Below are 144,179 nucleotides of genomic sequence, written 5' to 3'. Positions count from 1 at the left end.
AACAACTTAGTCCTGCTGTCCACATATGTTGACATCAATGTTTTGGAAAACTATTTGCTCCAGAATTTCTTAATTTTTTTAACTATTTATTTTGTGCATGTTATTAGGTGCTACTAGTTACAAATCAAAAATGGAAATTGAAAATGCACACAGCAGTCACACTCAGTATCCGTATGTTAAAGCTACTTTTTGTATTGTTTAAAAGCTTAACTTGTCTGTTGCCACAGTATTATGTAATATATTTGAATTATCTGAATTATAATATGCATTAGGCCTATATATTATATTTATAATTACTTAAATTATTGTAAAATACCTTTATTTATGATACTTTCTAATTAAATATTGGTATACGATTAATTGTGAATAATTACATTTATTCATCGGAACATCGTGTAATTAATTACATTGAAAATTTTAATCGATTGACAGCACTGCTGATCATATATTTTGTAATTTAAAAAAAAAAAATAAAAGCATTTTAAATTAGAAAGTGTTACTTAAATAGAAGTGTTTTTCAGAAGTGGACTCACACTTTTGAACTCCACTGAATATTATTTTGTCTTATTTACGATATTATTTTGTCTTATTTTACAACTCTAAATTAAACTTTTTCTAAATTTGAAAAGGTAAACAAAGAATGTATCAGAATGTATTTGACAAGGTTTAAAATTATAGCATCCTAACTAACCCCACATAACAAGAAGCATTATCACGTTAATATCAGATGAGAGTTCATTTAGGAGCTGAAATGGAATGAAAAAACACTGCCCTGAATCTGATATTGATTCCACCAAAATGACTTTGGTTAGGCAAATCAAACTCACAATAGATAACATTAGATGAGGAAAAGGTTTCATATTAGCTTGTAATGTTTGGCTTGATTGCTAAAATGATAGCAGGCTGCTCCCTATAGCTTTCCAGAAAAAAGAAAAAGAAAATGAAACTTTACACCAAAACTACTGCTTGCAGCTAAAAGTCAATGGACTCACTGTTTATTGATATCTAATGTACTTCTCAGTAACTTGCTCTAAGTATTTGTTCACTGTAAGAAAATATGCATGTTGTTTATAGCTGTGGTTTAAAATAGAACCATTACTCACGACTCCATTGGACATAGTTGTTTGTGACCCAACACCCTTCTTCTATTGCACTAAAGTAAAGCATAGGGGTTTGTGTGTGCTTGTGTGTGGTGTCTTTAGCCCTTTTTATATAAAGAAAAAGTGAAGTAGGAAAAAAAACAGGAGAGCAAACGTTAGGGGCAAATTACATTATACATTATCTTTCACACCAACTTTCTAAAACAAAAACTAAAAAAAAGTGACAGGCCACATAACACCCACATGTATGGGGCCGTCTGTGGTCCTGTCAAGGGCCAGCAGCTGGGGGTACAGAAGAGAAGGCAGAGGGGGGGCGTCTGACCCAGGGTCCAGGTTCTGAGTACTGTAGCAGACAGGTTGGCTCCAGTAGCAATGAGTCATGGCTGTCTGTCTGTGTTGCCTGCAAGCTAGCTAAGAGGGTCCCATATTTTATCATGATGCTAACCACTGTTTCATTCACTTAAAAAATAAGCTCTGCCATTTGTGACTTATGGGTGCTGAGCTATCCAAATCTATGAGTCCTTGCATGGCCACTGTGTAAAGGGAATGGGGTATACTGGTTATAAACAGGGGAGAGTAAAATGCAGACATATTCATCTAATTTTGAGTCAGTCTCTTTAAAGGGGCCATTGAAAACAAAAGACAAACAAGTAACAGTAGCCCTAAAAAGTATTTGGGTATGTAATCCAAACTTAAATATGTATGAATATGTTTGCATTGTATAACAAAATCAAAGCTAGTGGCATTTATTTAGAGACATATAGCACAAACACATTTTAAGCAAAACGTTTGATAGATTGCCAATCATAAAACAATAGATATATTTGTAATATGAATGCAAAATGTATTTGGAAACTTTCTGGTCATCAAACTTTAGGAAACATGTCCATAGTTGATATGATGAACTACTATACCTGTGGTTCTGCTAAAGGCATCTGTATAAATTTAAGGGAACTGACTTCATACACCTACTATAATTACAGTGAGATCAGTTGGTTAATTACGGAAGCCCTGAACCACACTGTATAAAAAAATGTCTGTAGGTGAAAATTTTTGGGTATCTAGTGTCTTCCTGGGCCTATATCCTACACATTTCTCTCTCAAATTGTTTTGTTTCTCTCTATAATTTTCTTTCTCGCTAAAAAATGTCTCTCTCTCTTAAAGTTTTTCTAACTCTAAAATTCTTATTTTGTTCTCTATTTTTTTTCTCTTTAAAATTATAATGTTTTACTCTCTGAATTTTTTTTTCTCTCTCTCCAATTTTTTTTCTCCTCAAGAGGTAACACATGATAAATTATGTTTTATTTATTTATTTATTTTGCTTGCTAGCTAACAATTAGCATGCGGTACCAACCTTGGCCACAAGTTAACATTATCAGTAAGAATGAAATCTTATGCTTACAAGGTGTCAGATTACAGCTGTGGTACTTGACTTGTGGAATTATAGTTGTATAATACTCTAACAATAATGTTTTGCAAATCTTAAACAAGAAAGAAACATATATAAAGTTTGAGTCTACTAATACATGAAATACTAAAAATAAAAGAATATACCTCATGTTACATACAGCATTTGTTATCAAGTGGGACAACGGGAGTTATTTTTCACCACCAGGAATATTGCTGCTGATATTGATATTGTGCTTTTATAATTTGTTGGACCATGTAAGCATGCACTAGATAGACATCATTGACTGTTCCTGTGCCTCTCGCTGTGTTTTCAGTGCTGTGATTAAAGGGATGACTCGTATTAGCATTGCTGAAATCAATGAACTCTTTGGAGTGACGCGTCGGCTTCAACGGTACCACAGCACCATGTCCAATTAAAGGAAGATGCAGAGCTGCTTGAGGAAATGGTGTATGCTTAGTGTTTAAACGATGTCTGGCTCAACTTAACTTAGCATATACACATCATATATATTAGATTAAGATAATACTTAACAAATTTATGTTGATAAACATCTACTAAGTGAGGGATACTCAGCATTATCTCCATTTACTTAAACAGCCCCACTTCAAAAGCCACTTCATACAGAACCACTTAATTTTGAAGCTTATCATCAATGAAAATCAATACACAAACAACAACCACTCTCTTTCTAATGAAGCTAAGCAAATACTGTACACCTGAATGGTACCTCAGGTGTGGACAAATCAAAGAGTTGTGAATGATATATGACTGAGATCTGAAACTAAATTTGACCACAACAAATCATCACTAAACTTGGGTTTTGAAGAAGCGCCTCAAAATAATTTTATGGGTAGGTTTGACAATAAGCCTCTAGTTGACCAGGCATACATGATCTACTACGTTAATGTAAATTCCTTGTCAAAATTGACAAATGTTTGTCTCCAGTCTGTAAGAGGATACTAGGCACATGTACATCCTCCAAAGTTGGCAGATTTCACAGATTAGTCTGTGAGCCCTGAACTCTTTCATTGTCTCATTCCAACGTCTGCACTTGTACAGACCTTCCGCAATAGTTCTGGGGAAAAAACTAGGGTTGGCTTACTTTTTCATAAAGAAAGGTTTAAAAAAAAAAAAAAACTTTCATGCAACGTAAAAAACTCTTCAGAACTGAGAAAGAGAAAAGGACTGAGGCTGTAAAAAAAAAAAAAGAGAGAGAGAGAGAGAGAGAGAGAGGTTATGTTGAGCAGCATAACCTCAGGCATTGTATGGTAACAAATAGTTACCACACTACTATGTTTAGCAATTTCCTTTTTATAAAAATAGTTCAAATAAAAATTTATAAATGCAGTATAAAAATATATTGTTCATTGTTAGTTCATGATACCTAATGCATTAACCAATGCTAACAAATGGAACCTTATTGTAACGTGTGAATGTTTTGGGTCCATTTAAAGCTTTAAAGTGAGGCACTATCCATTGCCAGTGTATTAAAATATAGTTAATATAGCAGAATTTTCATTTTTGGGTAAACTATTAATTTAAGCTAAATGTTTGTTGAAGATCAGTGTGGCTATGTGATGTGTATATCACAGAATTAGTCTCTAACAAATAGTCTGAGGTCTGTGCAGGGAGCTACAGCACAAATTATGAATGTTGCCATAAAGAATCGCAAATATACTTACACTTAAGCATAAAACTCATTGTATTGCAACTGCATATAAAGAAACATATAGGCAATGTGAATAACTTTGGAAATGAAAACCAAATAATAATAACAACCGTACAGCCTTGATTAACATACTGTACAGACAGACACAGTATAATCCACACACAGTTGAATGTAAGCTCAAATAAAACCTACTAAGTCAAATAACACCAATTAGCAAACTCTCTGAAATCTTCTATCTGAGGAATTGGCAAACATCCTTGTAGTGTTTCACAGTATTAGTTGTACAATTATCAAGAGGGGTTAGCTGATATAGATAAACTATTCATTACAATGATTGAAATCATAGTTGTTAGTATCCTCGTGAGGCTTAACGTCATATACTGCTTCCGTGTATACTGGTATACTGTCTGAACGTTAGGGAATTTTTTGGTAAATTGAGAGCACACAGACACAAACAGAACCTTATCAGGTGGATCAGATATGTATGGGAAAACAGTACAAAGCAACTTGCTTGCCCTCTAGATAAGGAGGTACAAGTTTCCAGTTTGCGCCAGTGGCGTATCCTGTTACTAATACTGTGCTTGTTTTATTCCTCTGAGGTAAAGGAACATCAACTTCCACATTTCGCCTTCTCTCTCTCACCCCATACTCACCCATACACACTCACACACATGGAAATATCAACCAATATCTCTCACACACTCTCCCATTCCCTCCCTTTACACATCCCACAAACACACCATAAATACCATTTCTCAGAAAATAACTTCCACACATGTGCAATCACAAAACAATATTTAAGATCATGCCTCTTGCTGTTTTTTCCACTGCATTATGTTTTTTTAAGTAAAGCTGGTGTGTGTCTTTTTTGTGTTAAAACACTTTCTCCAATTCCAACTTAAAATTCAGACACAGCTATAAGTAAACCAGTTGTAGGTTGATTTCCCCAAAAAGTGTAAGCTGATACTCTATCAGAACATTGTTCTGTTAGTTTGAGCATCCCAAACAGCCAGACAGCAATAGTGAATCAACCATTGGCCTGAATTTGGGGCAGGACTATCTGTTTGTTCGACCAATGACAGATGGAAGGAATATCTGGGAAAGCTGTTTGAAAACAATGCTAATTTTTGCAATTTTGTTTGGCGATTCTAGTGGTGCAAAAATTACACACTTAAAACAGAAAAAAGAGAAAGATATTAGAGACTATCGTTTAGAATCTGTCTGGTGTCTCAGCCAGTATTTGCACGTTGAAGGGATGTCTGTCTATCTGAGGTTACAAGGGTCATTACACACAGTTGCAGGTGCATCTTAGCCTCTGTGGGCAAAAGTCAAAGGTCAGAGAAACCAAAACCACTTACACCAAAAACTCTGCAAACACATCAAAAACATGTCTTCCTCTATGCCATCTATGCATGTATATTAATGTAATTTAAGAATGAATAAGTAATAGTTGTCTGGTTATTTCCACCAAACACAAAAAGTTAGGAGCCCATGGTATTAACCTTAATAAAGCATCCCATTAACACTCCATTAACACGGGATGTCCAGAAGGGTTTAGATGCAACATTGCCAGGTCTAGCGTCAATCAGATTAGCCTGGAATGGAACCTTAAAATTTGTTAAGCTCAGCTAAAAGCTGCATTTCAGAGAAAGTAGTAAGTTACACTTCAAGCTACACATGCAGCTGCCTACATTGAAGCTACTTAAGTTTTTCTTGTCAACTAGATGCACAGAGCATACTGTCATAGACAAAGCATCTAAAAGTCTTATTCACAAGATGTTTCTCAAAGCCATGCTACATTATGTGATACAGTATACAAGTATACAGTTTGATGTAATATAAAATGTATACCCACTCATACCCAGTTGAACATAATTTCCTTTGCACATACTTGTATAAAATATCTTTATCCTGTAATTCGGTGTCTAGCTGTTGTATTTCTGTATGAACTGGAAGCTTCTGATCAGAGGCCAAATTCCTTCTGTGTTTAACCACATCTGGGCAATAACAATGTAATATCTGATGGTATCAGATGGTAATAACATGGTACTTTGATAAACAATTAGGCCTACCATATTTATGTACCATTCTGTATATACGGTGCTTCAAAGTACTTCAAAGAATTACATGGTACTACCATGAAAATTGTATATATGATTACCATATTCATATACTATAGTATGTACATGGTGCTCCAAGATAATGGTACATTTCCAAAAAAAAACATGGAAATGCCATGGTACTTTTTTAAATGTTTTTTCGTGTAGTAGGCATGGGTGGATCGATCCTAAAGTATCGACACTTCTGATATTGATGTTGCATCAAAAATATCGATCCTCACACAAAAATATTGTTTTTAAATTATAAAAAATTTTTACTAGGGATATTATTATTTGGTTACCATGAACATGAACAATAAAAAAAAGCTTCAAAGTGAAATAAAATGGATTAAGCTATATTAGCAATACGTTTTCTTCTTCCACTCATCTTAACATGCATACTGGAAGACACAAGCAGACAAGCGCTTGCACCGTCACAAGGCTCATTCAGACAAGAGGGATCAGTGCCTTGTGTAGATGGTTAATTTTTGTAAGGGTAAAAAAATACAGAAGTCTAACAATTTTCTGTTTAGGCTCACAAATGTAAAATAATAATACAAATAATAATAAAGACTTGAATTATGGCAAAATTCTATTTTAAATGACCCATATTATCCCAAGAAATTACAAAAAAATCGGTATTGTATAGGTATCGACGTTATTGGACTTGAAATTATTGGCATCGGATCGAAAAGAAAATAAGTGTTATCGCCCATCACTATCGTGTAAGATACTAAGTGTTTTGATCCTCTTTTGGTTGAAAGATGTATTTACCTGCAGTAGTCGTTCACAAGCTGCACATGTGTTGAACATAATAAAGCCCTTTTTCATCACTGGCAAACAATTTTTTTCAACAGAGCATCTGTTTGGGAGAACATTAAGATTGCATTAGCACCACACAGTAGAAATTTTACCTCGGAACTGCCGTAGTGAACCACGCAAAATGATTTAGTAAAAATGATTATTTTATCCTAATGTCACTGTAATGAGGAGGACGGCATGGCCAGGCCGTGATGGAGCACGACTGGCGCTGAATCAGCTGATCAGCGGGAGTGCAAGATAAGGTGCAGCCAGAGACACCGGTTCAAGAAAGAGAGAGAGACACACACGGCCATGTTGCATGTGTGTCTGTATACTTATGTTTTATGTTGTTTTAAGTTCATTTATATCATTAAAGTTTATGTTTACTGTTCAGCCAGTTCCCGCCTCCTCCTTGCACATCCTTTAACTGTTACAGTCACATTTAAATCACAAGTCGTTGCTGTACATAATGAGTAAAAATAGAAAAACCAGGTTCATTTAATGGAAGTACAAATTTGTAACATTTAAATACACTATTTTTGTAATGTTTCCAAATAAATTTTTAACATTTTGTCATTGCAACCACCTAAAAATACAAAGTTCTAATAATGCAATTTCACAGCTGAGTAATATTTTTGGCACAACAGCAGAGTTCAAAAGCTTAAGACCTTTGCTAACGTTCTCCAAGATAAATCTGTCAGCATTGCAAAGCGAGCATGACTGTGTACGAAAGGTCTACTGAAAGCCGTTTTCCTTTGAACAATAAGTAACTGTGTTCAGAGTCCTGTCTATCCTATCCCTAGCAGGTCCCCTCCTTTCCCAACTACGTCCATAGATGCATTATACAATCTGTCACTCTCTCATCACACCCCTCATTCCTCCCTTTTTCAAGTTCTTCCATAGCTCAGCCCACCACTTTTACCTTTCTCAGTGACCTGCCCTGCAGAACACCAAGGGCTCCATTAAAGGGCATTTTTCACATTCCAGTGCTGTCATCCTAACCCTGCTGTTTTCATTGACTTTTGAAGGAAGTCCTGGACCTATCAGCCTTGAGAATCTGAGCAAAGCTGTCAGTGACAAAGCCTTCAGACTAGTTTCACAGTAAGTGCTGTTCTCACCTGTACAGGTAGTCATTAACTACTCCTTGTCACTCCAACACACGACTGAGCTCCAGCCTGTCAGTACCCCTAATCCAAGAGCCTAAAAGCTCACTGCCACTTTAAACGTTTTACTGTGAGAGCCTCAAGTGCTTCTAATCCCAAGTGAAAATATTGTAGACATATGGCAAGGTAATTTGATAAGTCCTCATAAGTGTACTCATTTTTTTCTGTGTTTGCTGTCAGTGGCACATTTGATGTTGCAAAAGGGGTACACATCCAGCCAGGTATTGAGAACATTTAATATGCCAATAATTTATCCAAAGACATATTTGAACCTGTGGTGCTAGTGCCTGCCAAAAGTGGGGAAGCATAGACTATTGTTTTTGTTTTCTACAATGTTGCTCCCAAAAGCTGCTAAAACTACTACTCAAAGAGTGAAATGTCTGAATGAAAGTAATTAACTGAGCTCAAAACATTGCAAAATATAATGAAAACTGATATAACTGTGATATTTCAGATCACAAAGTAACATCTGATCCACACTCTGCACTCGAAAATGGTGATTTTACATTTCATACGCTGCCCATTACAGGCCGTTTGTTGCAAAGTCCCCCATTAGAGAGCTCAACCAATCATCATATAGAGAAACCGGGCAAATAGACAAAACAAAAATACATTGATTTAAAAAGCACAATGTCCAACAGGCAATCAGATGTTGATCAAATGCAAATAGCACTCTTGAAGGTCCCATAGACTCCCAGAGCAGCACAGTGTCCAGACGGGACTCAAAATAAATGTTTACAGTCTCTTGTCCAATGAACATCTTTTGCACCATAGATGTGAATGGTGTAGGTATCAACCATTGACTCCCATTGAAAGACAGCTTCAATAGGGCTCTATAGGCAGTGTGTCCATTGACATATTTGGACATATTAATGTAGAAAAAAACAGATTACTTTTTTAAATTTTAAGGATAGTGATGTGTGATATTTGACACTTTTATTCATTAAAATACTGCTTCCTGTATAGCAATCGCCGCTACTGCTTCATTGTTGCAAAAAGGGTACAAATTCAGCCTGGTAATGAAACATTGAATATGCCAGTCATTTATGTTAAGGCATTTATATATAGACATACCATATACTGTATTTAGAAACCAGACAAATAAATTATTATTCATCTTGTGTAGACATTGTCACTTGCTATGAAACAGACACCAGGCTTGTGTAATTTGAATGAGAAACCTGAGAAGAGCATATATACAGTACCTTCATTGTACAAATATCTTCTTCCAGACACACATACACTCTCTAAATGATTTTGGTTGAGACAAAGGAAACAAACATCTCATCTCATGTCCATGTTCCTGAGCAATGACAGTTAGGTCTAACAGGTCTTGCAGGCTTTTCGGGGTCTGACAAATTAAAATTAGCTCTCGTCCAACTGGATCTTTTACTTCGGTAACACGTTACAATAAGGTTTCATTCGTTAACATTCGTTAATGCATCAGGTATCATGAACAAACAATAACAATATATTTTTATAGCAATAATACATTTTTGTTAATGTTAGTTAATAAAAACACAATTGTTTATTGTTCATTTTAGTTCATAGTGCATTAACTAATGTTGACTAATGCAACTTTTGATTTAAAAAATGTATTACTATATGTTGAAATTAACTTTAAATTAATAAATGCAATAAAAGTATTGTTCATTATTAGTTCATGTTAACTAATGTTAAAAAATGAAACCGGATAGTAAAGTGTTACCCTTACTTCTAACAAACTTCACACCTTCAGGCTTTCCTCTCACCTGCATTGAGTCACCTGTCTCAATGTTTTTGGTTTGTCTGTGATTGAGAGCACTATTTGAAATGCGGATGCAGTCATAGTCGACTTTTACACTCAGAATAATGTCAGTGAGAGTTCATCCAAGTCGAGGAGCGAAGCTGCCAGAACAGTCAAGTCTGAACATACACTGAAGCAGGAAGCCTCACACCTCTCTCATGCTGTTCAGACACTCTTCCAAGTACCCAACAGAACCTCTAGTTGCCAAACACATGTTAGCATTGACCCCTTGCAACCTGTTTTTACCATATATTTTCTCAATGGGCTTTTGTTCAGTGAGGAACAAGTGACCTTTGAAGGAGCCTTCAACACTTCTTAGCACATACTGTGCATTCAAGCATGGATGCAAACAATTGTCATGAAAATATTGACTTGTAAGTGGATGGGATTGTTCTATTGTTGATCTCCCCAGAGACTGCCTTCTTTATCTCCCTCTGCTGGTTACAAGGCAAACCACTGTCACGTAGGAAGTTTATATCCAATAGTTGTACTAATTGTACATCACTTAAAGGAGCACTCAGTAAGTTTTTGTTTATGTCATCTTGGACTTACATTGACACCTAGTGGCATGGATGTAGCATCATTCAAATGCAATGGTTTTCAGTTACAGATGGCAATTTAAAAATTCACTATTCACAGTCAGATATTATTAATTTAATCCATGAGTGAAAATGTCCAATCACAGTGTGGTTACTGAAATTAAGTGAGTAGTTTTCGGCTGGTCATGTGATCACAACATGGCAGCCCCCATATGAGGACCCTCTCCATGTAGAATAAAACTGCTTTTATAATGTTCGCTCATTTTAGCTTATCACAGCCCATTCGGCCCATTTTGCGGCCAACCCACCGGCCAGCTCGTTTCTGCCGATGGCCAGTCTGCCCCTGATCGGCCCCAAAGTGCATCCACCCACCGGGGAAATGCCCGGTATGCCAGATTACCAGTCCAGCCCTGGACAGGAGTCTTCATTTTAATGTGAGTGGTCATGATATTACACATGGGTTTCAAAATTGCAATTAATTTCTTAAGGAGCTATTTAAAAAAGGACTTAGTGCACCTTTAAAGTTTTTGCTAAAAAGACATACACTACTTTTTTAATAAAAATTAATTAGATTACATCCAACACTGTTGATCAATCACTAATAAAAGTGCAGTACTCTTGGTTCAATTTAATATATTTAACAATGTTTAAATCAATTCCACAGACTTGCACAGAGTTTCCCAAAATATCACAGAAGCAAATGCATAAATGCAATATTCAGGAATCAGTAAAAATCTGCATATTGATAACAGCATAAATGTTGTGATCTGACTGAGATAGATAGCAATGTTGCTATCACAGACAAAACAGACTCACCACAGTTCAGAAATGTTTTTGAATACTATCATGCGTTTAGCCACAATGTATTTTATTATAGATAAAAATACATTATTTTAGTTACATTAGACTATCATATCAATATTTTAGGTCCCCGAACTAACCCAACCCCATTCCTAATCCTAACCAATTATCAACAAAATGAAATGTGTAACAGAGATAAATGTAGTCACAATAATTTTTATTACATTACACTATTATTTATATAGTGATATTACTTAGCACCTAACCTCACCCCTTGGCCTAAACCCAACCAATTAAAAAAAAATAAAGATAAAAAAAAGGAAAGACTTCACAAGCATATACAAGTACAGACAATTTAATGGTGCATTCAGTAATTTGGGGCTAATTAAAAAAGTTTTACACATTAACAAATGAATAGTGTTTTTGTGAAAGAGATCTGAATGGTGTACACTCACATGAGATTAAGACTGTACTCATAATAGTTTTCTATGAAAAAAAGTGTTTTATTCTACATGGTGCAGGTCACCCCCTTCAAAGTGTTTTGCCATGTTGAAATGACATCACATGCCGTGTTTCAGCGAACAGTTTTAAAAGCATTTTATTTTCATTCTGCCTCCGTATACACTCCAAAGTCAGCATTTTTCTGGTTTCTGACTCAGCCCATGGAACATATTTATTATTGTGCTTTAGAAGTGGAGACAACAGAAGATTCAGTAGCTGTACTGCCGAAGAAGCGAAAAAGCTCCAAAGCAAGAAGACAGAAAGACTGGCAAAGTTGGAAAGATTTGATGAAGGTAAGAAATTATGAATTGTTTAGACCATTGACTCAAATAGTATCAGTGGAATTTACAGAAAACAAGTTTTCCAAATACAGTATTCATGGACTCATGCTAAATTTGATCATCAATAACAATTCTAATCTTTCCTTTACCATGACATTCTGTATCGCTAGATAATTGAGGGACAATCTGTCCTTAACTATAGAAGTCCGTTCACTTGAATTCTGACATTTTCCAGATGCAAATGATATTCCAGTGCTGGAGGGGGCAGCAGAGATGATCATGCTGCTCCAAGTCAATAGATTTTAGTACAGTGTCTAACACCAATTTCACATCCGTACTTATACACGAAGAAGAGCAACGCTAACGCTAGCTAGAGAACAACAACTGAATGCCCCTTTAATTTTATAATTTATTACAAAAAAGCCCAATAAAAGTATTCCAAATGACTTGTGTTCCATTTAAAGTTGAATAAAGCTGAATCAGTGTTAAAATACTTTCTTCTATCCTAGTTTATTATGCAGAGACATTCAGAGGTTAATATTTTTTTAAACGGTAAACACTCTATCACTGTGGTGCTATAAAAATTCCTGTGTTTATTTTGAGAGACCTACTTAGAGCCGCCCCAACAACATTACACAACCAATGGCCTGAGTTGGGGCAGGACTGTCTGACTGTTTTTAACAAGAGCAAATGAGGGGTGTATTCAGAAAGCTGTTTAGAAAACATTATTTATTTTTGCAATTCTGTTCGGTGGTGCTTGTGTCGCAGATATTACATACTTCAGCTTTAAAGCTAGGGTGTGCAATCTTTTCCATAAATGTTTTTTGTTATACTGGTTGAAAGTCTATTCACATCCTGATAGCAATCAATCATTTAAGTGGTCTAAATGTAAAATATACATATATATATATATATATATATATATATATATATATATATATATATATATATATATATTCCTTGACGCTGTGCAGAGGGAGCACGAGAATTAAGTTTGTTATTATTGTAATGTCTAGCCTGTGAATGAGACATGAGGTAATCTGAAACCGTTGCGATAGATTCCACCAACACGTCTCTCCTCCTCGTGCTTACACTCTGCTTTGTGTGTGTTCTTGTGTGATGGCTTGGCTTTGGAGACACCTCTGAAGCGAAGGCAGGCTCTATGTTTCAAAGCTAACTTGCTAACTGCTAGCGAACTGCATTCACAAATAATGTTAGGCAAAGGGTTATGTAAGTGGAATGCGCAAAATGACTGAAGTCCAAGACCACGGCCCATAGACAAATTTTTGTTTGCTATTTACAAAATCTAGTGCTGTCACAGTGACCAGTGAGACATCTCAAGACACTTATTTCAGTGACATCTTTCAGGGAGTAGGAACATTTTCTACTTACCATTCCATAAAAAAAATAGATTACAGCACCTTTAAAATCCTCTTAAATGAGAAGAGTATGGTATCAGACCAAAGGTAATGCTTTGGTGGTTGCAGGAAAAAAGTCACCCCCAGTAATGTTTTGTCTTGAAAGTGTGTGGGAAAAGATTACTTGACTTTTGTCACTCAAAGCATTTACTTAACTTAATCATTTAAAAAAAAATATGACAACATGTATTTTTGCTGTAGTGGCAAAAGCACACTATTGGCAAGAAAGAAAATGAGAGTTTGAGGAAACGGAAGCAAGAATACTTTTCTGACAGTGCACATGTTTAGAAAACTCTCATTCTCTCCTTTCTTCCTCTCCAACAATGGAAGGCTAATGAGCAGGAGGAATGGAGAAGGAAGAGTTTGCTAGTAAAAATAAACTCTAGCTATATAGGTGTAGGGTTGCTGCATTGAGAAAAGGGAGGCAGGTTCACAGAGGCTGTAGAGGGTAAAGTGATGAGGATAATCACGTTGCTGCTGAAATCAATCCACATAAAGACTGCAAACTGCTTTAGCCATAGCTTGGTGGAGCAAGTGTATAAAGCATGGATAGATTTGTTTTATTTATTTATGCCAATAGCATCAATAAAAGTGATGCATGGATAAACATTGATGGCCAAGTCAAGTAAGTTCAGTTTAAAATACATCTAAAGCAAAAAGGCTTTGTTACAGTATATTGTCCCAGGTTACGTTTGTATAAAGCCAGTTATGACACAGATTGATGCCAGCCTTTCACTCAAGATCAAATAATATTGTTAAGGCTGAAGTTTGCAATTTCTATGCAGCACCAGATGGAATTGCAAAACAAATTGCTTTCAAACAGATTTCCCGAATACTCCCTCTGTCTTCTATTGGTCAGACAAACAGATAGATCCAGCACCAAACTCACACCATTGGTTGAGCAAATGTTGCTGTTTTCAAGAAGGTTGGGATTCTCAAACAAACAAGGCAATGTTTTGATCCGCTACAGAGCCAGTGTTTACACTTTTTGGAAAATTCAGCCTATGAATGGCTTAAATATAGTTGTCTCTGCACATTAAACTGGGATAGGAGAACGTATTTTAACAAAGAAAACTGCACACTTCAGCTTTAATTATGAATTACAGAGAAGTTTGAGCAGAGCTAATCAGTGCATTGATGGTTTGGCAAGATGGTTTTCATGTGAAATGATGCATGCTGGGATGTGGGTCCAGAGGAAGTATCATGTATCTTTGTGTGTGTGTATGTGAAGGTGAGGAAACACACCACTCCTTTCACCTCAATAAGCCTGAACGACGCTTCATCCCCATGAGTTCGTCAGCATGGTGCTTTTGGTTTCAATTCTGTCTTTCTCCCTCACTCTCGCCAAATCTCAAGACCCACTCACTCACCTGCCTGACTCATTGTGTGTATGACAATAGCAGACTTGGCTGCATCTCCCCTCAGCCACAAAGATTTACACTCTCTCCTCTGGGCCTGGGAAAGGAAGTACACCTGTAATTCTAGCCGTACTCTTAAGGTAACACATTCAGGTAAACCGCTTTATTTCTGCTCAGGATCTGCTTTTTTGCCCTGAGCCTAAACCAGGATCACCACAAATGGTACAGTACCTCAGCTCATAGTACACACTGTAGGCTACCCAACACCCATATTTTTAGACTACTCTGATAAACCAACATTGTTTGCAGCCCAACGTCACACAACAGCCTTTAACACTAAAAGTCTAATAAAGTGAAACATTACTACCTAACACTGACATTTTACACTAAACCTTTTTTATTTTAGCACATATTTTTATATATTTTTAGAATAGTATCTCAACTCTGTTGGACCTTACAATGCATGTGAATGGTGACCAGACATGTGAAGCTCAAAAAATCACATAAAGTAAGCATAAAAGTAATTCATAGGACTCTAGTGGTTAAATCCATATGTTCAGAAGCGATATAAAAGGTGTGAGTGAGAATCAGATCAATATTTATGTGGGGCTTTTTTACAATAGTGGATATAAGTGAGGAAAAAAAGGACTAAAATATTGATCCGTTTCTCACCCACCATAATAATAAAAATGAAAGAAAACATGATGTTTTGAAAACAAGGAGCATGTGAAAAGAGCAGTTCCTTTTTGTTTTTAGCATGTGTAAATCCCATTAATTTCCTGGGGTTTCTGAGTTAGTTTTATGAAGATATTTCTCATTGTTGCACAGTCAATCTATCATCCCTCATAAAGTTCAAATATTAGCTCACTTGAGTCAAATTGTCATACTTAGTCATCTTGACTTTTAAGGCGGACAGCTCTCATCCCTGGCAAACCAGTTATGCTGTAAAAAAAAAAAAAAAACATTAACACCCTCAAATTCTCTCCACCACAGGCGGTTGCATGCCAGAGGCAAAGATAAATAAATTAACAGCAAGCTGAAAACAGCTAGCATGACAGAGACGGCTAACTTAAGCAGTCAAATCTCTAGCCCATTACACAGGTGCAGAGAATATTAGCATTGTCTACACTGTACCTGCTGAGAGGCTGTGAAACAAGAACAGTAGGGTCCTGACTGAGTCAAAGCATTACTAACACTGGTTGCTCAATCATGTGATTTTGTATATGTAATAATAAGTTCCAAATATTATCTATTAAGTTTGGTAAATCTGGAAATAAAAATCCCATTCTCTTAACACTCGGTGGAAACGGATCCTTTAACTATAATTCCAACAGCTAGATGTTCCATTTCGAAGCTCTCTCGTGGGAGTCTACAAGAAGCGATTTAGTGACTGCACAGTGCATTGCTAACTAACTATCCGTTGCACAAAAATAATAGATGTTCCATCTTTCATCGCACAGTGTGATCAAAAGCTTCATAAAAGACAACCTTTACACATAATTTCCTTTTTGCACAGTGAAAACCATCTGAGTAACCTTCTTTTTAGTACATTATTAATAACAAATTTAAATACAAATAATGGCTAAATTACTGTTATATAACATTAACACACACACTACTACCTCTCAACACTACTGTAAATGGAATTATGGGGATTAGTGACCAAAAAAGGATAAAAAAATCAAAACTATTTTATATTTTAGCCTCTTCAAAGTACAACCTTTGGCAACATTACAGCTCTGCACCCTCGGGACAGTCTCTCAACCAACTTCATGATGTATCCTCATGGGATGATTCTTAAAAAATATTAAAGGAATTCTTGTGTATTTTGGCCACTTGCATTAAAATGTTTGTTTTGTAAAGAAATTCACATGTAGATACAATTTATATTGGAATGCAAAAATAATGTCAAGCATTTAAGAATATGACATTAGATTAAAAGGTTTTAAGATCATGAGAAACATGCATTCAGTCAAGTGTGTACAAAGTTTTGACTGGTATTGTACTGTATACACCGATCAGCCACAACATAAAAACCACCTGCCTAATATTGTGTAGGTCCCCCTCGTGCTGCCAAAACAGCACCAACCCACGTCTCAGAATAGCATTCTGAGATTATATTCTTCTAACCACAGTTGTACAGAGCGGTTATCTGAGTTATTGTAGACCTTGTCTGTTCAAACCAGTCAGTCCATTCTCCATTGAACTCTCTCATCAACAAGACGTTTCCATCCACAGAACTGCAACTCACTGGATGTTTTTGCTTTTAGCACCATTCTGAGTAAATTCTAGAGACTGTTGTGTGTGAAAATCCCAGGAGATCAGCAGTTACAGAAATATTCAAACCAGCCCGTCTGGCACCTACAATCATGCCACGGTCCAAATAATTTTTTATCCAATCTGATGGTTGATGTGAATATGAACTGAAGCTCCTGACCCGTATCTGCATGATTTTATCCACTGCACTGCTGCCACACGATGGGCTGATTAGATAATAGCATGTATGATTGTTGGTGCCAGACGGGCTGGTTTGAGTGTTTCTGTAACTGCTGATCTCCTGGGATTTTCAAACACAACAGTCTCTAGAATTTACTCCGAATGGTTCCAAAGGCAAAAAACATCCAGTGAGCGGAAGTTCTGCGGATGGAAACACCTTGTTGATGAGAGAGGACAACAGAGAATGGCCAGACTGGTTTGAACAGACAAGGTCTATGGTAACTCAGCTAACCATTCTGTACAATCGTGATGAGAAGAATGTCATCCCAGAATGCTATTCTGAGATGCGGGTTGGTGCTGTTTTGGAAGCATGAGGGGGACCTACACAATATTAGGTAGGTGGTTTTAATGTTGTGGCGGATTAGTGTATATACATATCTATATAACCACATGTGCAAACACTGGAGCACTTGTAGGCCAGCAATAAGAATGTTTCAGCAATAGACTTTGTGGATCTCTTTTGAGCTACATGTAACACTACACTTTTACTTCTCAGCTACAGCCCAAATCTTTAACAGGTGATAGATGAACCGCAAAATTATTTTTGTCCTTCACATTTAAGTGCTTGTCAGAGGAAATTCACAGGCCCAGAGCCCCATCCACAGAGGAACAAAAATGCATTGGAGTCCATCTCAGTCTAGATTTTATGGAGCTCTGAGCCCGAGCAGAGCAAGGGAGATAATTGGCCGATGGATATTTCAGACGCTTCGCTCTCTAAGTTCCAGCTTTCCAGGTCCTGGCCAACCGGAAGCAAGGGCTTCTGGGATAGATTTATACAGGTTCTGGCCTAAATTGCACATGTCAGGGTCGACTCTCACTAATATTAATATTAATTCCTTTTGGAATGGAAGCTGATTCTGGCAAGCCTAGCACGTCTGGAGTTCTAAGTAGTTTTCCATGAGTCTTATGCCGAATTGAGGCTTTGGAGATATGATGACAAAAACCGCCCCTCTCTCTACCTTATTCTTTTTTTTTCCTTTCTCACTCTTTCTCTCTCCTATTTCACTAACCTCTCCACCTCTTCCTCCACCTCACATGGTTTTTTATAAACGGCACAGTTTCCTCAGTTTCTTCACAAAACATTAATCTTGACTATAAGAAATAAGATTCCAATTCTGCTGGTCTCACTTGATAATTTAAAGAAAATATACCTCTCACAAGACTAAGAAAAATATAAATGCACAAAAAATGAAAAAGATTTTAAACACAACTGTGTAGACAGCATGTAATCTGGTAATGATTACAAAAGAAATGACTAAAATTGTAGTCAGTAACATAATCTCTTGGATTATATATTTAAGGTTATATAAACGGATTACTTTTGGATTACCTTTGAATTACTTCTGACCTAATACTTGTTTATTTGTTGACACATGCATTTGAGTAGGAAAAGCTTGTGCCATTTTTATATAATGTTGCTTTAATGCATTAAAGGAAACTTAATTGATGGATAAAAATATGAAAATTGATATTATTTTGTGTGTGTTTTACTCATTATTTGTCTGTTTTTGAGTGAAAGAAATAAGGCACATAAAATGTTCTTTGAAAATTTTGTCATTACAAATGCCATCCATGTGTGTGAGTTATATTTGTGAATTATAAAAGTTATCGCAATAGCAAAAGCAAATTCATGAACATTTTTGAAGCAGAGTAAAAAAGCAATTAATGAAAATTAAAACTACATTTACCACACTAATGCAATTGGTGTGGATTACCGCTTCAGTGAATTAGCATCTTCAGTGTAATTATAATTATGGCTGGTGTCTAGTATCAGTACTGTGTGTGCAATTTACTGCCTTTGTCTGATTAATATGTAATCATGTTATCCATAAAAAGTAACCACTCTGATTCCAAACATTTTAAAATGTAATTTAATCTAATTACAAGTACAAGATATTTGTAATCTGATTATGTAATCCATATTACATGTAACTCTAGACTTCAAACCACAAGTAAGTCCTCAACATCCATCCATCCATCCATCTTCAACCGCTTATCCGAAGTCAGGTCGCGGGGCCAGCTGCACCAGCAGGGGGCCCCAAACTTGCCTATCCCGAGCCACATTAACCAGCTCTGACTGGGGGACCCCGAGGCATTCCCAGGCCAGTGTGGAGATGTAATCTCTCCACCTAATCCTGGGTCTTCCCCGAGGCCTCCTCCCAGCTGGACGTGCCTGAAACACCTCCCTACGGAGGTGGCCAGGGGGCATCCTTACCAGATGCCCAAACCACCTCAACTGACTCCATTCGACGCAAAGGAGCAGCGGCTCTACTCCGAGCTCCTCACGGATGACTGAGCTCCTCACCCTATCTCTAAGGGAGAAGCCTGCCACCCTTCTGAGGAAGCCCATTTCGGCCGCTTGTACTCGCGACCTAGTTCTTTCGGTCATGACCCAGCCTTCATGACCATAGGTGAAAAATTGACCGATAGATCGAGAGCTTTGCCTTTCAGCTCAGCTCTCTTTTCGTGACAACGGTGTGATAGAGCGAGTGCAATACCACCCCGCTGCCCCGAGTCTCCGGCCAACCTCCCGCTCCATTGTCCCCTCACTCGTGAACAAGACCCCGAGGTACTTGAACTCCTTCACTTGGGGCAATACCTCCTTCCCTACCTGGAGTACGCACTCAACATAACAACTGAAAATCCTAGGCTACACAGTATGTACAGAATCACTAGGAAAATTTTTAAGCAGGAATTTCCCTCAACATGGTTCATTATGCAAATCTTGACATACTAGGGTATCCGGCACTTAATTTTCTCAAAATATCTCATTCTTATTTTCTCAGAGGTCCTCATGTTCTTATCACCACTAATCTCATATATTTAGGATAGATCCTTCACTACTTGGTTGGTTTTGACATCCTTTCTGTTTAATTTTAGTTCAAAATATGAGATCAGTTGACTAAGTATATAATGTAACTCTAGCTTAAACTTCGGGCCTGCTTCAGATCTGTCCCCAAGCAGCCTGATCTCTCATAAACACAACCGCTTTGAGTTCGTTTACAGTGTAGCAGCAGCCAAAGACATCATTATACCTGATCCCACATGTGCCAAAAAGTGCAATTCAGGCTTAAGGAAGGAGGCCTGTACAATCGCAAGAAACAGGACAGCACACCTACTTACCACACAGTACGCAGATTTCACCAGGTCTCTTATAGGACAATTAACAGCTGCATATCAGGAAAGCACAGCATCCACTACCAAAATTCAACCAATGTTTGCATTGGAAGCCATGGATGAAATATGTTCATTTCGTACCGTTGTTCTGAAGTGTGTAAACCACAGAATGCTTGGGGGTTCTTGTGTTTTGCAAGCTCTAAATTACATTCAGCTCATTTAATGTGAGAGCAAGGATCTGAAACAGTTCTTTTTGTGCCTGTGCAATAGGTTTTGTCACTGAGTGTGTTTACATGCACAGCAATACGCTCAGATTACTCTCTAACTTTGACATCAAAACATGGGCATGGGCACAACACTTGCGCACACTTGATAATCCAGTAAGAATGTGAAATCGGTAAAGTGCTAAAAATATACACGTGTCGATAGTCTTTTGCTGAAACTGTTTATGAACGGTTAAAGGAAACAAATGTAAGACATTTACTTGACCACTCACATTGTTGGCTTATTAAGCATAATCAGTGTAAGGTCATATAAACACGCTCAGTGTTTGCTACACAAAATTGGACGTAACCAGGAGAACCTTTGGGTCATATGATTACAGCAACACTGATTGGAATTTTTAAATCAATTCCATACTTTGTATGTGGCAGATTTCCAAACATCCACATTGCTTCCACAAGCAGGTGAGGGAGACATTCTGAGTCTGTCCTGAATGCTGCAATAAGCCAAGCATGGCCAACTTTGAGAATCGGTTGCTTCAAAGAAATGCTAACAGCCATGTCCACTTAACAGAATGGTCAAAGCCACTTTGCAGTCATATACATCTTCATTAGGCTTCATTAAACTCTGGCATTCTGAGAAAAAAAAGTATTGTGCGCACATTCTTGTTTTATCCATTTGCTTCCTTCACAGGCAGGATGTGAGTACAGCTGGGAGCTGATCCCTTGCAGAAACAATGAGATGGACATCAGACTAGACCAGCTGCATCTCTCAACCAAAGTATCATGGTAAATGCAGGGATTTATGGGCTTCTGAATGTAGCCCTGACACAAGTCACTACTGTGCTCTACACCAGTGTTTGAATTGTGTCAGAGCTTTGGAGGGGGGGTCACTACATCCCACCCCCCTTTTGAAAGTGGACCAGAGATTAAATGTGCACTCAGTAATTTTTTCTCATTTAAAAAGTTTAACTTCTAAAGAAATTAATTTTAATTTTGAAACATGTGTTTAAAAGACCAGTCACATGAGGTGAAGACTTCAGTCATATCAGTAACCTTATAAAAGCTGTTTTATTCTGCATGGAGATGGTCCATTCAAGACATTACTCACTGCTTAACCACCAAAGTATGATGCGTCGTTAGAGAAATTAATTAGCTGGTCGCGACTGTTTCCCGAAACCGTAGTATGTTGCACATCCATCGTTTGAAGCATGTTGGCTCAACAACATAGAGGTGTTGTTAATGATGTTTTGCAGGGGGTGGAGTAATACATTCTGTGAATATTAAATTATAAAAGCTCATTTACTAGTACACCAGAAAGCTTGTTTGAAGCGAGAAAGCTGCTGAAGTCAGATAAGGTGCATGCACTGTGTAGATACTGTACATAAGCTCCAATAGATGGGGTTCCCTCTGCATCAGTCTTCGGGGCTCCCCAAATGCACTTGAGCAAATATGCACATGCACACTCTTCAAAAACATAAACGGCACTTATGCATGAACATATACACTGCGTTCTCCGACAGAAACCGCATGTGAAAGCGCTTTCTCTTAAACGGCTGCATTCGCATCTACGTGGCGTTTCAGAACAGTGCTTTTCTGCAAAACCCTCTAACAAAAGATTTAAAAATAAGCAGTTTTTTTAAATGCATGTAAACAAAGTGTCAACCAAATGAAAGATATATATATATATATATATATATATATATATATATATACAGTATGAAATTAAAAATATAGAAGCCTCAGCGATGTGAAATTATGTCCACACAGCAAACTAACAAGAAACTATGCTTCTAACCACAGGTAAAGAGCTGTAGTTTCAACCAAACAATTTTGCGATGCTGTTTGTTAATGTTCGTTGTTACTACGGTTTCGGGAAACAAATTGTAGAACTACATTGGTAACGAGTGAACTTGTGGCCATAGTTGGTTAATGATGCTTTAGGGAAAAGCACCCCATAAAGTAGGCAAAGTCTGTAGATGGTTACTCGCAGGTCAATGTTTACCTTGTGTAAGTGAATCAGAGGTTAATTTAAAATGACATGGTCTACCATATTTTGTTCTGCAATTTTACACATCTTGAAAACGTTGACGCATAATTCCAAGTGATGCCTGTTATCATGAGAGATAAAATACAAGAAACCAAACATGGTATATGTGCAAGCCGCAAAGCACTCTGTGTTCACTTTATTTACACTGTAGTGTAATTTCAAAAATATTTGTATCTATATTTGAAAATTATTTTTCTCGCAAATATTGTACACAGGATGTAGATTGAAGACAGTTATTTTCCTCCTACTATCACCATATGGAATAAGAGTCTCTGAAATCATGTGATCCATGAGTTTAGAACTTGGACCCAATGGGTCGACTAATTGCAAAACTATCTGACTAGCCGAGAAGTCGTTTAGAACCCCTTTTTTAGAAATTTCAGCTGGAACATCGCAGTTTGGTAATTACATTATTTTTTTCTTTAATGGATCAGAACGTGACCTGCCAAGTAAAAATATTTTGTTTTTATGGGAGGTCCAAGACCCATGCCTCCTCAATTTGGCCCTATATTTGTTCTTTGTATTAAGTCTTTTGAACTGTTTTGTATTCATTACAATATTTGAACAAACCCCTTACATCTGTCATATACTTCAAGGGAAACAATTACCTGCAGTATTCTCAGTCATTTCACAGGAATCAAGCGGATAAACAAAAACATCTGGAAATAGCCAAAAGGTAAACAAATCATCCAACATTCAATATTTTTTGCAGCATTATATTATTTGCTTTTATCTCAGATATTCTGTGGATGTTGAAAGTGTTGCATGTCCAACAGGCATCCATGGGGAAACTAATGAAAAATAATTGGTATGGAAATAATATCTGCTTCAATGCAGAGCCAATAATGTACAAAATTTAGCAAATAATTAGCATATAAAATCTCTCTCTATAGAGGCACAAATGAAGATTTAATCAGTAAAATATAGGATTGTTGAGGAAAATTGTTTCAATTCGAATGGTCACATTTATTTGTGGCCTACAATGCAATTTAAACAGTAGATTGAAACTCAACATCAACAACTGTATTATTTAAACATTTGTTGTAATTTAATTGTTCTTAAACCCAAACCCTTGGACCCCAAGAAGTCCTGTGGTGTAAACTAAATCTGCAAACCTCATCTGACAGATTCTGTCGAATCAAACTACAGTATATTGAACCTGAAATGTGTAGAAGTTACATAATTTTAAATATATGAGAGACAATGCAAAGCAATGTAGAGAGAAGGCGCATCTACCCTTTATCTCAGTGTGTCAGTGTGTTGTTTTTTTAGCAGAGCTTCTGTTTGACAAGCAGATGCCTTGAGTGAAAAAGATGATGGTGAGAGGAGAGGAAATAATGAGGAAATGAAAGCCAAACAGTCATTAAGCACCGCAGTGATGGACATATTACTACAAAAACAGCTAACATACCACCCACTAGTACAAACATTTTTCACTAGCTTAACAAGACCCAGTTTTGTATTATTGGGTCATTAGCCTGGCAGAAAACAATTAGACATTTAGCAAATATTCTACCCTGCTGCAACCTACAAGTTTCTGTTAATTTAACAACAGTTGTAATCAATTTATATACTGTAAAACATTTTAAAATAGATGTTCCTTTTTTTGTGGCAAAGAATATTCGAAAATTCCATTCCATCCAGCTGAAGTAGTAGTTCATAATTAGTAAATCTTTACAAATGTAAAACTAAAGTAAATAAATCTTTAACACTAAACACAAACAGAATATAAAGGTTATTAACCTTTGAGATTTAAGCTTGTTCATGTATAAATTAATGGCCTACAACTGCAAGTTGTGAGCTTATACCACATTAGTCAAATGATATACAACCATAATATGACTATGAGAATTGATGTCGACTTTTGGACTATAATGCTAATCTTAGTTAACAGAAAACATGCCTTGGTAGTGCACTACTTTAAACTTCCTTGCACCCAACACAATTTTACCCTCTGTTGATTTGTCTTATTTGCCTCTACTCTGTAAAAACCCTCCAATGAGTCAACCTACTGGTTTGCAGCTTTTGAACTTGTAATGTTTTTAAGTTCTGATGCATTACAGTGTTGAACTTGGCCAGAGACAAGATCAGCTATAAGCACTTGGTGTAAAACTCTGGCTCCCTTAGAGCTCTGTTGACGGCTGGTTGGCTTAAAAACTTTGCCGGTCTCTCTTTGGTCCTGGGGAGCATGGGCATCAAACACAGTGAATGTAAGGTGGAGTTTCTTAAGTTGTCAGTACTTGGCCATGCTGAAGGAAATAAGCCAGGACATAGTAGGATACAGACCCAGGGCATAGGCAACTCTTTGTCATCAAGACATTTAAATAATTTCAATGCCTTTCCATGCTGGTCTATACTAATTAGTGCTGGTTTGGGTCTCGTCTAGCTGATAGACGAGCAGAGGCTTGGTGTTTACTAGCAAATCTTGGTGAAAATCACAATCTAAGAGAAAAGTGAAATAAAAATCAAGGGGTGAGAGAGGGGGGACAGGGATGGGAACATGACCCAGGCCAGGCTTGAAGCCAGGACTCTCATGAGCATGACAGCATGGCTTTTATTACAAGGCTCGTTGACCAAGAAGTCGTCTTGGTTAACTAAGTAATAAAAGTTCAAACACAAAAAATGCTGGTCAACAGCTATGCTGGTCTATTCTGCATGGAATTTCATGACTGACAATAAATCTGTTACAGAGATACATTTGTGGGATTCAGCTTGTTTGACACTGCTTTCTAAATGTCTTTAAACGTGCTTATGCTGCGTTCACACCGGACGCGAATAGCGCGTCAGGCGCGAGTGATTTCAATCTTAAGTCAATGCAAAGACGCGTTACGCAAGTAAAAAATTCCTGCGGCGCGAATGAGGCGTAGAGCGCGGCGCGGTAGACGCGAATACGCCTCATTCGCGCGTCAAGTTCGCGCGAATGGCGCGAATTGAGCGTCTGCCGCGTTACGCGCGAATGGTGCATTTTGTGCATTCACGCGTTTGACGCGAATTCGCGTCTGCCGCCGGAGTTGAAAAATCTGAACTTTGGCGTCAATTCGCGCCGCGTTAACCAATCAGGAGCCTAGCTGCCTGCTGTCACTCAGGAGGTAAAGTGACGTAAACTCCAGCTCGGAATCTTTCATTATTATTGTAATGTAAAGACAACCAACATTAGTGTCTGGACAGTGTTGAATAAGGAAAAAAACACAGGACAGGTTAATTACTTTTGGAGGCTGGCTCCATTTATCATCAAAACAAAAATAAATAAATAATTTAACCTGATATACTACCATGGAAAACCTGACATTTTTAAAAAGTCTCAACTTAATAAATGTGCATGTTGTGGACCTGACATCCTGGAACTGGGGCTGACAACCTGGGAAAAAAAATACAAAATATAATAATAATGGACTATTTTTAGATAGTTTAGCTCTTTATAGGTTTGTGGGTGGCTCTTAAAAGAGCGTTTGTGGGGAAGTCATGAGGAGGACTTCAAACGCTACTCCGTCGGCTGCCATGGTACTGCTCCCTCCGCACGAGAAGTGTGCCATGAAGACATCCCTCATCCGGAGTGCCTCTCTGGAGGAGTTGTTGGCTGCAACCCGACCCAGACCTGGCAGTGGCTCCTCCCCAGCATGTCCAGCGCCCCTCGCTGGTGGACCCAAGTACGGCGACGACGACCCATACGCCGCTGTTCTGCTCTCCAGAGCAAATACAGAGCGGTGACTCTCTCTACGAATGCTCGATCAACATCAGCCATCTTGTAAAAAGATGGACGTCAACGGGTTTCGCCTCCGGAGTTTCATCGGATTTCGCCTCCGACGCGCGTCACACGCGTAAATTTCGCTTCAAACTTTGGTTTTTTACGCGCGTCAATTTCGCTCTTGAGGCGCGAATGGATTCAAAGTGGTCAAGCGTATAACTAGACGCGGTAGGCGCGAATTTGACGCGCTATTCGCGTCCGGTGTGAACGTAGCTTTCCTGTATCGACCAGTTTCTGTTCAGTTCTAATGACTAATGAGATCTCCTTTAAAACACTTGTGTTATGATAATCAATACTGAGACTGTGACAAGCCAGACGAGGAATTAGGATCTAAATGCAGCTTTTAATGAAAAAAAACATGAACAAGGTAACTTAGAATAAAAGGAAACAAAACACAGGGAACATGCACAGAACATAACACATGTGAAGACTGACAAAGAAACCAGGGGAAACAAGGGCTCTAATACACAAGGGCAAACAAGGGAATGAGGAACACCTGGGGAAAACAATAAGGGAAAACCAATCATGAAAGAAAACTACAAAGGTCTACAAAACTAACAGGAACAGGGAACTAAACAAGAATTTAAAAATAAGAGTCTAATCACAAAAACAGGGAATATGTGACAGAGCCCCCCTTTAAGGAGCAGATTCTAGACGCTAAAAAAATGTCATAGGGTGTGGGGGGCAGAAGGGGCAAGGGAAGCAGAGGAACAAGGCAAAGTCAGGGAAGTTTGAGACCAAGGTGGAGCCAGAGGGATGGAGAGCGAGGGTGATGCTGCAGGCTCGGAACACCAAGCTGGAGCCAGAGGTTCAGAGGGCTGAGGTGGAGCTGGAGCTGGAGACCAAAAAGACGCCAGAGCAGATCAGGTGGACAGCCAGGAGACCAGAGCAGATCAGGCGGACGGCCAGGAGACCAAGTAGACCACCTGGGTAGGGACTTGGTCAGGAGTCCTGGTAGGCCGTGGTAGGGCTAGGAGGCCTGGGAGGCGGCCGCAGGGCCGAGACAGGGTCAGGAGGCCTCGCGGTGGCCACAGGACAGGGACTGGGTCAGGCGGCGGAGCCGCTGGTGGAGGGGTGGGCAGAGCCGCTGTAAGATGAGTCTCTGGAGGAGCGGGCAGAACCGCTGGAGGAGTCGTCTCAGGGGGAGCGGGTTGAGCGCTGGAGGAAGAGACTCTGGGGGAGGGAGTGGGTGACATCGCTGGAGGAAGAGTCTCTAGGGGAGTGGGCGGAGCCTTGGAAGACTCTGAGTTTGGAGCCGGGAGAGGCTCAACGAAAGCAGGCGGAGCCAGGAGAGGCTCAACGAATAATCCTGCCATAATCCTCAACTGGATGGTCCCCTTGCTTCAAAAGCAGAATACTGACAGATCCATTTTTTATCTATCTTTCTGTGACGAGGCAGATGAGGAATAAGGATCTAAATGCAGCTTTTAATAAAACAAAGATGAACGAGGTAACTCAGAATAAAAGGAAACATAACACAGGGAACCAGGCACAGAACACAACACATGTGAAGACTGACAAAGAAATCAGGTGAAACAAGGGCTTAAATACACAAGGGCAAACAAGGGAATGAGGAAAATCTGGGGGGAACCAATCATGAAAGAAAATGACAAAGAACTACAAAACTAACAGTAAACAGGAATCGGAACTAAACAAGAATTTCAAAATAAAAGTCTAAGCACAAAAACAGGGAACACATGCAGAGACGCTCTTACCATAGGACATTATTTTCTAAATAAACAGCTCAACATGTATATATCTAGTAGATTTGAACTCAAAGTTAGTTTAGGTATTAGGTTTATTTCATAAGGATCAGCATTGCAGTCATCATCACACATTGAGGTTTCACATACATCCTGAATTCTGATCCGCACAAAAATCTATATAACCGCTCAAATGTCCTTTGGGATAGCAGTTAACACAAAACAATGTGAAAATAAGGAATTTTAAAACATGCGTGAGTGCTGATAGTCATTGCTGACATTTTTTAGCCTTATGCCACTTGCTTTCAATGGGAAGACTACATTGCTTAACACAGACATTTTCTGACACACTAGGAGCACCAACACATGAACTTAATTGACAGCGGTATTGCCAAAATGACAGAAAGGTTTTGATGACAAGCGTGTCTCTTCCTGTTCCTGAATTGCTGGCCTTTGGGGAAAATAGATGATCATAATCTTAAAGGTGTTGAGGTCAAGCAGAATTACAGTTAAAAAGACTAACTCCTTATTTCCACAAGCATGGAAACACACACTCACCCACAAACATGCCCATATCAAAAACAATTTCAATTTATTTTATGAAATTGCTCTTAACAGATATAAGTCAATCAAAAATGTTTCCAATCAATTTAAAAGCTCCTCAAAAGTTAAGAAAACAGTATCACATTGAAGGAATATTCTGGGTTCAATACAAGTTAAGCTCAATCGACAGCATTTGTGGCATAATGTTGATTACCAGAAAAATGTATTGACTTGTTCCTCCTTTTCTATATAAAAAGCAAAGATCTGGGTTACAGTGAGGCACTTACAATGTAAGTGAATGGGGCCAATCCATAAACATTAAAATACTCACTGTTTCATTAGTATAGAAACAAGATGTAAACAATATGTGTGTTAACATTATTTTAGTGTGATAAGATCAATTAATAACATTTTCTGTGTACAGTTATATCCCATTTTATGATTTTGATGCAATGACAATGTTACGTTGTAATGCAGTAAATCTCAAAACTACCATAAACATTATGATTTACACTTTACAGCTCAAATAAAACACAATAAATGTATGTAAGTGCTTTAACTGTATACAGTAACCTTCAAATTTCTGCCTTTACACCCTCCAAAAAGTGACCCAATTCACTTCCATTGTAAGTGCCTCACTTTAACCTCCATTTTGGCTTTTTTAAAGGACAGACAAATCAAAATTAGTAATTAATTAACATTATGCCACAAAACTGTTAACAGAGATTAACTTGTATTGAACTTGGAATATTTGTTTAAACTATAAATCTTAAACAGATTTTTATATTTAACCAAATCAAAGTGGATGTAACTTTGCTGCTGGCACTGACAATGATGAAGACAATGACGATGGAATGAAGAACCCAAGAGCAATTTATTAAACAAAAGTGAAATCCAAATAACCCTAACTGTAAACATGAATCATAAGCATAAACATGAACATGAACTTGACTATAAACTTGACTTGACATGACATGACATGACATGACATGACACAATTTTACCAAACATCTATAATACCTGACCAGGGACAATGGAAAACATGAGGGCTTAAATACTAGACATGGGGGAACATAAACCAATGAACAGACAGAACTGATTACAAGATAATTAAACAATAAACCAATGAAAACAAGACACATGAACATGGAGGTAACAGGAATAACATGACTAAGGACACATGACATGAAACAGGAAACAAACTTTTAAAATAAAAGACATGATATACATGAACCAACAAAATACACATGACAGTGGATCACTTGAGGTGTATTATAATTGTCAAATAGCTTTCATTATGTTCTCAAATCAAACTTTGTAACCCGCAACTCAAAATTAAACAGTCAGAAATGCTTAAAAAAATATTTGAGAGCATTGCAGATCATCTTGAGAATAATCTCAAAATGTGACATGTCAATCTGACATTAATAAATTATTATTACCCCTTATTGTTTAGAAATTGAATATCTTAAATGAAAGGTAATTACTTAACAGATTTCATGTCCTGAAAGCCGCAATCATCTATGAGAAACATCAGGACATGTCCTCATCTGTCATTACCAGTGCTCAAAATAGTATCTGAGGCAAGCATCACTATTACCATAGCTCACACTTGGGGTCAGGAGCTTCTCAGAACACCTATCTCAAGTATCAAATTATGGTGCGTATCTCATCCTGAACAGTTTGTGCTACGGACATGAATCACACCTTAAATCATGTGGCTTATTCAACAGTAGTCTGCCATTACTTTTCTAAGCCATCAGAAAAGTAACCATCTATCAACCACATAACACCCTATAGCAACTCCATTTTCATACGCTTACAACCACCAAGAACACCAGATCAACCACTAATAACAACAGCATAACAATGCCCGTGCAACTACCCAAATCACCCTAGTATTGTGGTGGCGAGTTTTGTAAGGCCGAGCACCACTTTTCCATTTTCTGAAAAAAATAAGCTGTGTTTAATGATTTTAATGTAATTTAAAAAGAACTTCAAATAATCTCATATGTTAATTCTTGCACAATTTTACATTTATAACTTTAAATCAACATACTGAATGAGAACTTTATTAGGTACACCTGTACACCTAACTTATAAATATGATTATCTAATCAGCTAATCGTGTGGCAACAGTGCGATGCATAAAATCATGCAAATATGGGTCAGAACCCGTATACGGGTCAGAACAATTAATGTTCACATCAACCAACAGAATGAGGAACAAATGTGATCTCAGTGATTTCAGCTGTGGCATGACTGTTGGTGCCAGACGGGCTGGTGTGAGTATTTCTGTAACTGCTGATCTCCTGGGATTTTCACGCACAACAGTCTCGAGAGTTTACTCAGAATGGTGCCAAAAAAAAAAAAAACATCCAGTGAGCAGCAATTGTGCCGATGGAAAAACCTTGTTGGTGAGAGTTCAATGGAGAATGGCCAGACTGGTTCGAGCTGACAGATTACTCTGATAACCCCTCTGTACAGTTATAGTGAGCAGAATAGCATCTCAGAATGCACAACATGTCAAACCTTGAGGCGGATGGTCAACAACAGCAGAAGACCATGTCGGGCACTTTATTAGTACCATAGTGATCCTAATAAAGTGCTAAGTGAGTGTAAATAAGAATGACCATTTTAGAGTCTAATGTTGAATATTACTTTTTATATGATTGTCAATTAGTGCAAAGCAGACATGTTCTAAGACCATGAACAGGATTTAACATAAAACCTCTTGATTGTTCAACATAAATCTCCTAAGGCCTTTGAAAAAAGGTAAATGTTTGGAATTAATATGAAACAATGAGACAAAAAAAAAAGCTATATACTGTACATATACTGTATACATGTTTTTTTTAAGTATCTCACTATCAGTGCCCTAACACATATTGTAGATACTGTAAGTTAGGAAGGTCATTTTATACTCTTTTTATCTAATTATAGTCAACAGTATGTACTTGCAACAGTATATGCAATTTTGGACCAGGGTATCGCATGTTTCTGTGGGCATTATGGGGTTTTTCCCACTGTGTGCACCCCCTTTTCCTTCCGGTGGCTGAATATGATCTGAGGATATGAAATATGTATATGATAAGAGAGAAGTGAAAAAGTCAGAAGGTCTACAGCAAATCTTACTGATAAAAGCTTTCAATATCAGGGGACCAGTGAGGTGAGGGCAAGTGGAAACAAAACTTCCTACCCAGACCTGTCAGTCAGTGAACAAGGGGCCTCCACAAATGACCCAAGAAAAGGAAGAGGTCTCCTGAGTCCACAAATATTTCTGACGGGGAAATTCACAGGATTGTTGAACTACGAGTTAAGAGAATGCCTGGGAAATGAGACTAACAAGCAAAAGGCCTGAAACAAAGAACATTAGAAGTTCTGCTGGGTGAAACAACTGTAGTTAAGTAATTTATGCCAAATATCTCAACAAAAATGTTTTAAAGATGCAATTATTTCTCTTTGAAGGACAGTTCAACTGAAAAAAGTAAGAATTCTACTCACTCCTTATGTCACTCAAAACATTTATATATAAAGATGAGCCAAAACATTGTGATCACTCACAGTTGAAGCAAATAACATTGAACTTCTCCTAACAAGATCACATGAAAAAGGCTGGTAAAATCACTCTGGACCCCACTCACCCTGCCCACTACCTTTTTGAACTGTTGCCTTCTGGCCGGCGCTTCAGAGCTCTGAACACCAGAACCGTCAGACACAGGAACAGTTTTTTCCCTCAGGCCATCCATCTAATGAACAATTAAATTGCCCCATTGAGCAATAATGATGTGCAATACACAGTTTAATTTTAATTTTAATTTATATTATCCAACATATCCACTTCTGCCATTACTTACATTGCTCTGTACATAATATACAGGTTTTTGTTCTTAATATAACAGATTGTATTAGATTTGCACTACGTGTGTGTATGTGGGTATGTATGAAGGTGAGTGTATGTACGTATATGTATAATTATTTATTTTGTGTTCTTTTTTGTTTTTAATTACCTATGTCTTGCTGCTGTTTTTGGTATTGTTTGTATTGTTGTTGACTGGAAGCTCCTGTCACCTAGACAAATTCCTTGTATGTGTAAGCATACTTGGCAATAAAGCTGATTCTGATTCTGATTCTGATGTCATGGTCTGGGTAGATTAGATGGTAAGTGAACAATCAGTTCTTGTAGTCAATGTGTTGAATGTTGAATGTAGGATAAATGGGCAGGAGTAAAGACCTGAGCGACTTTGACAAGGGCCAATTTGTTATGGCCAGATGACTGGGTCAGAGCATCTCAGAAATGGCAAGGCTTGTGGGGTGCTCCCGGTCTGAAGTGGTGAGTACGTACCAACAGTGGTCCAAAGAGGGATAAACCACAAACCAGCAACAGGGTGTTGGGCGCCCAAGGCTCATTGATACGTGAGGGCAACAAAGGCTATCCCGTCTGGTCCAAACTGACAGAAAGTTTACTGAGGCACAAGTCACAAAACTTTTAATGATGGTTATGGGAGGAATGTGTCACAACACACAGTGCATCGCACCCTGCTGCGTATGGGGCTGCGTAGCCACAGACTGGTCAGAGTGCCCATGATGACCCTTGTCCACCATTGAAAGCGCCTACAATGGGCACACGAGTGTCGGAACTGGACCATGGAGCAGTGGAGCAGTGGAAGAAGGTCGCCTGGTCTGATAACTCACGTTTTCTTTTACATCATGTGAATGGCCGTGCACGTGTGTGCCGTTTACCTGGGGAAATGATGGCACCAGGATACACTGTGGGAAAACAACAAGCTGGTGGAGGGAGTGTGGTGCTTTGGGCAATGTTCTGCTGGGGAACCCTATGTCCAGCCATTTACACTACCAGTCAAAAGTTTTGAAACACTTGACTGAAATTTTTCTCATGATCTTAAAAATCTTTTGATCTGAAGGCATATGCTTACATTTTTTAAATTAGTTTTGCTGACAAAAATATAAATGTGCCTCCATATTAATGTATTTCATTATAAAGCTAAAGTTTAATCAATATAAAGTTTTTGAAATTGATTACTTGGACCAAATAATAAAGAAAAACAGCCAATAAGTGCCCAAAGTAGATGGGAACTCCTTAAATACTGTTTAAAAAGCATCCCAGGGTGATACATCAAGAAGTTGGTTGAGAAAATGTCAAGAGTACATGTCTGCAAATTCTAGGCAAAGGGTGACTACTTTGAAGATGCTAAAATATAACACAGTTTTTATTTATTTTGATTTGTTTAGTCACAACATAATTCCATAGTTCCATTTATGTTATTCAAACTGTTATTCTAAAATGTAAATATATATATATATATATATATATATATATATATATATATAATAAAGAATGAGTAAGTGTTTCAATAACTTTTTATTGGTAGTGTATGTGGACGTCAATTTGACATGTGCCAACAACCTAAACAACTTTGCGGACCAGATAAACCCCTTCATGGTAAAGGTTTTCCTTGATGGCAGTGGCCTCTTTAAGCAGGATAATGCACCCTGCCACACTGCACACATTGTTCGGGAATGGTTTGAGGAACATGATGAAGAGTTCAAGGTGTTGCCCTGGCCTCCAAATTCCCCAGATCTCAATCTGATTGAGCATCTCTGGGATGTGCTTGACCAACAAGTCCAATCCACAAACTTACAGAACTTGAAGGATCTGCTGCTAATATCTTAGTGCCAGAGTGGCAAAAATTCACCCAACAGCAATGTGAAAGACATTATTACATAGAGAGCATGCCAAGACGCATGAAAGCCATGATTGATTTCTGAACTCTTCGAAAGTTAAAACATTAGAAATGAAAATGAACTTGTTTTCTTTACATTATTCGAGGTGAAAACAATGCATCTTTTTTGTTATTTTGACCAGTTGTCATTTTCTGCATATAAATGTTATAAATGACAATATTTTTATTTGGAATTTGAATAGAATAAAACAAAAATGTTTTACTCAAACACATACACAAATCCAGATACTGATCTGATAACTTTGCAGTGGTCTCTTAATTTTTTTCAGAGCTGTGTGTATATATATATAAATAGAGAGAGAGAGAGAGAGAGAGAGAGAGAGAGAGAGAGAGAGAGCACAAAAGAAGTTAATAAGCAAAATATCCAGGCTATTCTTTTCCATACAGAGAAAGTGGATGGTAACTGCAACTGTCAAGTAACGGACAAAACATTTGTAATTAATCATTTAGTAGCCACTATTATCCAAAGCATACTTTATATTAGGTGTCTTTAGCTACAATATAATATAACATACAATATATTTACTGTGTAACTACATGTTGTTCTGCAAAATTCTCACTAGATTCTCATTTGCTTCTACTGAGGTTGAGGTACCGGTAGGTTTAGGAGTAGGGGTAAGGTTAAGGTTGGGGTAAGAGTTGGGTTAGACATAAGGATTAACAGTGTAACTACAAATGTAATTAAATGCAGGTGTTTTAAATATAAGTATAATGCAAAGTGTGTACAGTACTTGTGAAAAATGTTGCATAGTGAGGATATCTTCAAAAATGATGCCATAAAGAGTTTTCATTTATCAGTTAATGTCATACAAAGTCCAGTAAAAATAAAAAAGCTAAATCAATATTTGTTGTGGCCACCTTTGCCTTTAAAACAGCACAAATTCTCCTAGGTACACCTGGATACAGTTTTATTGGTTGTTGGCAGATAGGATGTTCCAAGCTTCTTGGAGAATTCGCCACAGTTCTTCAATCTATTTCGGCTATCTCAATTGCTTCTGTCCATTCATGTAATCTCAAATTGACTTAATGTTCAATGGGGGCATTTTGGGGGCCATGACATCTGTTGCAGGGCTCCCTGTTCTTCTATTCTAATCTTTTCTATTTGCAAAAGTAATGTTTGGGAGTCTAACATTTATATTTCCTGTTGACACAATATAGCTGAAGATATAAATAAACATTTTATGTGCCTAAGACTTTTGCATAGTACTGTACATATTAAGTACATTGTATCAAATGCTTAAGGACATAGTAGTTAAAGAAACTTAATAAAATGTGGGAGTGAAATAACTTTTACAAAACTTGAATAGTAATACTTTTTTTGTCCTTTTGGAGTTTGAGAGCCACAGTAACATGCTTTTTTGTTGTACAGAAAGAGTAGACTGAACATTTAGCTAAAATCGTGGTTTTCCATGGAAAGAAAATCCTGTATCAAGCAACATGAAGGTGAGTAGAATAAAAATTTGGGGGGAACTACCTTTAAGATTAATATAATTGTTTACATTTAACCATCAAATTTGCTCAAGTGAAATATCAGCCTTCATTTTTGTGCCAGTCATGTTAGTGAGATCCTTCCATATTTTATACCTGTCCCCCTCCTGAAACTGGAACACCTGGCCTGCTGTAAAAATATTTGGCCTGCAGAGGGTTCAATGCTGCAGGGCCCATCTCAATAGCATCCTCATAATCAGTCTAAAGACATTATCCACTTAGTGGAGATGAGTTGAGGGGCTGCAGGGGATAGGCAGTCTGCGTAACAGAGTTAGTCTAATGGCCACAAAAGGGGGAGCAATATGACTTTCGGTAGGGTTGGAGGGCAGGGGGGGGCTCCAGGGAGAGAAGGGCTCCCTGTGGGCATACTAATCTAATGTTCATGTGGAGGTTTTGATATCGCATCATTTGGGGACAACAGTTTTTATAAGCTCTGTTGACAAGGTACACCCTAATGCAAACAGCCATTCACCTGCCCTGAGGCATTCAGAGAAGAGCTGATGAGTAGAAAGCATCTGTGTTTTATCCCTCCTGTTGTGTTTGGGTCATTTTTACCTGTTTAGGAGCTATAAACAGTAGAAAACTGAATCTTGTATTTGGTCAAATGCCTTTGGATCCATCACAGCAATAAATAAATCATATAAATTTAAAATAAGTAAGAATTTAAAAAAAATGTATAACATTTTTATGGTTATTATTAGGTTTTTATGCCATTTCTGGGTGCTTTTGGTCATTACAAGTGTGTAGCTAAGTGGTTGCCAAGTCAAAAGAGACCATCCCCAAGTCTCTCAGACATCCTGATCAAGGTGTGGAGACATTGTCAAATGAAGTCTATATGATCGTTCACAAAGTTTTTGTCCACCAGGCAGAAGTTTATATCTTGAAACAAACATGTTATTGAATAAAAAACATAATTCTGAGTTTGTTTAAAACCGATACAATTTGTACAAACTTTTTTAACAGAAAATGAAGGGTTACTCTGTATCTAGTAAAAGTGTTTTGATATCATAACACAGTGTGTGAGTAATATTGCAGAAAATAAGTGATAAGTGATACATTTTGTTATTCTATGAGACTAGGTTTATATCTACTGTAAAATAATATTCCCATCATTGATATAAAGGTGGTGCTCTTTCCAGATTAAATGCTATTTTCAAAAGCTTGTGTTTAGTGTGAAAAACAAAACTATGGCAAATTTGATGTTTATAATCAAAAGGGAGATGCTGTACTGTATATTTACTATGCTCTATCGGGTCAAAAAACAAACTGGTCACTACATGTCCAAAATTGCAATAATAAAGCATAATAAATATACTTGTCTTCCTTTTGGTGCATTGCATATGTTAACAGTATTCCAGAAGGTGTGGAGTTTTGACATGAAAGAGGCAATAGCCTCTCACTTCATCCTGTCATCTCTCCATCTGGGGACTCATCATTCACTCCTCACTGTCAACACTATGAACAGCTAAAACCAATTAGCCTTCAAAAGCACCTATCCACAAGATTATGTCCATTCGCTCTCATTTCCAAAACAAGTAGCCATCTTTCTCCCAATGGAGTCATGGAAACCCATGCAAAAACTAACATTGGGAACATACTGAACTCTCTAAATTCCACTTCCACTCTTGGAGTTTTCCTTCTGCGGAATGGTGGTCTAATTAGATTTCACTGCTACCATGCTGCAATACTGGCTTTAAAGGAAATCTGCACCAGTATGAAGCTTGTACAAGTTTACAGAACAGGGTTTCAACTATGGATTTCAATGTCAATGCATATTAAGTATAGTGATTTTCTTGTGTTTGATGACTGCAGCAGTGGGTGCACTGGGAACACTCTTCTTTTATGGAAGTGTCTTTGGTGAACTGAAAAGGAGAGAAGTGTTCCATTCTTGGCAAGAGGAGCTGTTATAAGCAGTAAAATGTTGTGAACCTCTTTGACAGGTCTCTTTAAATGACTCTCATTCTCCTACAGTTTTTAGGAAATTTGGCAACAGAAAACTTACATTTTGAAGCAGATGCAGACTATTATACTTAAAATCCAAAGAGTTGTATGCACACACACTCCTGGCATTCAATGCGAAAGCTGGTGAGGAAGTTTATTAAAAAAAACTTTAAATTTTTTTTTTTTTTTTAAATCAGTTTTTATAAACTGCAATTTCTAGTGATGAAATATTGCAACTCTAGGTGTAACTTACAAAATATTATGTCTTCTTAAGATTTTGTTAATTTCCGAGACTTTTGCAGAACTGGAAATCACATTTTAATTTAAGCATTATAATTTATTTCTAAAGGCCACGTCTATTTGTGTGGCAATGGCATAGGTACAGTGGTACACTGCCTTGGTTTGTTGCATTCATCACATCAACAACTTCCTCCAGCTTAACCCTTGCTCTGCATATAATCATTGCATAGGACATTGCATAGTTGGACCAGATGTTTAAATTACATTTAAGTGTTATGCTTTTCTTAATTTAGCTAAAGAAAACCATGAAATGGAGAAAGAATGAGACATGTTTTAACAGATAAAAGGCAGCACGTGGACAAACAAATTTGCAAACATGCTCTTTATTTAATTTTAGGACTTCCATTTTACTGATAAAATCCTAGAAACCTTCTGGTGAGGTTTGTACAGTCAGATGAGGGAAGAGATCCATCCATCACTTCTAGACACTAAGCTGTAAATAAGACCATACACACAGATGCCCTGTAGTTATCAGTGTAGACCAGCAGTTTTCCCTTAAGCATTCTCTATGAGAACTCTCTACTGATACATGTCTTCAAACCTATTCCCAAAAATCAGCAGATCAGTTTGATAGCACACCAATGACCAAGGCCACCTACATGGTCTTTATGGAGTCAGGGAAATTATATTAGTTCTACCAATGAACCCAGTGGCTTCTGATTGAAGGTAGTAGGTAAGGTAGGTAGTGTCATTAACACATACTTGGTTGTAGCTCTGGTTGACTCACATTTGTGGCTGAGATTGGACACCCTTACTTCACAGCAGCTTGTCATGACAGGTGACTAAAAAGATGCTCCTTCTGAACCAAATTGGGTGCACTGAAGATCACTTTGTGTCATGAGTCCTCATGAGGAATACTACACAAAATATGCTTAAAAAACACAAATATATATATATATATATACACATACACACTTCTAATGCACTTATGGTTGCCAGAATTGATGCCAGATTTGTGCATCAACACTTCCGTCAGACATGTTTAATTTATCTTTTCATAAATAAAAATCATAATGACATACAAAGAGGACAACTATGTAGAATTGTAGGTAAGGGTCACCCATGGTTGTTTGAATTGAACATCACATCCTAAATTGTTAAAAATGTCTTTTAAAGATCTGTCTACTGTATTTGGACATTATGCATCAGAGGGTTAATCAAAATATAAATACAGAAAAACAGAAATGATCCCATACAGAAAGCAATATTTCAGTGAAAATATCATCCGTCCAAGTTTAATTAAGGAAGTGAAAAAGGATGAAATGTGCCATTTTATTGAGGTTATAGACTTATTACATCAGAACAGTTTTTTTACTTTTCTGTAATACAAAGCAGCATCCCAAATGCAAATATCATAGGATTCATTTGGCATTCTCTCCCTGTGGTTTGTGTTAAGTGCTCAGAGCACATCAGGTTTCTTATTTATCAATTTCTTTATTTGTGTCATATAAACACAAACAGATTAGATAATAGAGATGAGGGAGTATGGGATTAATTTTGAAGTAGCTCATTAGCATGTGGCTAGCCTAGGATAATTAGTTTTATTTTTTCCCATGGCCTCTAGTCATATTGCAGTGTGGCAGCTGCTTTTACCCCCCCTCCTACCCGCCTGATAAGTGGCTGTCAATCAAAAAGACTTGAGTTTTGTGGGGTAACATCTGCGACTGCTGCTGCATCCTGATCGTTCCATAGCAACAGCATGCAATTGGTATAATTGTCAAATCATGACCCTCTTCAGGCATCAGGATTTGAAAACTACAGTAATAGTGAAAAACCACAAGAGCAATGTCCTCATAGCAAGAACCGAAGGCATATAATAATATTAACTACACAAAACAATAAGTTATTTTATACAACCTATTCATAAAACGTCTTTAATAGCATTTTGTTTTCTTCTCAGCAGAGTTCCTTAGTTAATTTAACTTCAAGCGTCATCATGATCTTCTCTACACAAATATAGTGACCCCCCCATTTCCATACAAATTATTTTCTCTGCAAACAGGATTCCCACACTTGACCGATGAATTTCCATGAAATAATTTTATGGAGACTGCACTGTCAAACAGTGATTTCAATTTAGTTAATATTTGAGCATACAATTATATATTCACTATAGAAATTGCCAGTTTTCATGAATTTTCATGACTTCTCCAGTCCTGTAAATAACCATTTAAAACCCATCCCAGATATTTACAGGTTTTCCATCACCGTTAGAACCCTGTGCTTTCAATGAACTGTTACCTAAACCTTAAAACAAATCAAGAAATTTACCTGAATTATAATCCTGTAATCTTCCATGAAATGTAAAGTAACTTTATTAAAGGTTTTGAAAATTATAGTAACAGCAGGTTAAAGGTGAAACAAAATAAAAGAGCATCATCTTCATAACAAAAACAGAAGGTATGGAGTTAAAAAGGGAGTCATTAGACATGAAAAACATGATATGTATAGAATACAAAACCAATAATACTATTTACAGCTTGATAAGTGAGAAATGAGCTAAAATTCAAAAAACATTTCTAACTTTAGAAATTTGAATGGTTGCAGCTTTAAAAAAAAAAAAATGCTTTATGCAATATTTAAAATCTTCAATATTCAACATTCATTGCATGACAGCACATGTGACAAAAAGTCGGTCTTCTATAGTCCATCTTCAGTAAGCCTTTGTTATTTAAATAATGAATCAATAGTTCCTATCGGAGAACCCTAATGAGGTCCAGACTGATCCGATTCCGTTGAAGATCCACATTTAGGACACACACCTCTACCCGTTCACCTGGACCAAGTGCTAGGCTTCGTCGCCTTTGGTCAACAGGAAGTTTATCGGGAGTGATGTAACGTTTTGGGATGAGACCAGAGCGCCCAACTCCAATGTCCACAAAGGCTCCAAATAAAGCAGTGTTTGTTACACGCCCTGTTAGTACCATGCCCCCACGAAGGTCACTCATGGACACAATTTCTCGCTTGAAGTCAGCCTGCTCAAAATCTACATTGAGGACAATAAAAAAAAGAAAATAATTATAAAAGGAAAAAAGGATGGAAAGAATGAAGCATAGAGAAAGAGAGAATGTTAAACAGATTTTGTCTTTTTCCAATGACTAAGACTGACATTAGCCTCCTTCCATGTAAGTCTTAAGCACCCTGCTCAAAGAGCAAAACTGATCCATGACCCCTAAAACTAGACATTAGAAATAAGCTTTGGCTTAATGGTTTAAAACAAACAGAATTACCAGGCCTCTCAAACCTTTTCTGTCCGAGTCCATTTTGTCTGTTTTGGTAGATTTTCTTTGGGAGGTGCTTTCTACATAAACATGGCCTCACAGCTGGCTTTGCAGTCCAGGAAACATTCATCTCTGATAATTCTAATCCAGGATGCTTTACCTAGAGCACAGCTCACATGGAAGTTATTTATACAGCTGGCTACAGAGCAGGACCCATCAGGCTTCCAACCAGAGGAAGAGAGCTTGCAAACTTCTGACGAGAAATCTCGTCTGTCCAATCTAGTGCACAACAGATAGCCTCTGACACACATAGCAACCGTGGCTGAAAATGGTCTCGATCAATGATGTTTAATCAAGGACATACAATCTACTGTAACCTTGGTTAACTGAAAGGAGGGAATTAGACCCTGCATCAGTAGCTGACTCTATAGGAAACTTCTCCCAGGAATGACGATATCTGAAGCCCTATAAAATCATGTAAATCTATTTGCAGATGGCGCTTGACACTTATCTAATGCACGCATCATAGTGGGCATATATACCGAAGCACAGTGCTATTTCATCAGGATTTTTCATGTGGAGTGAGGGGGGGTACATTCTTGTTCCCTTAACAGAGAGAAATCAGTAATGTGGCAAGCGTACTCAGCATCTTGTTCCCTCCTTTCATAGAAACAAGGTTACAGTCATGACCATAATGTTCTCTTTCAAGTCAGTAACTTTGACGCTGCATCAGTAGCTGAAGCTATGGAAATATGTAAACCATCATGGTGTCCTATTGATACACATGCATGGGGCAATGCCTACTAGTCATCAGGGTAGTTAAAAAGGAATTGACAGTCTCTCCGTATTGAAAAATGTAAATTAAAAAATGTAAATGCAAGTATTTTTTATTATAAATCTCCTCTTTCACTAACTTCTTTTGTTTTTAGTGATTCACATTATTTGTCTTTCACTTACTGAGCAGCGAAGAGAACTTATAGCAAAAAAGATTGAGAGAATTTTAATTTTGGGGCGAACTATGCCTTTAATAAAGTTATTAATGCAAGTATGCCTCTCAGACTCAATGGCGCAATGACAAATTTAGTAAATGTGCTGGGAGCCAGGGACAAGCCAAAAGGAAGAACCTTGAATTGAGATGCTGCCCCGTCGAAGGCGAATCTCAAGAGTGGTCTGTGGCGAAGGGCTATTTTGTACAAATCAGTCAGACAGACATGAGACAAAATCTGTCTCTGAGTAACCATCTTGTAAAGAAACATGAGATTGTCCGTTTTGGCGACCAGAAAATAAAGCCTGCAGAAGCCTTTGGGCATTGCACGCCAGTACTTGCCTTATCGCATTTTTGGTGAGGACACACTGTACCTCATAGTATAAACACCAACATGTTCTGCACCGTACGGAGGACAGAGAAGGTGGCAATTCCGTGAACTGCAGCACATAGCCGCTTGACTGTTCTCAGTACCCATTTGGCACAGGGTTCTTCCACGACTGTCAATGCCGCCACGCCGCCCACCCCCAGGGGGTGGTCGTCCTGCATTAGAGCTGGTGGGCTTTGTGCAGCCGCACAAGGTTTGTCATTTGCACTGGCCACTATAGTCACAAGCACACTGAACAGGTGAAGCCATTTGATATAAAAAGGAGAGATGCAAGGTTCAAGCCCATGAAAAATCATGCTCAAATTCTCTGTGCTGATTATCCCATCATCGCTAGATATAGGGAGAAGAGACAGGATTCAGTTTTCCAAAAGGCAAGTCAAGAATGAAGGATTTTTAGTGTCATGCAATATACACATTTAATCTCTCCGAGCTCTGTCACAGCATGGGTTGAGCCCACACTGACAACGCTCATGCCTGACAGGGAAAAACATCAGCGATATATAGCATCCCCTTCATCATAATCTCCGCCAAACGTGATCGTATCATAAAGTGATCGTCACAGCCATACTAGACAGGCAGGGCCACTTTAGATGGAGAAGAGGAGAGATGCAAACCTCAAGCCACCAACAAAACATCCTGAAACTTTGTGTTCTATATGCCATCCTATAGCAGAAGGAGAGGAGAGAGGCTTCACTTTCAGAATGAAAGCAAGCAGAGAGCAAAGCGTTTCGCGTTTCATGCCCTCAATGAAATCAAAGTGAACACCGTGTCAGCATGGGCTCAACCCAGACAATAACAGCACTTGTACTGAATGGGTGAAGCTGCTTGATATGGATTAGAGGCGGCAAGCAAGGCTGGGCCGGCGATACATCCTCCTCTCATCTCTGCACTCTGTTTACCATCTTGTGTGCCTCAATGTTCCTGGGGAGACACCGCAGTATAGTGGGAGGAGAGGAGAATGGCTTTTGCTTTCAGAACGAAAGTGAGACTAAAGCAAAGCATCTTGAGTTTCATGCTTTCTATGAAAATGCAATCAGTCTCAACCAGCGCCCGTTAGACAGAGGTATATACACTCACCTAAAGGATTATTAGGAACACCATACTAATACTGTGTTTGACCCCCTTTCGCCTTCAGAACTGCCTTAATTCTACGTGGCATTGATTCAACAAGGTGCTGAAAGCATTCTTTAGAAATGTTGGCCCATATTGATAGGATAGCATCTTGCAGATGATGGAGATTTGTGGGATGCACATCCAGGGCACGAAGCTCCCGTTCCACTACATCCCAAAGATGCTCTATTGGGTTGAGATCTGGTGACTGTGGGGGCCATTTTAGTACAGTGAACTCATTGTCATGTTCAAGAAACCAATTTGAAATGATTCGAGCTTTGTGACATGGTGCATTATCCTGCTGGAAGTAGCCATCAGAGGATGGGTACATGGTGGCCATAAAGGGATGGACATGGTCAGAAACAATGCTCAGGTAGACCGTGACATTTAAACGATGCCCAATTGGCACTAAGGGCCCTAAAGTGTGCCAAGAAAACATCCCCCACACCATTACACCACCACCACCAGCCTGCACAGTGGTAACAAGGCATGATGGATCCATGTTCTCATTCTGTTTACGCCAAATTCTGACTCTACCATCTGAATGTCTCAACAGAAATCGAGACTCATCAGACCAGGCAACATTTTTCCAGTCTTCAACTGTCCAATTTTGGTGAGCTCTTGCAAATTGTAGCCTCTTTTTCCTATTTGTAGTGGAGATGAGTGGTACCCGGTGGGGTCTTCTGCTGTTGTAGCCCATCCGCCTCAAGGTTGTGCGTGTTGTGGCTTCACAAATGCTTTGCTGCATACCTCGGTTGTAACGAGTGGTTATTTCAGGCAAAGCTGCTCTTCTATCAGCTTGAATCAGTCGGCCCATTCTCCTCTGACCTCTAGCATCAACAAGGCATTTTCGCCCACAGGACTGCCGCATACTGGATGTTTTTCCCTTTTCACACCATTCTTTGTAAACCCTAGAAATGGTTGTGCGTGAAAATCCCAGTAACTGAGCAGACTGTGAAATACTCAGACCGACATGTCTGACACCAACAACCATGCCACGCTCAAAATTGCTTAAATCACCTTTCTTTCCCATTCTGACATTCAGTTTGGAGTTCAGGAGATTGTCTTGACCAGGACCACACCCCTAAATGCATTGAAGCATCTGCCATGTGATTGGTTGATTAGATAATTGCATTAATGAGAAATTGAACAGGTGTTCCTAATAATCCTTTAGGTGAGTGTATATTAGTGATGCACCGAAATGAAAATTCTGGGACATTCAAAATTGGACAGAAAATATAGAACAATATTAAATATATTATTCTTTATTCAGTTCTTTAACAATTCAATTTAACATATTTTTTTTTTTTACCAATTATCCAATAAATGTAGCGTTCTAGAAAACTCTAATGATATGCAAAACAGCAGTCAAGTAATGAATTTAGCAGCTCTAGGCTAGCATCTTGCAAATACAAAAAGTTTAAATATGCTACATAGTCATTTTAATGATAACAACAGGCAGAACAGAGAACGGCAGAGGGCCTCTATTCTGTTTATGTAAATGTATTTCCACTTTAATTTTTTGTGCAAAACAACAGCAGTAATTGAACTAAAACTAAACTTAACTGTAAACGACAGATGTAGCCTCAAGTGAAGAACAAAGTTTTGCAGGACTAAACAAATTTTAATGTAATTGCTATGCACAGCAAATTGGACTGCTTTCTATTTAAGTAAAAGTGTCAGGTTTCTCTTCAAGAATAAAAGTTGCTCAGCTTTATGGCAACTCAAGAACATGAGATCCTGCACTGAATAGTCTCTCTCCCTGTGCTGGTGCTTGGGCAGATAAATACCTGCATGCAATCCGCGCAAGCAATGGAAAGCGATCTTTGTTCATGTGCCAGTAGTCAAGAGGATTGTCGCGTTCGAAATATGAGTGTGAAGCGATCGACTGTGTTCCGCAACTGCTTTCAAGTCCTTGAATAATGTATAATGTGCGAGGAAGGGCACCTGGTAGACTTTCTGGTGCCCTCCTAGGTAAAGATGGTGCCATCCTAGGGAGTTGGTGCCCTACGCAGACTGCGTAGTATACGTATAGGTTGCGGCGGTACTGCTTATTAGTATTATATAGTATTTCCACACAGCTGACGTCGGCCTTTGCTTGGCAGCGCCGTGATTATGATTAGATCGATCGAGAGTGAACCCTGGGCACTGAGGGGCAGGGAGGCATATATTTTGGCTCATATTTTCTGCCTTTTTTCTCTTTCAGACAAAACAAAAAAAGCCATTTTAGGTCTAAAATCTTCGGTGGCCGAAATTTTGGTGCATCCCTAATATATATTGCAATTTTTATGTGCTTGTGGAAACATGTGCAAAACACAATTTTTTTAAAGATGGTATTAAGCAAAAGGCTCCTTTTTAAGTACTTTTTAACTGAAAATAACAATACAACACAATGCACAATATCAAACACATGTGTGTTAAAAGGATACTTTGTTTGTCAGAGAACAAGCAGGGAGAAGAAAATAATCCACGTGATGTACATATATGTAGATTCAATGACGAAGCAAAGATCTGAACATCCAGAACAGTAGATATATTATCCTTGAAGGCTCTAAAGAGAAAATATTTCATGAAATGCTGCTGTGATCCGGTTTATATGCGCACGAAAACACGCACATTAGGGGCAGAACTTCAAGTGCCATCTGCCAATAGAATGCCGTGATTTTATAGGGTTTCAAAAATCGTTACTCCTGGGAGGAGTTTCCCATAGCATCAGGTAATGACACAACGGCAACGTGACCGACTTGAAAGAGAACACACTATTCAGATATGATCAAAGTGTTTTTGTGGCATATGAAAATGTATTTAAGAACTTTGCATCACTCAACTAACCACACAACAATTTCTGATCAATTTATTCCTCAAATATCAACTATTTTGTCCCCCACCAGAGTTCCATTGTTAATTCAACTTCAATGAACAGTGCCATCATCACCTTGCCAAGTACCGAAATAGATCTCCCTCCTTTTACCAAAGAAAACGTTCTCCCTGCAAATAATGAACTCTGTTTCCAAATCCTTAAAACACGTTAGGACATTAATCTCAATTATAATCCTGCCATCTGTAATGAAACGTAACATTTACTATCAACACCCGCAGAAGGAAAACAATGTCTTCTCAGATGTCTGAACAACATTAAATCCAGAAGAGGCATTTGTTAGATTTTATTCACTCTGAGAGTGTCACTAGGGGGATTTTACCACTGGGATCAAGGCTGCTCTGCTTTCTCTTTTAAGCAGCTCTCTCTGGCATTAATGATATACTGTATCTGTCGGCAGGTCTGCTTTAATAATGCGGGTCTTCCCCCAAATTACGTGGCAAGACTTCAAAAGCATGGAGCACCGCCCAGTCATCTCACAGACAAGAGGGGGAGACGGGAGGGAGGGAAAAAGAGAGATGCCATCAAGCTTTCGAATCTGTGTGTTGTGGCCATGTAAGGAAAGTACTTTGATTTGTCAAATTTGGTATTGCGTACTGCTAAATTGGTACTACATTCCAAAACCGTAATTTGTGTAAAAAACCTGAGGTATAGAAACTTCTGTTATGCAAAGTTGCCACAGGCTATGATACTAACTGCATTAGAGAAAGTTCATGCATTTTCTTTTTTCCTGTCCGTCTATGCGTGTAATTGCAACCCTTCATGTAAATGGTGTTGTACAAATGTATATAAAGTAGTTATACTAAGCTTACTAAATACCCAAGTAAAACAAATACTAAGGTTATACACAGATGAGCCAAAACATTGACTACTCACAGGTGAAGAGAAAAACATTGATAATCTCCTATCAAGACCACATGTCATGGTCTGGGTAGATTTGATGGTATGCGAACAATAATTTCCAGTTGTCAACATTTGAAGGCAGGATAAAAGGGCAGGAGTAAAGACATGGGCGACATTGACAAGGGCCAAATTATTAAGGCCATACGACTGGGTCAGATCATCTCTGAAACAGCAATGCTTCAGGGATGCTTCCGGTTAGCAGTGGTGAGTACCTACCACAAACCAGCAACAGGGTGTTGGGCGCCCAAGGCTCATTGATATGTGAGGGCAACAAAAGGCTATCCTGTCTGGTCTGAACCGACAGAAGGTCTGCTGTGTCACAAAAGTCAGAAAAGTGACTGTGAGTGGTGGTGGCGTAGTGGGCTAAAGCACTGAACTAGTAAGCAGAAGGTTGGTGGTTCGTTCCCCACAGGGGGATTGTCCCTGTAATAAGTGCACTGTAAGTCACTTTGGATAAAAGTGTCTGCCAAATGCAAAAATGTAAATGTAAAAGTTTTATGATGGTTATGGGAGGAATGTGTCAAAACACACAGTGCATCTCACCCTGATGCATATGGGGCTGCGTAGCTGCAGACTGGTAAGTGTGCCCATGATGACCCTTGCCCACCATCAAAAGCACCTACAATGGACACGTGAGTGTCGGAACTGTACCTTAGAGCAGTAGAAGTAGGTCGCCTAGTCCGATGAGTCCCATTTTCTTTTACATCACGTGGACAGCCGTGTACGTGTATGCCATTTACCTAGGGAAGGGATGGCACTGTGAGAAGATGACAAGCTGGTGGAGGGAGTGTGAGAGTGCCTGGGCAATGTTCTGCTGGGAAACCCTGGGTCGGCCATTCATGTGGACGTCAATTTGACACGTGTCACCTACCTAAACATTGATGCAGACCAGGTACTCCCCTTCAAGGCAATGGTATTCCCTGATGGCAGTGGCCTCTTTAAGCAGGATAATGCACCCTGCACACAGTGTTTGGGAATGGTTTGAGGAACATGATGAAGAGTTCAAGGTGTTGCCCTGGCCTTCAAATTCCCCAGATCTCAATCCAATTAAGCATTTTTGGGATGAGTTGGACCAACAAGTCTGATCTATGGCAGCTCCACCTCGCAACTTACAGGACTTGAAGGATCTGCTGCTAATGTCTTGGTTCCAGATACCACAGGACACATTCAGGGGTCTTGTAGAGTCCATGCCTTGGCGATTCGGCACTGTTTTGGAGGCACGCGGAAGACCAACAGCCTATTAGGTAGGTGGTGGTATTGTTTTGGCTCATCAGTGTACTGTCCTTACAAGGAATGGATATAGACCCTGTTCATACCAGGTATTACAATCTGTCCTGGTTGATAGTTGAAAGTGCTAAATACAGGTGTAAACTGGGTCCAAAATGTTTTGTGAACATATCACTGAGCCACATTTGGAGGATTTGTAGTTTAAGCGCTAACCTGTCCTCATGCATTCTAGACAAATACAAAGGACAATCAAGTCACCTGTCAATCATCTATTGCCCTACAACAAGGGTTTTAAACTTGGCCAGTTAGGCGCATCTTAAAAAGACAATAACACCCAACATAAATGGTAAAACCGTAAACATTACTAAACAGAATTTCTTTAGTATGCCTGATATCAACATGCAGTGACACTGAAGCCTGCACATCCGAAGTTAATGTAATATAGCTACTTCAATAAAATACTGTAATAATACAGCACTACTATTTTGCTCCATTTTTGTGCTTTATATACTTTTTGTGCTTTATCAACATGCATTAATATTGACATAGTGAGTGAAGTATTTGGTCACAAAATCAGCGTCTCTGCCCTCAAAATCCAACCATAAGTGTTCACAGGAGATGCATTTGAGATGCATGTTACTACCAGGTGTGAAAAACGTGTGTCTCGGCTGACCATTTGCAATCGGATCACCCAAGACTGACCTTAATTACTGGTGTAAACAGGGCTATAGTGTGGGAATGTCACACATTGATTCTTACCCTGACGAATGTCAAAGCCAGGCGGCTGAGTAAGTCCATCAACAATGAGCTGTAGAGTCTCAGGAGTGGTGCCCAGTGATTTGGCAAATACATCCAGACTACTGCTCTTAACACTGCTTTCAACCATCTGCCTGAGCACAGCACTGCCCATCTGATCCAAACTGCCCCCTATTTGAGACAAGAACCTAGATGAAAAGAGAAAGAACTGTAAATTAAAATTACTGTCATACCCTGACAAGTGGAGAATTAAATGGAAAAGGTGCATTTAATCAGTATAGGAAGTTTGTCGGGACATTTCATATAAAACCTTTGTTAAACTCTATCTATAATAAAACTATTCACAGAAGCACTCCACATAGAAACACATACACTTGCTTTAGAAGCTGCAGAAGGCAGTAAGATCTACTGAGGTCCATGGGAGATGGTATCTTAATGAATGGCTTTTTAATAGTGGAAGAACTCCCCCAACAAGGAGCCTGGAGGCCAACAGTGGAGGAGAGGAAAGATGGGAGAGGAGGGAGATAGGGAGGGGGGGGACGGGGGGGGACTAATTATGCCCTAAATCTTGATTTCTATAGTCCCAAAGATGAAGACTCTGTCTCCCTCCATAAATCTTACCACTTTGTGAGAACAATATGTTAAAGGAAAAGGTTAGTGCGGAGGCCTGAGCAGTGAAGAAGGAACAGTCTCACACAGACAAACACATCCATCAAAAAAGATCCAGGCAGGGCCAATTACTTGGCACAAACTATAATCTCTCACTCAGCATAATCCTATATATTCACGACCCTAAACTATAGCACTAGTGCAATCCTTAGACTTCAGCTTCATACTCTGTTGCATAGTAGGTATGTTAGGTCCATACATTGTACAGTAAAAATAAAAATGACCACAGCATGTAAATACACTACATACAATTGGATTTTGCAACCTCATAGCACTTATTTGTATCTTTAATATTTGTCTTGTGTATGCTTTCTCAATAAACAACTTATTAATAATTTTAATTCTGATTAGGAATTTTTGTGCAGAATCGTTTGAAAATACATCATCCCAGACATGGATATATGCCACAATTCTCAAAACACGACTCTTCCATGAATAGGTATGGGAATTAATAGGAATTAAATGATTCTGGTTGAGATGAAATGCGTCTGGTTCCTCTTAGCAATTCCAGTTCCTTGCTTAATGGTTCTATTAGCAATTCTTCTAGTACTTTTCAGGAAGAATTATTGGGAAATAAGACATTTAATTCTTATTGCATTTACTGAAATCATATATTTAATACAATTCTTGAAAAATGCGTGTTTATAAAGAATTTTTAGAGGCTGTCCTATAATTGATACTACCTATAAATCTAAAAAATATTTATAAAGCAAATTATGATAACATTTTATTCATTAATTATTTTCAAAAATTCCAATAATTACATCTTTAACTTAAAATTGACATGAACAACAAGCAGTCAGAAACTGCACTGCCTGACTGAAGTCTCACCAGCCTCAACTACATTACATAACACAGTACCAGTTCTTATTTCATTTACAGCTGGACTTGATGAAAATCATCACTTGCACGTCAGTAAGATTAATTACATAATCGTGTTTGATTCGATAAAAAGAACCAGCTCAGAAGAGTCGTTCGTTCAGGAATCGGACTACACTGGTCATGCTGTATGTTTTGTGCTATAAATTCAAAAGAAACAGCTCATCAAATTCATTTGGGAATTGGGCAACACCGGTGGCACTATGTGTTTCACGCAGTAGATTCAGAGATGCAGCGCTGCCGCTGAATTGCACAGCAGGAAACACTGTCAAAGTATTTCAGATGTGTTCCATCCACATCAACAGAAAATTGAACGTTCAGGAACCGTGAGCAGAACCAAAAGTCATGAAAAACAAGAAGTTCTTTTTTTTTTTTTTTTATGAACAAAAAACTGTTTTCAGTTCCCTACCCACATAAAACAAAAACTCCTTTGTTCACTGCTGTTCTGCGCATACACCTCTAGCCTTTGCATTTCTGCAGTTGAACGCAAACCTGTTCAAATATACATCATTGAACTGTGCGCGCATGCACAGGCAGTTGGCGCATGTCCGCTACAACTGCTATGAGAAACAGGACTTTCTCATCAGCAGTTTAGACCCATAAAGCTGTCTTTATATTCCTTCAGACTTGAGATATACAAATAAAGGTATCTCTAGACCTCCTCACACACATGCTCTTAACATACACATCCACTGTTGTTGTTTTTACTATCATCGCCTGATGTTTCACTGCGATTACATCATCTAGCACTGCTTTGTTACAGTAATAGCTCAAATGTGAGTGTTGTCACCTTGTTGACGGACTAATTAGTGCAAATAACTCCAGGCGCATGCAACATTCTGCACATTCAAAGATGTACGTGTCCAACAGTCGAGCACTTTCTGATGATGAGATTTGTCACGCGTCCTGTACCGAAGTATACTTTGGGCTTCTCTCTTAAAACTGACCAAGTATTAAAGTTACATAAGGCATAACTAAGCTATAGACTTTGGACTTTGACTTTTAAAAACTTTCAGACAAGGTTTTAATCAAGCTGACCATCAAAAGTGTGTCTTGGCGAAGTTTACTTTTATAAGTAAATACACAGAAACATAACAAAGGACAGTCTATAATCTTTCACAGTGCCTTCATAAAATCGCCAAGCAAATGCCCAAATACTACTCTTAAACCAGAGCACAATGGAAAAGGTCTGTCTAACTAACAGCGACACACATATGTCTTGGAGTGTTCAACAAGCCAGTAGCAATGACAGAGAGAGGTCAAGCTGTCCAGAGGTGGCTAAGGAATGCTGGGGTCCAGAGCATTACTGGAATGTGAGTTCTGGCAATGAGAGGGGGCGGACCTGCTGAGCCAGCTTGCTGATGGATGTCCGTCGCCGTGACAGCCTGACGCCAGCTAGCCAGCGCAGCTGTCCTCTGTGTGAGTGACAGGGCAGGTGGGTTCAAGTCCCACCCATTTCCTGTTGCAGACAAGGGGCTTGACAGCAACAGTGAAAGGCATATCGGCTCACACTCTCTTTTGTATGTAGCCAGAAAATTTTGCACTGTTCCAAGCTCGAACACAGATTTACATACACTAATACATATAGATCAATGTTCCTTTTTGACTCACCCTCTTGAAAAAGCGTACCGTATGCTTGACAGGAGAGATGCTGATAGGGTAATGTGTAACTCTAAACTGTGTACAAACATTGGTGCAGCTGTGGCTGTCTATGCCTGTTCTCTTACTCGTATACACACACATCAACAGTCAAGCAAGTTGCAAGATTTTCCTTAATCTGATTTCATTGGATTTACTCATTTTGGTTAGGCATTTTAATAAATATATGTTATATGCAGTTTAACAAGGCTTTACAAAAGCTTTTTATACTGGATTTTTACATTTTCTGAAGAGTGGTGCTTGTTCTTGCAAAACATGGTGCCACAATGCCAGAGCATTGCAATGCGGTTGCTAAGGTGCTATTAGTGCTTTTTAGCACATTGCTATCCGATTCCTAGATGTTCAGGGTAGTTGTTTACTGGTCCAAGTCAAAAGAGCCCACTCCGAAGTCTGAAGAATATTCTGGTCCCTAGATATGGTTTGGGTCTCTCTTTCAATGCATGTAAATTGGGTTGTTTTTACCAGTTTTATTAGCAGCCAGACAAAAATTGTAAGTTGGTTGCTTAGAAAAGTAATTGTGTACCTCTCCACATTAAGTTGCACGATTTGAGTTATCATTTGTGCCCCTTGAACAAACAGTTCAGGACAAGTCATGCACAAAAGTTTAATATCTATGGTTGTAGGTTTAGAACAAACCTGTGTGGCCTTGGCATGCACCACTAATTAAGTTAACCTTACATTATCAGAGCATTTTCATTAGTAACGTGAAGATACACAAGTTTAACCCTAAGAGCATGCTTTCATGCTCACTTTGAAACAACTAACAGGTCTAGAGTGGAAATAGGTCTAGTAAAATAATCACAGACTCTCTTTCTCTCTTGGATCTTTAAGTTATGCGGTGAAGAAAACGCAAAGAGTAAAAGACCCACACGCAATGCTCATAAATTCCAGCTTGTCACTCTCAGGTGAATTTGGAAGCTTTGGTAATTCAACAGGATCTGAGTCATTCAAGTGATGTAGCATGTTCTGAAGCCTTCAAGGCTGGAATTACAGCAACAATCCAGGTGTACAGCATCATCCTCCATTGGTTTTTCCTCCAAAGATGTCCATGGTGTTAATCAGGGACACTATGCCTCCCTCCAGCTGTCCTTCTCCAGAGAGAAAGAGAGTAAGAGAGAAGGGGTTGAACTCTGACTGATTTATGAACAGCTACAGTGCGAGTGTGACAGTGGCAGGCGATTGGCCCATTGGCTCAGGTTTCTGAAGGGGGTCTCAGCTGAGCTTATGTTTCCCTCTGGTGTGTAAGTGTTTAGGGAGTACCGGGACTGCTGCTCTTTTGGATCCAGGAGAGTGGTGCCGTCCTTATCCTTTGAGCATAATGAAAAGCAACAAAGGTGAGGAGCAATGCAAAGGAGGCCTCCTGTCCCCACACACCGTAAGCTTCTGGGTGGCCCAAAAGATAGAGGCCATCCAGACACAATGAGGAAGCTTCAGTGTGTGGTCCAGTAACCCTGAAGTAAATTTTTTATCACAGGTGAATGTAAGAGGTGAGGTATTGGGGACATTAGAGATCAACTCTCAACTGATTATTATCGTAATTACTGTACAAGACGACAAATGTTAGATTCTAATAAGAGCTTTCTTTGCATCCATTTGATTAGATAAATCTCAATCTGACAAACGGTAATTATAATCATTTTAAATTTCATATAAGCACTGAAATGATACCAGTCTGTTTTTTATTTATTTTTTGTGAAGTTGGACTAAGACTAGAATATATGATTATAGCCCAGCTTTTTCCAGAATGTATAAACATTAATCGGCATTAATCGCCTTGGTGTTGCGTGCATGCGCCAAAAGAGGTGACACAAGATGTTTACTTCAAACATTCGATTGTGCTTTGTATACTTGGACAGACTTGTATACTTGCAGCTTGACTAGGCAAAAAAACCCAAAGAAGCCTGATTATAACTGCACATGTATACAAATGAATTGTAGAAATTGAGGACTGGAGTATTCTAGTCAGATTTTAGTGCACTGTACATAGAAAAGGGTCAAATATGACTCTGGAGAAACTGTTTAATTTTACATTTAAGATTGTTAACAAATTCAAAATAAATTACTGGAATCGTTTTTTTGAATTTGGGGGGAGTTTATGTAAAGTATTTTTTTTTTGCAATTTTTCCACTAAATACAATATGTGTTAGCTGAAATGCAGATGGCAGCAAAAAATCCACCAGTTTAAGGTTTTTTTTATTTAGTTTTGTTTTATTTTATCCCCTTTTCTCCCAATTTGTTATGCCCAATTCCCACTACTTAGTAGGTCCTTGTGGTGGCGCGGTTACTCACCTTGATATGGGTGGAGGAGGACAAGTCTCAGTTGCCTCTGCTTCTGAGACAGCCAATCCACACATCTTATCGCGTGGTTCCATGTGAATGACACCGCTCACAGAATGTGGAGGCTCATGCTACTCTCCGCGATCCACGCACAAATTACCATGTGCCCCATTGAGAGCGAGATCCACTAATACTCTCCCCATAGCAACCGGGCCAATTTGGTTGCTTAGGAGACCCTGGAGCTGGAGTTACTCAGCACACCCTGGATTTGCGACTCAAGGGGTGGTAGTCAGCATCAATACTTGCTGAGCTACCCACGCAGTGCCACAACGTCCATAGTTAATACAGTTAGTGTTATTACAGTAAATTCAAGGTAAATGATGGTAAGTGTTGTGATGATTTTTAAAGCCTTCTAGCTTATGTTTACTGCTGTTTTCTTTGTCTGTGTTGTTTCGAATGTGGGGGCTGTTTATTTTATTAGTTTTGCAACAGAGAATTCTGTGTTGCGTTCGAACGGGTTTCACAATCCCCGCCACGCATCTCACTTTGGTTCACAAGTTTATTTAAAATATTCTGTGCGGCTGAGACCAGTCCGTGAATTACCGCACCTGCTCACGCTGCTCTATTTATTGAGCCATGTTGATAAATGGTCCGGATGGCGCTGCGCCACTGCTAAATGTATTTAGGGGGAACACTGGATCGTTTTCAACCCATGTCAATATGTTGCATTGGTGGCAAGCTGTTGATTAACACAGACAAAAATTTAGACTCTTCTCTTCAGCATGTTTAATATTACCGGAAAATGTGGATACAGAAAATATACATATAATGAAAGCCCAGCAGCAAGACAGAGGATGGTTTAAAGGCACTTGAGCTTTAAAGTTGTCAATATCATCCTTTTGAGGAAGATTTAAGTTGACATATTGTTGGAAATAACCTGGAATATTCTAGTGATCTATTCAAATGGTGATATTTAGAAAATCGTTTACATATCCCGAGTGAAGGTTCTAATAATAACCAACTCACTTTTCTATGGCTAATATTTAAATTCTATAGATGATCCATCAGGGTCAGGCATACTGTGTATATGTATTTGTGTATGCATGCATGCATGCGTGCGTGTGTGGGAAGTGATTCCAAGTGGTGGGGCTAAGGGTATCAAGTTCATTACATTAGAGCAACATGATCCACCATTACCGTCTGCTGGCCCACGCTTTGCAAAGCGGCCATCGCAGAACAAAATCACTCACGAAATGGAGGCAGACAAGCTGCATGTTTCACAGACAAAATGTGTGACTGTTTTCCAGATAGTTCAAACTAAATAAAATATGAATTACAAATTAAAATTCTGTCACAATTTACTCACCCTCACGTTGTTCTAAACCTGTATAACTTTCTTTCCACTGTGGAACACAAAAAGAGATGCTATATAGAGTGTTAGCCTAAGTCACCATTCACTTTCATTGTATCTATTTCGGTTTCCATAAAATGAAAGTGAAACGACTAACATTTCTGCCTATAATCTTCTTTTGTGTTCCTCAAAAGAAAGTCACTCAAACAGGTTTGTTATAGCATCAGGGTGAGTAAATGTGAGTAAATTTTTGGGGTGAACTAACCCTTTAATTTCTATTCTCATTAACTGCTTTATTTCAGAGCTGGAATGAATAGAGCCACGAATGTGAGCAAGTGAAAAGGGACATGGGCTGTCAGTACCTATAATGCAGGGGAAAGAGAGTGATCTGGTGAAACAGAGGACAAGAGTGATGAACCCAGTGCAGAAATGGGTTACAGATTGTTGGGAATCTGTCAAGCTTGTCATCATCATTATAAAGCCATCTCTCAGTCATCCTGCTCGCATCATTAGCATTTTGATTCCAGCCCTGGCTGGAGCTTGTAACATATTTGATACAATTTATTAATTTAGTAATACCCAGAATTCCTCCCAAGCCCCCTAGAAACCCTTGTTTTAAGTCCGCTACATTAGTTGGGTGCTACATTACCAACTCAGCACTGCTGGTGGCCATGTTTAATCAAATCCTGTTACTCCAAGAAAAATATGCCTTAACTCATGATGACAATTGGAGTGAAGCAACATCCATTAGCACAGCATTTGGTAACGATAGAGTATGGTGATAATACAGGGGACTGCAAGGGAGGCTTTTCTGCCTGGTTTAGTCAGAAATGAAGCCTAACGGAGAGAAATGAAAATAAACAGAAGGAGAGTAAAGGAAGGAGGATATAACAGGGTGATTATTCCCCCACTCCATGCCCCTAAGTGGCTTTATTAGACCTCTGACCCCGTAAGCGGCTCTGACGACAAATAGGGCAGAGAATGGGTGGACAAGTACAACACACAAGCACATGGCTCACACATGCAGATGCATGCATCAGCACACATAGGGCACCATGTTTTCCATGATGTGGAAAACATGGGCAGAATCGCAGAATTCAGAAATAAAAGAATGAACTACAAAATCTGAATGTCACTGAATATTTGACATATTTAGGATAAAATTAATGTTTGAATGCACAATTCATCAAATTACAATCGTGATTTATAACAATTGAATAAATATTGCCTACAGTCTGCATGTGCTAAGGGCTTCAAAGTGGATGCATGAAGCCAGCAACTAATACACTGAAAACACCTCATCATTAGCATCATAAGTGCCCTGTTCACTTCATTCACATTTAAGCACGCAGCACAAGCAGACTAATTATCTATATAATTAAATATAGCTTTTTGGGGTTAATAAACTGCTTATCCTAAAGCCTAGTGTACACTACATGACTCAAGCTAGCCTCATTTGATGTTTTGAGTCAGACGACTGGTCTGCGACAAGAAGTCTCAGATCTCATGACGAACGTTCTTGTTATGTGCACACTCGTGTGACATGCCAAGACTAGTACCAGACACTGAGACAGTTTTCAAAACGGCTTGATATCTAGACGTCTCGACGTCAAGGTTGCGCACCATCCCAATGAGCGAAAGATGACAATGTGCCACAGACAATGAAATATAGAGAGAGCGCAAGAGGAAGGTATGGTATTAGAATTCCTTCATGTTTGTTGAAAGAGGAGAGCAAGATTTGGGTAGCAAGAGATTGAAAAGTAATTAGAAAATAAGATAAAAAATCATCCACATCTCCCTACCTGCTGTCTTTATTATTTTGAGCTGTTTTTATAATTTTTTTCCTTTGCAAATTAGCACATATGCATACAAATTGGCACTAGCCATTCTTTCATGTTTGTTGAAAGATTAGAGCAAGGTAATGGGTAGCAGGAGACAAAAACAATTAAATAAAACCTCACCCACATCTCCCTTCTCGCTGTTTTTATTATTATCTGCGGTTTACAAATGGTGCCTATAAAGTGTGAACTCGGGCAAGAGCCGTTCTTTAATATTTGTTGATATGGTAATAAGAATAAACTGCAGGGTTCTGGGTAGCTCAGCGAGTATTGACGCTGACTACCACCCTTGGAGTTGCAAGTTCAAATCCAAGGAATGCTAAGTGACCAAATTGGCCCGGTTGCTAGGGAGATTAGAGTCACATGGGGTAACCTCCTCGTGGTCGCTATAATGTGGTTCTCGCTCTCGGTGGGGTGTGTGGCGAGTTGTGCGTGGATGCTGTGGAAAATAGTGTGGGCCTCCATACGAGCTACGTCTCCGTGGTAATGCGCTCAACAGGCCATGTGAAAAGATGTGCGGATTGACTGTCTCAGACACAGAGGCAACAGAGATTTGTCCTACGCCACCCGGATTGAGGCGAGTCACAACTGCACTATGAGGACTTAAGAGTGCATTGGGAATTGGGCATTTCATATTGGGGAGAAAAAGAATAAACCACAGCATTTTGTGAATTAATTTCTTTATCTTAATTTTAAGATGCATTTTTGACGATGATTTAAATGTCATGTTTGCGAATAATTAAGAGAAACTGTGCACCAGTTTTAGCGCTTTCTTTCTCATCTTCTACTTTTTTGCGCTTTATTATCATTTAGTAAAACACAGATGTAATGACTGATGTATGTCCTCGTGAAATCAGAGACTCTCCTCGATATCAAAACACAAGTTGTCAAAAGAGATGACCAGATTTAACAGTGAAGACTCGCTTGTGATCGGATCACCCAAAACGCATCTTAATAACAGTGTGCACAGCCAAAGCTCAAATCGGATACAAAAATGGATTGTGCTCTGAGGGTCTGTATAGAAGCACTAACTGTTCCATTTTGATTTGATTCAAGTTCTATGAATTCAGAAACATTTTTATGGAAAACACAGAATTGGCAAAAAGACATTAAACACAGTAATGCAACTAAAGCCAAAATACGACATCATCTTTGATTGAAGAGAAATAAGTATGCCTAATAGGCAGTGAATTCCTTAATTATAGTCGCCATATACCAATAACCCCCCCAAACTCCACAGCACTGGCCAATGCCGTGCCTACAGTTCATATTCAATTAAAAACAAAAAAACGTTCACATGTACACACTGATTTTGAACTTGCAGCTGTCATGCACGCATGTGCATCCAAACCACAGGGCATCCGTGCGCACATCTTCTGGAAGCAATAGGCACAAGTGTCAGATTGAAGTAGTCTAAACAGACTTGAGCAGCACAGCTGCAGGGAGAGCTTCATTCACTGCCAGTGAGCACTGAGTATAAACTGAATGTGCTTTTCATATGAGCGGGAGCAGCTCACAGCACAGCTCTATCACTCTGAGCAACACAGGACCAGATGCTCCCACTTGATGTAAACACACACATGCGCTACCACTTGGGTCAATCCTCAAACAGATCCAATGATCATCTGCAGTAGTAATGTGATAGCTCAATGCCATGCTCTGTTCTCACCTCAGGGTGATACTGTAGGATTCAGGATGGATGCAGGTTTGGTCCAGTGGGTTAAACTGGTTACAGGTGCTAGCAGAGGCCTTGACTTTTCTTTTCTCAACTGTCTGTTTTAGAGGAACTTCAAGGTCTTGGTTTGCTCCAGAGCTGTATCTGCATAAACCACAAATACAAATACAAGAGAGAGTAAAATGCCTGAAATTGTAGTTAAACATTTAAGAATCCTGCATCCAAGTAGTGTAATAAATCCAAGCAGAAAGCTAATATTTAAAGAAGATTTCTAAACTGAAATAAAATAAAATGATATATAATAATTTTTGGGTAACCATAGATAAGGGATAATTCCAGCAAAATGCAATTGTAATTAGATGATTGTACTGAAAATGTGAATGGTGTCAAACAAAATTCATTTGGGATGTAAATGATTCTAGAATCATTGGTTTGAGATGGTTTGTAGATTCCTCTGATTCCTAATTTCTAAAACAAGTTACATGACAGAGAACTTACCAAGGACAATTGAAAAAGATGAGATTTTAATAATCAAAAATTATGCATTGTTAAAAGGTAGCTTATTGCAAAAATATATAACTATACAAGTGGCATTACCCTGTTAGGGATAGTGTACCTGTGTACGGTCTCTGGGTTGATCCTGATAAAGCCAGCACACTGCTGAAAACTCTTAGGACCGAGGCCTTTAACCAGTTTCAGCTGCTCTCTGTTGAAAAAAGGTCTGTTCTTTTCTCTCCACTCCATAATACTGTGTGCTCGCCCTGCATTCAGGCCTGCAACATGCCTGATTAAACAAAAAGCTAAATTTACTTCAACATTTAAGACATTTTAAAATGGATTTTACATGTCCTCACACCTCTTTTCTGAAATGACTGGAATTTTTCAGTTCTTGTCCATTGAATACTGTAGCTAGTTTTTCTATTTCTTCCCTTATTTCATTAATACCATCTTCTAAATATTGTATATAATTTATTTTGGTTTACGCAATTGCAATGAAGTCCAAGTGATTCCTGACTAATCTGTCCAAAAAGCCTAAGCTTTACCTCTCATATCTTCCTACTTACCTGCCCGGATCAATTCCTGTTTGCTTTTGGAATTAGTCATTGCTTTATATGTCAATACATGCATTAACTAACTACACATACTGGATAATTAAAGTCAACCCAAGGAAATGGAAATTCCTTTTCATATTGATGTAATCCCTACATTCACAAATGAGAAGTCAGATATTAGTAAAAAATATTTCCAAAAGAATTACCAAATGGTTGCCTAAGATCTCATAATCTTTTAGACCTTTTCATGCAAAACAGACAGGCATTGAGAAGTTTTTTGTGACAAGGTATAGGCAATTTGAAGTGGCAGCTCCCCCGAAAGCAGCTATGTAAACATTCTATGTCATCACTTATAAATAACGGCCTAATAATGCTGGAGCCATGAACACGTCGTCTGAAGCTCTCATACTAAGAGCTTATTTAAAGTCAGGTAAACAGATGACCTGATTCCAGTCTACCAGCGTTTAACCCTGCCTCGTAATGGAATCATACAGCTTTCCAGCTCAGAATACAGATGTATGTGTGTGTAAGTGTGCAATAATTCACAGGCATAAGCTTAAAAAAAGTTAAATATAGCAGTCCGATCTATGTCAAATATGTGCGCTTTTAAGTCTAACAATTACATGTATCTGAATTTAGTATAATGATTAAAGATGTCTGTCTTAAAATGTTTTGTTTTTTTATTCGCTTACATACACACACTAGCCTCTAGTGTCAAGAGAATGACTTCAAAAATAAGGGTCTATTCAGACCAAACTCAATTTTGTGCTAAAAAATAAGCTAGAGCGCACAACGAGTGGAACAGAATGCAGGTGTTTTAAAACGTTTTACAAAAACGAGACACATTTTAAAATGTTTTTTCTTTAAATGGCCCTCTTGCACGAGATGCTGATCAGTTTGATGTGCCGCACCAGTCAAAGATGTCCTTCTAGTGCATGTTTACATGGAAAAACAATGAAAATAGAGTACAGATGGATGCAAAAACCCATTTAGTGTGAACAGCCTCTAAGCCCTGTATATTAAAACTAACATTTCTAAGGCACATCGAGGGGCATGTAGAAATTATCCTAATTTTATTCCAGAAATTAGATGTCACTGTTCTATAGAGTCATTGGTAATTACTCACAAAATCCTACAAGGTATTATACAGAGCCACTAGTTGTTTCCCTGTACAAGCAATATACTGTACATATGAATTACAGTGTTTCTGTATTCTGTAGGCTTATATGCCTAATATTTGAGGCTATACATCTCAATTTGCGTATACGTAGGAGAACAGCAATGTTTGTGTATGTAGATCACAATGTTTGTGTGTAGTAGGGATGTGAAAATAGGTTACAGTGCATGCGCTTGAGTACGTGTGTATGTGCGATGTGTAGGGTGTCAGACTAAACAGAAAATGAAGCAGAAGTGGGGAGGCGAGTGAGAAGTTGCCATGTTGTGACTCCTGCTGGAAAGTATTTGGCCTCTACCTCATCAGTGTCTCTGAACAGATGTTGATGTCCACTCCCACGAAGCTCACACACTCCTGCACCACCCCATCCAGCACTGCCCTCAGCAAACTCTGTGACACATCGTGCTGGAAAGAGTGACCACAGTCTTAGAAAGCGTGTTTGTTTAAGTGTGCAAAAAGAGAGAAGGAGGGGCTTCTTCTTTGACCTGGGCTCAGAAAATGAAACCGAGCACCTTGACTATACTTTTCTAGTATGCAGGCTTGATTCAATTGAAATTCTGACGTACATTAAAGTTCACTCAATCTGCTGTTACTTTTAAATGAATTAAAACCGTGAAAGTTCAAATCTGTGTCAAGTCTACATCTATTAGATATCTCAGTTACAAATCCTGTTGTCTCAGTCACTTTCCAAAAACAAGCCATTTCACAAGGCTAATGTTGTGTCACTGGCAATCAAAAGGTAACCCTAAATACTTTGCGGTGTTCATGCTGGTCTGAAAAAAAAGAGACGGCAGAATAAAAAGGCAGCCAGTGGATCGCTTTGCCTCAAGAGACACAGAAAGAAGGTCTGAAGCTGTTTTCATTGGAAAGCATCTGTGACACTTCAAAGTCTTCTCACAGGGGTTTTCCATTAAGTGCTGGAAATTGATAAAGTTAATCCAGCCGAACTTTTCACACTTTGGAGGTGGTTTTCTACAATGAAGATGGAATTCAAAGCAAAGGAAAAACCACAATGCAAAAATCAAAACTGACCAAAATTAGGAGCAAGGAGGGAATTCTGAACATTTTTGTCTTGCATTGAGGCCAGTATTCATATGGAAGACGTTACCAGTGTTTGAGATCTGGTAAGAAGAATATGCAAACCTTCATTTGAAAGCACTCATTATGATGAATACTTTACACCACTCTGGACAATATGACTAAATCAAAGAGGGCCAATTACTCAAATCAATCGATCCAATGCAGGGTGATAAGTATAATGCATATCAGCAAAGATATACCATAGCTGTGCTTCTAAAAAACATTTAAGATCCATCCAAGAATTATGGGAATAGAAGAGTGGAAAATACATGTTAGCTAAATCACAATGATGAAAGAAGCTCATAGACTTCAGTTCCATTTAAAATAAAAACTCAAATTCAAAGCTTTTGATGAAGTGTTGCGAATGTGTTATATGCCAATGACTTTTGCATCAGCTGCCAGTTTTATGATTACATAAAATGGTGATGAGGAACATTAATAAGAGGGTACATACAGTAAAGAGGTAACAAAGATTTGATACTCAAATTTTCTTTCATTAGGGGAAAACCCCAACTTAATTTAAAAGGGTAGCACTGATTTTGTGGTGGTGGCGCACGTATAACATGCATTGCCTGTTCGGTGTAGTTTTCTGCAAGTAAATTTACTGTGCCAGTAAGGTCCAATGTGCTCAACTTATAATTTTTTGCTATTGTGTGAATATAAATTCACTATATTAAACAGGCCTCTTACAACTAACTCAAAACACATTCAACCTCCCTTATGCACACACACAAATACACACAGTCAAACACTAACACAGGAACAGTCAGAAATAATAAACAGACATAGATTATATATTTACCTCATATTTGGACACAGTGGTTAACTTTTAGAGAGTGTTAGTGTTTTAAATTGCATGACCAGTGAGGGAAAAGTAGGAGGTAGGCCTGAGATTGGGTCGATCAGCCATAATGGCGTTGTGATATTCATTCTTGGACTTTAAAAACATTTGGCAAACAAACTATAAGTAAGCCATTTGTAGGATAATTTTAATTAAAATTAAACACTGCATTTCTGTGGTGCTATGAAAATTCCAGACCAACACAACAACATTGACTCAACCAATGGCTTGAGTTGGGGGTGGGACAATCTGTTTGTTTGATCAAGGCAGACGGTGGACATATTAGGAAGGCTGTTTCAAAACCATGTTTATTGTTGCAATTTCGTTTGGTGCCACTAGTGGCACAGACATTACATCCTTCAGCAAGTAAAAAAAGGATAAAGAAGAAAAAATATGGATTCAAAAAAAATAAATAAGAGGGAACTACTTGGACTCTATATGCTGAGGTACTTCATATAAAAGGCAAGTAATGCTTAAAGGGTGAGTGTTTTCTTTCTGTGCAAAGATGATAATGCTTTAATGATCAGTTCTAAAATGACTGACAGAGTGATGGAATAGCCACTAATTACTGGAGGGTACTATATAACTCCAAGTGGCTTCTGTTTTCAGAATAAAAAAAGTTTTAATGAATATGGTTAAATATGCCAATGGCATAGGAAAAAGAGAGAAATAAAATAAAATAAAATAGGTATGTAAACAAGAGGTGAAAAGTATCTATTAGATATGACAGAATAAGGTGGTAAAAATATCACAGATGACGAGAGATTGAGTGACTACTAGGCAGTGTGGGTGAGCTGTGCGGGTTACAGCCATGGACATTCTGTCCGTTTTAACATGACAGACTGCCGATGACTGCCATTGAAACACGGACGCCAGTGTGATAACAAATTCAGTCCAAATAATAGACAAAAAGCACACCTTGCAATATTCTTATTTTCTAGTTTTAGTGCTGAACTAGGTTAAAAATAAAATCTTTAGCTAACATCATAAGTAATGGTTTTTAAACTTCAGTAGTGGCACTGAGATCTCAGCACTAGACATCCTCTGGGAGCTAGAGTGAGTGTGAAACGTTTAAAATGTTAAGCTCTAAAGGGTGTAATTTTGCACTCTGTTGTAATATTGCCTCAAGTGGTTAATCCAGTTAATTGCAACTCACCAAAATTCTTAAATTACACCAGAGAGAATTGAGGAAGAAATATTATTATTTTAGTATCACTCCCTAAACCTAGCTGGTGGTACACAAATCCTGGAAAGAAACTAATATTATTCACCAAAACATGTTGCACAAGAACAGCCTTCATGTGAGAGAACCCTACCCGTCTTAAAATTCAGTCAAAATCTCTCACACATCTCCTCTGTAACCTTAGAGAGGTGAGAAATGTGTGTATGCTACTGGAATGCATGTGTATAAAATCAAACAATAAACATTAATGCTAGAGGTTAGAAGCTTTCACGAGATTCATCAACTGCACATCAATCATTCCAAATGATCGTCTCGCCCTGTTTACTCTAAAGAAATACCCAGACATACAACATTTTGTCATTTTCCCATATGATGCTTGGAGTGATTTCAAAACCGCCACTCATGAGATGCATATTATCAACGTATCACCATTGTACAAGTATAGTTTTTGCTTCTACAATCACTGATAGCATGCCGATAATCAATAAATCAGTGCATGCTCAAGGGACTTTTCACAAAGAATAACAAATAACTCCTTATTTTTAAGCTACAAAAACCTAAAGCCACATAATAGCCGGATGCAACCTGAGAAGTGTGTGGACAAGTTCCCATGTAGCTGCTCCCATACCCTAAGGTTAGCTTTTGAGTTCTTGGCAACCAAACATCTGCATAGAGGACCTCGAGCGCAGATAGAGAGAAAATTCTCATTCCTTGAGCAGGCTGTTAGAGGAAGACACCTAAAAAGTGTTGACTCCAGGTGGTTTGGAGCTCTGATGATGGAATGCACATTTATTAGAATGCTATCAATCATCATGAATCCCCCGATCTATTTATAAAGGCAGTTCTAGAAAGTTATGTGTTAGGCTACATTAATTTACGAGGTGGGAGGCCCCCACTGCGATATTAGCACTCATATACTGGGAGAAAAACTCAAATGAACGGCATATGATGGAACCAGAGAACAGTCAATGATCCCTATCAATTGTCAGGCCGTCTGCCACTGCATGGTCAGGAGAGAGGGAATTAAGGTTTCAAATACCCATCAATCCCTGTGAACAAATTGAACAAAGCTGAACAATAGGGTAAAAAACAAGCAGAAATGTGTGGTCGACGTATGTGAATATCTGAAAAATGATCAGTGACATTGCAAACCATCCTTGCTTCCAGTAGAAGCTGTTGAAAAAGGCTTCAGCCTTCACCCGTATTATTTCTCCAATCTCATGTCAATCTTACTGGATAATATAAAATGGCACAACTTTACATTTAGGGAGTGTAAAAACCGAGGCACACTGAGCTTCATTTGAGCATAAGATAAGAATCAAATCAATGTCTCCGGGAAGCCCACCACTGGTGCCTGAGAAAGAAAATGCTTGTTTAGAAGCTGATATTAAGCTTTCCATCTGTCTTCAAACACACGCAAGCCACACTCTCTGGTCCTCATTCACAGTGGGAAGTGCGGCTGACAGCTGAGCTTTGACATGGCTTAGCAGTGTGGCAACCCTGAAGACAAAACAACCAAAACTCAATTAAAGCATTTGGGAAAAGGTGAAGAAATATGGTGTGAGTTCACATGGTTTTGATGCCTGCCTTCTGATTTAACAGACATATCCAGGGCCCTCAATCCTCAACATGCCAGGTACGGGATGGGCTAGAGGTAACAAAAATACACACATATGCCACACAACACTTCTCTCATTGCCTCACCTTCATCAAGCCAAGCAGAGCCACAGTGAGGTCTCCAACCCAAGTCATGCACACACGTACACATAAAAATATACACTTTCTCCCTCCCAAATACACACTCACACAAACCAGCAGGGATTAAATTCAGGTGCGAGGTCCTGTTTGGCTTGGATGGGCCCCAGCAACAGAACAAAGTGTGTCTGTCCACACTCGGCCCAGTTAACAGCTTTTTCTTTTATGGAAAACTGCCACTCCGAGACGCCAATCAGTTCTTCTCTCCCCTCTCACAACCCAACGCAGATCTAACCAGCTGCAGGCTCTGAAAACACTTCCCAGAGAGCTGAAAACACAAAAGATGTTTGACGAGGCGATCCCTTTACATACCTCCCAAACCTCTGCCTCCTGCGTAACCAGAGACTGACATTTTCAGCAAACTACGAAAGCTCCAAAATGAGCATTTGAAAACAGCTGAAGACATCCTGACAGAGGTCTACAAAATGACTGACATCTCGAAAAATTCAGTCAAATCATACTTAATAGGGTACAATTTCTACCTATTCTATTAAAAAAAAATGGCCTGTTACTCTATGCGATTGTCTTGTCTTGAAATGTATTCATTTCATTTTATACAGACCTTATGCTCCATCCTATAGTACTTAGTTACAGGTATAAAATAATTATACACAATGTAATATATACAGGGTTCACACATTTTTTGACCAATGAATTTCCATGACCATGAAGGATTTTTACAAATAATTTTGATTCAGAAAAATGTCCTTGTTCACCAATTTGAATGATTAATTAAAAATACAATTATTTGCTAACAATCTCTACATAACCTTTAAACTAGTGCAATATCTAGTCAATTAATTACTTAAGAGCTGAGAAAATGTATTAAATTATTTACTCTTGATATATTTTCATTAAGTTTAAGACTGGTATTATTTTTATTTTCAGGACTTTTTCAGGAGTGGAAAACACATTTTTATACAGGCTTTCCATGTCCATGGGAATCTATTAGAATTATTCAATGCATGCTTTGCACTGTTAAATAACCATCATTGTGAATGAATTCAAACAAACTTTCAAATGGCACTCTTTCATGAGTTCTGGCACCAAATCAGGTGATGCAGTTTCCAGGCTGCGAGGTGACATATTAATAGCTGATTTTGACACTTTTCTCACCTTCCTCCATCTTTCCTTTATCTCAGGCAAAGCCTGGAGTTCACGTCTTGAGACAGTAAACACCTGTCAAACAGAAAATAAGAGCTGCACCCACACACGGCATTACAGGACTCACCCAGTAAAATCATGAGGAAAAACAAGAAGCACGAATAAGAAAGATAAAAGCAGTGATAAGCAATGGGAATCATTGCCATACAGGTAAAAGATGGGAATATGAAAAAAATGAAGGAAAAAAAAAACACAGCAAGAGCATTAACATGAATCAGAATATCAGTTAAAGTGTTCAGTGGAGTGCATTTTCCCACGCGAAAGGGCTGAGTTATCAATCATCGTCAATCAGCTTCCTGTCAGTCAATACTTACACCTTTATTCACTCTCTTCTGTTCTAGCCTGAGGGAGCAGTCTTAGCATTAAAAATAGAAAACCTGCAGGAAACTGCAGTACTGTGACATCACCTGAGCCTTTTTCTTTTCTTTGTCCTTAAACACAACTTTCATCTCATCCATCGCAAACACACTTTTTTTAACCAAGCAGAGTGTTTACTGCTATTCTGAACTGAATCAATAAACAGCCTTCACTTATGAACAAGATCATTGTCAATTCGTTCACAAAGAGACCAATAGAGCTCTTTCTGTGTGAACAAATATTTGAATGTAACTTATATTTTGTGATGCTAAATTAAGGTACATATTAAGTAACTACCTAACATATGCATACACTTTAACTTCAGGAAAACTGAATATACAACTGATAGACTGATTAACATGATTAATATGATGAGAGACTGCAAGTGGTATGGACTGTCGACACACACACGTTGATATTTGTGGTGTACGAGGACTCTCCATAGACATAATGATTTTTATACTGTACAAACTATCTATTCTATCCCCTAACTCTACCCCTTAAACTAACCCTCACAGAAACTTTTTGCCATTTTTCATTTTGAAAAAAAAAAAACATTGTTTAGTATGTTTAAGTCGTTTGAATTACAGGGACACTAGGTGTGTCCTCATAAACCACGTTTATAGCATAATGTCCCCGTAACTACTAGTGCATAGCCTAAAACAATTTCCTCTCAAACATCAACACACACACACACACACACACACACACACAGGGAATGTGTGTCAAGGAGAGTGACAGTTTTCTTAATATCCGGGTGTGTGTGTGGTGTTTTCTCTCACAGCTGGGTAAAATGGTAAAATGTGCCCTCTGGGACCTTTAAGCAGTTGGAAAACCTGAACACACTCCACCTATCTCTCAGTGATTGACAGTTCACTATATAAACCTAAACTCTGGAGGTCCCACCCTCTCTGACTAATTGGCATGTCTGGACAGTACAGGCAACAACAGAGGGATAAAGACATCTTTGAAAAATAAACTCTTTAAGGCAGCAATTGAACTTAAAAGTTTTCAAAGTGAATTCTAAATCAGGCAACCACTCAAAGTAAATTATATGCCAACAATCTAGCCTATCATCTAGATGTACTTCTGCCTCACAATGCTTTGGAACAGTTTTTGCCTTTCACAATCAAACATCAAAATGTGTGATTAGCGATCACTCAAAAGGTTTTCTGAAGATAAGTAAAATCACTGTACAAGCTCCACTCATACAAATATACAATACTATATACCTCTCTCTCACACACACACTCACTTATCACTCAGCATGTCAATGCAATGGAGAGGCATCCTGTGTTGCTCAGATTATGTGGCAGGGTAAATAAACGCTAAGTGCTGACAGACGTGTCAGGGGACGCTCTGGTGCACACTAGACAACATTCACACTGTGCAGGGGCAAGGAGATGTGACCCTGATCCACGGCTAACCTAAACCAGTGAGCATCTGCACATGTGCATATGTTCTTTGGGTCAAAAAGTTGGCAGCGAGAAATATGTGATATTGATCCTTCACATTTGTAAAAATGCAAGATGTTCTTTTTTTCTCCTTATTTGGGAAATGGCTCCAAGTTTTCATTGGACTTGGTTTAGTGTTTCGTTACGAGTTTAGGAACACATGCAATTGCATTTTGAGATCAGAGCATATAAAGTCACTTTATATGCTTAAACATATTTATATTTAAAATAAAACACAACACAACCAAATACAACACAAAAACTGAACAGAAAAAACAAAAACAAATTGTTTTAAATCACAAACCTCCAAAAATAACTAAACTAAACAAGACTTGTTCCAACAGTAAACTAATCTGCACTTATTTCAACAAGATCATCTCTTAATAAACAAAAAAAACAACAACAAAAAAGCTGCCATTGGAAGAAAAGAGAGAAATCGAGCTTGAAGTATAGCTAAGGAAAAATCAAATAATGGAAGGCGAGAGAGAAGAAAAAATACAAATTAGGCCCAGCCTTGAGTCAATATATGATGCTACGGGGAATCGTAGTTGAATTAATTTCACAAGAATTATGGATTACTCATAATATGAGACTGCAAAAGCAAACAGTCAGAGACAGGATTACCTCACTAGTCCAGCTGACTTCTGTTTGAAACTGCTATTACTCAAATGTAAAAATCTGAGCCTGGGTTAGAAAGTTGTGAATAAGCCTACAATTACTGTGAACATGTGACTGCATCAAGAGCAAAGCCAGAGGCAACATCAAGTACACAGTAATGTGCAAGTACCTCGACTGTTATTTGTGCATTTATAAAGACTAGAGCAGTGTTTAAAATATCGATTTGGCGATATATCGTCATGTGCTCCATGCCGATGCATGTATTGATTCTGCTGTGCCCAAATCGATACTGCAGCAAACTGCAAGTTTGAGTCCAGCATATCACGCTACTAAATGGCTTTCAATCACATGAGCAGTAGTAGACCACCGCATTGAAATTAGACGAGACTCTTGCTACCACAGCCAAAATTGAACCTGAAATATATGTGCATTTTGGCTTTTTCCCTGTACCCGGCAGTTGGGAGGAAGACGACACTTGCATAATATCCAAATACATCAAAACGAAAGTACTGCATAGCGTGAAACACAACGAACCTCTATCTACCAGTACATAAAGCAGACCATATGCGCTTCTTTTACTCTCAAACAGGGTATGAAATTAACAAAATGGGTAATTTTTGAAAGGTAATTAACCTCATCTTCTCGCCGACCTACATTTTGGACCCGTTTGCACCTGTATTTAGTGCCGTCCACTGCTCGGATCTCCTGTGATGGATGTTAATACCAAGTCTGAACAAGGTAATAGTGACATTTGCCAAGAGATGCTATTGTTTAGACACAAAGACACGCAGTTGAAGGAAAACAGTTGATTTTACTTTGATGAAAAGATTAATGGAAAGTGCCCGGTGGGCGTGTCTGATTCGCTTTTTGTAGAGGCATGCTCCCGCTCGAGCACAGCGTGAGCACTCATCACAACATGCAAAAGAATCTGCAAACAGTTGATTTTAGGTCATCTTAAAAGGTTCAGGGTTGTGAAAAGCATATACTGTATACTGTAAAGTAAATTAATGGGTGTAGAAAAAGATCTGCAATAGAGACATCATGGATCAAATCATCAAATCTCTTATCAAATATGAGGGTGAGTTAGACAAACCAGATGAAGAAATTAAAATTGCAGGCTAATGTCTTTTTACTTGATTTGTAATATGATAGAATTTGATAATTAATTTGAAAATATGATTGACATATTTTGCACTGCTTTCTGTGTATTTATGAATGTGGTCTAAAAAAAAAAAGTAACTAATTACAATTTCCAGTAAAGATTATTATAAAGCTCTTCATTTGAATATAAGAACAGTGTTTATTTGTATTTGACTTGTGTTAAATTGTTTAATCCTAGAGGCTTGCCTCACCTTTTGCACACTTTAAAAAGAAGATTTTATTTTAAACCAGAATATTTTAATCTAGAGTAAGGGAAGGGTAACAAAAAACAATTAATTAAATATAAGTAATTTACTTTTCTGTAACATAATTATTTAGCTTTTCTAAACCTTTATGGACCTTTTGTGTTTTGGTTGGAGCAAAATGAAAGTTAACTATTAAAAAAAATTAACACAGAAGTACGCTCAGGAGAAATTCAGTTTAAAAACAACATGTATCGTATCTTGGCCTCTGAATTGTATTGTAACTTTGTAGGTGATACACAGCTCTAATGAAGACACAAACTTTACTGCAGTAAAATACCCAAGAAATAAAAAGTAGCAATCCAAAGATAACATGTTTGTGACATAAAACTGAGAAAACGAGCAGACACAAAACAGCTTGTTTAATTTGAGTGTCATGTGACTCACCTGGTAGGTTCCTATGCCAGTGTGTTTGGGGTCAATCTTAATGAGCTCTGCTAAAGGGTCCTGAACACGCCTCCCTATGGACACTGAGAAGACAGACAGATATGCTAACCACAAGGGAGGAAATGATCTCAGTATTATGTGCAGTTCATGCTCAAATTTAATCATAAAATGTCTCAAGAGAACAGCAATATTTACACTTTAATAAAGCAACAGACTTAATTAAGAATAGATCTATGTAAATGAGATTATTTGAATCATGAAAAGGCTTGCGTGGAATGCATTGCACTAATAAGTTCACAGGTTCACAGAACTAGCAGCATAAAAACATATAATCTGCCACAGAATTCTACCAAAGTCGCCTACACATTCGCATTTACATTAAAGAACAAAGATATATACACACACACTAAATGAATGGTTGCTTTTGACAAAGAAAATGAGGATCATTGTGAGAAAAGAAAACTAAGAAAGCAGGTTAATTACATGTTGTCATGGGAACCCATCATACTCCAGCTATGATTAGAACTTGGCAGTGCGATACTATGGATATTTTGTAAGTCGCTTGGATAAATGTGCGCTAAATGACTAAATGTACCTGCACAGCAAAATTGTACTGTAAAAACTATAGCAGTACTGTGAAATCAATCCAAAATTAAAAGGAATTAAATAACTAACGTTTACTCAAAGCTACACTGCTCAAATCAAATTGAGCTATGGAGCTTATGAAGGTGACACAGGTTTGAGTCTTGCCTGGAACTTGTCACCACCACACTTGCCCTCTCTCTCCAAATAATCCACTCTACTGTTTCATCTATAATAGAGATAAGCACCCCTAAAAAACACCACCACACTGAACTACTTTCAGTCTAAACCTATATATTAAATATGGCTGAGAGACTAACCCTAGCTATAGATGAACATGCCATCACATCTCTCTGAAAAAGAGACCCACTGCTAGAATATGAGTCCCCTTTTCCTAGTATATTCTGTATGCCAGGCAAATACATTGGCCAACTAAGAGAGGTCTGGTCAAATAAGAACTCAATTTAAAAAAAAAAAGTAACTCAATTTAGAAAAACTAAAATCTAACTTGTCTCTGGAAATATCTGTGAACAGGCCAAAGACAATATTATAAAATGAAATGTACATAAGCAGTTTGGAGCACTTATTCCAATAGCTTTATCTAGTTTTGTTGAAGTCAGATTTTCATCTTTACATTGGCATATATGTGAGAGTGTGAGAGTCAGAGAGTCAGAGAGAGAGAGAGAGAGAGAGAGAGAGAGAGAGACACACTCAGACAGAAAATATAAAACAGAAATCTTGAGACAGAATGTGAGACAGTACATGGTTTTCTGCCCAAACACAAGCTCCACATTACAGAGTGTGGAGAGTGCTTTTGTGTGCGCTGTACAAGGCCCAAGCTGAAACTCCATCCCAGTCCAAATATTATTACAGGCAGCGATTTCCCAGAGTTCAATGTGGAGACGCAGCAAGTGAGGCTTGGCAATCATGGTCCATCAGCCCACCTAAAAACCTCATCCCACAGTCACCCACTTCAGCAGGCATATACACCTTGAATCTTCATGAATTACTGAGAGGCAATCATTCCCACAAACAACTTCCCTCATTCAAAGTATGAACAATTTTCTCTATTGCAAATATGACAGTGTAGGTCAAACAACTAAAATGTTTGTTAAAGAGCTATAGTTATAGCATGAACAATTTTATTTTCCTTGATTACATGAAATAAAAGCATTAATTGTACTATGAAAACAAACAAACTTTCAGAACTCAAAACATCCTCCCCAGTCCAAAAGACTGATCTGTTGAAACTAAGCTGCACAAATAGCTTGTACTGAAATCCTTGGAGTTCTAGTGTCAGAAACCCTTTTTTTTCTTTAACACAACCATCCACATTTGCATATTAACAACACCTACAGTATTGGGTAGTTTAGAATCTTGGTCCACACAGTCACAGTGATGTAGGAATATGATTATACATGGTCCCCCTGATCATTTCAGTTAAACATTTGAACGGACAAGTTTAGCTTGGATTGTTTTGTGAACCTTTTAAATGCAACGCAGGCTTTGCAATTGGGACTAGTATTGAAAGACGAAGCAGCACAAACTATATTGGACACAACCTGTGCATAATTGCAGAAACTGTAACTCATTTTACATACAAAGAGGCAATTTACATAGAAGTTTTAGGCCACACCCACACTAAATCATTTTTGTTTAAAAACTCTGTTTTAGGTTTCCTAATGGCATAATTTTCCAAAGTTTGGTAATGAGTTTCAGTTGAGGACTATGGCATTCTAGTGTGGATAAGTCATAAACGTAGTGAAATCAACATGTTTTCAAACAAAATCATATTAGTGTGGACGTGTCCTTAAAGGCACAGGACAAACAAAATTTTTTTTTTTAAGGGTGGAAGAAAGAGTGGGAAAAGGTAAAAAAAAATTTTTTTAAATTTGACAAACATATCAACGTATCACAGGGGAAAATATTAAAAATGTATATTATGACCCCTTTAAAAGTTCTATATATTGTGAACTGTAAGATTCAACATAGTCAAAATTCAAAGCTCAAGTTTAGCTTACATACCACAAATTTATCAACTATCAGACATGGGACACTGCATATAACTTGGATATAAGATGCACTCCACCAGAAATTAATGCCACAACCTTACAGTCGAACTACAGTGCTGACCTCCGCCAGAATGGTCAAAGGATGGACTACACTCTTAAAATGGAATATGTAGGAAATAAATTAATTGCAGCCTACATCAGCCAAATAACAATAGACAATACATCTGTTTGCAATTCCACAGTTAATTAAGAATGTAAATTCTGAACTTTAGTCATTAATCTTACAGGCAATACAAAATATTTGCTTAAACATTGGTCCCTAACACTTACTTAGTTTACTCATTTAAAATCTTGACTTGATCTGTAAGGCTGCATGGTGTCTCAACACTAGAGGTCTCTACACTCATTTTAAGACACATATGAAGGCGGGACCTCAGGCAAAGTCAGAAGATCCTTGATGTTTGTTTTGTCCAATGTATATTTTCCTACATAATACACATTTATTGCATTAACATAATTGCATTTATTTTTTGTAATTGCAATAACTACATAATAAAACGTGTTGTCATCTCACACTACAGTGTATTTTTAATGCATGAAACAGAACACTACATCTCTCTCTCACACACATACACATTTATACACATCCCACACATAGGACGGTCCAGTTTCTTTCGCCTTTCATAAAAGGGATAAATATAGCTCCCTAGTTTGCTCTAACTTGACCAGAGGAAAATTTATGATTAATCCCATACTGATTTACTGCTTTTATAGAGGAAGTCTGGTATAATCCTCAGATCTTGTTTTTTAGAACATTTTAGTTTCCAAACTTTTCACTCTGCTTTTTTATGTTTGGAATAGTAGTGAGTGCGCTTGTGTGGTCTAAACATAAGCAAACCTTTTTGCAGAAATATTATGTGACGAAAACATAAAGGGTTGCATGGGAGTGAATATACTTGGTTTGGAAGTTTAGGCATTTAGTATGTCATTCAAAAACACAACTTGAAGACTGTCGCTGCTGTCACTGCTTTTGAAGTCCATGCATTGACCTTAAAACAAACTAGATATATGGATGTGGCCTAAAGGAAAACCAGGACATAATCTGTTTCAGACTAAGGAGACAAGGTTGACTGAAATGGCATGGAAAGATCTGTCTGAGTGGGAATTGAGTTGGACTGACAGGTAAGGCTAGTTCATTTTTCTGGGTGCAGTAGCTGTGACTGGAGACATGGGTCTTGGCAGTGTAGAACATACAAACACATCATTCACTGCTTTCAGTCCACTTAAGACATATTTTACCAGTGAAGCTTTGACATAAATGTGTACAAGGTTATCATTTACAAAATAATCAATGGCAATGCCTTGAATTTACATGAAAGCATCTTTACAATTAGGTGTCAAAAACTAGATGATAACAGTTAATAAAGTTAAAAGAAAAGCCAAGAAATAGTCAAAATATTGGGTTTCTTTAGTCTATTTGAAAATGTATACATGAAATAATATATATATTTATCTTGTTGACTATCAATATAGACTTTAAACTAAAAATTAAATTTGAGTGCACTGAAATGAATCTATAATCACCTGCACTCCTTAAGTTGGGATCCATGTCAGGCATCTCTTTAACAGCCTCAGGACTCACACTGTAGATGGACGCTCCTGCTTCATCTGTTATACTGAAAGAACAAAGACAGACTGAAGCAGGTTTCCAAAGTAAATCAGAGAAGTAAACTCATGAAGACCCCAGATGATGTGGAGTGAACTTATGAAACTCCCACAGTAAGTCCAGACAAAGGAGCCAATTTAAATACATTTCCATAGAAAACATGTAGCTGAAACGGCAGGGCCCGAAGCTTAGAGCATACAATGCACAGAGGACACAAACTATAATACACAATGTCCCCCATACAGCTTTGTTATCATTGGACACAAACTGCCATTTCAGTCTGTTAAGATCAGACCCATGGATAACAAAGGTCGTTGGGTGTTTATTAAATGAAAGTCACAGTGATTGGATCATACAGTAATTTACCAAAGTGAAGAAGGATAAAGTGTGTGGGTGTTGAGAAAAACAAGATTTGATAGTAAGGAAGAGAAGTAAAAGTACTAAGGTGAAGGGACTTTGAGAGACTGTACACATTAGAATGATTAACTCACTGCTTATGCTGTCCTGGTGAAGAGTGGCAAACAGCCAAAAACATTTTTATTATTATTCATTTTTTTTTATGACATAGGCTTTGAATGGAAGTCAGAAAAAGAAATTAATCGAAGGGATAGTTGATAATGAAAGTGACTGAAGCCATGTCCATACTAATATGTTTTCAGTTAAAAAAAGCATTGAGTTTGCCAAGTTTACGCCTCTCATCCACACTAAAACAGTGTTTTCCTCCACTGACAATGGAGACTTTCGAAAAGCTCTCTAGGACCACATACTTTGGAAAACGATGATGTTAGGTAGCAGAAAAAAATGAGTTTTCAACCAAAAACATATTGGTGTGGATGTGACCTGATGCAACATCTCTTTTTGTGTTCCACTGAAAAAAATAAAATAAATAAAAAAATACAAATTCATACAGGTTTGGAACATCATAAGGGTGAATGATGACAGAACTTTCCTTTTTGGATGAACTATCCCTTTTGCAACACTTCATTTAATTAATTTCTAATGGTTAAGACAACATATCTCTCACACATACACAAAGCTTGTGTATTGTGTTGCTTGCCATTAAAAGTGATTTACTAATTGTATAGGCTAAAAAGCATATATTTTATTTAAATTGGGTTACAAATATATAACTAACACATTAACATTTAGAACCTTATTGCAATTATTTCCCTATAAATTTCATTCCTTGAAAATACCAATTATTGACATTAAGTTGGGTAAACTTTTTTATTGACCCAATGACACGTTTTGGTAATCTAATATGACAATGAAAATGTAATATGGGTAAACACTGCCATCTAGAGGACTCAGTGGTAAACATGTGCTTGCTCACAAATATTTCTGAAAAAACTCAATGTCAAAATGGTCTATGCAGGAAAAAGAATTCATCCTTTACGGTGGATACTACTTTAGCAATAGAAAATGTACATAACCATGTACATTTTCTTAAAAATAAATAAATAAATAAAAATTATATATATATATATATATATATATATATATATATATATATATATATGGCTCAATAACCTTCAATGGACACGGCTACTGCTTTGTGGTGTATATGGCAAAATAAATAAACAAACACACACACACATATTTTTTTTTTCCCATATACATTACATGAGTAACATCTGCTAATATTTTCATCTTCTCTAGGGTCTCTAGAAACACAAATAATGCAGATTCCCAAACCCTAATAATTCAAGCCTACTTCTTGTAACTACACTCCTCTGTTAGGTCGTTCCCAAGACAGTTATAATAAAAAGCACATTTCTCTGCACATCACTACAAGCTGTAAATTGATTAGTATTATCCAATAAAACAGGACAAATGAAAATGGTCAGTGTTTATTTTGTTTTTTTCTGTTGTAATGCTCTACCAGCAGGCAGAGAAAGGTATACAAATTTACATTTAATTTATGTACAATTATTATTTAAAATGATCACATTATTTAGAAGAGATGTAATAATTTACAGTATCTTACTTTTATTCATAACATAGGCTAGGGGTAAAGTTTGCCCACTTTTTAAAATGCGTCTGACAGGAACCAGCAGGGATAATGCTCCTCCAAATGTTATGACCACAGTAACCTTACAAATTACGGCAGTTCCCCGCTGCAGCCTCCATTACATCCACTGCCTTTCTATTGGTGCCTAAGGCTTCTTTTAACTTTGCCAATTAGTGTCATCATACCCATGACAGGATGCAGAGGCTTTGTGACATGGACCTGCAGTATGACTGGTGTCCTCATTTTCTCAGACCCTTTCCCCTTTTCCCATAGCTGACATATCACCGTGATGACAGCATTAACGAGCACTGGCATGTGAATTAGGGGTTACATATGAATTAATAAGATAACAGATAAAATGTTTTTAAAAAATTACAGAAGCTTGTTTTTATGGACAGACATATTACATAATATAATTTTACAAATAGGTAAAGACTAAGCTAAATGGGAAAAATCTTATAAATAAAAACTTGGATAGACATAAAACCACGGCATGACCAATGCCAAACCAAGCTGTTTTGCTGATGAAAGTGAAAGGACAGTGGCTGTTCTCTGCTCTGACATCTTGTGGCAACATGCCACCCTGAGGGCAGCTATACAGGCGTTTTCCCATTTGAGCTGACACAACCAACAGGGGACAGACCACTTACAAGTGCTCAGACACACAACTGTGAACAAAGATAACTGATTTATCTTTATCCCGTAAACCCTTATTAGTGTCCAAGTTAAATGTATAGCATAGTGGAAATTATAATTTTATTCTTGTTTATCTAAATTTTTCTTCAAAAATGTACAGCTTTAGTCAATTTGTCAAATAAAACAAATCATGTGACAACTCTAATTTCAGTTGCTCTGTTTAACAAAATTGTTTATTGTTCCTAAAAATAAAAAAAAAATAAAAAAACAATAGTAGAGGTGCAAATAGACTAGAATTACAGTCACAATAGACAAAAATATTTTCCAAAGATATAATAACTTTATAATAACTAAAGAATATGTTTTAGATGATTTGCTTTTTCTTGTATCTTTGACTACCTTTAAATCTGAATACATTTTATTACATATTCTATTTCTCATACCATCCTTTTTTTTTTTTTTTTGTCAAAATAATTTTGGTCTTGTTAGGGTTGTGCAAAATTAAAAAATTCTGAATTACAAAATTCTACTTAATAGTCAGTCATCACCAAACTAAAACTAAATCATTAGTAGCAGGTTAGCAGACATTCAGAGCCTCTGTAGAATGTTCCTACATTCTTTCCACCACCATGTTATGGCTACCAGTGCTGCAAAATTTAATGTTAACAATGTTTGCAGTTTAAGATATTTTTAAATGGGACAAGGTTATATTACTTTAGTTATTTGTAATAAGAATGATATACATGAGAATAAACTTCTATCATGTCTGAAATTATTAGAAGGGCTGCAATGGTTGCAGAGTAAAAGCCCTGAAAAGTTCTGACATATACATCAAAACCACTTACTTCATTAAGGGACTGGCTGAACTTGACAAAGGGATGATGTACAGCAGGCAACAGAAGGCTATCTGCACCCGACCCGGCCCAAGTGTACCAAAAAAACTTGATGACCCTTGAGGTCTGACAGTCACTCAATTACTAACATCCACACTTTAGGGACTATCATGTCTCTATGAGAGTCCCTGGGCAAAGTCACGGCCAGTAAGTAACTGTGGTATTCTCCATGTTTGTCATCATGCTCTAGGCAGGTCCCTCCAAATGTCTATGTGACATCAAGAGATGGACACATACTTTGATATGTGCCCCCAATACACAGGAGCTAATTAAAATCATTCATCAGATCCGTTGGTAGACTGAAAAGATATCACCACTACAGTAACTCAAAACACAAACCTGCAGATGGAAGAGAGCTAAAGGGAAGACTTCTCTTTAGCTTTCACCAAGACATTAGTGGCGTGTTTCTCAGATAGTGTTACAGTGATTAAAAGCTGAGAAATAGGGCCTGCATCCAGATTGTGCAAATTATTCAGAAAACTACAGAGGGGGCCTGGGTAGCTCAGCGAACATTGAAGCTGACTACCACCACTGGAGTTGCAAGTTCGAATCCAGAGTGTGCTGAGTGACTCCAGCCAGGTCTCCTAAGCAACCAAAATGGCCCAGTTGCTAGGTAGGGTAGAGTCACATGGGGTAACCTCCTCGTGGTCAGGATTAGTGGTTCTCGCTCTCAATGGGGCGTGTGATTAGTTGTGAGTGGATCGCAGAGTGTAGCATTAGCCTCCACATGCTGTGAGTCTCCGCTGTGTCAAGCACATCGAGCCACGTGATAAGATGCGTAGATTGACTGTCTCAGAAACGGAGGCAACTGAGACTTGTGCTCCGCCACCTGCTTTGAGGTGAGTAACCGCGCCACCACGAGGACCTACTAAGAAGTGGGAACTGGGCATTCCAAATTGGGGAGAAAAGGGGATTCAAAAATAAATTAAAAATACAGAAAAATAAACACACTTTTGCACTATAGTAGATACTGTTAATGTTATGAATTGCCTAAAGAAAAATATTTTTTTTTGTCAAGCCGCCAGAAAATTCACATACAACTTGAACATTTTCAAATCACCTTTTAATTTACTAAGAGCTCTTGCTGTATAAGCACACACACTTAAAAATGTCAATAAGCTTATGGATAATATAGGCTATATCCTATAATAATCAGGGAAAATTTTTTGTTTTTATTTTTATTTTAATGGACACAAAGTTGATTCTTAAATTATTTTAATTATACAGTTTTAAAATGATATCATAAATTGCAATATGGCTCTATCAAATCTAATGTGCCATATGTTATAAATATAAAATACATCTTTTTCTTTCATGTTTGCTGGAACAAAAAGGGAATTTCCCATGAAAAAAAAAAATATTCGTCTTTGCCAATTACTCACAGGCAGCTGACCTAAGGGATTTTGGCCAAAAGACAAAAAAAATCATCAGATATCAGGCCAATGCCAAGTCTCAAAACGATGACATTTTTCGCCTAAAAAAGGGCCAAAAATGGCAGGTGTCAAAGGCCATCAGTCTCAGGCTCTGCGCTGGAAGGTAAGAAGCACATAGTCAGTGTGGAGGCACAGTTAACACCACGTTCAACCTGCCACCATCACACAAGTCTGAAAAGAGCAAAACCTCACAGTCACTCACATCAAACTGGTGGCAGATGTTCATCATCCCCTCAACTTCCCTTCCTCCCTTAAACACCAATCTTCTCGAAGAACTGCTGCAGAGAGTATTAGCTGTCCAGGTTAGTGGATTTTTCCCAGTAGAGCGTACGAAGGTCAGTTGGGATGGTATTGGTTACACTTTGGTATCTAGACCTTAATCTCAGTACCTCTTTTTAACCTAAAATATTTTAATTGTAAGGTCTAACCATTTCTAGTTCCAATAAGTTTCAAGAAATTCAGATTTGATGGTTTACACAGCAGACTGCATCAAGCAATTCAAACCACTCAAGTGTAGCCCATAAAAAGACTATCCCAGAGCTTTCCATATTTTAATTTAAGAACAGTTTCATTGGAAGTACAGTTCATATATGCAGATGTGGAACTGAGGTTTCCATGTTTTGATGTTACTTGCATTTTCTTTACTTTTTTTGTACTCCAAGGTCTATAAAATATGACCTTAAACGGCAAAACACAACTAAACGAGGCATGAAATGTGCAGCATGTTAAAAACTTCACTGGTGGGGATTGCTTCCAGTTGTTCTGACATCACAAGAGGCATTAGAAAGAAATTGATAAATGGGGATTTGGCATCTGGGTTTAAGGCATTGAAAACTTTCAAGCAGACTGCTTGCTTGATCTTATGGTTGGCTGACAAGAATCAGTCAACACAAGGAGGATAAGGAGTGACTGCCATTTCCATGTCCATTCTTCTGGAAACTTTATGTTGAATACAAAAAAGTATTCAGAGCAAGTAGGACTGGGTAATTTAAAGCCTTTAATTCTGTGATTAATGGTTGACTGTTTATTACGTTTAAAAAAATTAACACAATTAACGCTGAATTTTTTTTCACTTCTTAAAACTTCTGTTTTTCCAGTCTTCACATGGCTAAAATTGGCATACTGTATATGCCAATCTCTCGACTGTACATCCTAGCACAGAAACTGATTGTGTGGAGCAGTGCACTTATTTATTACGCGCAATGCATGTCTTGGCAAAATAAAAATGGGAGTGGATTTACTGTACGGAAAATGGAAATTTCACCCACAAACGGTTCGCCTGGTGTGGAAGAGACACGGGCAAGCTGCCATATCTCTTCACATCACCCAAAAACGCTCTCACTTTCATCTGAACCAGTGTTAAAAGTGAAACCGTGAGAGAGAGACCCAGCGTGTGCGCAAAAGAGACTAAACAGCAGCCTAAGAAAAATAACAGTTTTAAGATTTTAAACTTCAGCAAATTAAACTTCAGCATTTAATTGAATTTATATCCATATGTATGTATAGCATCTAATAATGCATTGGCAATGTACACTTTAAGTTTATCTTGCCATTAAGGCCTGATTTGAATTTAATCTGATCCTGTTACCAAAAAAGTCATCTGGAAAACAGCAGAAGATATAGCCAAAGTTAAAATGACATAATGTCCACTGATTTTATGGCATGCAAACATATACTTGTATCAAAGATTTTTACCTGTAAAAATGTCTAATTTAACTATCTGCAAATAGCTGAACATTTTAACATATTCGTATTTAAATTACTAAAATAAATTATTCTTGCAAGTTCTTTGAGACAAATTATAAAGCAAATATATTCATAATTATATTTTAATGTTTGTTTTGATGTACCATGATAAATCATGACTAATCACAGAAAACTGTGATTTATTAGTTTAAAATTTTTAATCAATTCACTGCCTTAATAGCAAGCTAGAATGAATGTTCTGAAAAACTAACACAGATGCTAAAGTTTTGTATTATAAAAAAAGCAAGATCTAGCTTTAAAACCTGATTGGTTAAACCTTAAACAGTCATAATTGTTTATTGTGACTGGTGTTAATGTTATTATTTGTTGAACATTGGTGTCTTCATATATGCCATTTTCACATCACGCAAATCATACAAATCCCCATAAATATGGTGAAGTCACTGAAACGCACAGCAGAGCCTCTCTTGGCTTATTGTATTATTGTGAATCTGTCATTGCAGTGTTTAATACTAGGGCAGTTAATCGATATACATGATGTGCTGATTAATCAAATTAATCGCATATATCAATATTTACTGAGAAATAAAGAAAATATAGTAAATATTCATGAAATAATTATATAATTTATTGTTCAATAACTATTGTTAATTAACTATTGTAGTTATTTGATGGTGCTGTAGATGAAACAGAGTTACTGCATATTTTAATTCCTTGAATCTAAGAGCAAATCTAATGCTGCAGTGAGTGACATCAATAGAAGACCCACCACGGTCAAGCAAACACAGACATGAACATCATTTTCAATATCCATCCATCCATCCATCTTCAACCGCTTATCCGAAGTCGGGTCGCGGGGGCAGCTGCTCCAGCAGGGGGCCCCAAACTTCCCTATCCCGAGCCACATTAACCAACTCTGACTGGGGGACCCCGAGGCGTTCCCAGGCCAGTGTGGAGATGTAATCTCTCCACCTAGTCCTGGGTCTTCCCCGAGGCCTCCTCCCAGCTGGACGTGCCTGAAACACCTCCCTCGGAGGCGGCCAGGGGCATCCTTACCAGATGCCCAAACCACCTCAACTGACTCCTTTCAACGCAAAGGAGCAGCGGCTCTACTCCGAGCTCCTCACGGATGACTGAGCTCCTCACCCTATCTCTAAGGGAGAAGCCCGCCACCCTTCTGAGGAAGCCCATTTCGGCCGCTTGTACTGCGCAACCTAGTTCTTTCGGTCATGACCCAACCTTCATGACCATAGGTGAGGGTAGGAACAAAAATTGACCGGTAGATCGAGAGCTTTGCCTTTCGGCTCAGCTCTCTTTTCGTGACTAACGGTGCGATAGAGCGAGTGCAATACCGCCCCGCTGCCCCGATTCTCCGGCCAACCTCCCGCTCCATTGTCCCCTCACTCGTGAACAAGACCCCGAGGTACTTGAACTCCTTCACTTGGGGCAAAACCTCATTCCCTACCTGGAGTACGCACTCCATCGGTTTCCTGCTGAGAACCAGATTTAGAGGTGCTAATCCTCATCCCAGCTGCTTCACACTCGACTGCCAAGCGATCCAGTGAGAGCTGAAGGTCACGGACCGATGATGACATGAAGACAACATCATCTGCAAAAAGCAGCGATGAGATCCCCAGCCCACCGAACCGCACACCTTCCCCACCCCGACTACGCCTCGATATCCTGTCCATGAATAGGGCCCCAGTAGGGGACTCCATAGTGATGCTGGGTGACTTCAACGCACACGTTGTAAATGACAGGGACACCTGGAAAGGCGTGATTGGGAGGAACGGCCTCCCTGATCTGAACTCAAGTGGATGTTTGTTATTAGACTTCTGTGCTAGTCATGGATTATCTATAACAAACACCATGTTCGAACATAAGGATGCTCATAAGTGTACGTGGTACCAGAGCACCCTAGGCCGAAGGTCGATGATCGATTTTGTAATCGTGTCGTCGGATCTGAGGCCATATGTTTTGGACACTCGGGTAAAGAGAGGGGCAGAGCTGTCAACCGATCACCATCTGGTGGTGAGTTGGGTCAGGGGGTGGGGAAAGACTCTGGACAGACCTGGGAAGCCCAAGCAGGTAGTGCGGGTGAACTGGGAACGTTTGGAGGAGGTCCCCGTCCGCGAGATCTTCAACTCACACCTCCGGCGGAGCTTTTCAGGCATCCCTGCGGAGGTTGGGGACATTGAACCGGAGTGGGCAATGTTCAAAGCTTCCATTGCCGAAGCCGCGGTGGAGAGCTGCGGCCTCAAGGTTTTAGGTGCCGCAAGGGGTGGTAACCCTCGAACACCATGGTGGACACTGGTGGTCAGGGAAGCCGTCCGACTGAAGAAAGAGGCCTTCCGGGATTTGTTGTCCCGGAGGTCTCCGGAGGCAGTTGCAAGGTACCGACAGGCCCGAATGGCTGCGGCTACGGCCGTGAGGGAGGCAAAGCAGTGGGTGTGGGAAAAGTTCGGAGAAGCCATGGAGAAGGACTTTCGGTCTGCACCAAAGTGCTTCTGGAAAACCGTCCGCCACCTTAGGAGGGGGAAACGGGGAACCATTCAAGCTGTATACAGCAAAGATGGGACGCTGTTGACCTCAACCGAGGAGGTTATTGGGCGGTGGAAGGAACACTTTGAAGAACTCCTAAATCCCAACACGCCCTCTATGGTAGAGGCAGAGCCGGAGGATGAGGTCACTGAGGTAGTCAAACAACTCCGCAGTGGCAAAGCCCCGGGGATTGATGAGATCCGACCAGAAATGCTGAAAGCTTTGGATGTGGAGGGGGTGTCATTTTCAATATATTAAATATAATAAAAAGCAGTCAAAAAAATGTATTCTCGACGGGGGGTCGAGATAGTTTCTCATGGAGCCAATGATTCTGGCTGTCCTCTGAGATGTGGACATCTATCCCTCAATGAGCCATTAGCCAAAGGCCTGTGACTGGCAAATATTCCTCTACATTCCTCACTGTCCTAATTATCCTTCCCAGAATCTTCCTCAGAGGACAAACTTCCCTTACGCAAAATTTTAGTCATCCAAGACATTGCAGCCAGGAGTGATTTCACAACACCAGGAGCAACCTGGCTTATAAAAGCACCACATTAAAGGGCATGCGTATACACACACAAATACAATATTAGTTATACTCATAAAAATCCAATCAATGTAAAAGAGTAAACATAAATCTTTAGCAAACAAACAAATAAAAAAAAAGATTAAAGAGTCTTTGAGCTTGGGAAATTATTTAATAATTCTAATAAATTGAATAATAAATTATTATTATTATTGTAATCATTATATATACAGTTGAAGACAGAAGTTTACATACACTTAGGTTGAAGTCATTGAAACCAATTTTTTGAACACTTCACAGATTTAATATGAGCAAACTATAGTTTGGACATCTACTTCGTGCATGACAAGTAATTTTTCGAACAATTGTTTAGATTGTTTCACTTTTAATCGACTATATCACAATTCCAATGGGTCAGGAGTTTACATACACTAAGCTAACTGTGCCTTTAAGCAGCTTGGAAAATTCCAGAAAATTATGTCAAGCCTTTAGACAATTAGCTTCTGATAGGTGGTGTACTGAATTGGAGGTGTATCTGTGGATGTATTTTAAGGCCTGCCTTAAAACTCTGTGCCTTTTTGCTTCCATCATAGGAAAATCCAAAAAAATCAGCCAAGACCTCACAAGAAATCTGTACAAACAATAGTACGCAAGTAGAAACACCATGGGACCACACAGGAAGGAGACACAATCTGCCTCCTAAAGATGAACGTAGTTTTGTGCGAAAAGTGCAAATCAATCCCAGAACAACAGCAAAGGACCTTGTGAAGATGCTGGAGGAAACAGATAGACAAGTATCTATATCCACATTAAAACGAGTCCTATATTAACATAACCTTAAAAGGCTGCTCAGCAAGGAAGATGCCACTTCTCCAAAACGGCAAAAAAAGCCAGACTACAGTTTGCAAGTGCACATGGGGACAAAGATCTTACATTATGGAGAAATGTCCTTTGGTCTAATGAAACAAAAATTTTGGCCATAATGACCATCGTTAAGTTTGGAGGAAATATTGTGAGGCTAGCAAGCTGAAGATCACCATCCCAACCGTGAAGCATGGGGGTGGCCGCATCGTGTTGTGGGGGTGCTTTGCTGCAGAAGGGACTAGTGCACTTCACAAAATAAATGGCATCATGAAGAAAGAAAATTATGTGGATATATTGAATCAACATCTCAAGACATCAGCCAGGAAGTTAAAGCTTGGTTGCAAATGGGGCTTGCAAATGGAAAATGACCCCAAGAACACCTCCAAATTTGTGGCAAAATTGTTTAAGGACAACAAATTCAAGGTATTGGAGTGGCTATCACAAAACCCTGACCAACTAATCCGATAGAAAATGTGTGGGCAAAACCGAAAAAGCATTCGCGAGCTAGGAAGCCTACAAACCTGACTCAAGTTCTGTTTAGAGGAATGGGCCAAAATTCCAGTAACTTACTGCGAGAAGCTTGTGGAAAAGCTACCCAAAACGTTTGACCAAAGTTAAATAATTTCAAGGCAATGCTGCCAAATACTAATAAAGTGTATGTAAACTTCTGACCCACTGGGAATGTGATGAAAGAAAGAAAAGCTGAAATAAATCCTTCTCTCTATTATTATTCTGACATTTCACATTCTTAAAATAAAGTAGTGATCCTAATGGCGAGTTTACGTTACAAAAAGCCTGAAATCGTAGACAAATAAGAGCTCGCTCCCGTGAGCAACAACCGCAATGTTTTAACTATCAAAGACATGATTTGAAAGAAGCGCCGACACGTCGCCGATGTCAGCAAGATATCAAGAATGTTAAATATCTGGACCTGTCTGCGATTCCAAATCACACAATGTCAATGTAAGACAGACAGGGAATGATTTCTAAGATTAAATGTCAGGAATTGTGAAAAACTGAGTTTAAATATTTTTGGCTAAGGTGTATACTTCTGACTTAAACTGTATTTATACACACATATATACATATACACATATATATATACACATACATACATGTATATAATTATATTATTGTTGTTACATAATTTGTATGATTATTATAATTTGTAATAATGGATTACAATTCAAGAGGGAAAAATTTCAGGTTCCTGCTTTTAGATCATCTTTTCCATACAGACATTGTATCTGTCAGGTGTCAAAGACTCTGTGTAGATGAGTCTTCCATTTGTAATTTGCAGTGAGGGGTAGAGTTTCCTGTTAAGATTTATGTGGCCATGTCCAGCAACTTGAACTGAAAGGGGGGGAACAAGACAAGAGAATGAAGAAGAAAGCTCCTGTAATTTCTTGTCCCCCTGCAAAGTGAGTCTAATGACCAGAGACTGGCCGGCTGGTGGCAGAGAGGCTGCCTGAGGGGAGAAGAGTGGTCACTGCTGCCATCTACAACCTTAAGAACTGACAGTGCCATCCAATCAGTCTGTAGCTATAGCTCAGTATCAGGATCACTGCCCTGAGAGTCAGGAAGACTACATGCTCCCTTCGTTAAGCAAGATATATGTCTGCTTGTCCTTCAGGGGCAAGAGGCAAAGTCAGGGCCAAATAGCAGCAATGACCGGAATCAGAGCAGTACTGTCCCTTGAATATATTACGCATCATCAAAATGGGAGATCTAAAATACAGACAGTGTGAACAAATCACACCCCAAAAATATAAGTGCAAAGGCTCCAAAACCAAGATTTTATAAATGTTATAAACAACTAATAATCTTTATTGTTATTTAACAAAGCACACATTAGTTAAATATAGAGCAGTACAATATTTAATAATCTACACTTTATACATGGCTTATAACTGAAGAATACTTAGGGACTCAAGTTACAAATTCATGTCACAAATCAGAAGCACCACAGCTTTCTTTCAGCACTCCCAAGACACCATGACAGCCAATGTCATTTTTTTATTGGGTCATCTTGGATTTGGTTCATTTAAGAGGCCCTTTGAGGGTGTATTAGTCATGACAATAGAAGTGGAAATAAAATATGCAGAGTGGCCGGAAGCAATACTGATAAAACAAACAGTCACAACATCTAGTCAGAGATGCTGCATTTCTAGGAATCCCCAATATGCCCACTTCATTGTCAAGCTAATTTACTCCAATACTGCAACTGAGATACATGGATTAAATTTATTTTTTTTTATTGTCCAGCCCAATGCATTGTATATGGTACTCTATTGATTAGATATGGACATCTGAGCATAGTTGAGCCAAACACATCTTTAACAGGACAGGTCATAGTATAAGAGAGGCGATATTGGTCACAACTCAATTGTCAAAATGTGTAATTCAAAAATATCTGCATCTGTTTGCTAGGCACCCAGGCCAGAAGGCAATACAGAAAGCAGTGGTGGGTGCCCAATGGAGAGAGCAACACTTAGTAGAAATCTCATAGCTATTGGAGCAGACTCAATGAGGGTACAAAACCATTAAGTGAAAGAGGGCAACTCTTTATCACTCATGTGAACTGCTCAGCATGCAGTGCAGATGATAAGGCAAGCTAAAAGAAACTAATAATTAGAGCAGCACAACACCATTTTAGCTCACTTATTTTTCGGTGCTGATTGTGGAGGTAAATCTGCTAAAAGGTTTTAAATATGCTGATGATGTAGCAAGCCATTACAAAAATGTTTTACTACACTATATCTAAAAAAATTTTTTATATTTTTTGGACTGATTGTAATGTAAAATATATGGTATTTAGCTCAAGTCTATGGAAGGGATTTAAATATTACATTAAATGTTACACAGAGTTTGCTTGTGCATGTGCAGTTGTTATCAAAAATATTTTATAAACGAGCATGGGAGGAGTGGGGATACCCTGAACTTTATAAATGATAGGTGTTCAAACTCATGCCTGCTAATACTATTGTAATATTATTATTATTATATAATGATTAAATAATTAAATTGGCATTTACTAATTTGTTTTACTTTTTTATTATTTATACACTCACTGAGCACTTTACTATGAAATCCTACACAACTACTTAATCATGCGATTATCTAATCTTGTGGCAGAAGAGCAATGCATAAAATCATTCAGATACAGGTCAGGAGCTTCAGTTAACGTTCACATCAACCAGCAGAATGGGGAAAAAATGTATCTCTGTGATTTCGACCGTGGCTTGATTGTTGGTGCCAGATGGGCTGGTTTGAATATTTCTGTAACTGCTGATAACCTGGGATTATCACACACAACAGTCTCTAGAGTTTAATCCGAATGGTGCCAAAAACAAAAAACATCCAGTGAGCAGCAGTTCTGCGGATGGAAATACCTTGTTAATGAGAAAGGTCCATGGAGAATGGCCAGACTGGTTCAAGCTGACAAAAAGGCTACATTAACTGTTGTATAATTATGGAAATATACAACAATTTTCACTTGAAGTAACTTATTTAATAATAGTATCACATAAAAGTAAACTTTTTGTAAATCAGAAGGCATCAGTTTTTTATTTTTCCCCACATTGCCTTAAAAGAAAACACATGTACCCCAAAAAAGACCATATTATAGAAAGAACCTTAAAGGAAATGTCAAGAAGTCTCTGTTTATCCTGGTCTTTCACAAGTAGCAACCCCAATCAACTCAACAGGCATGCCTCCCTTCATTTAAATAAGGAGCACCAGGTCGCTGAGTGTGGCTCATCCCGGAGGCTCATTACCACACTCAGTCTGCCTGTCATTCCACAGGAGCAGTCAGGCGAAAGATGGGAAAGGAGATGGCTAGCGGGGACATTGGGATAGAAGGGAGGAAAGCCAGGGATGATGGGTGGGGGCAAGGGATGATGTTTTATTTCTGAACAAGCTGAAGAGCGGAAAGACAGATAGCAGACGGTGCAAATGAAGCTGCCGGTTTAATTGACTGGTGCCGTACAAAGTGGAACACAGAGATGAACTTTCATGAAGGATGAATGTGCTTAAGAAATACTCTGGTCCAAGTACATATACCCTAACACACACACACACAACCACAAAAATGCAATAGATCAACAATCACACCTTCAAATGTATTAAATGATTCCACTAAAGTCAGTGTGGCATACAGTATGTAGGTGCAGGCATAGCGCAAAACATTTCTCATCTATAGTATGCTTAAAATACTATAATTATAAATGCTTATTTTAATATGCATATTACATACATTGCGGTCAAAATTAGGACACAAGCTGATGGACATTTTAATATAGCCTGACAACTCTGATAAGAAATCTTAAAAATGTAATACTTAATATCCTCTTAAAAAGCATTCAGAATTAAAAAAAATGGAAGAAAAATTAATAACATATTACAAATGCAAAGAAATATTTTTTCCTGATTTATGGGTGGTTGTTTATGAGGTAAAGATGATATCCTGAGGAGATGGTTACAACTAGAAACAGCCTCGGATACACAAATATTTACTGGTTTAAAGTTGCCACATTTGGAGGATCACCACTTTGAAAGAATATGGCTATGAAACACTAATCTTTTGGATGGCTAGGACAAGGTCAGTCTGAGATCAAACATTGAGACCAAAAGCCTCTTGTGACTTCGAATAGTCAGTGAAAGACAATTCTTGAAAAGATATATGATGCCATTTGCATTACCTCAAGGAAACTTTAAAAAAAAAAAAACAGGTGATAAGAAAATACTTTTTACTGAAATGAAGGAACAAAATGTTTCTAATATTTTTCAAAAATAAACTGCTAGAAGATGTGATGCATGGCATAAATGATGAGAAAGCTAGTGAGCATAACACTTAATATACTTAATCTTAATCTATCAAAATTGAAATGCCCATCAAAGTTGTACAATAAGGATTGGAATAAATTAAGTCACACTTAAGAGTCTGTAATGTGAAATGCCTTTATACAAATGCAACTGGTCCATGTTTGTTTTAGAATATTGCATGTCAGGATCCAGACTTTCTCCAAAGTAAAGCTACTACATGCATTCCAACACTTAAGGGAACATTTAAGTGTGCAATTTGATCAGTATCATTTATTTCAACTAGCACTTTGCTTCTATACATACCTGGCTGCTATTACTGGGACAGGAAACAAAGTTCAAATTTGCCAGTGCCAGACTGTAGATGTTGCACTGCCTATGTGGAGACCTCAAATCTTCCACTTTCAATTTAGAATGGAGATTGAAATGGATCCACTTGTGGAGTGCCTTGAACGTCAATTTTGACGCATCATGCTTTGCTGAAAACTACTGAGACAGACCTGGCAAACCATCTGAGCTGTAATGAAAACCGCCATCAATGTACGCCATAAACGACCACTTCAGAACGGTTCTGGGCAGTTCTCCAGTCAGAACCAAAAGTCAACAAACACGAGTCTAGCTAGATGGAGAGAGAGACAATCCCAGATCAAGCCTTTATTTGGGTTGGATGAAAACACATTGGACTGGTTTGGTTTGAAGGACGGTGAGAAATATTTGTTTTTAATTAGAGACAGTCAAACAAGGTCCAGATACCATTTAAAACCCGCAAGAGTAACACATTCCAGACCCGGCACCATTTCCTTTCCTCCTTTTTTGCTACCTTGTTTGACAGTTGCTATTTTCACTCTTAGTAGAGTTTATTGATTAAACACTTTCAAATTTCAAGCTGTAGTTGCATGAAGACACCTAATTTAACCTCAAACAAATAGGTTTAATCTCTGCTGTGCTTTAAAAGCCTAGGATCACCTTTAATCATCCACACAAGTGCCAATCTCTGGAGAGACATTCTGCGATGTACAACATCTAAAGTACAACTGTTTATTGGTATATTTTAAAATAAGAGAGAGAAAAAAAAGAAGAAAAAAAAAAGAAAAACTTACCAGTAGGACACATCCAGGGGGTGGAAGAAATTCTGTTTAATTAGGTCTGTAAAGAAGGCCTCAGTCTCTCTGCATGCTTTGCCATTTCCTATGACAACGGTCTGACATCTGCAAGGAAAAAAAAAAAGCATCAAGTTACTCAGATCTTTTTGGCGCATATGCATTCTGAAAGATAATCATGCAACTCAGTGTCATCATTCTGACTATAATACCCATGTTTAAGCAGAAGATAACGCAATCTGTCTGCCTCTCTATGTTTTCCAGAGCTATGCAGGTACACCACATCTGTGTGTAGTATCTGACCTGAGGAAAAATTTTAATCCAGAAATGAACTTCAAATTTGAATCAGTCAAACTCTTTAAAAAAGTCTTAAAGAGATAGCTAACCCAAAATTAGAATTCAGTCATCAGTTACTCACCGTCATGTTTTTCCAAACTTGTATGCCTTTTTCTGTGGAACACAGTAGAAGAATGGACTGGTCGCTTCTATTTCAATGCCAAAAATACATAAAGAATAGGGACTGGGGAAAAAAGCTGCAAAAGCTCCTTAAAAGTAAAAGTAGTCCAAGTGACTTATGCATTATATATACAAACATAAGACATACATTAGCTTTGTTTGAGTAAAAAAAAAAAAATTACTTAAAGCTCCTATTCTTTGTAATTGCTTGGAAACAAAAACAATAACCAGTAAATTCTTTAAAATTTCTCCTTTTGTTTTCCATAGAAGAATGTCAGACATGTCGGAATTACATGAGGGTGAGTAAATGAGAACAGAACTTATTTTTGGGTGAACTAATCCCTGAATAAGGGTACAGGGGACAGCCTTTTGTTTCCTCTACAATAATTTTTCTGCACTCATCTCCTCCACCTTGTTCTCTCTCCTTTCTGACAATACTGCTGCCATTTTATTTCAGACTAAGAGAGGCAGTCTAACTGCAATGGACACCTCAAGAGCCCAGCAGGTCATGTGACTCTCCACACCCACAGACCTGTCACAGTCAAGCTAGGTCTGTGTGTGCGTGTGGTGCTGCAGGGCAGGGGCCAAAATATGGCAATGCCACCTGACACACACCCACCAGGCCAATCAGTCGCCTGGATATGGGGAACACACACACAGCACAACATGCAGCACCCACCAACAGAAAAGGCACAATGGGCATTCTCATCACACCAGCCAATCAGAGACTCTCCTTCATCAACTTTAAAACTATGTTCAACAAAGTAAACATAATTACAATTAAACCGGCAAAAGATAATAATGACAATGTTGGTACATTTCAAAATTGGTCTATATTTGCTTGATTATCTGAAGAACAGCTCATGTAAGAACATCAGCTCAAATGTACCACACCAACAAACTGTTAATTGGAGATATTTTCATTAGTCGATAACCAAATACAAACTGAAAAGATATTAGAAATATATACAGTACATGCATTTCTTAAAAGTAAAATAGAATAATTACATTTTATAGTAAATACTAAAACAAAATAAGAAGCTCCAGAAACATTCTTCTTTTATCCAAACATTAAAAACCGAGATAAAAACCTGCATGACCACTTTCACTTTACAAAAATCATATAGCACACATACTGGTTGGGGAAAGGATGGCCAGTTTGCAGCCATGGTGAAATCCCGGGTCCACTCCCATGACTGTCCTCCCACGCACAGGACACATCAGAAGCCGCTGACGAAGATTACGAACAAACATGGCGATAGATTCTTTTTCTGCACTAGCAGTTAACTTAGTCCTGGGACAGGAAATAAAAGGAGAAAAGCAGAAGAATATATTATACAAAACATCTTTTTTTGTGCTGAGTAAATATCAGAACGTTAAAAAATAAAAAAAAGAGGAAAGGGAAAAAAAGGAAACTCTCCTATCAGGCGAGAACAAACCTGTAGCCTCGGCTGAGAAAGGGTAGAATAAACCTCTTATAGGAAGCTTCAACAGCATTATTTAAAATTGTCATCAGTTCTGGCCGTGCAAATCCCTGTGGCCTCCACCTGCAAAACACATGGCAAACATGGAGAATCTTTCAGCTTACACACTCAAAATCACCCAAAAAAGAAACCAATTAATCATAGTCTTATGCTGGAATTGTGTTATAACTAAATGGAAATTTTATAGAATAGGTTACAATGTTTATGTAATCAGGGAGAAAATCTATATCTTTAGAAAACTTTGTTACTTTTTTCATTGCAAAATTGAAATGCACTTTATAATAAATAATATATATTTTGCCACATATTTTGACATGTAAAATGTACCTTGCATTTAAGCCAAAAAATAAAAAAGTAAATTATTCACAGATTGCACTGACATTATACTAATCTTGGAATTAAAATCTTGTTAATTGTGAAAAATAATTTTCAATCAGTTAAATATGGATAACAATGTAAGTTCATCAGTCTTTGATATGTTTGATTTCCCCCAAGCTTAACAAGAGATTCAATGATATAATAAAAAAAAAAAAAAATTTTATTACATTTTAAATGTATATTTAGTACATTGTTTTTAATATGAAGATAAATGGGTTGATATTTCTACATAATATACAAAACAATTATGGCACATATTTTAAGGTTTAATATCAATTGTAAGAAATGTAGCAGCAAACATTAAAATTGTTTAGAGGCTTTGCCCATTTAATAAAATGCTTTTCTTCATTAACAATAATTTATTTAGAAATGAGCACTGGGGCATCATGGAAAGGAGCGAAAACACTATTAAAACCTGTCGCTTACATCTTTCACACCTGGCAGTGCAAAAGTCAGCTGCCAAGCCAGTGCCCATCAGACAGGCAACAGCATTGGGGGAGAGGCAGAAGATGAGGAGGGGTACGTGTGTGTGCGTTATGGGTGTGTTTGGGGGGTGGCGTGCTGACCTGACGTTGACGCACCACCGAGAGAAGTCATTCTTCACCCAGTCGGGGATGTTGACCTTCACTGTCAGAATCTTCAGATTCTCCCCACGGTTAATGGCTAACGTCTGAAACGAGAGAGTAACCTGTAGAGACAGCCGACACAAGGTGAGGCACGGTAGTGCGCTGTTGGTACCACCCCTTCACATTCTCTCCTAAGACAAATGTGCTAAGACACACTTGTGTCTCACTGAAAAGCTCCGTGGCTCTCTCACTTGTCCCATACTGGCCCTCTTAGGGAAAGTGACAAGCTGTGAAGCAAATAGTTTTAAGTATCTGACCTTTTCTGAAGAAAACCATTTGAAAGGAAACAAGAGGAAAAAGATGACCCATCAATCTGGACTCGAAGCGGAAGAACCAAGCTGACAAATGCCACCAACCCCCTACGCAAACACCCCTACCAAAGCAAAGGCCACCCCCTCTGCACTGCTCAACAGCTAATGGTCTGATCAAGATGTGAATTAATGCAGCCAGAAATATGATGAAAATTATATTTCCATATTTTGGCATTTCGGTACCCTAAGGCCGCTGTTTTCTTGGGTTTTCTCATGCGATGTTCATTCCATTTGAAGTTTAGCATGAGTTGAGGGAAATGTCAAAGAAATATCAAACTTTTCTCCTAATTCTGTCTCATTTCCAACTTTTTATCACAGTCATACAGTATTTATTCAGTCATATTCACAATAATGCATACATTAAACCGGTCATTCTTAATCATGCTGTAAGAAAAACTTGCAACTATTATCTGAGAATGTTGAATTAACACAAATATTAAAAAATATCTTAAAATCCTTTAAAAAAGATGCATTCACCTGAGAAGCAGCATATAATATATTTAGACGTGCTTTTAGAGAATAGATCTTTAATAGAAGTATATTTTGTCTTTACTGCACTTGCGTATAACCAAGTGAAAAAATACACTTCTATACAAAATACACTTATAGACATTCTAAATATCTTTAATTTGCTTCTCAAGTAAATGTATCTTGTTTTAAGGATTTTTAAAACATTTTAAATGGTAAACAAGACAAAAACACTTGATAACAATAGGATTTTTTGCAGTGAATATTTTTATTGAAATAAACTTAAGTAAAAAGTAAGTACGTTTAATACAACCTTTTAAGTCATGGCACAAGCTGAATAATAGGTTAGAAGCTAATGATTAATCGCTGCAATTTCTGTATAGTCGAATAATCGTTCTAATAATCGTTAAATCAATTATCAAAATAATTTTTAGTTGCAGCCCTACCACTAATGTAGATGGTTCGATCGCAAACACAACTTTGTGCAAAAAAATATAAAAGTTCTGCCTAATTTGTACATAAATAATCAATGTATACCCTCTGTTAAAGACGACGTTACAAAGAGCAAAAAAAATGTTATACCCTTATGATACAAACACGTGAACAACACACATACACATAGGCACACGCTAACATCTGTCCTTAATACACTCTCACAACTGATGTGTTAAATTAAACAAGCAAGTACGTGTACATACACATGCCTCCTGTCAAAATACATTCTACACTCTTCCTCAGAAAAGCCACGAAAAGGTTCATAGCCGGAGTGTGACAGCTCACAGGTCACGGCAAATTCAAATTAACACTCACTGACAATCTGCGTCAGCAGATTAACAATGGGTAAACTGTATGCTTCATAGGAGATCTCTCCACCACTCATTCACTCACTCATTCTGCCTCTCGTTCGGTCTTTGTCTCTCTCCCTTGCCCCCCACCCCTCTTCCCAAGTTCTCACAAAGCCCATGAGCGGCTGTCATCACCAAGCAGTGTCTGTCCATCCTAGCCTTTAATCCAGAGGCACGTGGATGGGGACGTGTCACATATGTTAAGAGGGGGAGATAGGGAATGACTGGAGGACAGGGAAAGGGGTGAGAGAGACAAATAGGGAAGAAAAGGATGACAGAGTCACTGTGACATGTGGACCACAACCAACTCAGAGTAACCGGGAACTGTGGAGTAAGAGAGAGGGTGAAGGGGACACCTCTGACACAAAGACATACAATTAAACACCACTGACAGAAGAGCTTTGAAGAGTGGCACGAGGACTTGTGTATACGGTACAATGCTGCTGTTGTGTGTTGACTGGTGTTTATTGTGTGTTTGTATAGTAGGGCTGGATGATATGGCAAAAAATATTATCACGATATTCTTTTTCATACCATTCGATATCGATATTTATCACAATATTGAATCACATTTGCACATTTTTTTTAATTTTCTAAAATATATATATATTATTTTTACATTAAAATTATATTATATTATGTTAGAACTGCAAACTAGTAAATTATTCCTTTTGACCAAAATTAAGGCATGTTTTGCCCATTCTTTACTGCTAATATAATCAGTTACTCCATATACACTTACATCCTCTTTTAAGATCCATTCTTTAAATTATTATTATTATATCCCAATACCCTACATGAATATATAGGCTAATAATAGTAATATATTTCTGTAATAATTCAGCTTGCAGGATTGCTATAGACCTTATTTAATGGGAATGACAACAAGGCCGTGAGGGATTGATTTGCAGTCTCTTCAATGGGCAGCAGTTTAAAGTGTTTTTGGATCGCTCCATGGACAAAACCTTCATAAAATATCTGTCCACGAATATCAAGTACACAAAGAACTCCAGACAAAATCATTTGTGGAAAATCAGATATGATCTAGGTGCTTTAAACGGCATTATACAGTGCGTGCCATTGAAGAGATGGTAAATCTATCACTCACAGCCTCATTTTCATTCCCATTAAAAAGTCGCTATTTCAGTGCATGCTCGAAAGAGAAACAGTGATTGGTATAAAAAGTGCCAAAATATTTGCATGCGCAGAGTAATATTTGTGTGTTGACTGGTGTTTATTGTGTGTTTGTATAGTAGGGCTGGGTGATATGGCAAATAATATTATCACTATATTCTTTTTCATACCATTCGATATCGATATTTATCACAATATTGAATCACATTTGCACATATTTTTTTTTTTATTTCCAAAAAAATAAAAATAAAAAAGAAAATAAAAAATATATATATATATATATATATATATATATATATATATATATATATATATATATATATATTCTTTTTTTTTTTTACATAAAAATTATATTCATATTTCTTTACATACAGATATCCAAGTATGGGGGCATAGAAGTCCTTGTGACTGAGGAATGATACCGTATGGGGGTTCAGGGGTATCTCCAGAGAGAAACTTTTGAAAATGTAAAAGTCTGAATGGACCATTTTTCTATTTTCATTAAAGTGAGAAAGACCAGGCTACAAACTAGTAATTGTTTTGTCTTTCATCCTTGTCAGAGATGATGACATCTGAATAATTTCACAAAATAGAAATCTATTTGTTTATTATTAAAGGCTTGGAACATGCTGATTAATAAAACTAAATTTAGAAAGAAAAAACATTATGGTCTAAAGGTGGTCTGGAAACACGCACCTCAGGATTACTCACATGTGGGGAAAAGAGGATGCGGATGCGGCCAGGGCATCGGTCAAGCGTGTTTCAGTGCTAGAGAAAAAAAATTCAAGAATACAGCACAGAAAGATCAGATATAATGTAACCGGAACTATTGTTTTGTAGCGCTGCTCACTAGAGACGATGAGAGGGCGTAACCATCTTCATGTCTTGCAGTCAAGATGGAATCAATCTGGGGTCCGGATCCAGAACGGGGGCAATAGCAACTTCAAGGCTGTGTTTCCACTGAAGCGGAAGAAATCCGAACAAAGCCACTCCCAACGCTAGGGAACCGCTTGCCCGGTGCTGCTGTCAATTTTACAATCCACCTTGCCAGCTTGACACTCGGCTTCCATAGGAAGGAATTGAAAGCGTTCGCTCACATTCGCTCAGCAGGCGCCAGTGGAAACATACGACAAGAAAGCCGTATTTTTATCGCGATATTGACATTGTTTTATCGCCCATCCCTATTGTATAGCATTTAAGGTGTCAACTTAAAAAACATTTATTTTTTTTAAATCATACCACAGTGCACTCCTTAGAAACCACAAAATTAGTTAGAATTGTGGTCCAGAAGTAAACAAACATGGGTTCGAAACTGGCTTATCGTACTGTGATTCCTCCCTCTTCTTCACATTATTTTCTGTCCATTCTTAAATACCGATATGAGGCTGATTTTTCAAGATTCTTAAATTTTTAGAGAATAAATTAATTTCAATGTATGCATTAATTTAGTTTAAAATAATAGTGTAATTTACAAAAATCTGGGAATTTCTATGCACACTTAGTACATTTTATTACAAATATTTGCTGTCATCAATATTGTTGTCAACCAGAGTTTTTCCCAAAAAAATTATATTGGGCTATCATGCAAATGCACATTCCTGACAGTGCAGTTGAGATTGACCATTTGAATATAAGAAAACTAATTTTTACATTTGATCTGAGAGTAGTTTCATTAAGTGTCATTACCAAACCGGTCAGTATTCAAGAATTTAATTCTTAAATAACTCATTTTTAAGTTAATTGACTGCTAGAAAACGTGTTGTGTCAGCAAGTCTAAGGCTTATCCAACTTTTTCTTCAAAAAGTTAAAAATGTCATTACCATCACATTCAATATCAAAAATCCACACTACCTGAAGGTTGAATAAGGCCATGATCAGATATTTAGTCCAGGAAATGTGATTTTGATTAGTCAAAAGTGCACCTAATTGAAGAATGACCCATGGATGAAAGCAGCATAAAGGCCAAAAAATTACCAAATGGCAGGAAAATTCAAGACACAGTTTGATGAAAATGTTCCATAAATTAGAATAAATGCTATAAGTTACAATATCCATAAATGATGTCGTCATATTTTAAATTTTCTAATTATTTCCAAAAGAATGAAACAGCAGTTTCAACATCTCACGAAAAGGCTTAATTTCTGAGAAAGCATTATGCTGCATTATTTTGCAATCACTCTATAATAGGAGATAAAATATTAGTTAGTGATCTATAAGACAAAAGATAAACAGGTGACCAAACCTGATGGTGCTGAATACGCTGGATGTCGCAGGTAAAGTCAGTGTATAGGCTGAACTTCGCAATGTCCTTTGGTTTACTCTTCAGATTCCCTTTCTCCAGCTGCTGATCTTTAAGGGCTGTTTTAGACACTGACGAGTGAATGGTCACCGCACTCCTGTCACACCTGAGAGAATACTCACCTGTCGAGTCAATCACACACACACACACACACACACACACACACACACACACACACTCACTCATAATTGTGACTGACAGATTAGATGCAAAGGGTAATGCATATGCATATATATATATATATATAAACATATTTATATATAAATGACAAGAAAGCCAGACAAAAGATGATAATTAAGAGGGATTGGAGAGTAGGGAAAAACAGTGAAGTTACTAAAATAATCAGTTGCTCACTGTGATTGGACATAGGTGATAGTCTCTTTGTCCTTAGCGATCATATCTGCCAGGATCTCCTGCACACCTGTGGCCACCTCCTCCAGAGTCGACAACCCTTTTAACAAACAGGGAGCAAAATAGTAGGGCATCATGATAATGGTGAAAATGATAATCATGAGTATTTATCTCAAAATTGTAATCACGATTATTCTGTTATTTGAAAACTTTTTTTTTTTTTAAAACAGGACTGCACAATTTGAAAAATAAAACAAATAAATAATGTTACAAGCTCTCATGTAAAAAAAAATGAGAGGAGAGATACCCAGAGGAACGATGCTGAGCCATATGAAGAACAAACGGTCTGTCACATTACTGTCACTTATTAAAGCCAATCAGTTCAGAGTAAACTGCTCAATGAAAACCTAATTTGACTGGTTACTAGAAGCAGGTAGACCCGCCTTCACCCTTACACTTGCAAAAATCTTTTCAGTGAGAAATTCATGCCAAAAGTGTGAGCGGAGTGGAAAAGTGGGGAAGATGGAAAGGTGTGTATTGGATTATTTCAGGAAAATATTTATGCCACAATCACAATAATTTACAAGTTTGCAGTAGTTTATTATAAACATACAGACTGATTCTACTTCGTCAATCCATTTTGCTGTTCATTACACCCTTTCTTTGCTATCGCTAATTGCATGTTTGCAATGTTTTTAGCCATGTTTAGGTGCAAAAAAGTGCTAAAAGTGTAAGCGATAAAAAAAAGTCAGAAGAATACACACCAGATTTCATTTGTTAATACACAATTACAGATTCACAACACAATGAATTACACTTATGCAAAGCATAACTTGCAATTTCTTGCAATTAAACAGTTTATTTTTATGCTTGACATTTGATTTATGCTTTCACAAATCTTACTCTGTGCATGCTAATATCGTAGACAATTATACTTAATTAACCGTGAGAGGCAGAAATTGTGGTCCTGATTAAAATACGATTAATTGTGCAACCCTACAAAACAGTGTCACATCACCACAACACCATTAAGTTATCAGTAGCCTTACATTATTAAAACTGAACTTCTACCAATGGAAAGAGTGTAATGTTTACTAATTGACTGACTTGTTTGTGATTTAATGCATGCCAGCTTCCATGGTGAAACCAGGTTAAAAAGTAATAAAATGTACAGTTATTAAAATCCAATATAAGTTTTAAATAGATAGATAGATTAGAAATGTGTTATTGAAAATAATTAGATGGATATGAGTGTTGTGTTACACTGCTGACATACAGCAGTGACATGTCCTGTTAACAGGTCATATGTTTCATCAGATATCAACACAAATAATATTACTTTGCTACCCTCTCCTGACCAAATGTTTTTCATCATTCTATTATTAATAATATATAATACAGACTGTTAATGCCTCTGGTGCCCATAAGTTAGATGCTGGTGCTAAAAATAATATCTTAATCAGTGTATTGTTTTAGAGTAAAATATCTTTTAAACAAGATCTGTTAACCCATGAGACATTTTTAGAATATAATAACTTGTTTTCAGAGAACATATCTTATAACTGGACAATGTTTTTATTGTTGCAATCATAAATCCATGCAATTTTGTTTTAAACTGGAAACAAACTAAAGATTATAAAATGATGTGTGCAATGTTAATCTAGTGTCTGACATCATTATCTTTTTAAAGATCAAATATGCAAACTTACCTTTTGTTTTGTATTTGACTGGCTGTGCATCCACTACCAATATTTCCTTATTACAGCTTATATTTGAATGCCTTTTCAATTAGTTACATAAAATGTATATAGCCTAATATTAACTGTTTGATTCAAGTGCTTAACTACATACGTTTTTATTCTAAATGCAGTTTTTAATGAAAAGAAGAGTTTGTAATCAGTCTGTTCAGTTCATTACTTGTACAGCTGGAGTTGCCAATCCACACACAGCAGTAAAAGTGCATATGCAAGGGGTACAGCTTGCGTGGCGGTGCGCACATTTTCACGTCAAGTTTACTTTTTATAAATCCCATAAGCTTGAGAAGTGGCGTATGCAACACTTTTTGTGCGTATGCAACATTTATACATGAGGTCCCTGGTGTGTGCCAGCTTATAAATTATTTAATAACAGGCTGGTTGCTGCAGGTCCAGTGAAAGTAACCTATTCTCAATGCATGCAGTGATTTGTGTAATACCCTTTGTGCTGGGCTGGATTCTGGAGTGTAGGTCCAGTGTCTGAAGTAAAGCCAGTGCAACAGGTTCCAGTCCTAGCTCCTTAGCACGCCGGGCCTTAGACAACTTACTGCCCTTATTATAGGGTGTATACTGAAGATAAAAAATTAGTGCAAGGCATTCACCCAGTGTGAAACTCGCCAAATAGACACAGCTTTACATTAATAAGCAGAGAAACTTGTTCTGGTCTCACCACAAGGTCTATTTCATCTGCTGTTGTGCAGTTCTTCAGAGCTACTTCCAGCTCTAAAGTAAGAACTCCCTCCTTCTTTAGTGTTTGAGCAACAGACCTGCTCTTCTTTGCCACTGACCTAAGACACACATATAATTCACTCTGTGCATTTCTGTTATGTGTTGATTCAGATTTCTTTTCACCATGCTTACTCGTTAGAAAAAAAATTAAATGCTTGTCTATTGAACTGTCAAGTGGAGAAAATGTCACATTTAGCTGAATTAATGAGATATAATTACAATAACAATTAATTCCTATTAATGGGGTCTTGAAAATCTCTGCTGCCATCTTCAGGTCACACTTGGTTTCAGCAACCTAATCAAGGAACTGAAGGTCTTCCATTACCGTAGCTTTTCCAGAGTGAGCTGAACGTCTCGAACAGCATCTGCATCCATATGGTTGATCAAATCCTTTCTATAGCGCACCATGAAAGGAATAGTGTTCTCCTCCTGGAAGAGTTGTGTGATGTTCACACGCACCCACTGCTCCATACCCGTCTTTTCAGCAAGAACCTAAACATGGGAGAATGCATATATACAGACATTCCACATTATTGCTACACATTTCAAATAAATTAGCACAAGATTTTACAAAGCAACTACTTTAAATTGAGAATTTTTTGTAATTATTTTTATTTGGATGCTTTAAACATTTTCTAAAGTCTGTGGTTTATAAGTCAAGATAAATCTGAAGAGTTCTAGTAATGTTTTTAAGGAGCATTTTCCAAGTAATAACCCACCTGAATGGGATCCCAATTCATCTGCATCTCCTCCACACAGGGATTTCCTGATTTAAATTTGATTGGTCTTCCCTGAGGGGCATTTGTTCTCTGCTTCTTCTGAGCAGGTTCATCGAAAGTGAAGCTGTCCTCTGGCTCCTCTTTTTTTACTTTGGAAAGATGTTGGCTTGATGATGGCCCTTCATCGGGCATATCTCTAAGATTAGCTGCATTATTACTAAACTCTCTGGTCAAGTTGATGGATAACCTCTAAAACAAAGCAACAGATTGGAATGCAGTCAGTGGTTTAAGTAAGTGGTGTTTATGTGGATAAAATAAATTGTATTAACTTTTTTCTGAATTTCTGACCTTCAGTTTACAGACCCAAGTGAATGTAGATACCATATTTCTGGTAAATCCTGTAAATCCCCTAGTGCAATCTGAGGTTAAGTGTCTAGATCGAGGGCACAATGGGGATGGATTAGGTATCGCACCAGCAACCTTCCAGCTGTCAGTAGTGGTCGTCGACCAATATGATTTTTTAAATAGCTAATGCTCATACTGATTTTTAGAGTGCAGAGTGGTAAATGGCCAAATGGGTTAGATAATCAGATGTGACCCAGGAGTCCAGGACCATAAGACATTTTAACCTCACGACCCAGCCTCCACATGGTGGACATAATGTTTTGGCTTCGCTATAGGCTATGCATAATTTCATTTCATTTAAACCAACTGATCTCAGTTCAGGAGACTCTAGGCTATCAATAAAGCGTTAAACTTTCATGTAAAAAAGTAATGTGACAAAACAACATGGCGCCAGTCTTTTTTGGGAGACACAGCAACAAAACTACCTCTGGTAAGAAACTTGATAATGTTTTTACATTAAAACATGTTTGAGTCAAAAGATTAGAAAAGGATAAAAAGATCTCTAGTTTCATCCGATATGGCATTTTTTAAATTGAGTCATTTATCGTGAAACGGCACGCTGTTAAACACGATGACCACATACTTGGATTATCAGCAAATTTACCTTAAAATATCCTATATTCACAATACATTACCACATTGAGAATAAAGGGATGCTTCCAAAAGCTGGAACACTTAGCATTTAAAAGGCTGTATATGGAGTTAGGATGAAAATAAGGAGCATTTCAAACTGTTCTGAGAACTGTGTAGACAGACGGCACACAGGAGGTTAAGTCATTCCCTAATTAGGTAGCAAGGGAGCATCCTATATCTTTCCTATGCAGCCAAGTGCATTCACTCATAATATCCGATCAAAAGTTCAGTTTCAGGCTGCACATGATGTTTGGACCACTCAACATGTTTGGCAGACATGGGACAATGGAAATCAGACATAGATTCAGAATTTATAATGTAAAATTTTATTTTAACATGGTTGGCAGTGATTGAATGATGCTGGCAATTATTTTGAATCAGAATTAATTATGCTAATTTCTGATGAAATGGCTGTATTCACAAAAACATGAATAACCAACACTCCAGGAAACATAATAAACAATGAACCGGTTTACATGTACACCAATATGCTGATTACTCAATAAAATCAGCTTATTTAAAAAATCTGACAGGGCAAGAAATCTGCGTATACATGACATTTGAAATTATCGCATTATTTTCTACTTTTGACATCAAACCTTGAAGAGGCATGTGCTCAACACGTGCGCAAATTGGATGAGCCGGTAAGAACACAAGGTAAAGGGTTTACATGGCATGAAAAATCGGCATAATGGGCAAAAACCTACCCATGTCGATTGGGTTATCCATAAACGTTTGTGGCCTTAATGCCGATAAAGGAACATGTTTTTTTTTTTTTGTGTGTTTACATGACTGCGCACATTGTTGGCTTATTAAGCATAATCTTGTAATAACATGCATGTAAACGGGCTCAGTTTGATAAAATAAATCTGACTTTCTATAGGTTGGAATATTTAAAATTTCACAACTAAGTCCAACTGTCCACAAATGTGTACATCAATTTTTAGGAAAACTATTTTGAGCAAATATATATATATATATATATATATATATATATATATATATATATATATATATATATATATATATATTAGTGTTGTCACGATACTAGAATTTCTAACTCGATACGATACCTTGAAAAATATCGATATTCGATACCATTTTCGATACCACAGAGAAAAAACTGCCACAATATTAAGAGGGTAGAACTGTCTAGAACATGACAATGAGGTATATTTTACATGAACAAAATGTCCTGAGGTATTGCACTTGTTCAAAAGCCTCTCAGATTGCCATACATTCAAAAACCAATAAAGTGCAAGTAAATAAAAAGTGCAATCCTTTGTATTTCCAAGTCAAATCAAATGTCAACAAACATACTTAAACGTCAAGGGGGGTTGGGGTTGACTAGCTTTCATAAGGTCTCTCGCTCTCTCCCTCTCTGCCGTGCACGCTTATGTATGTTGTGTCGCGCTATCTATGTTATGCGTGCAGTATGTCTCGCATGTGCGCTATAGATTCCGGGAGATTTGAACTAAATTGCGGGCATCAGGGAGAAGCTATCAATATGCGGGAGACTCCCGGAACTTCCAGGAGACTTGGGATGTCTGGCTTCATATCAAAAATATTTCCAGACAGCACTCCTGCTGTGTTCTTTATCAAAGAAAACTGGTCGCAGGGGCGCCGCATGCACTCGCCATCTTTACATTCACTTCACTTTTGCTATTTAACCAGAGCGAATGAGAGGAGTGCGAGTGTGTGTGGTGTTTGTCAACGCGCCTTTGGAGAGAAGTGAAAGTGACAGCTCGGCTAGTATCGATACTTAGGGAAATTAGTATTGGTACCGTTCAGATATTTCAGTATTTCAGTGTTCTTACCGACATCTTCAACATCTCTCTGAGCAGCGCCGTCGTTCCAACGTGCTTCAAGGCCACCACCATCATCCCCATGCCAAAGAAGTCTTCAGTGTCCTGCCTCAACGACTACCGTCCCGTCGCACTTACACCCATCATCATGAAGTGCTTCGAGAGGCTCGTCATGAGGCAGATTAAGACCCAGCTGCCCCCCTCACTAGACCCACTGCAGTTTGCGTGATCGTTCAAACTGTTCAACGGACGATGCCATCACCACAACCCTCCATCTGGCCCTCACCCACCTAGACAATAAGGACTCATACGTTCGAATGCTGTTCATAGATTTCAGCTCAGCATTCAACACAATCATTCCCCAGCACCTGATTGGAAGGCTGAACCTGCTGGGCCTGGACACCTCCCTCTGCAACTGAATCCTGGACTTCCTGACTGGGAGACCTCAGTCAGTCCGGATCGGGAACAGCATCTCCACCACCACCACACTGAGCACTGGGGCCCCCCAGGGCTGTGTGCTCAGTCCACTGCTGTTCACTCTGCTGACTCACGACTGTGCAGCAATGCACAGCTCGAATCACATCAAGTTCGCCGATGACACGACCGTGGTGGGTCTCATCAGCAAGAACAATGAGTCAGCATACAGAGAGGAGGTGCAGCGGCTGACGAACTGGTGTAGAGCCAACAACCTGTCCCTGAATGTCGACAAAACAAAAGAGATGGTTGTTGACTTTAGGAGAGCACAAGGTGAACACACTCCGCTGAACATCGACGGCTCCTCTGTGGAGATCATCAAAAGCACCAAATTTCTTGGTGTTCACTTGGCGGAGAACCTCACCTGGTCCCTCAACACCAGCTCTATCACCAAGAAAGCCCAGCAGCGTCTCTACTTTCTTCGAAGGCTGAGGAAAGCACATCTCCCAACCCCCATCCTCACTACATTCTATAGAGGGACTATTGAGAGCATCCTGAGCAGCTGCATCACTGCCTGGTTTGGGACTTGCACCGTTTGGACCGCAAAGCCCTGCAGAGGATAGTGAGGACAGCTGAGAAGATCATTGGGGTCTCTCTTCCCTCCATCAAAGACATTTACAAAAAACACTGTATCCATAAAGCAACCAGCATTGTGGACGACCCCACACACCCCTCACACAAACTCTTTACCCTCCTCCCGTCTGGCAAGAGGTACCGAAGCATTCGGGCCCTCACGGCCAGACTGTGTAACAGCTTCTTCCCCAAGCCATCAGACTCCTCAATACTCAGAGACTGGTTTGACACACACGTGTCCTGAGTTGCACTTTAATTACTGTCACTTTATAACTGTCTGCTACCTCAATAACTGCTATGTGCATAGAACATTATCTCATAGTATGTTATGTTTACATTTTTAGAAACTGTCATCTTTTTGCACTACTGAGTACTGGTCGGCGCTGCGCTGTCTATTGTCCTGTTCATTGTCAGTAATTTGTTGTACTGTCCTGTACTTTTTGCACATGTTTACTTTATATAGGTATATGTAGGTTTTTTTATATAGGTATTTTATTTCGTTGTTGTCTCATGTGGTCCTGTGTTGGTCCTTTGTTGTTTTTATGTAGCACCATGGTCCTGGAGGAACGTTGTCTCGTTTTGCTGTGTACTGTACTAACTGTATATGGTTGAAACGACAATAAAAACCACTTGACTTGACTTGACTATACAGGTGCTGGTCATATAATTAGAATATCATCAAAAAGTTTATTTATTTCAGTAATTCCATTCAAAAAGTGAAACTTGGATATTATATTCATTTATTACACACAGACTGATATATTTCAAATGTTTATTTCATTTAATTGTGATGATTAAATCTGACAATTAATGAAAATCCCAAATTCAGTATCTCTGAAAATTAGAATATTACTTAAGACCAATACAAAAAAAGGATTTTTAGAAATGTTGGCCAACTGAAAAGTATGAGCATGAAAAGTATGAGCGTGTACAGCACTCAATACTTAGTTGGGGCTCCTTTTGCCTGAATTACTGCAGCAATGCGGCGTGGCATGGAGTCGAGCAGTCTATGGCACTGCTCAGGTGTTATGAGAGCCCAGGTTGATCTGATAGTGGCCTTCAGCTCTTCTGCATTGTTGGATCTGGTGTATCGCATCTTCCTCTTCACAATACCCCATAGATTTTCTATAGGGTTAAGGTCAGGCGAGTTTGCTGGTCAATTAAGAACAGGGATACCATGGTCCTTAAACCAGGTACTGGTAGCTTTGGCACTGTGTGCAGGTGCCAAGTCCTGCTGGAAAATGAAATCTGCATCTCCATAAAGTTGGTCAGCAGCAGGAAGCATGAAGTGCTCTAAAACTTCCTGGTAGATGGCTGCGTTGACCTTGGACCTCAGAAAACACAGTGGACCAACACCAGCAGATGACATGGCACCCCAAACCATCACTGACTGTGGAAACTTTACACTGGACTTCAAGCAACGTGGATTCTGTGCCTCTCCTCTCTTCCTCCAGACTCTTGGACCTTGATTTCCAAAGGAAATGCTAAATTTACTTTCATCAGAGAACATAACTTTGGACCACTCAGCAGCAGTCCAGTCCTTTTTGTCTTTAGCCCAGGCGAGACGCTTCTGACGTGGTGTCTTGTTCAAGAGTGGCTTGACACAAGGAATGCGTGGTGGTTCTTGAAGCACTGACTCCAGCTGCAGTCCACTCTTTGTGAATCTCCCCCACATTTTTGAATGGGTTTTGTTTCACAATCCTCTCCAGGGTGCGGTTATCCCTATTGCTTGTACACTTTTTTTCTACCACATCTTTTCCTTCCCTTCGCCTCTCTATTAATGTGCTTGGACACAGAGCTCTGTGAACAGCCAGCCTCTTTAGCAATGACCTTTTGTGTCTTGCCCTCCTTGTGCAAGGTGTCAATGGTCGTCTTTTAGACAGCTGTCAAGTCAGCAGTCTTCCCATGATTGTGTAGCCTACAGAACTAGACTGAGAGACCATTTAAAGGCCTTTGCAGGTGTTAATAGAGTTAATTAGCTGATTGGAGTGTGCTAATTAATATTGAACCTTTTCACAATATTCTAATTTTCTGAGATACTGATTTTGGGGTTTTTCATTAGTTGTCAGTTATAATCATCAAAATTAAAAGGTATGAACACTTGAAATATATCAGTCTGTGTGGAATTAATGGATATACTAAAATAAATACAGTTTTTGATGATATTCTAATTATATGACAGCACCTGTACATGTAGAATAAGAGTAATAGAAGGCCCTATACAATATTTCTACATCATTTAACAAAACAGTTAGAGTAAACATTTAAAGATGTATATTTATTTGTTTGTTTGTTTTTAGCACCATGTCAGCAACAAGGCTTTCCACATGGGGAGAACAGATCAAGTATCAAAAAACATACAAATTAAATAAGGAATTTTAGTTTAGACAAAAACTATTTTTAGGTGATACATTTAAAAAGAAAATGTCTAATAAGCTTGTTTCAGAGTAAACCCTTTGTCTACTAGCATTAAAAGCAGCGCAATCCAATAAAATGCGCTTAATAGTCAGTATAGTCTGACAGGAAAGACATGACAGAGGCTCTTCAGCTTTAATAAAAATCCATGTGTAAGTCTAGAATGACCTATTCAACACCTAGTGTATACAATTTGATCATGCCTATTTTAAAAGTTAGAGAAAAGATTATTAGTTATACTGGGATTTATTTCATAAAGCTTATTGTTTTTACATTCGTCCCATTCTATCTGCCATCTGTTAGAGATATAAGAGTTTAGTAAGGGTTTTAGGTCTGTAGGTGGAAAACTACACTCTGTGATATCTAGAGAAAGGCCTTCTTTAACAGCAATGTCTGCTTTCTCATTGCCTGACAGTCCAAAATGACCAGCGATCAAGCAGAAAAAGATACTTAAGTATTCTTTCTGTAAGTTGTCTACTTAAGTTAAAATACTCAAAGTAATGGGGTGATCAGTCTTTACAGATTCCAGAGCTTGAAGGCAAGATTTTGAGTCTGTGAAGATTAAAAAAATGTCATCCTTACAATTTTCCAGGCCAAGCAGAACACGAGCTTCAGCAGTAAAGATTGTCCAGGAATACGGATTCCATAGTGTTGATCTCCAAAAACTGTTGCTGCCGAAACTATATTGTCTGCTTTTGATCCATCAGTGAAAACAGGTATATGAAGAGATGTGATATATTAGGGTGTGTTTTTTTGTGTTGGGTCATTGTCAAAATTATATTTGGCCTTTTCAGTTCCCACGGTGGAATAGGACAAACATGAGCTTTGGTTAAGTTGTCCAAATTGATATCCATCAATATAAGGTTTCTTTCAAGAGGTACTTGTTATTGATCAATTAAAGCTGAATAGGTATCGCACACATGCAAACATTAAGGAGCGGTAATGCATATTCCAGAGAAGGCCTCCAAACACTGTAATAAATCTGTGGTTAAAGTGCAATAGGACACCAGTAAAATTATTCTAAGAGTTTAGATGTTTTCAACAGTTCTTCTCAATAATGTTACTTCATAGTTACTACAATCTTATGCTTCAAAACTAATATAAACACAATGCTGCGAGATTGTGCAACCAAAGTCAAATTAAAAACTCACGTGTCATCAGATTCATCATCTGTTCTCTTACGAGAGGTTCTCTCGTATTGCGTAAGCTAGCTTACGCTACGGGAAAGATTCATCTTTACTGAGATATTGAAGCCAAACAATTATCCTTAATTTTTGTATCCATTGTCAACGCAGTGCGGCAGCTGCAGACCTTGAGCGGGCTAGCTAGCGAGCTCATAGGTTGCTCTGTGGCAACTGCTGCAGCCTATAGACGAGCTTGGGCGAACTCGCATCCAATGAGAGGCGTCCGCAGCTCACTGCATCAAAGCCCGCCAAAATGGGTGTGACTAGATTGCATATAAGCGTAGTTCAGTAGGCTGGAACCCTGATTTTCATCTCTTCAGCGAAGCTCTCCGCATCGCTGACCTGGAAGCCGCGTCGCCGTTCGAGGGGCATCTAGCAAGCGTGGACAGCGCTAGAAGAAGCCGGCCGTCTCAGCCACCTTCAGCCATCCTGCGAAGCTACGCCATCCGACGACGTATCCTTTTATTCAGCAAGCTAGTTCTCACGAACTATTCACAAAAGAGTACGGCGTCTTTTTCAAGATGCCTCGCTCCACTTGCGCCTCATGTCGCGCCCTTCTCAGCACAGGAGACCGCCACATCATCTGCGCTCTCTGCCTGGGACTGGGGCACGCAGAGCTCGCCCTCACTGAGGGCGGATGCGATTTCTGCGAGGAGCTACCGATGTCGACCCTGCGGGCTCGACTCGAGCGGTGAAAGCAGAAACGCCGCGCCGCTTTACCCTCAGCCAGCGCAGGAAGAAGCGCCGCTCACAAAGGCTGCCGGAAACTGTGGTTGAAGCGACTGCCTCGCCGAGCCTCTCCCTCGAGCATCGCTTTCACCCTCCCGCCCCCGCGACGCGCAGTTGCCGCCGAGCGGCTGCACTGCTGCCATCTCGGATGACGAGGCGGAGGATAAGGGCCGCTGTTCCATCATGGCTTCGGACAGCGAGGAGTGGACAGGCTCCCAAGCCGCCTCCTCGGCCCAGGAATCCAGCAGGACCCGCGCCAGAGTCGAAGGGGAGTTAACACGCCTCCTCACACAGGCCGTCGACCGCCTCGGGCTCGAGTGGTCACCGCCCCCTGAGCAGGCACTCAACAGACTCGACGGCTGCTTTCTTCAAAGCCATCGCCGCTCTACTCCCGCGGCCGGGCCGCTCCCTTCCTGCCGGAATTACATACGGAGCTTGCAAAGTCGTGGAACGCTCCTTTTCAGCCAGGACCCGTTCCCACGTCTCCACCTCTCTCGCGTCGGTGGACGGCGCCACTGAGAGAGGCTACTCCTCCATCCCCCGGTCGAGGACTCGGTAGCAGCACACCTTTGTCCGCCCTCCGCGAGATGGCGTTCCAAGCCTGTGCTCCCGTCTAAGGCCTGCAGAGCGACTTCCACCTATGTTGGCCGCGCCTATTCGCCGCCGGCCAAGCCGCATCTGCTCTGCACTCAATGGCCGTTTTACAGATCCTACAAGCAGACCTTCTTCGGAGTGGGATGAGAAAGGCAGGCACCCAGAGGCTGTTACTGATCTACTGGCGCGACGGACCTCGCCCTTCGGCTACCAAAGCTGCAGCCCAAGCTCTAGGGAAGTGCATGGCCTCGCTGACTGTGACCGAGAGACACTTATGGCTAACACTAGCCGACATGGGAGAAGCAGAGCTCCACGTTCCTCAACGCACCGCTCTCTCCGACCGGTCTCTTCGGCTCCGCGGTGAGTGGCATTGTTGACTGCTTCTCAGAAGTCCAGAAAGCCACCCAAGCCATGAACCTCTTCCTGCCGCGTCGCGCTAAGCTCCTCTGCAGGCCGCTCACGTGATCAGCCTCCTGCACGAGCCTCTTCACAGCGCCCAGTTCAACAAACTCAGACTTCTCAGCGTCGACAGGGCGGCGCCCTCGATCGCGCTCAGACAGCCGCCGCAGACCGCCGCCCCGCGGGCCTCGATGTAAGGTAACGCTGAAACCAGAGCAACCGAAGTCTTCCTAACTTTGTTGAACAAACGACGGCTCAGTCCGCCGCGGCCGGACCACCATCAAAGCTTTGCCCCCTGTCAGTCCCCTTCTCTCAGGCTACTACAGTGGTGAATTTAGCAGCCAACAAGCCGGTGACACTGCCCGCTTGCCTGCACTCAAACGCCGCTTTCACGGCGAACCAAATAAATCTTGTAAAGAGCAAACATGTCTTATGTGTAGAAAAAGTGCCCACAACCCAGTGTTCGCCCCTACACACAAGCATAACACATCCCGTGCCCCTATCAGAGCACGCTCTCATAAAGCTGTTACTGAACCGCTCGAGCGTCAGAGTCAATGAAGGCGCCCACAAATGCGTCGTAGCGCCCATTCTCTGCCCGCTCTGTCACACGACCAGCCCTATGTGTAGAAAATGTGCCCACAATCCAGTGTTCACTTCTGCACACAAGCACTGCATGTCTCGTGTCCCCACCAGAGCATGCTCACATAAAGCGGTTACTGAACCGCTCGAGCGCTAGAGTCAATAAATGCGCCCACAAATGCGTCGTGCGCGCCCATTCTCTGCCCGCTCTGTTACACGGCCAGCAACCATTCCTCTGTGTGTAAGTCCCGTGCCCATGACTATGCTTGCGCATCACGTAACAGATGTGACTCTTTCCCCATTCATTCCAATCGGAAGTCACTCACAAAACAGCCTGTTCATGCTGTCTGCGAGCAATCATGCATGAACACACTAAACGCAGCTCACACATTTTGTTCAGCTCTGTGTGCGGCAATCAGAGCGAATTGGCCATTCACCCTCTAGCGTTACGCTTCAAAGCGTGGGAAGCTATTCCAAGGATATCCAAGTGGGTGTTAAGCACAATACAACAGGGCTATTTGCTACAGTTCGATCGCCGCCCCTCGCTTCAGAGCTGGCTCGAAACCACTGTGAACACGGCAGCAGCGTGCATGCTTCGTTCAGAAATAGCAAGCCTTCTGTGCAAAAGGGCCATAGAAAAAGTGCCACCCTCTCTGAGCGAGTCGGGGCTTTACAGCCGTTATTTTCTTGTTCCCAAGAAAGACGGCGGCCTCAGACCCATATTAGATCTCAGGGTTTTGAACAAGGTGCTTGCAAAAAGACCGTTCAAAATGCTTACAATCAGGAAACTCCTCACGCATGATGCGCCAGGGGGACTGGTTTATTTCTCTCGATCTGAAAGATGCATACTTTCAGATTCAGATAAATCCCGTCACAGGCCATTCTTGAGATTCGCCTCGACGGCCAGGTTTATCAATACACCGTCCTTCCGTTCGGCCTGTCCTTAGCACCCTGTACTTTCACGAAGTGCATGGATGCGGCGCTCGCACCCCTCGCGGAGTCAGGGTTTGCGAATTTTGAACTATTTGGACGACTGGCTGATTATGGCTCAGTCACATATGGAGCTTCTGTCTCACAGAGCAGTTCTCCTCAGCCATCTGAACAGTTTGGGTCTTGCAGTCAATTGGACCAAGAGCTCACTACAGCCCAGTCAGACCATTTCCTTCCTGGGAATAGAACTAGACTCGTGGCAATGACGGCTCAGCTTATCTACACAGCGCGCACGCCGTGTTCAGCGACTAGCCGCATCTTTTCAGATGAACAGCCTCACGCCTCTGAAGAAATTCCAGAGAGTGCTAGGTTACATGGCCTCAGCCGCAGCAGTACTTCAGCTGGGTTTACTGCACATGCGCCCGCTTCAGCATTGGCTAAACACCAGCGTCTCGCCGGGCTTGGGCCACAGGCCGCCAGCCCATCAAGGTGACTCAGACCTGCATATCAGCTCTGCAGCCCTGGACAGTGGCCGAATGGTATCAGCGGGAGTGACAATGGGAGCTGTATCTCGCCGAAAAGTCATCTCGACAGACGCGTCCAACACGGGTTGGGGCGCGGTCTCGCGAGGGCTCTCCGGTTTTCGGCCTATGGTCAGTTCAGGAAAAGCTCCTTCACATAAATTGTCTGGAAATGATAGCGGTCGAGTACGCGCTCGTGCGCTTTCTCCGGTCATTCAGGGTCACCACGTCCTGGTCCGTTCGGACAACAGATCTGTGGTATCCTACCTAAACCGTCAGGGCGGTGTCAGATCCAGGAACCTCTTCCATCTGACAAAACGCATACTGAGTTGGTCCCAGTGCCACCTGCGCTCGCTGAGGGCGACGCACGTGCCAGGCCACCTGAACGACGGCCCGGACAGACTGTCCAGAGACAATATTCCCCCAGGGAATGGTCCCTGCACGCTCAAACAGTCCAGACGTTATGGCACCTATTCGGCAGAGCAGAGATAGACCTCTTTGCGTCCAAAGAGAACTCTCACTGCCCAATATTTTTCTCGAAAAGCGAGGACGCGCTGGCCCAGGACTGGCCCAGACGCCCGCTTTAAGCCTTCCCTCCCGTCTCGCTATTGCCACAGGTAATGCAGAGGATCAGGGAAACACGTCACTCGGTGCTCCTCATAGCCCCGCGTTGGGAGAATCAGACATGGTTCCCGGAGCTTATGCAGCTGTCACTGACAGCGGCGTGGCCCATCCCAGTGAGAGCAGATCTCCTCTCTCAAGCTCGCGGCACAATCTGGCATCCCCACCCAGAGCGCTGGGCGCTGCATGCGTGGGTGATCAACGACTACCCGTCGCTCTGCCAGAAGGAGTAATAAACACCATCATACACGCTAGAGCCCCTTCCACGAGAAGACTATGCGTCAAAATGGTCTGTGTTCTCAAAATGGTGCACCGACAGAGACCTGGACCCGCGGACATGTGGGGTGTCATCGCTGCTCAGTATTTCTACAAGAGCTGCTGGATAAGGGCAGATCCCCATCCACGCTCAAAGTGTATGTGGCGGCCGTTGCGGCGTTCGCTGAACCCCTGCACGGCCAGTCATGGGGTAAAAACGAGCTGGTCATCCGCTTCCTCAGGGAGCTAGAAGGATGAACCCCCGCGCCTCCATCGGTTCCTATCTGGGATCTTTCTATAGTTCTCGAAACTATGAAAGCCCCCTTTCGAACCACTTCAATCCGTGGATTTGAAATACCTTTCACTCAAAACCGCTTTTCTGACTGCCCTGTCATCAGTCAAACGTGTGGGAGACCTTCACGCGCTGTCTGTCAGCGCTGCGTGTCTTGAGTTTGGACCAAGTGACTCCAAGGTCATTTTAAAGCCTAGACACGGCTATGTTCCCAAGGTGATCGGTACTCCTTTCAGAGCACAGGTCATTTCCCTATCGGCGCTGCCAGCACCGGATAGCGAACGCGACGCCAATCTCCTTTGCCCGGTCAGAGCACTGAGATTGTATACTGCGCGCTCCGCCGCTTTCAGACGCTCTGAGCAGCTTTTCGTTTCGCTCGAGGGCGCACCAAAGGTCTCGCCGCTCGAAACAGACACTATCTAGATGGATAGTGGACGCTATTGCTGCTGCATACGGCGTCAAAGACCTGCCATGCCCGTTGGGCATTAGGGCTCACTCCACTAGAGGCATGGCATCCTCGTGGGCATGGTCCAGCGGGATTTCCATTCACGACATATGTGTGGCAGCGGGATGGACTTCCCCTCCACCTTTGTCAGATTTTACAATATGGAAGTGCCCGCTCTGCAGGCAAAACTACTAGCGGTTTAATACGCTACAGCTCCCCTGGTGAGCTGCACTGATGGGACACATTCCACACAGACCGGCACCGCCGCTCTGTCGCTCCCTTCCCACTATGTGCTTATGTATTACACAATCAATGACCCGCATTCTTGCCGGCCAAATATTATTTCCCCACTCATAAGGGCTCGCCCGGTCCCCCTTAATTCCCTGGGGCTCATACAGTGGATGCTTGGCGCGACGGCGTTGACAATGGGTTCCCGTAGCGTAAGCTAGCTTACGCAATACGAGAGAACCTCTCGTAAGAGAACGTATCGGTTACCTAACGTAACCTTGGTTCTCTCTAGATGAGGGAACGAGTATTGCGTAGCCGGCCGTGCTTCGCGCCACTGGCGACTTTTTGCTTCAGTCAATGAAAACCAGGGTTCCAGCCTACGAACTACGCTTATATGCACACTAGTCACGCCCATTTTGGCGGGCTTTGATGCAGTGAGCGCGCGGACGCCTCTCATTGGATGCGAGTTCGCCCAAGCTCGTCTATAGGCTGCAGCAGTTGCCACAGAGCAACCTATGAGCTCACTAGCTAGCCCGCTCAAGGTCTGCAGCTGCCGCACTGCGTTGACAATGGATACAAAAATTAAGGATAATTTCAATATTTCAATATCTCAGAAAAGATGAATCTTTCCCGTAGCGTAAGCTAGCTTACGCAATACTCGTTCCCTCATCTAGAGAGAACCGAGGTTACGTTAGGTAACCGATACGTTGTTAGCTCTTTATACACCTTTGCTGTTCTTGTTCTTCGAAGCATCTTTATCTGGAGAATAACACATCAAATACAAAAACTCTTTAAAAGTATTCAGTTGCAATTTCATCTATTGCTCTGACTGAGCACATTCAGCTGCAAAGCCTCTTTGTGCTTGTACTTGATAAAAAGAATGATAGGTAATGTAACAGCATTGTCTAAATGTTTATGAGGTGTGATACAACGAACACATCTATTCTCCTCATTTGAAAAGCAATATCTAAAACAATCACATTTAAGTTTAAAGTGTGGCATCAGACATCTAACAACTGTACTGTGTTCTAATTATAAATTATATTAAATGTGAACTTATTTTGAATGTTTTTTTGTTTTTTTCTTCAATCATACAAAAGGCCTGACGCTGAATGTCTATTCAACCAAATAATGTTATTAAATCAAAATTGCAATCCAGCTGATAGACGACGATTATATGCGACTATATAAACAATATTTCATCACAAGCTTCTACCAAAACCTAACCGCGGTCGCAGTCAAGTCTATAAACATCTTGCTGCACAATACTCAACATGTTTAACACTATGTCAACAGAGATGATATGTTATGGTGGGAAACGAACAAAAATCTTCGCAGTGTCCTCTAGAAACTTTTTTGAATTTGGCGCGCTAGCGCGTACGCGTAATTTGTCTGAGCTATTGGTGTTATAACAAAGGAATAGTGATTAAACCAGAGCTGTCCAGCCTCAGAAAACGACCATAGAAGTGTTCAAATAAATTGAAAACTTACACTGTTCTTCTAATAGATATCAAACCATCGCCCATTTAATGAAATGAATGAATGTTTGTTTCCTACTCAGCGACGTCAGCAGCAGGAAGTGACGTCCCTTAAGACGACTATCAAAATAGGCCTACTTCAACAAATAATTTCAGCAATAATATTCTCCATTTTCTGATCAATATTCTTATTAAGATAACATCGAACATTTTATATTTTACTAATCCTTTAGTTTTGAGGTTGGACGACAAGACATGTGACTGCTGGGCGACCTTCCAATACATGTGCATTTTATTCATTTATATATCAAATGCACGTGTTTACTATACTCTGAATCACCTTAACTGAAATAATGAATGGAAGACATTTTTTTGATATATATGCAAATGTGCACTCTAGCAAATAACAATATTTTATTAAGTAAATTGCACAGACATATAATAGTAATGTATGTACTGTACACATATTATGCAACATACGGAACATATATTTGGATAAGCCTACTTTTAAAGTTACATTTGTTTTGCAAGAACTAAGATAAATTAGATTGAAGGGCAATGTTATAAATTATCTACCATCATTAGCTACCACCAGCCTTTTTTTGAAGGAAAAATCCTTGTTGAAATCATATAAAGTGACTCAAATTATCCAGTAAATGACACATGATGAATTTTAACAATGTGTTTTATTCTACTAATGATATTAAGCTAATTTACTGATTTTTATAAGGCTTAACATTATAAAAGTGCAATTTTTCACCACCTTCAAATATTTTAAATGATTAATGCCTATTTTTTTTATGCATTTATCTATATTTTAGATACTATTCCCACTTAAAGCATTTATTAATTTAGATTTATTAAGACATTTTCATAACTTGTACAATGAACAACTAAATATTAAAATTATATTACACACATTTATGGTGAAGTGTTTATTTGATCAAACAGGGAGCAGTGTACATGTTGGTTTATACTATATAGAGAGAGAGAGAGAGAAATATTATGAAATAGTATTGAATTATAATATATATATATATATATATATATATATATATATATATATATATATATATATATATATATATATATATATATATACGTTAAATGAAAGAGAAAAATAAAGCACCATGAAATGAAAACAAAATGAAGGTCACGGTTTAAAACCAAACTAAATAAAAAATAAAATGCAGTTCTGGAAAGAATTAAGATAAATATTATCAGTTTCTCTTGATTTACTATTTATAGGTATGCGTGTGAGTAAAATTAACATTTTAGTTTTATTCTATAAAGTACTGACAAGATTTCACCCAAATTCCAAATAAAAATATTGTCATTTAGAGCATTTATTTGCAGAAAACGACAACTGGTCAACATAAAAATAAAAAAAAAAATGCAATGAAAACAAGTTAATATTCATTTATGAACAACACAATATGGGTGAGGTACACTGGTGGCCAAAAGTTTGGAATAATGTACAGATTTAGCTGTTTCTGAAGGAAATTGGTACTTTAATTCACCAAAGTGGTTATTTTATGCTTTTATGTGTGTGTGATACGTAGGTGTCTCATCACTAACCATATGCTCACTCTCACTCCCTTGTTGGGTTTAAGGTAGATATTTATAGCATGATTGAGACCGAAGTCAGAAGGTCGACTTAGGTCATCAGAAACTGGAGAAAGAGACAAAAGAATTTATGTAAAATCTATAAGATTTATAAAGGTATAACATTAATTCTCAATGACAATACGCTAAATTATGTGGAAAAAAGGGATATGATACCAGTAAAGAGTTTCTGAAGAAATAGTATTGTTACAGAGAGGCCTCAAAGAGAAAGAAGTCCTACTTTAGTCCAAGTCCGAACCCACCACTGAGAAGAAGGGCAGGTAAACAGAAACTGGGTGTAAATAAAGTCTTGATTTTCCCAAACCTCAATTAAACTGAAACTCAATTATACTGAAGACAAAATTAATTATTAAACCAGTACAACCTACAAGTAGGAGTAGTCCAATTCCAGGTAAAGTTTATTGCACTTCTCATGATTGAAAGATGAAGTGTTACGTTGTAATGCAATACAAATATATTCAACTCCCTTTGATGAATTGTATGAATGAAAACCTTCATAGTTTATTTATCCCAAAAACTTTTTCAAACCCAAAACTTTTCAGATAATAACTTTATGAACATTGTACATTTATAGTAATCTTGTTACTGCCACGTGTTAGATTCCTCTCTTTTACCACAATTTAGCCCTAACCAAAGCACATAGAAAATGGAAATTATATGATTGATGTTACAACCTAACTACTTTGTTACAATGTTCATTGTTGCCACTAGATTAATTTGAAAATAGAGGTGTCATAAATTGCTTTGTGAAGAAGAAGTATACATGTTCCATGAGTGGAAATTCTGAATCTGATGATGGAATCTTGAGATATTATATTTATCATTTCTTCTCTTCATCTTGAGTGTAGGGATCACTTTCTACCTATTTACTTCACATAACTAATTAAACAAACAGTGCTAACCATGGAAGTGTCACAGTTTGTCTCCATTATGTTCAAGGACTCTTATTTTGAAGTTTTCTCCTGCACTACATTTTCCAGTATCCACTGCCCTAACCACTTCACATTATCCCCACCTCAATGCCATTCCCTCTTAGACCAGTTGCACATTTTGATTTTTTTTATTTGTTATCATGTAGGGTGGCTTTAGTTGGCATTTGCAGATGACATGGTGGATTGTCTTTACAGACCTTGGTTATTAAAAACTTGAAGCCTAATTCAAATTTGTAATTAATTCCAGGTCAGATTCTCCTGGGCACTGCGCGAAGTATGGATCCTACTCTCTGATCGAGGACAGAGTGAACAAGGTGGTGGATGTTCAGCTTGTTCAGGTAAACCTGATGTTATTAGACAAAGAAATGAACTCTGCAATTTAGTAAACTGATTGTATATTAATATAACATCTTTCCACTAGTACAACGATGCTTAGAGCTTTGTGTATTGCCTAACTAGAGTACAGTGTATCGTAATGCTTGGACCAGCAACGCGTCGGTTCATTCACGCCTCCTTCAACAACACCAGCATTTTACACTTACACTGTTATGTCATGTTGCAGAGCTCAGAGGTCCCCAACAGCTCATGGTGTGAGCTTGAAGGGCTCAAGCGCAGTGTTGGCCTGCTGAGGGAAAGGACCTGCATTTAGCAACGCTGATCACGGACCGTCATCGCCAGGTATTTACAATAAAAATGCAGTATAGAATGTAAACATCTGAATTGCACTGAAGCTGGATGTTTGTGGTTTGCTGATACACGGAGGGCCACACAGGTCAATCATCCACAAAAGTTTGTTTATTTCTCCTTAGGTTGCCAAATGGGTGAGAGAGGAGCTGAGCCCTGAAGGGACACGGCATTATTTTGATGTGTGGCACATTGCCAAAAGTATGTATCCATTGTTGGAACCTTGAAGCAGTTTTTGTTAGTGCATATCAATTAATACCATTTGTTCTAAAACAGGTCTGGGGAAGGCATTGGATGCAGCTTCAAAAGAGTGTGACCAACTACAGCTGTGGAGGCCTGCTATAGTGAATCACCTCTATTGGACTGCAGCCTCAACCCCAGACGGCAACCCAGCAGTCATGGAGGCTAAATGGAAAAGTTTAGTCAACCACATCCAGGACATCCATGACCATGACACCCCTGCTTTCTCCAGTTGTGCCCATGGCCCTCTAGACGGGGATCAGCGCAACAAAGAGTGGCTGGACCCAGGTACAGTACACACAGCATGTGGTATTATGTACGCTCTACAGTTTTGTTGTATTTGCTGTCTGAGTGCTTTGACATGTGACCTATGATGATTAAATTATTTTTTCATTCCCTGGCAATCTCATAACATTCTGTTTACTGTTTATGTTTGCTATAATTCATATGCAGGACCATTTCATGTGTTTCCATTAAAAAAGAATTTTTGTCTGAATCTATCTCGTCTATTTATACGTTTTCCATCTGTGTGTCTGTCTGCCTCCCTGTCTTGGTCTTTGCAGGCTCATTGGCAGCAGTAAAGTTGGAGAACATAATCACGAGGACTGCCTTACTGAAAGATGTTCGACAGCTGTCTCCACAGCATCAGACATTCTCCCTTGAGGCTTACCACTCCCTCATCTTGCACTTCGCACCCAAGCACACATGGTTTTCATACGTTGGGATGTATAGCAGGTCAGTGCTATCCAAGGAATAATACGGCCAATTATTATGCCTTTTATAGTAATAATAGTACCTATTATCATGCCTATTGTAGTAAAAAAATATCTCAAATGTGTTATTTTGTAGGCTTCTCTTAGCGGCGCTGCATTACAATCACAATGCCAACCGCGAGACAGCACGGAAAAGTGATGGGACGGAGAAGTACTGTGTGCGGTATCCGCGCTTCAGAAAAGGTGCCCATGTGGTGCGTCCCATCAAAGAGGCAGCCTCATACGGTAAGCAGTGTCATGCAGTTCTATCATATTTTGAGATGGCTCACGAGACATCTGTGATCAGTGGCAATGATCTTTATTCAGTATTATTATTATTATATCTGCAGGTTATGCAACATCATTGATGAAGGCCCTTCAGGAAAGCTACACCCATTCACCTGCAGCTCTTCGAGAGGTTAGCGCTAATTTGTCCTCCGATGCACCCGCCCCCATCGCTAAATCCTTCGAACAGGTTCCTAAGGAGGAGGCCGTCAGCCTCTTCCTAGCCCGGCAGTCACGCTACAAGAGAACCTAAATTCACATTATTATTATTTTTTTCCACAGACAAGTCCAATGATTTAGTTGTAAGTATTTATTTTAGTTGTTATTTATCTTCTTTCCTTCTGTCCCTGTCATCTCATTTGGTGGTGGTTTCCTGTATTCTGCATGTTTTGTGTGTTGTTGCTTTGGTTTTACTTTGCACTAAATCATTACTTTTTTCGTCTTTGTAAGTGGCATTAATTGTCGCTGTACCCCATTCAAGGGGTCCTGCATGCTGCATGTCTGCTCCTCTGTCTGTTATTTGCATGAAATTTGTTTTATGTAATTCAAAATAATTTATCAATCATTTTACCTGTGCCTTGTCAACCTCTGTGTGCGGTGTTGTCTGGGTTCACTGTGTGTCAGCTTGATATGCTTTTGCATGTATCACTGCATATGCATTCATGAAAGAGTGTGACTGTGAGTGACTGTGTGTGAGTAAGTGAGTGTGAGTGAGTGCGAGAACCATCAGTTGACCCTCAGGTAAGACCACACTTTTGCAGGCAAAAGAAACAATGTGCAAAGGTTTCAGGTCTAGCCCTTCATCAGTGGGCTTTTTTTATATAGATTTGTTTACTTGCAACCTGTGTCTTTGTTCAGTAATCCTTGTCCAGTAAATGTTTAGTAACCCTTACAAGCAATGCCAATAAACTGTTTTTTCTTATTAAAATTCATGTGTTCTGTGTACTTTATAACATTTTAAGGGCAATTGGGCGATCACAACAGAATAAACAATTATTTTTATTCATTGTCATCCAAACGAGGCCATTGAAAGCCATGATAGGTTTGGTCACCACTTTGGAAGTTTTGTCTGATGGTTGAAACCACACAAGAGGGTAGAGGCTATGGAAGCTTGTTTCTGCCACTGAATAAAAAAAATAAAAACATAATTGCGACTTTTTATCTCACAATTCTGACTTTTTTTCTCACAATTCTGACTTCATATCTCGCAATTGTGAGATAATAAAGTCACAATTGTGAGATATAAAGTCGCAATTGTGAGATAATAAAGTCAGCAATTGTGAGATAATAAAGTCGCAATTCTGAGAAATAAAGTCGCAATTGGGAGATATAAAGTCGCAATTCTGAGAAATAAAGTCGCAATTGCGTGTTATAAAGTCAGAATTGCGTGATATAAAGTCGCAATTGTGAGAAATAAAGTCAGAATTTCGAGATATAAAGTCAGAATTCTGAGAAAAAAAGTCAGAATTCTGAGAAATAAAGTCGCAATTCTGAGAAATAAACTCGTAATTCTGACTTTGCTCGCATTTCCTATATTGCCATCACACCATCAAAGACGTGTCAATAGACGGTTGGAACTTGGATTGCATTCTATAGCATAGAATGGAAAATATTATAGAGGATTATTTTCGGCTCGGTTTCACAAATAGAGAAATCTTGATTTTATTGGAGGAATCACACAACATTAAGCTTAGTCTCCGGACTCTTGAGAGAACGTGCAAGAATCAGTTGTGGCGGAGACGCAATAAAACTGACGAAGCTGAAGTGGCATATTTTATACACCAGCAGCTTCAGACGTCGGGACGGCAACATGGCTATCGGTGGATGCACCAAAAATGTTGGATGTCCGGAATTATTACAGACAGAGAAACTGTCCGTCAGTTGATGAGACTGTTAGATGGACAAGGAGTTGATCTACGTGCTCATGGTCGTCTACGCCGACGCGTGTATAACAGTCGCGGGCCAAATTATGTTTGGCATATTGACGGGTATGATAAATTAAAACCTTACGGAATATGTATAAACGGATGCATTGATGGGTTTTCCAGAAAAATGATCTGGCTTGAGGCATACAAAACGAACAATGACCCACGAGTAATTGCAGGTTATTTTGTACTTGCTGTTGCTGAGAATAACGGATTTCCACAAAGAATTCGCATTGACCATGGAACTGAAAATACTCATATATCAGAGATGCAAAAATTCTTCAGAGACACTGCAAGTGCTGATTGTGTCACTCTTGGTCCAAGCACTGGGAACCAGAGAATCGAACGATGGTGGTCCACTTTGAGAAGCCAGTGCATACAGTTTTGGATGGATCATTTTGAACAACTAAAAGAAGATGGACACTTTGTTGACAGTTTCATTGATAAATCTCTCATCCAGTTTTGCTTTCAACATTTTATACAGGTAACACATTTTGTTCACTATCAGAGTGGTTATAGAGAGTATTGAATTTGGATAATAACTTAATATTATTTATTGATGTATAATGTGCAATTTTGTTAATTCATTTGACAATACAATGTTTTAATATATACATATATAGCCTATTATATATTTCCTTTCTTTTATGAAGGAAGAGCTTGATGAAACGGTCAGTGCCTGGAATTTCCACAGGATACGGCCAACTCACAACCCTCGTGCTCCCAGTGGTCGACCTTCAATAATGTTTGCTGTTCCCAGCTTATATGGAGTGCAGAATTTCTTGCATCCAATTGAACATACAAAACTGAATATTTGCCAAGAGGAGTGTTTATTTAAAGACTACCCTTGTGATGAGGATGTCTTTCAACTGTGTGTAGAACTCATGACTGAGCATAACCTTGTCATGTCAGATGATGTTTATGAAATTACAGACCTTTACCTCCAGCTTCGTGAATTGATCCTTCAAGGACTGGACATTGAGGACTAGATTCACCATACTAAATTAATAAACATCACTATAAGCTGTAAAGATATTGTTTCAATTGTTTTAGTATTTCAGATGACAAAAATATTTTAATTGCTATACAACTTGTGAAATTTGAAATTGACATCTGTGTCTGTAGGTGTTGAATTGCAGCCTTTCACCAAGTTACTCTTCCTACCCCAGCAACCTTGGACCATTGGAGGGAACATCGCAGCGGCACATGCTCTTCTGTTTGAAGAGGTAAGAAGAACAACATTTGCAAAGTTCTGCAAGGAACAGGATTTGCCTCAAACTGGCTGGCTGTGCTAATTAAAAGCAAGTCTTCATCATTATTGTCTTTGCCTTGTAGGGTAGACTGAGTACAGTTGAGACACTTTTTGCGTTTTGATTTTTCACATAAAAATAGATACTGAAAAGAAGTGAATTTCCACATGACATGCCACATGACATTTCATTAGCTTGTAGACTAAGATATTATCAATCAATAATACCCATAAGTAGTTTATATTTTCCACAATTAGCTCATAAAAATAAGGTGCTTTTTGTCTCAACTGTACCCATATGTGGTATAGCTGAGACACCCATTTTTAATGATGTAAAGGTAACTAAACGTTCATTGCAAATATAATAAATAAAGACAAATAAAGAAAATAACAATTGGGCAAAATGTTTATTTATTCATCCATTTAAATTCATTCATTTTATTTAAATTAGCACTGGTTAAAATTTATAAAACAGGAACAATATATTTAATATATTCATTAATAACACACAGTTTAAATATCACATTTTATTTTAATTTGTGTCCTATGCTGGCTAATTATGAAGTTTAACCTGTTATCATAACACTGAACAACTAAACAGTATGTTTCCTAATAGAACTCTATGCGGGGTACTGTTGATACACGTGTGTCTCAACTTACCCCGCTGGCCACCTCGCACATTTCTCGAGATTTTGCAATGACCTTGCATGACACAATACCATGAAATATGCCAGTTTTTAGGGCACAGAATAACGTTTGTGATGATACCAGTTACGTTTAACAGTCACATAAGGATAATAAGCTATTCATTGTGGAGTGTGCATGGTGAAGTGAAAGTCTTATCTTAGAAAAAAAACTTTTGCTGATATCTTCAGATCGGAGATGTGTCCGTTGTTCAAATTTCCCACGATCAAAGAGGACACTAATATACATGTGCACAGCAAAAATCACAACTTGTGCTTGCTGCGCACGCAAGTTATTTAAAAGGATAGTTCACCCAAGAATGAAAATTCTGTCAATAATTACTCACCCTCATGTTGTTCAACCCCGTAAGACCTTCGTTCATCTTCAGAACACGAATTAAGATATTTTTGATTAAATCTGAGAGCTGGATCACTCCTCCATAGGCTTCTAAGGGATTGAAACTTGTTTCCCAAAAAGTTATTAAAGACATTATTAAAATAGTCCAAGTGACTACAGTGGCTCAATCTTAAGTTTATCAAGCGACGAGAATAATTTTTGTGCGCAAAAACAAACAAAAATAAATAGCGACGTCACACGTAGGCTCACTATTGGCCGACGCTGGTCATGTGTGTGATGCGTGTGACGTATAACAAGAGAAGCTTAATCTATTACACTAGTGAACTCACTCGAGGCCCACAGAGAAGGAAATGAATAGTTGAAATAAAGTCGTTATTTTTGTTTGTTTTTGCGCACAAAAGTATTCTCGTCGCTTGATAAACTTAAGATTGAGCCACTGTAGTCACTTGGACTATTTTAACGATGTCTTTAATAACTTCTCGGGAACAAGTTTCAATCCCTTAGAAGCCTATGGAGGAGTGATCCAGCTCTCAGATTTAATCAAAAATATCTTAATTTGTGTTCTGAAGATGAACGAAGATCTTACGGGTTGAACAACATGAGGGAGAGTAATTACTGACAGAATTTACATTTTTCGTTGAACTATCCCTTTAAGGTGTCTCAACTGTACTTATGTCTCAACTGTACACAGTCTACCTATTTTCTATAGGAAATCCCAATTTTTAAATCTACCATCTGCCCATAAACTTAAAAATTTCAAATAGTCTTTCTCTTATTCCTTTGGCATTTGTCTTAAATTATTTTGTAACACTGTTTTGTTACATTTAAAGTTGTCCCTTAAATATTTCATGTAACTGTTTCCCCATTTTATTACAGGTCACAACCATTCATGAGGCAACAGAGAGTATTGACGGCTTGAGTGGTGCTGCCAGCATGCTGTCAAATTGAGATCTCGATTATCTGCTTATTTTCAGAGTTATAACATGACAAAAGCACAACTATCAGAATAAGAGGCATCTAGATGTAATTAAAACACTTTTAAACAATTGTAAAAAGTTTGCCTTATTTTTAAATTTTTTATGTTTTTCCATCTACAGAAATGTTCATTCTTTGTATGATTTTGCACGTGTTTGCGATACATTATACTGTCAATTCTTCAAGGCCTAACTTGAATACAAATGAAGCACAGCAAGCCTTTTTAGATGTACAAGACAATGTTTTGAACCTCAAAACTAATGTATTTATGGCTTGAAACTGTTCAAAATTGATGGATTTCTCTTCTGTTTAACCTTGACTTTGAAGACTTTAAAAGGGCAGGTGATTGAAAATATGAACATAAATGGGTTTATAGGTAAATTGATGTTATTTGTCTCTGAAATAAATTTTAATTGGAACTGTATTTCTTATGGTATTTAGATTATTAACTATGTAACCTTGGTACGTTGCTCCAAACAAAACCTTAAACTTCGTTCTTAGAATGGCAGCGCTGTATTTTCTCCATTTAATACTCATGATGGACCTAAATGGTTATAATAATTTTACATGGTACATTGGCTGTCAGGTTTTGTGTGCCTCTATAGAGAGCTACAACTGAAATAGATTTTAAAAGTTCAGAATTGGAATATTCTTTAAAAAAGACAGTCAGACTTTCAAACTTTGATGTGCATTATTTATTGGCTTGTGGAACTCACTCCATATTTAATGCACAAAAAAACATTGGTACCATGCAGGTTGTGTTGGTATTTTATGCATAGTGGTTAACCAAACATGATAACATGTGGTACAATTAAGAATAATACAAACCACAGTAAAACGATTTCAATAAAACAATTTCATAAAACTGTTCAAATGTTTAACCTATAGCATGTACTAAAGGTTCACAATAATGTGACACCCATTTGTATACAAGCACAAAGTTAAATTAAGAACATATTATACTGTTCAAAGCCATCTACAGTATCTGACTGAAGAGGCAACATGTACAATTGTATGTAAACAGTAGGTTGCACCTAAACAATATGATATTTCACTATTGAAAATCATTAACAAAATATAAAATAAATGATCTAAAAACATAATAAAAAAGGTTTTGAATTTCAACATAACCAGCAACAACTACTGTAAGTAAACAAATTAAAGTGAATGTTTTACTTTATGTATAAATAAATGTACAGTACATGTGAAACTCGAAAAATTAGAATATCGTGCAAAAGTTTTTATTTCAGTAATTCAATTTAAAAGGTGAAACTAATATATTATACAGACTCATTACAAGCAAAGTAAGATATTTCAAGCCTTTTTTTGTTATCATTTTGATGATTATGACTTACAGCTTATGAAAACCCCAAATTCAAAATTAGAATATTGTGAAAAGTTTTTCATAAGCTGTAAGTCATAATCATCAAAATGATAACAAAAAAGGCTTGAAATATCTCACTTTGCATGTAATGAGTCTGTATAATATATTAGTTTCACCTTTTAAGATGAATTACTGAAATAAATGAACTTTTGCACGATATTATAATTTTTCGAGTTTCACCTGTATGTAAATGTATGAAGAATGAACCATTAACTAATTTTAACAGTTCAAAGCCATCTATCTGACTGACGAGCTAACATGAACAACTTGTACAATTTAACGCAAACAGTACATTGCAACTAAATAATGACATTTTTTCACTATTGAAAGTCATTAGCAAAATAAATCTTCAGAAAAAAAAGGTTGTTCAACATAACCTGAAATAACTAGGTGTAACCTGTAATAAATAACATTCAAATTGAAGTGAATGTTTTACTCTATGCATACAGTACACGTGTAAAATAAGTGTATGAAGAATGACCCATGCAAAATTGGATATGAGCTGGCTATAAATAGTTTCTGCCAGTATCCAAGTCATGTGCCAGTGCAACTAAATGATGTCCATTACCCAGACATTGCTTTCAAGTATTTTGTTCATTTCAGATCGGAAATCTGGGTAGTTGTCATAGTGTACTGAAAGCCTCAGGAAACAGCCACAGGTGTGTGCCACTGGTCTTCTCTCAAACCCTTTAAGGTCTGTAAAATCAACTGTTATAGTTTTGTCTATAAACAAATCTGATCCTGTACAGAATCTCAGAAACAGAGACAGTCGTTTTGCATCACACTCCCGCAAGCAAGCTGTCAAATGCTTTGAAATGTCCTTTTGGTGTGCATTCATTGCTTCAGGGAATTTGAGAGATCGCACAATTTTCCTCACTGTTGGTTGTAATGCACAATACACATTTTCAATTTCCTGAAGGTCCTTACTCAGAGGTCCAAGTATGCTCATCCACTGTTCAAGAACATAAACAGGCTCTTGAATGAGAGTCTTGTGTGCCAGTTCTTTCAAAACTTGCATGAAGTTTTCTTCTGTTGGAATTCTCCGACAACTGTAGTTGTCTAAGATCTCGATTAATTCCTCCTGGTCTGCACTATAGAAGTCTGTTCTGCAGCTTTCTAACACAGCACACTCATTTTCTGAGACATACTTCAAAAAGTTGTCAATCAGATCACTTTTGACAGATCCTTGTATTGCTTGCTCCAAGATGACAGGTGCAAGTTTTATTGGGAGATACTTCTCTTTCTCCCAGCCAAATAGAATTATTCGGGCAACACTTTCCCACTTTTCTTTCCCAAAATCATGCCGAAGAAAGGGAACTTTAAAATTGTTCCCCAGTGTGCATTGATCATAAAATTCCTGCCAAAATTCTGATAGGCAATCCCTGAACACTCCACCAAAGTCATGGCCCATCTCAAACTGTCCATTTGGGAGGAGCAACTTCACTTCTACATCACTCTGTGTATGTGCAAGGGTTTCATCACAGAAATGTGCAATAAGTTCAGAAAATATATGTCCGCTGATGAACAACAAGAATTCTTTTGTGAGGAACTATGGATTCTGGGCTCAGAGGCAAAGTGTCATCTAAGGTTTGTTCATCTATTCCAGTGATGTCTCCGGTTAAAACTGTCACTACATCGCTTGCATCCAAATAAACTAGTGAGGTCATTGATGAACTTTGAAAAGGGACATTCAGATCATCTGCAACATTCTGATCCTCCGTGGAATGTAAGGGAGACATGTCATTGTTAGCTGTACTGTCCACAAAAACTACATCCATGTCTGAAGCTTGAAAGAAGTCATTCATTCTTCTGGAAGAAGTGGGAAGACTTTGATCCTGGTTATTTCTGTGCAAGTCCTCTATTGTGTCTGAATCTGATATTTCCACTCCACTTTCTGTTTCCACTTCCTTCTCGATCTTTTTTGTTGTGAGGTAGAACCTCATCATTGTGAGTTTGGATGTATTATACATTTCCCCACTGTAGTTTCATCATCTAGTGACACTTCCTGATAATTTGTAAGATCCAATTCAAACTCAGAAACACTGCCATGAGAATTTTTTTCATTTGGGAAAAACAAACGAATTGCCTCCTCAATCAGTTCTTTCCTTTTCCAGTCTTTTGGCACACTCAACTTCCTTGTTCCCCTCCTTTTTTTGCTCTCATTTGAACAAAGCCCTGTCCATCATAGTGCATCCACCCAATCTCAACTTTTCTTGCAGTACGCTGAGAAATGTTTGTTCTAGTTGTTTGGTTTTCAGTTTGTGAATTGTTAATTTTTTGTCTTTTGCTCAGTTTTGATTTGAGGCTCAAACAGCTTTGACTTCCTGCAAGTTGGCTCAGTTTCTTGCCTCCTACAAAATCCCAAAACTGCCAGTCTGTCTCCATATGAAGGAAAATAGCTTCTCATCTGGTCATCAGTCATTAGCAGTAGGACGCTGACATCAATCTGTAAATAAACACATGTTTCAGTATTGTGCAATACATAAACCAAAAGTTGCTTATTTTCATACAATTCATACAAGCATCTAGGTCTGGGTTAATCCTACTTATCATATACCTGCATTCAAGAAATTGTTCGCACAAAGGGAACATTTTCTAATTTACTAAAAAAAAAACAATTGTCTGAGCTGTTGTTTTCCAAAAAATAAAAATCAGTTATAAAAGGCAAAGGTTATCTTCGTAATTTTTGCCACACAATTGAGCAATTGTGCACACAAACACAATTGAGCAATTGAGCAATTGAGATTAACTTCCCCACAGAAGTATCCACATTATTTTTTAATGTAAGAACGGCTCTGCCTTTAGTAACTTTAATGTGTTGTGTTGTCCACTTCCAGTTATTTTAGCTGTACAAAAACATTAAGTTATGCTGCTTGATATAGCAAACTGGTATTTACAATCATATTATTTAAATTAATTATTATAATCATGAACAAACAGGTTTCTAGTACAAGTAGTTTTACAATTTACTGAGCTTTGTTATTCTTCTAGTTATTCCCTGTAGCGGCTAATGAATTTGAAGTCTCACACATTCATAGAAAATGGCGTACTTCCATGTTGCAAAATAAGGTGTACAGTTCCTCACAAGAGTTCTCTCTCATCTTATTCAATAATCTTAACTTGACATTTCTCTGCTTGCATGCTTCCTGGCTGCACTTGTGCTGAAATGGTCAATACACTTACTGTAATTGTGAAAAATATAAAGAACATTTTAAGATCCTTCAATTCTTACATTTTTGTGTTCTATTGACAAAATAACAGTACAGGTTTGAAACAGTGGAAGTAACCCTATTAAGCCGAAATCTAGGTTTTCCATGTTGTCTTACAGATGTCTGAATAGTCATCCATTAAAACAGTAAGTATTAAAGGGGTCATTAAATGGGTCATTTTCATTCAAAAGCTAATAAAGTAGTAAAAAAAAAAAGCTAATAAAGAGCTGCTTCATCGCAAAAAAATGATAGACATTTGAAAGTTTTATTTCCTACAAGGTATAATAGTATATTGAACGATTAGATCAGAGGTCTTCAATCCTGCTCCAGGAGGGCCACTGTCCTGCAGAGTTTAGTTCCAACCTGCTTCAGCACACCTGCCTTTGTATATTCAAGCGATCCTGAAGAGCTTGATGAGCTGATTCAGGTGTGTTTGATTCGGGTTGGAACTAAACTCTGCAGGACAGTGGCCCTCCAGGAGCAGGATTGAAGACCTCTGAATTAGATTAATGGTGATTAATTCACACATCTGGCATCACTTTTGTTAATCTGAACAGCCGATAAATAAGAAAAAAAAAACACATGACTGATGAAATGTTATCAGGGAAAATTATTCTCAGGACAATATTTTACTGGGCCACAGCGGTATTTCACCTGGGCTTGCCCCAGTAACAAGTGTGCAGTGATGCCCCTAAAGGACGTTAACAACACACTTCCTTGATTTGCATGTTAAAGGGTTAGTTCACCCAAGAATGAAAATTGTGTCAATAATTACTCACCCTCATGTTGTTCAACCCCGTAAGACCTTCGTTCATCATCGGAAAACACATATTAAGATATTTTTGATGAAATCTGAAATCTAGTGTAACAGCGCAGCGCTTCTGGGTTGTACGTCAGAACGTAGGCTCACTATTGGCCAGAATCACACACATGATTCTGCATCGGCCAATAGTTACACTATGCTGTAACACTACGTGAACTCACTCAGAGGCCCACACAGAAGAAAATGAATAGTCGAATAAAGCTGTTATTTTTGGTGGGGTTTTGCGCACAAAAAGTATTCTCGTCGCTTGATAAACTTAAGAATGAGCCACTGTAGTCACTTGGAATATTTTAACGATGTCTTTAATAACTTTTCGGGAACAAGTGTCAACCCCTAGAAGCCTATGGAGGAGTGATCCAGCTCTCAGATTTAATCAAAAATATCTTCATTTGTGTTCTGAAGATGAACGAAAGTCTTACGGGGATGGAACAACAGGGTTGGAACAACAGGGTGAGTAATTACTGACAGAATTTACATTTTTGGGTGAACTATCCCTTTAAGGGGCATACAAAGGAAAATTGTGACATTTCAAATCCTAGCACTTCAAAAGTGTGGAAAATACAAACTCATATTTTAAAGTGAGAAGTTAGCTTTGAAACTTGGTATGAAACTTGCAGAATGTTTTTATTGAATAGTAACCTCTTAGGTATAAATAACATTTTGATTTTCCATTTCATGACCCCTTTAAAATTAAATATTAATATCTAATTTGAAACACTAATGTTTTGTCATTGACTGACAAAATAAATAAATAGCTTTTTTACATTCCAGATTAGGTTTATTTAAAGAATTATTTCACTTTCCAAAAAAAAAAAAATGCTGATAATTTACTTACTCCGATGTCATCCAAGATATCCATGCCTTTCTTTCTTCAGTCGAAAAGAAATTAAGGTTTTTGAGGAAAACATTCCAGGATTTTTCTACACAGAATGGACTTCAATGGCACCCATCTATCCCAATGTTCAAAGAAGGTTCAAATGTCAGTCTCAATGCAGTTTCAAAGTCTCTACACGATCCCAGTCAAGAAATAAGGGTCTTATCTAGCAAAATGATCGGTCATTTTCTAAAAAAAAAAAAAAAAAATATATATATATACACACACACAGTGGATAGCATAAGTGAACACACCCATGCTAAAGTTGACTAAAAAGAGGAATAAAAAATAATCTTTTGGAAATTGATCTTAATGGTGTTATTTCAGTTAGCCTAATAGCTGGTTTGATTTGCATTGAGAGATGATCTTATGGAAAGTACCCCATGCCAATCTCTAGGTATGGTGAAGGGTGTGTGATGATGTGGGTTATTTTAATTCCAAAGCCCAAGGGAACTTTATCAGGATGCATATTATCCTGGATCCATGAAATAACTGGCCTTTAAAAATAAAAATCTGCTGTCTCTATGGGAATTTAACATAGGGGTGTACTGACTTATGCACCCTGTATTTTAAGGAAGAACATTTATTTATTTACTGATACATTATTCATTCACAAAGAAAATTGGTGTCCATAAAGGTTGGATTTCTCCTAATTTTTTAAATTAAGGCATTAAGATAAATTTCCAAAAGATTATTTTTTTTATTCCTCTTTTTAGTCAACTTTAGCATGGGTGTGTTCACTTATGCTATCCACTATATATATATATATATATATATATATACACACACATACACACATTTACACACACACCTTTCCAACGCGATGACGTAATACGTGGCGCATCTACATGACGGGCATTTGTGGTTAAAAAGTATATAATTGATTTTTTGTGTGTGATAATAGCCGACTGTTTCGCTGGATAAGACCCTTATTTCTGGACTGGGATTGTGTCGAGCATTTGAAGCTACATTGAGACTGACATTTGAACCTTCTTTGAACATTGGAATATTTGGGTGCCATTGAAGTCCATTAAATGGAGAAATGTTTTCCTCAAAAAACTTAATTTCTTTTCGACTGAAGAAAGAAAGACATGGATATCTTGGATGACATGGGAGTGAGTAAATTATCAGGAACATTTTTTTTAAAGTGAACTAATCCTTTAAGGAATATATTCAATATATATACCATTTGAGCCCACATATGTTCCAGATAAGCCCACATGTTTGTTTTAATGTTATATTCTACACATTTTATAAAATAAACATTAAATAATCTCAGTAAGAAATAAACCTGTAAGTAGGCCTAAATGGTAGGTGGGTTTAAAATGGTCACTTCCTCTAAATAATGACAATTTTCATTTTTGGGTGAACTATTTCTTTAATTTATTCAGTGGGTTAATTTCTTGGTTCAATATTACCTTGTCATCCTCCAGCCTTTTTATGGTGGTTTCTGGAATGTTCCTCTCCCTCAGAAAAAAGATAAACTCGTCCATCCTGTAATGATAGTTTAATGGAAATTAATAACGAGAGCAAACTGAGGATGGTAGCCAATATTAAACCTAGACCAAGTATGTAAGCCATAAAACCAAATATCTGCATCTTTATGGTCAATGTGCTGTGCTTAACAAAGCAAGCTCCTCTCCTGAGGCAAAGCAGTTTTGGTTCAATGACAGTAACCTATTGATATTATATTAAATCACTCTTTGTAAACGCAAAACCAACACTTAACATGCAAGAAGATTAGGCTACGTAATAGACAACCTTAGCACGCGCACGTTACATAAAGTCACATTTTATACTTGCCCAACATATTTTATTAACACATGATAATCGTATGGTAAAGGATTATCATTCCAAAGAGTAAATATGATCGTACCTTGTCACTGGAAAATGTCCAACAAAGCTCTGTTGTTGACGATGAAACGGAAGAGACTCTCGTGTGGTTGTCACATCTCGTGGCTTCATATGGTGCGAGAAGGTCAAAGTTAATATCAATTGAGCCAAAAAAGTCAGAATCATGAGTTTAAATCTCGCAATTCTGACTTTATTTCTCAGAATTGCGACTTTATTTCTCAGAATTCTGACTTTATATCTCGCAATTGCGACTTTATTTCTCAGAATTGCGACTTTATTTCTCAGAATTGCGACTTTATTTCTCAGAATTGCGACTTTATATCTCGCAATTGCGACTTTATTTCTCAGAATTGTGACTTTTTATCTCCCAATTGCGACTTTTTATCTCACAATTGCGACTTTTTATCTAACAATTCTGACTTTTTATCTCACAATTGCGAGATATGAAGTCAGAATTGTGAGATAAAAAGTCGCAATTATTTTTTTATTTTTTTTATTCAGTGGCGGAAACAAGCTTCCATAAGAGGCTTCCTTATACTCCTCCCTAAAACTCCATAAGCCCAGCGTATAGCCTGCCTGTACGCAGTGTACCGGTATTGCCTAGGAATAAGTAGGAAAGATTCTTAAGTTTTAAACTCTGTAAGTAGGTTGGAAACGTCATTTGAAGCCTGTCTCTTATGCATGTTTGTGCATGCAACACATCTCCTGTCACCTATTGCTGTTGTTCAAAGGACTCAGTGTAAAAACATTGGTAAAGTAAACATAAACCATGAACATACTCGTGCGTGCTGGCTTGAAGGGGACCATGATCCTGTCTGAAGTGTGAATATGCTATTTGTAGCACAAACGGATTCAGGCAGCATGCCTCAAATCCAGGATGCTGCGTTAGGCACGTTACATCTGCTGGCCGCGGGGTGAGATCCTCGACCAGCGACCAAAACGCGCTCACCTCCCTACAACACAAGCTCTCCACCACAGTTTCCATGGGACGACACCGCCCACACAGACACCTGCTAAACACAGCGACACAGACGCTTACTACTCACTCACTCCTTCCCTCTCCCGGTAAGCCTGACGGTGTCAATGACAATCAATCACGAGGAAAACTAGTTGGCACTATCAACAATAATCACAGTGACAATTTTCACCGGAGAAAGAGGTAAAAGCTTAGACATAAAGCATAAAAGTTATTGTAACTCACCAGGACACTACACCAACTCTCCATTCATTCTCCTCTGACCATGCATTTATTTGTCTTTGACGGCCATCTGCTCTCGGTATTTCCTCATTCGCCCTCTCACGTCTAAACGGTTCGAAATTGTATGGCTGTGGGCCATCATAAATGTTAACTGTGGGTCTTGCCACCTCTTCCTCATCCCAATTAGACGCCATAGTAGTCAGTGCTAGTCTGCTAGAATTAGTTCAAGTAGCTGAGAACGGCTGAGGCTACATTCCACCGCGTCTACCTCATGTGACGTCATCGCCGAATCGTGTAAAAAATAACCGTTTCTAACCAAAAACTACAAAAACTGGACTTTAACACCATTTTGGAGACATTTCTAACTTTATATACATATCTTGACTCCTTTATCTACCCATTAATCGACAGTGGTGTTTAACCTGCACCATGGGCTTTAAGTTCCCACATGCTATGGCGCATACTCCGTGCCAAAATCAAACATTCGACCGACCGATCGAACGTCTTGTACTTTTGAGCGTCTTACAGAGCGGGTTGACCCACGTGACGACGTGACGTCAACGTCTTGAAAATAGCAGTTTTTTAACCATGCAAGTATCCAAGCTAATGTGTAAAGACTATAAATGGACATGAAATGCACTAAATACAGATGTTTTACCTAAAATACTCAACCATTTCCTGCATTCTGCTGCACTTCCCTGAATAAGCCTTTGAAAAAAAGGTGTTGTAGGCTAGGCCTATTCTAAGTCTTTCTGAGGGATGAACTGAAAAAGATACCACCTGTATATCATGACTTTCTCTGTATTTCATGACTCTAATGTTTCAAACACCAAACTCACCTATTGTAACTATACATACATACAGTGGTAACCTTTTTTTCTGTCAAACTGTCAAACAAATTGTCTGATATATTGTTTTACAAGTAAGAGTTAAAAGATATAAGAAAAATGATTTTTATTTAAAAGTTTTCAATGCCATATGGGACCATGTTGTCATTAATTGCCCATTCACTTTTCATGGTAAGTTACCATTGGTAACACATTGAGAAAGACGCAGTTAAGATTATTCAATAGACTTTGTTCATGATTTCGTTTTCTTCCTTCTGAAATTGCCTTTGCTGCCTCCGCTGACTCGTGGGCTGAGTTACTGTAACATAACAAGCTGTTGATGGTTTTGGATAGGCTACTCTGATAGATGAACTCTGATATATACATTTCTTCTGTCAGAGAGAGAGAGAGGTCACTGTTTCTAACATGAATTTTCACTGTCTCTCCTGTTCTCATCTTGTAAACATATTATTAAAGTGGTTTGCAGCCAGTGTTGCCAACTATTTTCAATGGAAAGTAGCTAAAGCCTGCTCGAAAAGTAGCTAAATGTCGCCAGATGACGTCATGCGTCATTAGCATATTAATGACGTCATCGCGTCGTATTTGCATTCTGCCTAATTTGTCGGTACTGTAGCCTACTTTAGTTTATAATAACGGTTATCTCCCCTAAACCGTGCTCATTCTGTTTTTATATAAGTATATAGCTGAAAAAAGGTCAAATTAAATGTTTTTAATTAAAACAAAGGAGAAGGCAGCTGCTATGTGATCACTGATTGGTTCCTGCTAACACAGCGTGCACATGCGCAGCTCATACATGTCTATGTCCGCTGGCGTGCAGTCAACGGAATGTGCTGCTCCTCTCAGCCGCTCACTGAACAGAGCAGACGCAGCGGGGAAGTAAGACCTCACGCTTGCAGTACTGGCGATATTTGGAATTTGGAAAGTTGCTAAGGTTTGTCCAAAAAGTCGCTAGATTTGTCGCTAGTCGCTTTTTTGAAAAAATGTCGCTAAAGGGGTCTGAAAAGTCGCTAAAAATAGCGACAAAGTCGCTAAGTTGGCAACAATGTTTGCAGCATGGCATTATAATCGTCCCAAATCCTTGTTAATGTAGGCCTGTAAAGACTTCTGAAAGATTGCATATTTTGACATTAGAAAGAGTGCTAATAATAGTATGTTAGAGACTAATATATATATATATAGGCTATATAATCATTATAATATATAATAATTATCTTAATCCTAATTTATGTTTCTGTATAAGCAATTTTTTTCACGGTTCTTATTCACGTTGGAGGGAAAAAACCCGGCCAATTCCTGAATATTGATTAATCTAAATTAGATAATGCAATTTTCCGAGCGGGTGCAACGAATAAAACGGGCGGAAACACAAGCACGAAACTTGTAGTCTTGTACATTGATAATAGTATACAATTTATTAATAACATACATTTTATTTATAAATTGGGTGTTCGATCAACTGACTGCATGCCGTCGGAGTTTCCAGTGTTGACAGCTCCGTAAAATATCCTTGGATGAGCTGTAGTTTTGCTGTAGGCCAAAGCCCGTCTACGGACATTCTCTGTAGGCCTATTATAGCTACTGAAAAGTAGGCTAGCTAGCCTACAATACACAAATAACATTTTAAATTACTTCCGTCTATGAACAAATAAAGTAGCCTTGATGTCATAAATACAAAAGCATGATTTTAATACTAATCCCTGCCCTTACCCTTAAACTTAACTTAAAAATGCATTTATATCACATCCATAGAGATTGCAGCTCTTTATTGGAAACAATTGAAATGAAACGACTTTTTTATAGATGAAATATAATCTATTTTATCTTTGTTGACAGACATGCAGCGCATGTTCAAACTGTTGTTACTAATCTGCGATTTTTATAATTCTCTGGTAAATGTTTTATTATCAACCATATCTATTTGTCCTTATCAGGCAAAATATTGATGTTATTTTTTACATGCACTTTTACTAAGAAGAAAAACATGCCATTGTAAATCATAGTTGTATTACAAGTAAAACATATCTCCGCTCTAACATATTTTGCTATGCAATCATGTGCAAGCAGACAAAAAAATATTTTTGAATAACTGTTATATTAAGAGAAATCTGTATCCTTCAAATAATAGCTTATTTGTAAATTGGTTATTTGATTACGCTATTTGTGGTGATATGGTAAATAGTGAGAAGTTAAGAGAATAAATTTAACTTGCATGTCAACACGAGCGTCTCAGCAGGCTTGTTTTAGCACCATGACACAAATAGCCATCCTAACGTAACAATTTTGATTATTGAACTATAAGAAGAAAAAAAATGCCATGCAGAAAGAATAGGCCTAGGCTACTTTCAAAAAATGTTTTTTTATATTATTCTCGCCAATTTTACAGTTAACGAAGAGAAATGGTCTGATAAGATTATCAATACACAGTACACTTGTCTACGTTGAAGGTTTTCATAATATTTATATATATATATATATATATATATATATATATATATATATATATATATATATATATATTATTTATTTATTATACATCGATTACCAATGTGCTCAACATTTAATGACTTTTCAGAAGGCATGGCATTAGCCATAGCTTGTGCCAAGACATTTGGCATTGCTTAATTCATACAATCACTTTCTCTTTTTTTTTTTTCATATACCTTTGGGGCATTTTGTAGGTTACATTTACTTAATGATTATTTCACATTATTTACAAGTTCAATATGTCACCTTTGAGAACTTTGTTGTGAGTTTTCTTTGCTTCAGTGTTTCTGGCAACAATCTGTCATTTAAATCCAAATCCAACAAATAACACATATATCTTACAGTTTCAATAAACATTTGTATTCACAATTGTCTTGTGCTTATTTCAAAATAAACAGCACGAACAATAAATAACTCGATCACCACATCCAGTGTTTCCACAAGGTAATACTTCAAGATTGATATGCACCAGCACACGAACATAAAATTAACTGGATTCTTAACATCACTGTCTCTTCATGAAATCCAAAACGTTTTTAGACAAAACAGTCAACAGTTTACACTTATATTTCATTCTTTTTTAGAGAATACTCGCTCTAGCTTATTTCTCTCTCGGTTGCTTGTTAGATCGCATATGGTTAGATCGCGCTGCTTCTAAAGACTCAGCAGGGCGGAGTTTCTCAGTCTTTTCTATTTCTCAGTCTCATTGGTCAATTCTATTATACATCTTATTCGAATTATTCCTCTTCCACATTTATTTATTGTTATTTATTATATTTCAGTTAACAATCATATAACCATAAGTTGTAATTGATTTAAACTATATACAATTCTTATTATTACTCCTGAAATTAAGTCAGGGTTACATTACACTCTTAAGGGTATCATAAAGTAGACATGTAGGCCGGCTTTGCATTTGATATGTCAATTTGTCTGATATAAATGGTCAGGATATTTTATGTAGCCTACTTTATATGATTCATTGTCTATGATTTTTATATTTAGGCAAAGCAGATGGGATACTGATTGCAGTTTTCACTGCATTTGAATATGGTAGAGCGTATTTCTATTAAATAAGACACATTCCGAAATTAGGTCTATTCCTAAACCTTCCGATTTAATGGGAGATATATAAAAATTATGTATAATATCGTGCTTTTCCGAAATAGCCGTTAAAACATGCCAGATTTGTCAATAATATTTAGCCTCTGCTATATTTAACTTTAATAATAGCCTACACCGCACATAACTTTATAAGCCATCAGCCATTGCACTAATCAAATGTGGACTAGTTAGAGGACACAATAGAAGCATAAGAAGTTAAACTAAGGTAAGAAAAACACAAGCGTGTTACAACGTGTCTTCACACGTAAACAACACGTTGGGATGACGATCGGTTACTCGCACTTCCGACCGGTCAGCCATAGGAACGCGTTAACAACACGTCAGCACACGTAGGAACGTGTTACATATGATTTTATGAAAATGATCAATAATTTCGTTTTGGCTCATTGTTTATATGTGGCAGACATGAAAATCAACGAACCTTAATTACAAAGTAACGTATATTCAGCTGACTATGTCTATATGTAATATTAGAACTGTTATACAAATTTTTTAAATAAACCTTTCCACTTTAACATTTATGATGTCTATTTGTGAAAGATTATGATAATTTAGTAATTTTATTAAGACTGAGATTATGCTTGATTAGATTAACTTTTTATTAGTTTGTTATCTGTGTGATAGCCTATGTATAAAAAATAGTATGAATGTTTTTAATATATTAGCCTACAGGTTTCCTGAATTGCTAAAACACATTTCTTGGAAACATCATTAATTTTTAAAACCTTAAACACAAAACCAAATTTTCAAACTACATTCAGAGAACATCTGACTCTTCTTTCAAAAAAAAAAAAAAAGAAAAAAAAAGACTCAAAACCATTTTATCTGTGCTCAAAATCAAACAGTGCTTTCAGATCATGCACACAAGAGTCAATAAAAAAATATATATTTGCATTAGGCTATTATTACAGTCAAACCTGAATACAGAGAAAGCATTTTGTTACACATAACAGAAAAAATCAATAAATAAAAAATAAACAGCAAATATTTTATCACAGTTTAATCCATCTGGATCTGATCTCATTTCCACCTCTTATTTCAGTCTTCTGACTCAGTTATGCTGTGTGGTAATAGCCCTACCGGTTCATTTGTGTATAATTGTGAATTTTAAAATTCAAAACAGAAAATTGTTTGGTCAAAAGTGACCAAAGAGCACCATGACAGTACTGGACTTGTAACATTTGT

At 38.4% G+C, this 144,179-nt stretch overlaps 2 protein-coding genes across 4 annotated transcripts; one reads left to right on the top strand and one right to left on the bottom strand.

Moving 5' to 3' along the window:
- Nucleotides 1-40,936: 40,936 nt before the first annotated feature.
- On the bottom strand, nt 40,937-119,518 carry LOC127660665 (S1 RNA-binding domain-containing protein 1-like). Its single transcript, XM_052151015.1, has 19 exons — nt 119,500-119,518; nt 104,927-105,175; nt 104,533-104,699; nt 104,149-104,266; nt 103,919-104,048; nt 101,728-101,824; nt 101,317-101,479; nt 96,257-96,360; nt 95,268-95,375; nt 94,965-95,122; nt 93,585-93,675; nt 93,373-93,480; nt 76,759-76,850; nt 72,581-72,663; nt 62,637-62,743; nt 60,729-60,896; nt 60,107-60,256; nt 49,768-49,952; nt 40,937-41,282 (listed from the first exon to the last, which is right to left on the bottom strand). Exons 2-19 carry the CDS (start codon nt 105,116-105,118, stop codon nt 40,990-40,992), a joined length of 2,514 nt encoding a protein of 837 aa, XP_052006975.1. The 5' UTR covers nt 105,119-105,175; nt 119,500-119,518; the 3' UTR covers nt 40,937-40,989.
- Nucleotides 119,519-122,116: 2,598 nt separating this feature from the next.
- On the top strand, nt 122,117-129,609 carry LOC127660942 (uncharacterized). 3 transcript variants are annotated; one of them, XR_007972704.1, is made up of 10 exons: nt 122,117-122,382; nt 122,607-122,722; nt 122,854-122,929; nt 123,005-123,256; nt 123,532-123,703; nt 123,818-123,966; nt 124,071-124,138; nt 124,288-124,307; nt 127,056-127,156; nt 129,097-129,609. XR_007972704.1 is itself a non-coding variant. In XM_052151437.1 (8 exons), the coding sequence occupies exons 4-8, from the start codon at nt 123,127-123,129 to the stop codon at nt 124,303-124,305; spliced, it is 537 nt and encodes a 178-aa protein (XP_052007397.1). In that variant the 5' UTR covers nt 122,117-122,382; nt 122,607-122,722; nt 122,854-122,929; nt 123,005-123,126; the 3' UTR covers nt 124,306-125,123. The 3 variants fall into 3 exon arrangements, 2 of the variants coding, with proteins under 2 accessions (XP_052007397.1, XP_052007396.1); XM_052151437.1 differs by lacking the exons at nt 127,056-127,156; nt 129,097-129,609 and having other exon boundaries at nt 124,288-125,123; XM_052151436.1 differs by lacking the exons at nt 124,288-124,307; nt 127,056-127,156; nt 129,097-129,609 and having other exon boundaries at nt 124,071-124,277.
- The last annotated feature ends 14,570 nt before the right edge of the window (nt 129,610-144,179 follow it).

Source organism: Xyrauchen texanus, chromosome 20 (genome assembly GCF_025860055.1).
Source record: "Xyrauchen texanus isolate HMW12.3.18 chromosome 20, RBS_HiC_50CHRs, whole genome shotgun sequence".
Lineage (NCBI taxonomy): Eukaryota > Metazoa > Chordata > Actinopteri > Cypriniformes > Catostomidae > Xyrauchen > Xyrauchen texanus.
This window is presented reverse-complemented; position numbering and strand designations above follow the sequence as displayed.

Excerpts from the sequence above, each read along its gene's own strand:
- LOC127660665 (XM_052151015.1), bottom strand. The coding sequence starts at position 105,118 with ATGCCCGATGAAGGGCCATCATCAAGCCAACATCTTTCCAAAGTAAAA. Across the intron at positions 95,376-96,256 it reads CGGTGGTGCGTCAACGTCAG|GTGGAGGCCACAGGGATTTG; the intron begins GTCAGCACGCCA and ends TGTGTTTTGCAG. Across the intron at positions 93,676-94,964 it reads GGCCATCCTTTCCCCAACCA|GTCAGATACTACACACAGAT; the intron begins GTATGTGTGCTA and ends ATTTTTCCTCAG.
- LOC127660942 (XM_052151436.1), top strand. The coding sequence starts at position 123,127 with ATGGAGGCTAAATGGAAAAGTTTAGTCAACCACATCCAGGACATCCAT. Across the intron at positions 123,704-123,817 it reads TACGTTGGGATGTATAGCAG|GCTTCTCTTAGCGGCGCTGC; the intron begins GTCAGTGCTATC and ends GTTATTTTGTAG. Across the intron at positions 123,967-124,070 it reads CAAAGAGGCAGCCTCATACG|GTTATGCAACATCATTGATG; the intron begins GTAAGCAGTGTC and ends TTATATCTGCAG.